Below are 144,179 nucleotides of genomic sequence, written 5' to 3'. Positions count from 1 at the left end.
GGATCAAACTTGATAAATATAAAGGACATAATCTTATAAAAAGCAATAAATATATACACTAAAATGATACCAGGTTAACATTTGGGTGATTGTATTATGGTGACCTTGGGCAAGTTACTCAACCTCACTTGTCAACAATTTCCTCTTCTGTGAAAAATATTAGACTTTGCCTCTAAAGTCCTGTGAGGATTAAATGAGATAATGTATGTAATATTCTTAGAAGAGTGCTAGCAGACAGATGTTCAATAATGAAAAGCCATTTATTCATATTTTTCTAACATTTCCATAGTCATCACTTTTATCACTAAAAAGGGTTTAGAGATAATAAAATTAATAATAATAAAAATTAAGTTTAATATATACATACATATATAAGGGCTGACCTTTCAAGAATCTTCTCTGCCTCTTTTTAAGAAATATTTATACCTGTTAACTTGAGAGCATCGATAAATTTCTGAAGTATCAATCACTTCTTTAAAGGAATAAAGAAAATAAGGATCAACTGGAAAGTTTGAAAAGATACAGAAGCAAATATTATTTAGTGCATTATTATCCTCAAAGCCACTCAGGCAAAGAATACACTTTTAGGAAAAAAAAAAAAGAAATGGCCTCAGGTGTAAGCAACTGGAAGCATTCCTACATGGTTTCTGGTGGCAGAAACACAACAAGATGCCTCTCAGATGACTAGAAGTGAAACCTCATGCCTTGGAATTGCCAAATAAACATTCCCTGGCCTTTGTTGTACACATCCTGAAAATTAATAGCATGAGTTTACTGGTGCACAGAACCACTGCAAGAAGAAAATGGTTCACCTAAAGAAAATTTTTAGTGGTGTCTTTGTAAAAGTCACCTCCAGAGCCTAAAACTGTTGTATATATTGGAATCTAATATGACCTGGGGATTTCAAAATCTGAAGCCCATCTGGGAACTCATCTTCAAACATGGATAAGCCAAGGTCAAGAATAAGACTATCTCTCCAACAGACAACAGAGTTAGGAGCACCTGAGGAAGTTTGGTGTCATTTGCTTAGAAGATTTCATTCATGATATTGCCTTCCCAAGGAAGTATTTCCAGGAGATCTCATGGTTCCTGCACCCTTCCCAGCTCTTGGTGGCCCATCACGCTACCAAGAATAGAGTGAGGTTCTTCCAGGAGATGGGCTCGCCTGGCTATCAGAGTAAATGCATCAATCAGCTCATTCACCAGCTGAACTAGACCCAGAATACCTGAATGCATGGTGCATTGGAAGCATGTGTTTCTGTTTTTTTGAATTGTTATCAAAAATAACAACTGGAATTGTATCTTGAGGGAAGAGTATTTCCTGCTTTATCTTCAAAAACTGGAAGAGAAGAGTCAATGAAACTACAGCAAGTTATGTACATGGCAGGCACCTCTCATCACAGTCCAGCTCCAAGGAAACATTCCAGTGTTTCCTACACTGGCTGTCGCCTCCTCTGAAATAACCACATGTCATGAAAGGAGTCCTGCTGTGTCACATTTGCACAAGGCCCCCTAAGACTCCTGCAGCAATGGACCAAGCCCAAGGACATAATTGAATCTAAGAGTTCCTAGGGCCTTGTTTTGAAAAGACTTGAAATACAATTAGGAAGATGGGCACAAAAACAAGTGGTGGGTTGTCTCTTGTGAGTCTATGTTCCAACTTTTCACTGATGTCTTTGAGAGTGCTCAGACCTGGCTGGATCTAGTATACCTGCTGGCTTTTGTATCATAGCCTGAAACTAGCTTAGTCCTTTTCTCTAAAAGCTCAGGATTTGAGAATGAAGGACCCCTTCACCAGAAAAACATGTATGTACTCAAAATTTTGCTTGCAGTTTCAGGATGTTTAGACCCTTCTCCTCAGGGACCTATGCACCTTATGTGAGGAAGTCCTGCTCTTATGAGGATTGGTCATCCAGGCCCTGATCTTGCTTGTCTCTGGTTCCATGTCCCATGGAAGACCAAAGCTTACCAAGACAGCTTTTTCCCTTCACTGTGGCAGATTGTGTTGCCCCCTGCACCATCTATAACTCTGGGAAATGCCCGTCATCCGTCATATCTTCTCTTGGGCTTCAGGGTAGAATGTCCTGGTTTCCCTGATGATCAGCACTCTCCTTAAAACCCAGATCAAAAAGGAGTGAACCATTTTCTTGGTTTGGCATAGATAAAATTAGTGCAGTTTGATTTTTTGGGCCCCAGGCAAGTTAATTAGCATTTCCTGGCATATTCTAGTCTCCAGTAGTCTAGTCCAGGAGACTCTAGTCTCCTGCTGGTAATGATACAGTAGTAGAGAGTAGACCAGCAACTGGGCTTCTGGGGATTTTAATCCTGAAAACAGTGGGTCTGACACTGTAGTGTTTTTCATGAGTGTCCACCCCTAAGTGGGCCTTCCCAATACTCCCTTCACTTGGTTGCCTCCACTTGCCGTCTGAGCAATTGGCGAGGATGTGCCAGGCCTAGGTTACACTTGAAAACATGCTTGACCTTGCATTCCCTGGTCCTTTCAAGTCAGTTTTGCTGCAATTTTGGCTCATGGGGCCCTCAAACATGGCTGGGAAATTGAGCTCAAGGTATAACAGTGCCTTAAAACGTTTCAGCCTATGAGGTAATTAATTAGGTTGGTTGGCTCCAGAGGTAACCTGGCTCCAGAGGTAACCTATTAGGAAGATGTGCTATAGATGTTATTCTTACACTGTAATTAAACATTGTGAAATCAGATTACTTTAAAATAATGTATCACTAAGTCATGGGAGAAAAGCAGTTGTGGGTATGGAAGCCCAGGGCTTACATCCCAGCTCTCTCTTATACTAAATATGGGTACAGCGTTTCCACTCTTGGTCTATAAAATGCGAGCTAATATCCTCTAGCCTCTCTGTCTCACATGGTAGTTAAAAGCATTAAGCAAAACAATAGTTTGTAATTCATAATTCTATACAAATAAAAGATGTGATTATTTTAAAAATAAATCTTGAAGCTTGTAATCTGGTCTTTGGGGAAAAAATCATAAATCATAAAATACAAATTCGGTAAAATTGAAAACATCTGTGCCTCAAAATACATCATTAGAAAGATGAAAAATAAAAGCCACAGAACAAAAATACAAACCTTACAACTAACAAAAGATAGTATTCAGAGTATATAAGAAATTCGACCAATCAATAAGAAAAAGACAAATAATGTAATGAATAAGCAAAGAACATGAAAAGGGACCCCACAGGACCTACAACTTATTCGTATTTCTACATTATCGCAGTCCTCACCTCACTGTGCTCTCATTTCTTTCCTTACTCCCACTTAGATTCCATGATCCATCATCTTAACCAATACCTTACATATCCCTTTACTCCCTGATGCCTCTTTTATTTCCCTTATTCATTTGGCAAAACCATAACCTTGAGTAAATCCCTGCAACTTCACCTCTGTGGCTAACTGGAGCTATAGGCACACTTCTTCCAATGCAGCTGAAAAACGGGTACAAAGTCGGTTAAGAATTTGCAGATATGGTAGCGGAAAGATGAAGGAGGCCCATAAAATGGCTTCCATGTCTTCAGTGAAGAATGAAGCATGTGGTAAAAGTGAGGATGTAAGGATGTGAGGGAGAGAGGATCAGAAAGACAGGATGTGAGGACCAGAAGTTTGAAGGGATTTGAAGAAGGTATAGCATCATTTTTATGGAGACTGGGAGACTATGTTACCAGAGAAACTGGGCACTATGAGCACCAATTTGCAATTACAATTTTTTAGGATATCAATTCGTGAAACTTGCAGTGCATCAAGTAGCTCACAACTGAGCACACTGATCTTATGTAGCTTCAGTGGACCATCACATCAGAACCTTTTGTCAGAGTATACTAGCCTCCACTATGCTATGACACGCAGTTATTCTAATCTACAATCCGAGAGGCTCTGTGCCTATCTATTCCTCTTAGTGTACAGAGTTTAGGCATTAGGAACTGAACAACAGAGGGATCCAGGATCCTGATGACTATGGAAACTTCATGTCATCCTGTATTACATAGGTTTATGTGTGACAGAAATAAACTCGGATTGGACCTTAAGCCACTAGTATTTCAGGTTTTCTCCACCACCCCCAACTGATTGTAAATCTAACCAATAAAAAGCTCCAATGAATAAAGTACAACTATTCAGAGTAACAGATCACCACAAAAATGCCCATGTTAAACCACAGTGAAAACCCTATCAATATAGGGTTTGAAACTGTTAATTAAATTGAAGTCAAAATAACTTTCGCATTTATATGAAATCAAGAGATTAGAAATATCTGTTTTACTAACTTTTATAAGTCCACATAGTAATGATATTTATGAAATAAAAAACTTTGTAAAAATGATAAATGAAGACAGCAACAATTGTGCAAATTACCTCAGCATTTCATTTAGCCAATATTTATTGAGTATATACACAGTGCTACACAGTATGTTGGCTGCTAGGGATATGAATATAAAATAGTCTCTAACTTCCATTGAGGAGCTAACAGAGACGTAAACAGATAACTTTCTCTCTGTTTATTTTCAGTATGGGTTTTTATTTATGAACAGATTTTATAGATTTAGCAAATGGACAAAAAAATATTTTTTTAGCCTTGGAAAAGATACCAATTTTGGTGGGGAAAAAGGCTAAATGTAATTTGTCTCACTGATCAGTAGAGGGTGATAGAACATCAAAATGACAGCTTAAGAATGCCTTTAGACCACATTGTAAGTATTTTTCTATAGACAATTCATTCAATTAATATTTTTCCATAAACTCAATGACATATTTAACTATGAATACAAAAGTACATGAGGAAATTATAAATAAAATGCATTCATAATTTGGAAAAAGCAAGGTGAAAAAAACAGCAATTTTCACTTATTCCTGTTTTACTTGTTATTCTTTATTACATTTTTTTCCTCCATGTTACAATATCAGGAAAGCTCATCAACCGAGGAAATACATTGCATCAGTTTTTTCTCATAAGTGTTACAAATACAGGTTGTCTTATTGGTATCTTTCACGTTAAGGGTCAAGTTAATGAAAGCCAATGTGATGGGTGCATGGCGACACCTATGGTTGTTGACAAAAGAATGATAAAAATCTTTATATCTGTGGGTAGCATCTTTTTGAAGCATGAAATTTAATAACCCTCATTTATGCCATTCTTTTGACAGTAATATTTCATATATAATATTCACATGATAAAACTCTTTAAAATGCAACTACAGCAAAGCGGCATTTCCTCATCAGAATATATTTTGTTTAAAATTATTGTGAAAGTGCCTCTTACTTATGTTATTATAGTGTATTTTCTACAAAAAGAGAAAGTGGTTTTTCTTCATCCGAATATATTTTGCTTACAATTATTGTGAAAGTGCCTCTTATTTATGTCATTATAGACAATTAACTCTCCCTTTTCAAGGGTATAAATTAGCAGTTATTTGTGGAGCACACACTAGGTGCTCAATTTATGTATGTTGAGAGGAAGAGATTTTTGAAACTTTGAGTTAGGCTAGTATGCTGTTTTAGTTTCCTAGGACTGACTTAACAAATTACTAGAAACTGGGTGGCTTAAAACAATAAGAATTTAGTCTCTCACAGTTCAGGAGGCCAGAAGACCAAAATCAAAATGTTGGCAGGGTTGGTTCCTTCCAGAGGTTCTAAGGGAGAATCTGTTCCCTGCTTCATTCCTGGTTGCCAGCAATCCTTGGCATTCCTTGGCTTGTGGCTTCATCACTCTAGTCTCTGCCTCCACCATACATGGCATTCTCTGTGGGTGTCTGTGAGTTTTTTTATATATACTTTAAGCTCTGGGATACATGTGCAGAATGTGCAGGTTGGTTACATAGGTATACATGTGCCATGGTGGTTTGCTGCACTTACCAACCCATCATCTAAGTTTTAAGCGCTGCAATCATTAGGTATTTCTTCTAATGCTATCCCTCCCCTTGCCCCTACCCGCTGACAGGCCCCAGTATGTAATGTTCCCCTCCCTGTGTCCATGTGTTCTCATTGTTCAACTCCCACTTATGAGTGAGAACATGTGGTGTTTGGTTTTCTGTTCCTATGTTAGTTTGCTGAGAATGATGGTTTCCAGCTTCATCCATGTCCCTGCAAAGAACATGAACTCATTCTTTTTTATGGCTGCAAACTATTCCATGGTGTATATGTGCCAAATTTTCTTTATCCAGTCTGTCACTGATGGGCATTTGGGTTGGTTCCAAGTCTTTGCTATTGTAAATAGTCTTGCAATAAACATACACGGGCATGTGTCTTTATAGTAGAATGATTTATAATCCTTTGGGTATATACCCAGTAATGGGATTGCTGGATCAAATGGTATTTCTGGTTCTAGATCCTTGAGGAATTGCCATACTGTCTTCCACAGTGGTGGAACTAATTTACACTCCCACCAACAGTGTAAAAGCATTCCTATTCTCTATATCTTCTGCACCATCTGTTGTTTCCTCACTTTTTAATGATCATTATTCTAATTGGCATGAGATGGTATCTCATTGTGGTTTTGATTTGCATTTCTCTAATGACCAGGGATGATGACATTTTTTTCATATGTTTGTTGGCCACATGAATGTCTCCTTTTGAGAAGTGTCTGTTCATATTCTTTGCCCACTTTTTGATGGGGTTGTTTGCCTTTTTCTTATAAATATGTTGAAATTCCTTGTAGATTCTGGATATTAGCCCTTGGTCAGATGGATAGATTGCAAAAATTTTTTTCCCATTCTGTAGGTTGCCTATTCACTTTGATGATAGTTTCTTTTGTTGTGCAGAAGCTCTTTAATTTAATTAATCCCATTTGTCAATTTTGGCTTTTGTTGCCATTGCTTTTGGTGTTTTAGTCATGAAGTCTTTGCCAGTGCCTATGTCCTGAATGGTATTGCCTAGGTTTTGTTCTAGGGTTTTTATGGTTTTAGGCCTTACGTTTAAGTCTTTAATCCATCTCGAGTTAACTTTTGTATAGGGTGTAAGGAAGGGGTCCAGTTTCAGTTTTCTTCATATGGCTAGCCAGTTTTCCCAGCACCATTTATTAAATAGGGAATCCTTTTTCCATTGCTTGTTTCTGTCAGGTTTGTCAAAGATCAGATGGTTGCAGATGTGTGGTGTTATTTCTGCGGCCTCTGTTCTGTTCCATTGGTCTATATATCTGTTTTGGTACCAGTACCATGCTGTTTTGGTTACTATGGCCTTGCAGTATAGTTTGAAGTCAGATACTGTGATGCCTCCACCTTTGTTCTTCTGATTTAGGTTTCTCTTGGCTATACAGGCTCCTGTTTGGTTCCATGTGAAATTTGAAGTAGTTTTTTCTAATTCTGTGAAGAAAGTCAATGATAGCTTGATGGGAACAACATTGAATCTATATATTACTTTGGGAAGTATGGCCATTTTCACTATATTGATTCTTCCTATCCATGAGCATGGAATGTGTTTCCATTTGTTTATGTCCTCTCATTTCCTTGAGCAATGGTTTGTAGTTCTCCTTAAAGAGGTCCTTCACATCCCTTGTAAGTTGGATTCCGAGGTATTTTGTTCTCTTGGTAGCGATTGTGAATAGGAGTTCACTAGTAATTTGGCTCTCTGTTTGTCTATTATTGGTGTTTCGGTATGCTTGTGAATTTTACACATTGATTTTGTATCCTGAGACTTTGCTGAAGTTGCTTATCAGCTTTAAAAGATTTTGGGCTGAGATGATGGGGTTTTCTAAATATACAATCATGTCATCTGTAAACAGAGACAATTTGACTTCCTATCTTCCTGTTTAAATATGCTTTATTTCTTTCTCTTGCCTGATTGCCCTGGCCATAACTTCCAATACTATGTTCAATAAGAGTGGTAAGAGAGGGCATCCTTGTCTTGTGCTGGTTTTTAAAGAGAATGCTTCCAGCTTTTACCCATTCAATATGATATTGGCTGTGGGTTTGTCATAAATAGTTCTTATTATTTTGAGGTATGTTCCACCAATACCTAGTTTATTGAGTGTTTTTAGCATGAAGGGCTCTTGAATTTTATAGAAGGCCTTTTCTGCATCTATTGAAATAATCATGTGGTTTTTGTCATTGGTTCTGTTTATGCAATGGATTACGTTTATTGATTTGTGTATGTTGAACCAGCCTTGCATCCCAGTAATGAAGCTGATGAAGCTGACTTAATCATGGTGGATAAGTTTTTTGATGTGCTGCTGGATTCAGTTTACCAGTATTTTATTGAGGATTTTCATAATGATGTTCATCAGGGATATTGGCCTGAAATTTTCTTTTTTTGTTGTGTCTCTGCCAAGTTTTGGCATCAGGATGATGCTGGCCTCATAAAATGAGTTAGGGGGGAGTCCATCTTTTTCTATTGTTTGGGATACTTTCAGAAGGAATGGTATCAGCTCCCCTTTGTACCTCTTGTAGAATTCAGCTGTGAATCCGTCTGGTCCTGGACTTTTTTTGGTTGGTAGGCTATTAATTACTGCATCAATTTCAGAACTTGCTATTGGTCTATTCAGGGATTGGACTTCTTCCTAGTTTAGTCTTGGTAGGGTGTATGTGTCCAGGAATTTAACCATTTCTTCTAGATTTTCTAGTTTATTTGCATAGAGGTGTTTATAGTATTCTCTGATGGTAGTTTGTATTTCTGTGGGATGAGTGGTGACGTCCCCTTTATCATTTTTTATTGTGTTTGTTTGATTCTTCTGTCTTATATTCTTTATTAGTGTGGCTAGCGGTCTATCTATTTTGTTAATCTTTTCAAAAAACCAGCTTCTGGATTCATTGATTTTTTTGGAGGGTTTTTCGTGTCTCTATCTCCTTCAGCTCTGCTCTGATCTTAGTTATATCTCGCCTTCTGCTAGCCTTTGAATTTGTTTGCTCTTGCTTCTCTAGTTCTTTTAATTGTAATGTTAGGGTGTAGATTTTAGACCTTTCCTGCTTTCTCTTGTGGGCATTTAGTGCTATAAATTTCCCTCTAAACACTGCTTTACCTGTGTCCCAGAGATTCTGGTACATTGTGTCTTTGTTGTAATTGGTTTCAAAGAACTTATGTATTTCTGCCTTAATTTCATTATGTATCCAGTAGTCATTCAGGAGCAGCTTGCTCAGTTTCCATGTAGTTGCATGGTTTTGAGTGAGTTTCTTAATCCCGATTGCTAACTGGATTGCACTGTGGTCTGAGAGACAGTTTGTTATGATTTCTGTTCCTTTACATTTGCTGAGGAGTGTTTTACTTCCAATTATGTGGTCACTTTTGGAATGAATGGTATGTGGTGCTGAGAAGAATGTATATTCTGTTGATTTGTGGTGGAGAGTTCTGTAGATGTCTATTAGGTCCGCTAGGTCCAGAGCTGAGTTGAAGTCCTGAATATCCTTGTTAATTTTCTGTTTCATTGATCTAATATTGACAGTGGGGTGTTAAAGTCTCCCACTATTATTGTGTGGGAGTCTAAGTCTCTTTGTAGGTCTCTAAGAACTTGCTTTATGAATCTGGGTGCTCCGGTAGTGGATGAATATATATTTAGGGTAGTTAGCTCTTCTTGTTCATTGATCCCTTTACCATTATATAATGCCCTTCTTTGTTTTTTTTAATCCTTTTTGGTTTAAAGTCTGTTTTATCAGAGACTAGAATTGCAACTCCTGCTTTTTTTTTTTTTTTTTTTTTTTTGCTTTCCATTTTGCTTGGTAAATATTCCTTCATCCCTTTATTTTGAGCCTATGTTTGTCTGCACATGAGATGGGTCTCAATAATACAACACACTGATGAGTCTTGACTCTTTATCCGATTTGCCAGTCTGTGTCTTTTAATTGGGGCATTTAGCCCATTTACATTTAAGGTTAATGTTGTTATGTGTGAATTTGATTCTGTCATCATGATGCTAGCTGGCTATTTTGCACATTCGCTGATGCAGTTTCTTCATAGTGTCGTTAGTCTTTATATTTTCATATGTTTTTTAGCAGTGGCTGGCACCAATTTTTCCTTTTCATATTTAGTGCTTCCTTCAGAAGCTCTTATAAGGCAGGCCTGGTAGTAATAAAATCCCTCAGCATTTGCTTGTTTGTAAAGGATTTTATTTCTTCTTTGTTTATGAAGCTTAGTTTGGCTGGACGTGAAATTCTGGGTTGAAAATTCTTTTCTTTAAGAATGATGTATATTGGCCCCCGACTCTCTTCTGGCTTGTAGGAATCTGCAGAGAGATTTACTGTTGGTCTGATGGGCTTCCCTTTATGGGTAACCTGATCTTTCTCTCTGGCTGCCCTTAATGTTTTTTCCTTCATTTCAACCTTGGTGAATCTGACTATTATGTGTCTTGGGGTTGCTCTTCTTAAGGAGCATCTTAGTGGTGTTGTCTGTATTTCCTGAATTTGAATGTTGGCCTGTCTTGCTAGGTTGGGGAAGTTCTCCTGGATAATATCCTGAAGTGTATTTTCCAACTTGGTTCCATTCTCCCTGTCAGTTTCAGGTACACCAATCAATCGTAGGTTTGGTCTTTTCACATAGTCCCATATTTCTCGGAGGCTTTGTTTGTTCCTTTTCAGTCTTTTTAATCTAATCTTGTCTTCATGCTTTATTTCATGAAGTTGATCTTTAATCTCTGATATCCTTACTTCTGCTTGATCGATTTGGCTATTGATACTTGTGTATGCTTCACGAAGTTCTCATGCTGTGTTTTTCAGCTCCATCGGGTCATTTATGTTCTTCTCTAAACTGGTTATTCTAGTTAGCAGTTCCCGTAACCGCCTATCAAAGTTCTTAGCTTCCCTGCAGTGGGTTAGAACATGCTCCTTTACCTAGGAGGAGTTTATTATTACCCACCTTCTGAAACCTCCTTCAGTCAATTTGTCAAACTCATTCTCTGTCCAGTTTTGTTCCCTTGCTGGCAAGGAGTTCTGATCCTTTGGAGAAGAGGCATTCTGGTTTTTGGAATTTTCAGCATTTTTGTGTGGTTTTTCCTCATCATCGTGGATTTATCTACCTCTGATCTTTGATGATGAGGACCTTTGGATGGGGTTTTTGCTTGGGTGTCTTTTTCATTGATGTTGATATTATTGCTTTCTGTTTGTTAGTTTCCCTTTTTAACAGTCAGGCCCCTCTTCTCCAGGTCTGCTGGAGTTTGCTGGAGGTCCACCCTAGACCCTGTTTGCCTTGGTATCACCAGCAGAAGCTGCAGAACAGCAAAGACTGCTGCCTGCTTCTTCCTCTGGAAGCTTCATTCCAGAGGATCACACAACAGATGCCAGCCAGAGTTCTCCTGTATGAGGTGTCTGTTGACCCTTGCTGGGAGGTGTCTCCCAGTCAGGAGGCAAGGGGGTCAGGGACCCACTTGAGGAGGCAGTCTGTCCCTTAGCAGAGCTCGAGCACTGTGCTGGGAGATCCACTGCTCTCTTCAGAGCCTGCAGGTAGGAACGTTTACGTCTTCTGAAGCTGCGCCCATAGCTGCCCCTTCCCCCAGGTGCTCCGTCCCAGGGAGATGGGAGTTTTTTCTATAAGGCCCTGACTGGGGCTGCTGCCTTTCTTTCAGAGATGCCCAGAGAGGAGGAATCTAGAGAGGCAGTCTGGCTACAGTGGCTTTGCCACACTGCAGTGGGCTCTGCCCAGTCTGAACTTTCCAGCAGCTTTGTTTACACTGTGAGGAGAAAACCGCCTACTCAAGTGTCAGTGATGGTGGATGCCCCTCCCCACATCAAGCTTGAGTGTCCCAGGTTGACTTCAGACTGCTGTGCTGTCAGCGAGAATTTCCAGCCAGTGGATCTTAGCTTGCTGGGCTCCATGGGGGTGGGACCCACTGAGCAAGACCACTTCCCTGGCTTCAGCCCCGTTTCCAGGGGAGTGAATGGTTCTCTCTCACTGGTGTTCCAGGTGCCACTCAGGTACCAAAGAAAACTCCTGCAGCTAGCTCAGTGTCTGCTCGAGTGGTCACCCAGTTTTGTGCATGAAACCCAGGACCCTCATGGTGTAGGCACCTGAGGGAATCTCCTGGTCTGTGGGTTGTAAAAACTATGGGGAAAATGTAGTATCTGGACCGAATAGCACCATCTCTCATGGCACAGTCCGTCACTGCTTCCCTTGGATAGGGGAGGGAGTTCCTCAACCCCCTGCACTTTCCGAGTGAGGCAACAGCTCACCCTGCTTCAGCTCACCCTCCGTGGGCTGCACTCACTGTCTAACCAGTCCCAGTGAGACGAACCGGGTACCTCAGTTGGAAATGCAGAAGTCACCCACCTTCTGCATTGGTCTCGCTGGGAGTTGCAGACCAGACCTGTTCGTATTCAGCCATCTTGCCCAGAACCCCCATCTGTGTTTTTATGTAGCCTTCTTATAAGGATACCAGTCATTGATTTAGGGCCCACTCTAACCTAATATGACCACATCTTAATGAATTATATCTGCAAAGACCCTATTTCCAAATAAGTTCGCATTCTGAGGTTCCAGATGAATATGAATTTGGGCGGACATTGTTCAACCCAGTAGAAGTATAGTAATACTATTTAATATGTCTTCAAATAAATTGTAAAAAGGAAGAAAATTCCTTTATGGAAATATAATATGAATACTGAATATGTTATATTTAGAATAGACACATCCCAAAGTACATTCAACTGAGTCTTTTTATTTTATTTTACATTATTTTTATATTTATGTATATTTATGTTTACATTTTAAATATTTATATTTATACCTTGCCTTGTTCTATGAGGGTTTTGGGGTGTCTTACAATAAAAAGACTTAGTTTATAATATGCACAGCATAAAATATATGCTGCTCATTGTCAATAGTGTATAGTTTTTATTAACACTGTAAAATTAGAGATTCAGTAATAAAGGAAGATATAGTAAAATCCTTACTATACGTGCAGTCTAAAAAGTTTAATCACATAAAATCCATGTCTACATTATTGCAAAGTTTAAAAAAAAACTGCTCAATTAGTCTTCCAGTTAATGTGTGCTTTATTTGTTTTCATTTATGAGCTGTGTAAGAAATAGACCAATTATTACAAAATATGTAGCATACACTGAGTTGAGAAAGCCCCAAATTATCACAAAGTAGTCACTTCCTGACTCTTCACCATGCAGAACATAATACCTTTAGCTGGTCTTCATTTGAGAATTGCACCCAGGTAAAGAAGGGGAGCCAATTGCCAGTTGAATTCCATCTGAATTTACATTATCTCAGAGATATTATCACAGTTTTAACACAGTCAAGACCAGAGAATGCTGAAATAGAGATGATAAAGGGAAATACAGTCTGTTGCGCAATTCTCATTATTAGAAAAAAGAGAATGCATCAGCTCCTTTGGAAAAGCCAAGCTTTGCTATGAGTTGTTTAAAAATGTCTTGCTGAGTGATGAAGGGAGTAGATAATGTCCTTTTAAAATTGCTAAAATAATTGCAAAATCAGCTTTAAAAGACTGCTTCTTATCAATTGTTTTGTTATAGTGGAGGCCATAATGCTAAAACACAACTCGGTCAAGGCAGTTATGGGAAGGGCCAAGATAACACAAGCCAATGATTCCAGCTTATTCCAAGAATACAAGTTAAAGTAACTGGATTGTAACTAAAACAAACACCCTTCAAACTCACCTCCCCAAATATCACCTTCCCACCTAGGCGTTTGTTAGGTATGGGATAGTAGACTCTACCTTCCTGTGCTCACTGATGAGAACACAGAAAGCCAATATTCAGAGCTGCTAAATCTATACATGCTTTAAAAACAAGTGAACTGACAGATAAATTACATATTTCTTTAAATTTTACATTTGGAGGTACATGTTCCAGTTTGTCAGATGAATATATTATGTAGTGGTAATGTTTGGATTTCTAATGAACCAACCAGCAATAGTGAATATTGTACCCAATAGGTATTTTTTGAGCCCTCATCCTCCTCCCATTCTCCCTTTTTCTGGAGTCCTCAGTGTCTATTATTTCCATTTTTATGTCCCTGTGTTCCTATTGTATAGTTCCCACTTACAAGTGAAAGATTTTCTGTTTCAGAGTTATTTCACTTATGGCCTCCAGTTCCATCCATGTTGCTGCAGATGACATGATTTTATTCATTTTTATGGTTGCATAGTATTCCTATATATATATATATATATATATATATATATATATATATAAAAGATATATATGACATATTATATATGTCATATATATATAAATATGACATATTACAAATATATATATCTCATATATATGACATTTTCTTTTCCCAATCAACCATTGATGTACACTTGACTTTCCTATTGTGAATGGTGCTGTGATAAACATATGAGTGCAGGTCTTTTTGACATAACAATTTCTTTTCCTTTGGGTAGATTCCCTGTAGATTGCTGAGTTGAATGATAGTTCTATGTTTAGCTCTTTGAGAAATCTCTATACTGTTTTCCACAGGAGCTGTACTAATTTTTATTTCCATCAATAGTGTATAAGCATTCCCTTTTCTCTGCATCCTTGCCAATATCTGTTATTTTTTGACTTTTTAATAAAGCCATTCTGACTGATGTGACATGGTTTCTCATTGTTGTTTACTTTGCATTTCGCTGATGATTAATGATGTTGAACATTTTTTCTGTTTCACGTTTGTTGGCTACTTGTATTTTGAGAAATGTCTGTTCTTGTCCTTTGCCCACTTTTTTATGGGGTTGCTTTTTCTTGTTGATTTGTTTGGGTTCCTTATAGATTCTGGATATCAGTCCTTTGTTGAATGCATAGTAAGTAAACATTTTCTCCTTATATTAGTCTGTTCTCACACGGCTACAAAGAACTGCCCAAGACTGGGTAATTTATCAAGGAAACAGGTTCAATTGACTCATAGTTCCACGTGACTGGGAGGCCTCAGGAAACTTATAATCATGGCATATGGGGAGGCAAACATGTCCTTCTGTACAAGGCAGCAGGAGAGAGAAGTGTGGCTCGAAGGAGGAAGAGCCCCTTATAAAACCATCAGACCTCGTAAGAACTCACTCACTACCATGAGAACAGTATGGAGGATACCACCCCCCATGATCAAATCACCTCCCACCTGGTCCCTCCCTTGACGTGTGGGGATTATGGGGATTACAATTCGAGATGAGATTTGGGTGGGGACACAAAGCCAAACCATATCACTCCCACTCTGTAGGTTGTCTTAATTTATTCTGTTGTTTCTTTCACTGTGCAGAAGCTCATTCATTTAATTATTTGTCTATTTTTGTTTTCATTGTATTTGCTTTTGAGTTCTTAGTCATAAATTCTTTGCCTAGACCAATATCCAGAAGAATTTTTCAAAGTTTTCTGCTAGGACTTTTGTAGTTTCAGATCTTACTTTTAAGCCTTTAATCCATCTTGAGTTAATTTTTATATATAGTTAAAGATAAGGGTCTGGTTTGATTCTTCTGCATGTGGTTAGTCAGTTTTCCCAGCACCATTTATTGAATAAGGAGTCCTACCTCCATTGTTTATTTCTGTCAACTTTGTTCAAGATCAGATGGTTGTAGCTATATGGCTTTATTTCTGGGTTATCTATTCTGTTCCATTCATCTGTGTCTATTCTTGCACCAGTATCATGCTGTTTTGGTGACTATAGCCTAGTAGTATAGTTTGAAGTCAGGTGATGTGATGTCTCTGGCTTTGTTCTTTTTCTTAGGATGCTTTTGCTATGTGGGCTCTTTTTTGGTTCCATATGAATTTTAGAATTGTTTAGAAAAGTTACATTTCTAAGACAATGAAATAAAAATGCAGCCTGGGCAACATAGTGAGACCCTGCCTCTACAAAAGAAAAATGAAGTCACTAGCCTGTCAAAATACAACTCTAGACAAATACCTGAATGGTTCCTGCAGGGAAACTTGGGATTTCCTAATGAAAAGGTTCTGGGGCCTTCAAGTCCAATACAGTAGACCCAGCACAAAGCTTTTTCTTCTCTACCTTCTGAGACCTAAGGATAACATACAGGTTAACTCAGAACAGTAAAGAGAACAGTAAGAGGGTCACCAGTGAATGAGAGTTTAAAACAACGGAAGACAGAAAGATACTAGAAGTCTATGGCTAGATAAGAGAGAACCAGCAGCCTAGAATGTGCAGTAAAGGGTTTTAATGTCAGAGTGGGTCTGCCTCTATGGCAGAAACCCACAAAAGCCCAGGGCTGAGCTGGCAGGTGCCTCAGAGGTTAGGGGCAGAGGAGAGGTAAAAATAGAAGGGTTAATTGAAAGTGTGCCTAGTGCACAGTCTACACCAGACACCTACCTACACTCCCAACCCTCCTCTCCCACTCCTAAATACACAGAATACCAACTAGTATAGAAACCTGGCCACAAAAAAAAAAAAAAAAGTTTCTTTTCTTGAAAAATTGAGTAAACTGGTTTGTAACACCATTCCTCCCTACAAAAACTAAAAGGCTCCAGCATTCTAACCCTAAAATGAACACGACTAGTGCATAAGTCTACTTTCAAAAGCAATGGCTAGAAGTGAGTGACAAAAATTTGTGTTCCTCATTCCTTACTGTGATGCCTCTTGTGGGAGGTAACTTCCAGGCCAGGGACTATATTTTCCAGCCTTGCTTGCATTCCAATATAGTCATTTAGCTACATGGGATATAAGTAGAAGTGATATGTATCACTTACAGGCCAGGGCTTTTAAGAAAGTAGATGTGCCTTTGCACTTTCTTATTTACTCTTCTGCCAGCCAGAGGCAGAAGGCACCAAAGCCTGCAGAGATGCTAGTAGTGCCAGGCGAAAGAGCCTGGGTCTCTGAATCACCACATGCAAGAAGCCACCTGCCAATCAAGCACTGGACCACAATACAGATGAGAAACAAACATCTGTTATGTAAAGCCATTGAAATTTATATAACTAGCATTACCACAATCAATTATCCGCACCAATCCCCCCGCCACCCCGCGTCCACCACCCATGTACACAGAGCTCCCAACTACTGGCAGATATCCCATGGGTAAACAGACTTGTATATATCACAGTAAGAAACTCCTAAAAGTTACTTAGAAGTCTCATTCTGAAATATGATGGACAACTAAAGATCACAAGAAAGAAAACAAGCAACACAAAAGAGAAAGACCAAGATAAACAGTATTTATCCTAAGAAAAGAACAGAGATTATCTATGGAATAGAAAATATTAAAGTTTTAATTAGTGATCTCAGAGACATTTGAAAAGATACTGCTTCCAAGAAACTACGACTGGATACTCCTACACCCTATCCTGACTTCACACACACAAACCAAAATAAAAATCCAAAAGAAGAAAGAGTTCTTGGAAATTAAGCATATAATTGCTGACATTTTAAAAATCAGAAGGGTTGAAAGACAGCCTAGAACCTCTACAACATAAAGCAAAAGATGAAAAGAGAGAAAATGTCAGAAGAAAGATGAAACAAAGAGAATAAATCCAGAAGATCCTATATCCAGCAAATAGAAGTTCCAAAAAGAAAAAAACAAGGAATGAAACATCTTTTAAAGCTATAGTATGTATGTGGGTACACACACACACACACACTATATATATATATATATATGTCTCATCAAGAGTTAAAGAAAGATGTAACTATTACCAGTGAAGGGCGTAAATGAGTGCCAGGCAAAATGAATGAAAAAAAGATCAACTAGACACCACATTATGAAATCTGGGAACATTAAATATTAAGAGATTTTTAAGTTAATTAATTAATTTCTTTACTGTGGTAAGAACACATAAGACCTACCTTCTGAAAAAAGTTTAAGTTTACAGTACTATTAACTGTAAACACAATGCTATACAGCAGACCTCTAGAACTTAATCATCTTGCATAACTGAACCTTTATACCCACTGGACAGCCCTCTCCATTTCCCCCTCCCTCAGTCCCTGGCAGCCACCATTCTACTCCCTGCCATAGAAATGGACAACTAGCTTATTTCACTTAGCGTAATGCCCTCCAGATTCATCCATGTTGTCACGAATGACTGGATTTCCTTTCTTATGACTGAATAATATTCCATTTTATGTATATACCAAAGTTTCTTGATCCATTTATCTATCAATGGACATGTAGGTTGTTTCCACATCTAGGCTATTGTGAATAGTGTTGCAATGAACATGGGAAGACTCTAGAAAGGAAGAGAATAAAGGTCACCTACCAAGGAACAATAATACACCAGCATCAAGCTGCTGCTTCTTTTTATTTTTTCTGCCAAGACGTCAGCCTCCTGCATAGCTAGGACTACAAGCACGAGCCACAACACCCAGTTTTGGTATTTTTTGTAAAGATAGGATTTTGCCATGTTGCCCAGGCTGGTTGTGAACTCCTGGGCTCAAGTGATCCTTTCACCTCAGTCTCCCAAAGTGCTGGGATTATAGGCGTGAGCCACTGTGCCCGGCCCAAGCTTCTTATTAGTAATACTCCATGCTAAAGACAGTGGAACAATTCCTTCACAGTTCTTAAGGGAAAAAATGTTTGAATATAGAATGTTGTACTCTACCTAACTATAAATCAATGTGAAGGCATACTAAAGACATTTTCAGATTTTCAAGTACTCAGAAATTTCATCTCCCATCTGTTTTTTCTGATGAAGATACTTTTGGAGATATTCCAGAGAAGTGAAGTGCAAACCAACAAAAAGGAAGATATGGAATACAAGAAAGAGTAGAACTCATTCAGGAGTAGAATGAAAAGTCATTTCGGAGTGACAGCTGTGCATGGGGTTTACAGAACAATCTAAATCAGAAGAGGGAGTCACTGGGTCTCAAGTATAACATTGATACTATATTCAGGAAGAAAAATGAAATGTAGTTTACACAAAAAAATAGCATGACCGTGGAAATAGATGATATCAGTGACATGGCGAAGAAAACATGTTTCTTCTCTCAGCAAGATTAAAGAAAGATAATTGGAAATTCCAGGGAAAAAAAAACAAGAATTATATAGAAAAGTCAAGATACAAATATGAAGCCAGCTAAAATGTGGCACAATTTTCAGCAATTTCTGTAATTATAAAAGAGAATTTATTTAATTTAGACTCTAGAATATCTTTCTTCAAAGAGCCCAGAGGTCATGGTCTTGGACCTATAAAAAAAGAAGTGTAATTTTGGCATATTATTTGCCTATGAAATGAATATTAATTAAATAGTCATAATAACATAAATTGGGGGGTTATATTGATTTTTAATTCCCAGAATCAAACTAAGCAACACATAAAAGATGGGTTACAATAAAGAAAGAAGTTAGCATTAACTCTGAAAACATAAAAACAAAAGTCTAGGCCAGACTTGATGGCTCATGCCTGGAATCCCAACACTTTGGGAGGTCAGGGTGGGCGGATCACTTGAGCTCAGGAGTTCGAGACCAGCCTGGGCAACATGCTGAAACCTCATCTCTATACAAAATACAAAAATTAGCCAGGCATGGTGGAACTTGCCTGTAGTCCCAGCTATTTGGGAAGCTGAGGCAGGAGGATTGCTTGAGCCCAGGAGGTGGAGGTTGCAGTAAGCCAAGATCATGCCACTGTACTCCAGCCTGGGTAATAAAGCAAGACCCTGTTTCAAAAGTAAAATATATATATATACTTGACAGAATATTATGGTAGGTGGAAGGGTAGAAGGTGGAAGAAAGGAGAAAAGGGCCAATAGTCTCATCAGCGTATCTCCAGAATGTGACCTCTTCTCACCAACTCCATGAGTACCTCCTGATCAGTACTACCCGTATCTCTGTCTTGATGACTGTAAGAGCCTCCCGACTACTACCCTACCTCCCCCTATGCCTTCCTACAGTTCTCAACATGGAAGCTATACAAATCCACAAGTAAGACTGGGTCACTCCTCTGCTCAAAACTTTGCAATGGCTTCTCATTGTACCCAAAGTAAAAGCAAAAATTCTTTATATTGATCCACATGGTCCTATATCATCTCACCCTGTTATCTCTCTGACCTCATCCTCCACCACGCTGCCCTTTGCTCACTCCATTCTAGCCCTACTAGCCACCTGCAATCCTTGAATGTGCCAGGCACACTCTTTCCTTGGGGCCTTTGCTGTTGCCTCTGCCTGCAACTCTCTTCCCTAAAATGCTCGCGTGAATAATATCCTCCTTGCCTTTGTGTCTCCTCAAACGTCATCTCTCAGTGAAGTTAAATCTGACCACCCGATTTAAAATTATTATCCCCACTTTCCAGACTCCTGAACTATCTTTTCCTGTCTTACTTTTTTTCTATGTTGAATGTATTGATGTCTACTATATAATTTCTGTATCTGAACAACCCTACCCCCAACTACCATGTAAGTGCCAATGAGCCTGAGAGCTCTGTTTCGTTCACTGAGCACTTAGAACAGTGCCTGTCACCATAGTAAGTACCCAATAAATAATCATGATTATATAAATACAGCTTGGGCGTCAAGAGGTATTATATATGGCTGATGGGACAAAAGCTAGAGGTTTAAGTGTATTATTTAAAGGTATAAAAGCAACTAAGAATAAAACTATAATAATAACTATCAAAAACTGGGAGAGGGTAGCTAAATCCTTGTTTTTATTATAGAGAATAAGTACAACACATAGAAATAAAGTCTTGAAAGATACACACCAAATTACTTGCAGTTGTAACTTTGCAGGAGGCAGTTTAAAGGAATAAAGGGATAAAAATCAGTGATTAAAATTTTAATCTTGGCCAGGCACGGTGGCTCACGCCTATAATCCTGGCACTTTGGGAGGCAGAAGTGGGAGGATGGCTTGAACCCAGGAGTTCAAGACCAGCCTGGGCAACACAGCGAAACCCTGTGTCTACAAAAAATGAAAAAATTAGCCAGGCACAGGGGCACACTCCTGTAGTCCCAGTACCCAGAAGGCCGAGGGGGAGGATCCATTGAGCTTGGAAGGTCAAGGCTATAGTGAGCCATGGTCACACTACTGCACTCCAGTCTGGGCAACAGAGTAAAACCCTGTCTCAAAAAAAAAAATGCAATTTTTTTTAATCAAAAAAGGGAGGTGGTTTTCCTCTGAAAAGTGGGATTGGGAAGTGTGGCAGACAGCTGTTGTTTTTCAGTACAAACTCCTCAGCACTACCTTATTTTTACTATGTATACATATTACTTTGATGAAAATTAAAAGACAATAAATTTTATTTCAATTTTTTTGCTAATCAGCTGACTTTAGAAAATACATTTTTAAAGAAGCAAAGGAATAAGCAGTTCTAGGTTCACTCTAGTACGTAAACAAACATCCAATAGATTCCCCAAAGTACCATACCTCATAACTGAGATGACGTTGGCCTTGGAAATTTTCAAAGCTGATGTTACCAATTGATCACTATGGCTATAAAAATAAAAGGAGATATAATAACATTAAACATTTGGTTTTAGGCACTTTAACTCCCTGATATGTACCTGTATGGATTTCAAATTTTTCCTCTATTATCTAAGATAGTCACTGTTTGAAAGCCAAGGCCTCCTCTCCCATCCATCTGTTATCTGCTAGGGGATTAGTATAGTATTTTAACATTTGATCTTATTTTCTCCCTTCTGGATCATGTGGATTGGCTTCGCCATTGTATGAGTTTGCCAAAAGCAAGAGTAACATGCCAAACCAAACATCTGTCACTAAACTGCAGATTTATTATTTTTACCTAAAAGAATACTTGCTACATCAAGAATACTGTAGTCATTAAGCCAGATGAGGCCCCAGGCCAGGTGGGTGGTGTGACCACGGACACCAAGGTCTCAGAGAACACCCTGCTCTTCCCAATCACAGAGCCCTGAAGGACCTAGCCTTTCCTAGTGGAGTGCTGTCAAAAAAGACAACTAAGAGGAAAGTTCTGATGAGGGGATATGCAAATCTACAAAGAGTTATTTGAGTCACTTTTATAGTTTCTACAAAATTTAAAGACTGAGACTAAAAATGGCCCTCAGCCACTTATTCATTGGTCAGCCCTAGCATCTAATATAAATGCTCTTCCACAACCCCTAGCAAGCCAGGAGGGGGTAACAAAGATAGCTTTTGGCAAGACCTCAGGTGAAAGAGAAATTCTGATTCTCAACACTCTATCCCAGGAGGGTAGGGAAGAAAACAGGGAATTAATATCAAAGGACAGTGTTTCTATATCTCCACAGCATATCTTTAGGATGGGAATCAGGCTGTTACCTAGTTTCAAAGATCAACTTACAATAGCAAAGGTAAGGTGACAAGCCATTCAAGGTATTTAAAACATAAGTACTAAAATTTTATCCGTACATTTATGTGTGTGCTTTTGAAAAAAAAGGCCTGTATTGCAGTCCCCACTGGATAAATATATTTTTTACTAAATTTATTAGACATACAACAATTTTAGAAGACATCTGTCAAATACAATAACTTTAGTTTTAGAACTGTTAACATTATGCCATTTATTTTCTTTTTTTTTTTTTTTTTTTTTTTTGAGACGGAGTCTCACTGTGTTGCCCAGGCTGGAGTGCAGTGGCCAGATCTCAGCTCACTGCAAGCTCCACCTCCCGGGTTCACGCCATTCTCCTGCCTCAGCCTCCCGAGTAGCTGGGACTACAGGCACCCGCCACCTCGCCCGGCTAGTTTTTTGTATTTTTTAGTAGAGACGGGGTTTCACCGTGTTAGCCAGGATGGTCTCGATCTCCTGACCTCGTGATCCGCCTGTCTCGGCCTCCCAAAGTGCTGGGATTACAGGCTTGAGCCACCGCGCCCGGCCGCCATTTATTTTCTAACAGTGTTTATTAGGCAAGGACTGATTGCCTATAATTACCTAGACTCCCCCCACACCATTATCTAAAAGAGTGGGACAAAGGATCAGAAGGTGACCAAGCAAAACAAGTACTTTGTTTTAGAGCCTTTACATTTCAGAAAAATCACTCCTGTGATGCTCAGAGCTTTCAATGCTATTAAACCACAGACTTTTGGCCAGGCACAGTGGCTCATGTCTGTAATTCCAACACTTTGGGAGGCCGAGGCGGGAGGATGGCTTGAGTCCAGAAGTTCAAGACCAGCCTGGCAACATAGTGAGAACCCATCTCTACAATTTAAAAAATGCAAAAATTAGCCAGACATGTGCACACACCGGTAGTCCCAGCTACTCTAGAGGGTGAGGTGGCAGGATCACTTGAGCCCAGGAGCTTGAGGCTACAGTGAACTATGATTGCATCACTGCACTCCAGCCCAGATAATAGTGAGACGCTGTCTCTAAAAAATAAAATAAAATGCATAGCTTTTAAAGCATCAGTAACCAGGAATCTCTATTAAGATTGCACACCATTCTTGTCCTCCTCAACCTCAGTCAACTCAATTCCATCCAGATGTCCAAACCAGAACCCTGGGAGTGATTCTTGTCCTCTCCCTCTACCTCAGTCTCCATATCAAATCATCCCCCACAAAGCCCTGTTGAATATCATTCTAAAATACATCATGAGCTTTTTCACACTCTCTGGTTAAAGGTAGTCCAAGTCAACACTGTCTTACATTGGGGCTTACATTGGGGCTTACAATGCTACAATCAGAATTTTTAAATAAAAATAGTAGCAAACACCTTATAATCCTTATTATGGGTCAGGTACCCCTCTAAGTGCTTTAAATGCATTAGCTGATTTATGCTTCTCAATAACCCTATAAAGCATTCTAGTACCACTTTAAGATGAAGAAACTGATGCACAGAGAATTTAACTGACTTTCCCAACATCACACAGCTAGGAAGTGGAGGAGCCAGCTGTCCCCTCCTCACTGACCCTTTGTATTCACACCTGCCATCCTCTGGTCTGATTTCCACACAGCAACCAGTGTGATTGTTTAAACAAGTAACTTTTATACAGAACCAGAAACCTTGAAGTGAGAACAGAAAACAACTTCTATTCTTTTCTTCCCAACAGCCTGATCAAACCGGCTCTGCAGGACAGGTTCTTTCCTGGCGCCTGGGGCAAGTCCCTTGACATTTTTTTGGCGCTCTCAGTTAATACAAATTCTCTTTTAGTCGCAAATAGTCTCATTTCAATAATAAAAATGCCCAGTTCAACGTGTTGGTTGAACTTCTGAACTTCATTACAGTTAATACTTTCTCCCTACCACCCATCCAAACCCCAAACCTGCTTGGGCTGGCAGCCTTTGTGGTGGGATTGGCTCCTCTCTCCTGGCCTCCTCCTCTTCATTGTCTCAGCCACTTCAGCCAGCCAAGGTTGGCTGTGGCAGTGGCAGTGGCAGGTGTTTAAAGCTGACTCTTGCTCTCAGGACTTTTTTTTTTTTTAGACTCTGGCCGTTGCAGGTGGCCGTGGCAGGTGGCAGGTGTTTAAAGCTGACTCTTGCTCTCAGGACTTTTTTTTTTAGACAGAGTCTCGCTTTGTCACCCAGGCTGGAGTGCAGTGGCGCATGGGCTCACTGCAAGCTCTGCCTCCTGGGTTCATGCCATTCTCCTGCCTCAGCCTCCCGAGTAGCTGGGACTATAGGTGCCCGCCACCATACCTGGCTAATTTTTTGTATTTTTTAGTAGAGACGGGGTTTCACCGTGTTAACCAGGATGGTCTCGATCTCCTTTTTTTTTTTTTTTAAACGCAGCCTAGATAGTCCCTGTAAGTTCCTCTGATTGGAGCTCACTGAAATAGGCAAAGCCTCGACCTTAGCTGGATGCTTACACATCCACTCCAGCCCCACGATCAACTTGACATGTGAACTGAATCTGAAGACATCTCCAGCCTCTTTCTGCTAAGGTTGTCTGGTGTGGGCAGAAGGTCTCTTAAGCATGATTCCCTTTTAAATGACCACATGTATATATTCCTGCCAAGGATTTCATACCTTGGAGCTGCCAATGAAACTCTCAATACCAGTTAACTTTCCAAATGCAGTTTCTTACTTTGATGACAGTAAGCTATTTACCGGGTATTTCTGTGACCCATGGACTCCATAGGCTACAAATCAAACCTTCCATATGGTCTCCTTGGAGCATCCCTCACTAGCACACCTGAGGCAAGGTAAAAATACCTGTCCTACCAATCTTTCATGGGGTTATAGGGAAGACACAATGCATTGGAGATTCTCTCAATGGGAATTTCCAAATCTCAACTATCTCCTTGGCCTTTTCAATTTTAGTTCCTATATAGCCTTAAGATAGGCAAATGGGTGAAGATCCACAGAAGTGGTTTCAGCACCTCTTCCATAATTCTGCTATACATGATCCAACTCACTGCACTTTGAAATGTGGGGGTAATTAGGCCCTCAGCTGTGGTGAGTCAGGAAGAGTCCTATTTTAACATTCTGTTAGAAATACTAACCACATCGTGCCTTTCCATTGCCATTAGCATTAAATGCTAAAAAAACACTAATCATATTATGTCCTTCCACTGCTATTGCTATTAAATGCTAACTCTTTACCATGTTCTTTGGAGCACTGCATGATATGGGCCTTGCCTACCTGTCTAGCCTTGTTTCATAACTCTCTTTTCCAGCTTTAGCTGCATGGGTCTTCTTGCAGGTCCTTGGATTCTCTAAGCTCTTTCCTACCTCAGGACCTTCATACATGCCTAGAACATTCTTTCTCCTACCACTCTTGTCCTCATTTGTTAGGTCTCAGCTTAAATATTATCTCATAGCAAAGGACTTTCCTGAAGTATTATAGCTCTCCACCCCCAGCCAACTATTCTCATTCATATATATTATTTTACATTACAGCATTTACCACAAATTGTAAATGTGTGATTGTGTATTTTCAAGTTTATGGCCATATGGCCAGAAACTGGTTAACGATTTACCCAATTATTTCTGCTTTCCTCCTGGACATACAGTTGAACTACATATCCCAGCCTCCCTTGCAGTTAGGTACAGCCATCTGACTGTTGTAGTCAATGGAATGTAGGTAGAAAAAGAATACTTCTAGGCCTGGCCTGTAAAATCTTGCCATGTCTGATCCCCCATTCTTTTTTTCCATTCACCAAATTAATAGAGAAGATTCAAAAGACCCAAAAGAGCATAGAATTACAAGAGGAAAGTGATCTGAGTTAGTGCTTAGAGGGGAGAGTCCAGTATAGTCAAGACATCAGCAGCAGCCTCACTGGACTATTGTTTGAGCAAAAAAACAAACTTTTATTGGGTTAAGTCATTGAATTTTCTCTTATAGAAGTATTCCAGCAAGTAAATTGAAGAAAGAATGACAGAATTAGATTATCACTATATTAAACCCTAATGAATTCACGAATCTAGACAATGATCATCAATGGCTATTATTTGTGATGGGAAGAGGAAGCTTTGAGAATATTCACAGATATTAAATATATTTCATTGCATCCTGGGCTCTCTTTTCTTTCTTTTGTTTTTTTTCAATTTTTATTTTAGATTCCAGGGTACACACACAGGTTTGTTAGAAAGGCATGTTGCATGATGCTGGGGTTTGGAGTATGATTAAACCCATCATCCAGGAAGTGAGCATAGAACCCAATAGGCATTTTTTCAACCCTTGCCCCCCTCCTTTCCCATTCTTGTATTTTCAAGTGTCTATTGTTCTCCTCTTTATGTCCATGTGTACTCCATGTTTAGCTGCCACTTGTAAGTGAGAACATGTGTTATTTGATTTTCTGTTTCTGCATTACTTCAGCTGCATCCATGTTGCTACAAAGAACATGGTTTCATTCTTTTTTATGGCTGCATAGTACTCCATGGTATATTAGTATTAATGCCACATTTTGTTTATCCAATCCACTGTTGATGGGCACCTGGGTGGGGTCCATGTCTTTGCTATTGTGAACAGTGCTGCAATGAACATACAGGTGCATGTGTCTTTTTGGTAGAATGATTTATTTTCCTTTGGGTATAAACTCAGTAATGTGATTGCTTGGTTGAATAGTAGTTCAACTCTTATTTCTTTGAGAAATCTCCAAACTGCTCTCCCCAGAGGCTGAACAAATTTGCATTCCCAGCAACTATGTATAAGCATTCCCTTTTCTCCATAGCCCCACCAATATCTGCTATTTTTTGGCGTTTTAACCAAACCCATTCTGACAGGGTGAGATGGTATCTCATCGTGGATTTGATTTGTATTTCTCTGATATTAGTGATGAGCATTTTTTCATGTTCATTGGCTGCTTGTATATATTTTTTAAGAAGTGTCTGTTCCTGTCCTTTGCCCATTTTTAACGGGGTTGTTTTTTGCTTGTTAAGTTCCTTATAGATTCTGAATATTAGACCTTTGTCAGATACATAGCTTGCAAATATTTTCTGCCATTCCCTAGGTTGTCTATTTACTCTGTCGTTAGTTTCTCTTTCTATTCAGAAGCTCCTTGGTTTAATTAGGTCCCACTTGTCAATTTTTGCTTTAATTGCAATTGCTTTTGAGGACTTAGCCATAAATTCTTTGCCAAGGCTGATGTTGAGAAGGATATTTCCTAGGTTTTCTTCTATAATAGTTTCAGGTCTTACATTTAAGTCTTTAATCCATCTTGAGTTAATCTTTGTATATGGTAAGAGATAGGGGTCCAGATTCATTCTTCTGCATATGGACAGCTAGTTATCCCAACACCATTTATTGAATAGAGTCCTTTTCCCATTGCTTACTAGCTGTAGATGTGTGGCTTTATTTCTGGGTTCTCTATTCTGTTCCTTCCATTGGCGATTTTCTATTTTTGTACCAGTATCATGCTTTTTTTAGTTACCGTAGCCTTGCAGTACAGTTTGAAGTCAGGTAATGTGATGTCTCTGGCTTTGTTCTTTTTGCTTAGGATGCTTTGGCTATGTGAGCTCTTTTCTGGTTCCATACAAATTTTAGAATAACTTTTTTTATTTCTGTGAAAAATGAAGTTAGTAGTTTGATAGGAATAGTGGACTCTCTTTTCTATTTATATTCACCTCCAGATGATCACATTTGGTCCCAGGCTTTTAATACATCTATCCATTGACAACTTCCACATTTTTATCTCCAGAGCTATTAATTCCAGTGAAGTTCTGGATTTCTATATTCAACTGCCTCCTCAAAGTCTCTACTTGGCTGTCTAAAAATTCCTTAAGTTTAACATGTACACAACAGAACTCTTTATTTCTCTCCAAAAACCTCCTCCCACAGTCTTCCACATGTGAGCAGATGAATCTAAGCCACCATCATATCTATCCAGTGATAGCTGATGTCCATATAATGAGTTCTTCACACAACATCTAGGGTGAGTGAACTTTTTAAAATTCAAATCAGATAACGCCACTTCCCTGTTCAAAACCTTTGTACACTCCGATACACTCAAAAAAATTCAAACATTTTTTCATGGCCTCCTGCTTCTTGGCTGCTCTGACTTCATTTTCTACCACACTTTCCACTGCACACTCTTCTCAAATCTTCTTATTGTTCCTTGAAAGAAGCAAGCTCATTCCTGCCTCCGGACCTTTGTATTTGCTATTTCCCTGCTTGGAACTCTGTTCTACCATCTACTTATGGCTTTGTGCTACACTTCATTCAGACATCCTTGAGAAGGCGTGTCCAATCTATCAAAAATAGCACCTTGCCTCCTCCCACTGTCCCTGCCCTGACTCTTACTCTATTTTATTTTTTTCATTGAAGTTATTACTATTTGATATTACATATTTGCTTCTTTGTTTAAATATCATCTCACTTGCCAGAATGGAAGCTTCATGAATGCAGGAATTTTGTTTGCCTTGTCCATTGCTGTTTCTTCAGTGCATAGAAGAGTCATTACCAATGAGTGGGAACTCAATACGTATTTGTTAAATAAACAAATTGATTAATGGATTATAAACAAATGACCATAAAACCTTCCAAGTTCGACTCAATCACAGTTACGAGCCACATTTAGGAAACCCTGACATACAAGCATTCTGTCATTTATTGACTGGGTAATCTTGGGAGAGATGCCTGATCTCTCTGTGCCTCCGTTTTTTCATCTGTATAATGGAAGAATAATATCATCTGTTTCATAGAGTGCGAGGCTTAAATAAATGAATACATGAAGTTCTTAGACTAGAACAATGCATAGTATAATACATTGTAGGTACTCAATAAATATTTGCTACATTATTATTATTACAGAATTCCAGATTTTCAGTGTTTTAAGAAAGTAGAGGAAAGGGCCGTTTTTCACATTAAAGGAATTTTTAAAGTCATAACCAATAAATATGTATTGGTATTTACAAAGCAGGCCTTAACTGCGTGAGAGGTAAGAAATAACAGAGAAACTCAGAATGAAAGTATTAAAAACCGCTTCCAATTACAAATCAATATGAAATAAAAATAATTCTGAAAATACGATGTAGTCATTCAGATTTGATTAACAACCAAAATAAATCAGTTTACATACAACTTTTCAGGAATACACCTACAGGGTAAATTAAAGGACAGCTGAATTCTTCAATACTTAATGTCACTATAATCAGCAAAGACAGATGGAGCCCTTTCCTCCTGCCCTTGCCCCCTCTACTCCACATAACCACTATATCCCTCTCTTACTAACAACTTCTATCTTGAAGGCAGCAACATGATTCATACTATAGCCCAGGCTTATCATATTAGGACAAGACCAAAATACTTAGCCTGAAAACGGGGTTCCACAAATGAAGGTGCTTGATTAGCTAAGCTACATGTTAAGAAATCACTTCTGCACTAAAAGTAAAGCCAAAAATTGAAGCCAAACACTGAATAATTTTGATAAAACTTGCTTTTAAGTTGTTTCTGCATTTATCTCAGCTTCATTTCCTACACGTCACTGAGAGGAATATTTCCTCTTTTTATCATCCACAATTATTGTTTTGACATTTTGTTGTTGTGTTGGTTTGTCTGTTCATTTGCTTTCTTGCTTTACTTGCATCCTGATAGATTAAAAGCATCAGGGTGAGATTCTGCTACAATCTCCTTTGGCCAAACTTACTTGCCAAGCATGCAGCAGTCTTCCTGTTCCCACATAGCAACCTCCCATCTTTTCTTAGTATTTGGAAGCATGCCAAAGCAAGAAAATGATACTGGGTGTCTCAACATACCTTAAGATTTGGCCCTCCTGTCCCTCAAACAACCTAACAAACAAAACATAGCCTTTTACAGAGCCCACCACAGCTCAGCAAGGCCTACTGCCTCTGTTGATTCCACCTCTGGGAGCAGGCCATAGCTGTACAAAAGGCAGCAGCAACTTCTGCAGACTTAAACATCCCTGTCTGACAACTCTGAAGAGAGCAATGGTTCTCCCAGCATGGCGTATGAGCTCTGAGAACAGACAGACTGCCTCCTAAAATGGGTCCCTAACCCCCATGTAGCCTAACTGGGAGACACCTCCCAGTAGGGGCCGACTGACACCTCATAAAGGCAGGTTACCCTCTGGGACGAAGCTTCCAGATAAAGAATAAGGCAGCAATATTTGCTGTTCTGCAATATTTGCTGTTCTGTAGTCTCTGCTGGTGATACCCAGGCAAACAGGGTCTGGAGTGGACCTCCAGTAAACTCCAACAGACCTGCAGCTGAGGGACATGACTGTTAGAAGGAAAACTAACAGAAAGGAATAGCATCAACATCAACAAAAAGGACATCCACCAAAACCCCATCTGTATGTCACCAATATCAAAGACCAAAGGTAGATAAAACCACAAAAATGGGGAGAAACCAGAGCAGAAAAGCTGAAAATTCTGAAAACCAGAGAACCTCTTCTCCTCCAAAGGATTGCAGCTCCTCTCCAGCCACAAAACAAAGCTGGACAGAGAATGACTTTGACAAGTTGACAGAATTAGGCGTCAGAAGGTTGGTAATAACAAACTTCTCTGAGCTAAACAAAGATGTTCGAACCAATTGCAATGAAGCTAAAAACCTTGAAAAAAAAAGATTAGATGAATGGCTAACTAGAATAAACAGTGTTAAGAAGACCTTCAATTACCTAATGGAGCTGAAAACCATGGCACGAGAACTATGTGACTCATCCACAAGCTTCAGTAGCCAATTCGATCAAGTGGAAGAAAGAGTATCAGTGATTGAAGATCAAATTAATGAAATAAAGCAAGAAGAAAAGTTTAGAGAAAAAAGAGTAAAAAGAAATGAACAAAGCCTCCAAGAAATATGGGACTATGTGAAAAGACCAAATCTACATCTGATGGGTGTACCTGAAAGTGATGGGGAGAATGGAACCAAGTTGGAAAATACTCTTAAGGATATTATCCAGGAGAGATTCCCCAGCCTAGCAAGGCAGGCCAACATTCAAATTCAGAAAATACAGAGAATACCACAAAGATACTCCTCGAGAAGAGCAACCCCAAGACATGTAATTGTCAGATTCACCAAGGTTGAAATGAAGGAAAAAACGTTAAGGGCAGCCGGAGAGAAAGGTCGGGTTACCCACAAAGGAAAGCCCATCAGATTAACAGTAGATCTCTTGGTAGAAACTCTATAAGCCAGAAGAGAGTGGGGGCCAATATTCAACATTCTTAAAGAAAAGAATTTTCAATCCAGAATTTCATATCCAGCCAAACTAAGTTTCATAAGTGAAGGAGAAATAAAATCCTTTACAGAGAAGCAAATGCTGAGAGATTTTGTCACCACCAGGCCTGCCTTACAAGAGCTCCTAAAGGAAGCACCAAAAATGGAAAGGAACAACTGGTACCAGCCACTGCAAAAACATGCCAAATTGTAAAGACCATCGATGTTAGGAAGAAACTGCATAAACTAACGGGCAAACTAACCAGCTAACATCATAATGTCAAGATCAAATTCACACATAACAATATTAACCTTAAATGTAAACGGGCTAACTGCCCCAATTAAAAGACACAGACTGGCAAATTGGATAAAGAGTCAAGACCCATCAGTCTGCTGTATTCTGGAGACCCATGTCACATGCAGAGACACACACACAGGCTCAAAATAAAGGGAGGGAAGAAGATCTACCAAGCAAATGGAAAGCAACAAAAAGCAGGGGTTGCAATCCTAGTCTCTGATAAAACAGACTTTAAACCAACAAAGATCAAAAGAGACAGAAAGGCCATTAAATAATGGTAAAGGGATCAATTCAACAAGAAGAGCTAACTATCCTAAACATATATGCACCCAACACAGGAGAACCCAGATTCACAAAGTAAGTCCTTAGAGACCTACAAAGAGACTTAGACTCCTATACGATAATAATGGGAGAATTTAACACCCCACTGTCAATATTAGACAGGTCAACGAGACAGAAGGTTAACAAGGATATCCAGGACTTGAACTCAGCTCTGCACCAAGTGGAACTAATAGACATCTACAGAACTCTCCACCCCAAATCAACAGAATATACATTCTTCTCAGCACCACATCGCACTTATTCCAAAATTGACCACACAGTTGGAAGTAAAACACTCCTCAGCAAATGTAAAAGAACAGAAATCACAACAAACTGTCTCTCAGACCACACTGCAATCAAATTAGAACTCAGGACTAAGAAACTCACTCAAAACCACACAACTACATGGAAACTGAACAACCGGCTCCTGAATGACCACTGGGTAAATCACGAAATGAAGGCAGAAATAAAGATGTTCTTTGAAACCAATGAGAACAAAGACACAACATACCAGAATTTCTGGGACACATTAAAAGCCGTGTATAGAGGGAAATTTATAGCACTAAAAGCCCACAAGAGAAAGCAGGAAAGGTCTAAAATCGACACCTTAACATCACAATTAAAAGAACTAGAGAAGCAAGAGCAAACAAATTCAAAGGCTAGCAGAAGGCAAGAAATACTTAAGATCAGAGCAGAACTGAAGGCGATAGAGACACAAAAAACCCCTCAAAAAATCAACGAATCCAGGAGCTGGTTTTTTTTAAAAGATCAAGAAAATTCGGTAGACCGCTAGCAAGACTAATAAAGAAGAAAAGAGAGAAGAATCAAATAGATGCAATAAAAAATGATAAAGAGGATATCACCACTGGTCCCACAGAAATACAAACTACCATCAGAGAATAATGTAAACACCTCTATGCAAATAAAGTAGAAAATCTAGAAGAAATTGATAAATTCCTGGACACATACACCCTCCCAAGACTAAACGAGGAAGAAGTTGAATCTCTGAATACACCAATAACAGGCTCTGAAATTGAGGCAATAATCAATAGCCCACCAACCAAAAAAACTCTAGGATCAGACAGATTCACAGTCGAATTCTACCAGAGGTACAAAGAGGAGCTGGTACCATTCCTTCTGAAACTATTCTAATCAATAGAAAAAGAGGGAATCCTCCCTAACTCATTTTATGAGGTCAGCATCATCCTGATACCAAAGGCTGGCAGAGACACAACAAAAAAAAGAGAATTTTAGACCAATATCCCTGATGAACATCGGTATGAAAATCCTCCATAAAATACTGGCAAACCGAATCCAGCAGCACATCAAAAAGCTTATCCACCACGATCCAGTCAGCTTTATCCCTGGGATGCAAAGCTGGTTAAACATACACAAATCAATAAAGGTAATCCATCACATAAACAGAATCAATGACAAAAAACCACATGATTATCTCAATAGATGCAGAAGAGGCCTTTGACAAAATTCAACAGCCCTTCATGCTAAAAACTCTCAATAAACTAGGTATTGATGGAATGCATCTCAAAATAATAAGAGCTATTTATGACAAACCCACAGCCAACATCATACTGAATGGGCAAAAGCTAGAAGCATTCCCTTTGAAAACTGGCACAAGACAGGGATGCCCTCTCTCACCACTCCTATTCAACATAGTGTTGGAAGTTCTGGCCAGGGAAATCAGGCAAGAGAATGAAATAAAGGGTATTCAATTAGGAAAAGAGGAAGTCAAATTGTCCCTATTTGCAGATGACATGATTGTTCATTTAGAAAACCCCATCATCTCAGGCCAAAATCTCCTTAAGCTGAGAAGCAGCAACTCATGGTACAAAATCAATGTGCAAAAATCACAAGTATTCCTATACACCAATAACAGACAAACAGAGAGCCAAATCATGAGTGAACTCCAATTCACAATAGCTACAAAGATAATAAAATATCTAGGAATCCAACTTACAATGTGAAGGACCTCTTCAAGGAGAACTACAAACCACTGCTCAACGAAATAAAGGAGGATACAAACAAATGGAAGAACATTCAATGCTCATGGATAGAAAGAATCAATATTGTGAAAATAGCCATACTGCCCAAGGTAGTTTACAGATTCAGTGCCATCCCCATCAAGCTACCAATGACTTTCTTCACAGAATTGGAAAAACTAAAGCTCATATGGAACCAAAAAAGAGCCCGCATTGCCAAGACAATCCTAAGCAAAAAGAACAAGGCTGGAGGCATCACAGTATCTGACTTCAAACTATACTACAAGGCTATAGTAACCAAAACAGCATGGTACTAGTACCAAAACAGATATAGACCAATGGAACAGAACAGAGGCCTCAGAAATAACACCACACATCCACAACCATCTGATCTTTGACAAACGTGACAAAAATAACAAATGGGGAAAGGATTCCCTATTTAACAAATGGTGTTGGGAAAATAGGCTAGCCATACGTAGAAAGCTGAAACTGGATCCCCTCCATGCACCTTATACAAAAATTAATTCAAGATGGATTAAAGACTTAAATGTTAGACCTAAAACCATAAAAACCCTAGAAGAAAACTTAGGCAATACCATTCAGGACATACGCATGGGCAAGGACTTCATGACTAAAACACCAAATGCAATGGCAACAAAAGCCAAAATTGACAAATGGGATCTAATCAAACTAAAGAGCTTCTGCACAGCAACAGAAATGACCATCAGAGTGAACAGGCAACCTACAGAATGGGAGAATATTTTTGCAATCTACCCATCTAACAAAGGGCTAATATCCAGAATCTACAAAGAACTCAAACAAATTTACAAGAAAAAAAACAACCCCCTCAAAAAGTGGGTGAAGGATATGAACAGACACTTCTCTAAAGAAGACATTTATGCAGCCAACAGACACATGAAAAAATGCTCATCATCACTGGTCATCAGAGAAATGCAAATCAAAACCACAATGAGATACCATCTCACACCAGTTAGAATGGCGATCATCAGAAAGCCAGGAAACAACAGATGCTGGAGAGGATGTGGAGAAATAGGAATGCTTTTACACTGTTGGTTGGAGTGTAAACTAGTTCAACCATTGTGGAAGACAGTGTGGCGATTCCTCAAGGATCTAGAACTAGAAATACCACTTGATCCAGCCATCTCATTACTGGGTATATACCCAAAGTATTATAAATCATGTGACTATAAAGACACATGCACACGTATGCTTAATGCAGCACTATTCACAATAGCAAAGACTTTGAACCAACCCAAATGTCCATCAATGATAGACTGGATTAAGAAAATGTGGCACATATACACCATGGAATACTATGCAGCCATAAAAAAGGATGAGTTCATGTCCTTTGCAGGGACATGGATGAAGCTAGAAACCATCATTCTGAACAAACTATCACAAGGACAGAAAACCAAACACTGCATGTTCTCATTCATAGGTGGAAATTGAACAAGGAGAACACTTGGACACAGGGCGGGGAACATCACACACTGGGGCCTGTCATAGGGTGGGGGACTTGGGGAGGGACAGCATTAGAAGAAATACCTAATGCAAATGACGAGTTAATGGGTGCAGCAAACCAACATGGCACATGTATACCTATGTAACAAACCTGCATGTTGTGCAGTTGTGCACATGTACCCTAGAACTTAAAAGTGTGTGTGTGTGTGTATATATATATATATATACGTGTGTGTGTGTGTATATATATATATATGTGTGTGTGTGTGTGTATATATATATATATATATATATAGCCTTTTAGAAAGATGGCTCTTAAGATATAAAGGAGAGTTAAAAATTAGTAAAGTTAAATATGGCATTATAATTATCATACTAAATAGGCCTACTGCATATTCCTACTGTAATTCTTTTTAGATTGAAAATGAAAAACCATAGATATGGAGTAAAGTACTGCTTGAGACATTATGTCTTTTACAGACTCACTGATAATAACAAATCTTCTCTATCCACCTATTGGAGAAAATGCTCCAGTAAAACAACTGTTAAACCCTTAAAAACATTGTTTTAACCAATTCTACTGAAACCTGAATGTTCCTTCTTAAAAAGGTTGAATAAAAATTATGCTTTCCAACTGAGAAATTATATTTCATTTTATGACAGTAATTGTCTGCAGGCTATTTGTTTTAAATATATTAACCACATCAGATTTAATCTAGAAAGCTCTTCAATTTAAGTGTTCAAAAAGCGTATAAGCTAAAAGCTTAAATCAAGGCCATCCATGGATGGAAACTTTTTGTTGTTAAAGATAAAGATCTTTTGTGCTATTTTAAGAATCTCCTTGTTGAAAGATCTTGAATGCAGTAAGAAAATCTATATACTTCGGACACTTGGCTAAACCAAGGTCAGGTTAAGGTTACAAGAGGGATTTATCCAACTCATCAGAGAACATAAATATACTTAAATAATAAAAGACACAACATTGAATATAAGTAACTCAGCTACTCAGATTACTATCACAGTGCAAAAATTCAAGATATCCCCAGTGCACTTCACATTTTCATCACTGGTATCAGTTAAAGTTAGTTGAATATATATATACATGTTCAACCAGAATGTAAAATATTTTTCTTCCCTACAGAGTATATTTTCTACATCAATCTAAATCTGTTTCTCTTCCTCCTCTTTTATGAAGATGTACAATATTGGAGACATTTTTACTTCTTCTTTTCCTTATTCTATCACTATATGCCATAAGTTGCCAGGTCTTATTGATTCTACTTTTACAATAACCCCTCGTGAGCCCCCTCCTCTCTAATCTCCTGGTAGTATCCTAATTCAGGGCCTCATAGCAACCTATCATCTGCATGGCTATAATAACTAGCCTAATAACTGGTCCCTGCATTTAGCCTCTCCCTACCCCAACATAACTTAAATACTTCTGCCAGATTAGTTTTCCTAATGAACAACTCTGATTTTTCATCCCCTTGCGCAAACACCTTACATAAAGTCTAGACTCCCCAGCCTACCATTTAAAAGCAGGATCTAGCCACAAACTATGTTTAAAATCAGATTTTCCTCTACTTTTTCACAGCTATTTTTTCCTTTGTTTTAACTCACATTCTTCTCCTCCCTAATTTCGTGCTTTCCTGCCTCGGAAATGGCCTTTCCTTCCTTCTCTGCTGTTGCAGATTCTACACTTCCTTCAAGGCTCAAGGTCTAGCTCAGTGCCACATCCTCTGCAAAGCCTTTTCTTAATGTCTCATTTGGAAGTAACTGCTTCCACCTTCAAAGTACTCTGGAGGACATTTTGAAAAAGCCTCTTTCTCAACTTTCTTCTGTTTCTTATTTTCTTTACCAACTCCTTAAGAAGACGATCCAACTCTTATTTGCTTTTGTATTCTCTAATTGAATAGCACTCTGATAGTGCAAAATAGCACAGCAATATTTGCATGCTGGTCAACTAAATAAATAGTTGAAGAAATAAATACGTGTATATCCAACAAATAAGAGACAACATCGCATCAGTTTTATGTAAAAGAAGACATGATCTAACACATAGAAAAATACTGTACTTGATACTGTAGCTAGACATCAGCAAAAAACAAGTACATTGAAAAGGAATAAATATTTATACGTAGGTAAAAGTATGAAAGAATCTTTTCTAAGAAAGATCTCAGAGTATTTACTTTAACCAATATATTCTATTGTAAAGCATGTGCATAGTTTTTAACGACCAAATATACCCAATTCTTTCATTTTCACTTTATTTATTACTAATACTAGGAAATGCTGATGATTTGGCTCTAGAAAGTTGAAATAACATTTGAAACACCATCAGTTTTAAATATGGTCAAAGTGAACCCAGAATCTGGTAATTCATTTCCTGAAAAATAGTGTTAAAGTCGGTGTTTCACTATGAACCTTGGAAATCATCATAAAATTCATTTTTTTTCATGTGTGCCTAGTGAAGTGCTTGGCACATAAACACTCACCAAATGTTAAATGAATCAATCAATAAATCAACAAGAGTGCTGATAGGAGTGTAGCTACTACCCTCTGAGTGATAATCCTGCACCAATACATTGAGCTGATAAACAGTTGCACAAAAACAGGTGCTCAGTAAATTTTTGTTGAGTTTAATTCATATAATTTTAGAGCTGGCCAGTCACAGTGGTTCATGCCTCTAATCCCAGCACTTTGGGAGGCTGAAGCAGGAGAATCACTTGAAGCCCCGAGTTCAAGACCAGCCTGGGCAATATAGTGAGACCTCCTTCTCTAATTTTAAAAATAGATAAGATAGATAGATAGATAGATAGATAGATATCATGTACATAGAGATTCATAAATACATATAAATATTAAAATATATATTTGAATGTATATATTTATATATTTATATATTAAATATATAAATATATAAAATATATAAATATATATAAATATATAGGATGTATCTATCTCTGTATTTTTTAATATATACAGAGTTCAAGACAATTTATGAATATATTCATAAATACATATGGATATACCTCTGCTATACAATATTTTAATATATAAATAGGTTTAAATATATAAATATATGAATATATAAAAATATATATTAAAATATACAGATAGATACATATGTACATATGTATATCTATGTATATATTTTAGAGCTATCTAGATATTTAGATAGCTCTAAAATATATACATAGATATAGGTACACATAGATATGTATATATATCTATCACTATACAATTTAATATATATTTACATTTATATATTCATATATGTATATATTTAAATATATTTATATATTAGAATATTGGATAGCAGAGGTATATTCATAGATATTTATGAATATATATCCATTTAAATCTATCTAAATATGTATCTATCTAATATATATACATAGATATACATATATAGATATATATCTGTAGATATATACATATATATCTATAGTTATTTAATTTTAGAGCTGGAGAGGACCTTAGAGATGATATACCTTCTGGTTATTGCTCTCTCCTCTATGAGTACACAGAGCTTTTTGCATATGCTTATTGAAGCACAGGTACTAGCAAGTACTTCGTTTTCTTCAAGTTAAGTCCTTCAAGACAAAGATGTTGTGATGTTCTTCCCCACCTAGCCAGATGCTTGCTTGGCAGATTGTAGGCACTTGAATGCTTGCTAAGTGAGTGAATGAGAGTGAGTCTAGACCTCTGCTATCCAATATAGCCATTAGCCACATGTGGCTATTTAAATTAATTAGAATTAAACAAAATTTTAAATTCAGTTATTTAGTCACACCTATTGCATTTCAAGTGTTCAGTCACTACATGTGGCTAGTGACTACTATATTGGACAGAGCAGAGAATATTCCATTATTACAGAAAGTTCTATTGGACAGTGTTGATCTAGACTATTTCTCTCACTTTGCAGAACAGAATGAGCTCAGGGAAGTTGTCACTTGCTCAAAATTAAACCATCAGAAGCAGAACTGAGATTAAAACTGGGAACTCCTAGATCAATATCCACTGTTGTTGAGTCATACCTCTGATTCATTTCAGAATTCTAACTGTATGTAGCCTTAACTTAAAGCTCCATATGAGCTTATGGTATGATACTAGGGAAAACATCGTCTTTGTCTTATGATTGTCATAGAAGCGATTTTATTTTTGTATTTTACTTGATCAATTTGCATGTTTGATAAAAATATACATAACAAGTATAAAAATGTACCTGGAACTTCTGTACCTCTGGTATAAAAAGAAAAAAATAATGCTAATTTTGAAAATACTTTCCAGGTATCTAGCTAAATAAAATATTATAGTATTCTGGTCTTGTGACAATTTACTTAGAAAATGCATAGCGTAGGCTCTGGTTGAATGTGCTTTTTGCTTGGGTTTTTTAAAAGCATTCCTCTTTGGTTTATTAATTTTTGAAAATTATATGGATCCAAATCAACAGGTTACTTTTTTCAAAAAACAAAGGGGATTTTTAAAAATTGAAAACAAAGGCCATATTTTAATACAACATCACCAGATATGTGAGTGCATACCAAAGAACTGCAAGAAAATTGGTCTTAAAAAAGAAAAAAGTACAATGACAGAAAACATAATTCAGTGCACCTCTAAGGAGATGGGAACCAGACTAACTGGAGAAAAACACACACCTCCCAACCATTTCCACATACACATATGTACAGGTTATATAAGAAAAGCAAATCAACAAATTACTAACATTTTCCAGATTTGGAATTTAAGATGGGTTTGGTTTAAATTCTTAAAAGATTTTCGCAACTCTTTTAGAAAGTATCAGTATTTTCTAAAATGCTCTTTCTTAGAGAAAGAGCCTTATTTTCTACAACTTCTGTAAATGTGTGTTGTTATAAAATTAGTATTTAGTATTTCCCAGAAAGAGAAATCCAGTTCTGCCTGGTGGGACAGGAATAATTATATGAGGTCAGGAAGCGATCATCCCCATAGCTATCCTAACATTAGAATGTGAAGGAGGCAAGGAAGAGGGGGCAAAATTGGAGTTGAAATCACCTGCATGCTATCAGTCTAGGGTTCTTAGGGATATTACAATTGCTCAAAGAACACTTTTTGATCCATTCTAGATATGTCTTGACTGGAAAGAAGTTATTGAATAAATATTGTGGTTTCTGATAGAAAAGTATATAATCTTGTGTTACTTTTAAGAATTACAAAGGCAATTTGCCATCTTTCCATAGAAATTTGAAAATTAGATGAAAAAGAACTAGTTATGAAAGAGATCAAGTTTTAGAATTAAAGGAGGTGCCTCAGAAAGTATCTGGTTCTTTCCTTGAAAGCCTTTATTCTCCTGTCAGACAGACTAGTAATCAAGATGATAAAATGTCAGTACTTAGGTATCAATAGCATCCCTATTCAACCATAGGCCAAAGAGAGAAGTTTTTTTTTGTTGTTGCTGCTGTTTTTTTTTTAACTGTCATATTTCCTTTGATATAAACTAAAAAACTTTTTGCTTGCCTGGGAATGTAATTATTCAAGCTTCTATGTCATTCTCTGATAATCAATCCTCAACAACTCTAGTCGAGTTTGGTTTTAGGCAATGGAAAATTAAAGCAAGTTCTCGATTCAATTTTCTTAGAATATATGCATTTTTAAACAACCCAATATAGCAGTTTTTCCCAAAAATAAATGATGTATAGGGGTAAAAAGTCATGGACTCCTGATGTTGATTTAAATTATTGTAATTATAATGTTACCTAAATGTATATTACACATAAAATTAAACATCTTATAACCTTTATATTATAAAACAATATAAATTTATAAATTAAATACAATGTAATGTCCTAAACATACGTTTCAAATTAACAATATTTGAATGTTCACTTACTCAGAAAACATTTTTTTGAGGATCTACTCTTTTCTAGGCACACAGTATGTAATTCTAGCTGCTATAACAAACACATCCCAAATTTCAGTGGCTTAAAAGATTAAACGTTTAAGTGAATAAGCCAGTTACAGAAGGACAAATATCGTGTGATTCCATTCATAGAGACTCAAGGTAAAGGAGTGGTTTCCAGGGAATGGGGAGTTATTGTTAAATGGGTACAGAATCTCAGTTTTGCAAGATGAAAACAGTTCTGGAAAAGGGTGGTGGTGATGGTTGCACAACAGTGTGACTATACTTAATGCCACAGAAATGTGCACTTAAAAATGGTTAACATGGTCAATTTTATGTTATATGTATTTTTCCACAATCTTTTAAAATAGTAATGTTTAAAATCACACACAGCAAATTAAATGCTAATTTCTCACTTACCTCGCAGACCGATTTCCTGGTTATAAATTGCCAGTAGAGACCCAGGCAGGTAGAGGCTTCTCCATCTTCCACATCTGGCGTCCAGCATCATCCTTGACGTCAACATCCAGCTATCAGATGGGAGAAGAATGAAAGGCTCACATGTAAGAGGTTTTTATGGGCCAGGCCTGGAAGTTGCACACATTCTACTGGCTGGAAGTCAGTCTTGCAGCAGCACCTAATTGCAAGGGAGACTGGAAAAGATAGTGGAACTGTGTACTCAACAAAACAGGTTTGGTGATGACCTAGTAATCTATGCCATAGTCCATCCATTTGATCACCAAAAAAAGCCATTTCACTCTTCTTCCCAAATAAACAATACACTCATTATCGTCACCAAATGAGATAACCTAAAATCCACCCAGTCACTGCTTCAAGTTCAAAGTGCAGGATTTCCACATAATGCACAGAATTCTCCGTCCGATCTGAATATAATTCCACAATGTACTGTGACCCAGTTATTCTCAACTAAGAATGATTTTGTCCTCCAGGAGATATTAGGCAATGTCTGAAGATATTTTTGATTGACACAACTGGGAGTGAGGGGGATGATACTGGCAACTAATGGGTAGGGGCCAGGGAAACTGCTAAACCTTGTACAATACACAGGACAGCCCCACTGCCAAGAATTGTCTAGTTTAACATTTCAATTAGAGCTGTGGCCTATTATCTGATAAAATATCTTCCCTCACTCACATCCAATATATAGTGATATAACAAATATAGTAAATACTTCCAGGTAGGAAAGGGGGAAAAGTGGGACCCTGGCCCATCACAAAAATGAAATTTTGCAGGGAGGCATTGTGATGGCTCTGAGCTGGCAGTGGCAGCTGTTTCTCAGCTAGACCCTGTTTCCATTCTCTGTGAGGAATCTGCTTATCTGTTGTCCTCTGTGGTCCCTGGCTCTGCCCTCTGGAAATTTTCCCTCTAAGCCCACATTTAAAATGAGTGTTGAGGAACGTGACTTTCTTGAGGGGAGTACAACTTTTAATGCCGGCTCACGATTTCTTTAGCAATATAGTACCTCAAAAACTGAAAAGTCTTTGATCTTTCTGCTTCCAGTCAGTTCCATATGCCAGCAACACTAAGGTTTCCTAGAGATAATTCTCAATCCTGAATATTTCTTTGCTTCTTCACTCCATGCCTCTCTTCCTTTCAATTTAAGGAGGCTACTTTGAGACCATCAAACTTAAATGTGAAGACCATACCCTAAATATAACCTTTGTTTCATGGCTGAGTCTTAATGGGTCCTTGTTGCTCAAGAGCTTTTTCAATCTTATTTCTTATTCTTTGAGGTATACAGCAGTTAGTTTTTCCAATCCCTTGAGGCTCCAAGTTTCTGGACTGTCTATATTCCTTTTAATTTATGCTTCCAAACCTCCTAATTATTGCATGAGTTCATCTTATGTTTCCAATATCTTACTGAAAGCAGCCAATAAATATAACCTACTAACATTCCATTTTTCAACCTCTTATAGAACTAAGGGTTTTATAGGTATCTTACTTTCTTTCCAAATTATTGTAGGTATAAGGTTGATGGGAAAGCTTCCCTTCTGCCTTCTGAAGCTTTGCTGAAATGACTGACAATAGACAGATTAACAGGAGAAAAGGCATACAAATTTATTCGTGCACATGGACAGAGTAGTCCTGCAAATATGAGACTCAAAGAAAGACCAGAGGGTTGAGACTTAAATATCCTCTTTGTAGGGGATAGGTAAAGGGGGAGTGTACGAAATTTTAAGGTGTAGTAAATGCTTTTCAAGGAAATTGAATAAGCCTATAAGAACTGTCACACCTCTGGCAGCAAGCAGTCTATTCACTCTATTGTTTTACCTGAGAGTTAAAACACTTTGGATAGGTCTATAAATTCAGATCATTTCAAGAAACATGTATTGAATACCCACTAGGTACTGGGCTATTCAGAAAAGATACAAAGATGATCAGCAAACCACCCCTGCCTTTAAGAAACTTGCATTGTAAGTACTGGAGTAGATACTTAGACCTGCTGCCTCAACATTCATTCCACCATCCTATCTGAAGAAGTTGGAAAGCTGAAAATTACATTTCTCAGACTCCCTTGCCACTCAATTTTTGGGTGCAAATAAGGCCTGCCAAATAAATGTCCATATGAAAACACAGGTGCAAGTGAAGTGGAGGCTGTCTTCTTGCTGCTATGTCACTTGCAAGCAAGATGTGATGACATGTCTGTGGCATTCAGACTCCTCATAGTCTTAATGGGTGTGAGAGCCATTGGTGCTAGCAGCAGCAGTAGCAGTGTTCCAGTGTCAGCTTCCCATCCCAGCTACAGTGTATGTTAGTCAGAATAAACTAGCCTTATGCTGTAGTCACAAGCATCCTCCAAAATCTCAGTGGCTTAATATAATAAAAGTTTCTTTCTCACAGACAAAATGCTTCCTGCAGGTGTGGGCAGCTGCTCTCCATGTGCTGACTTAAGAGATTTGGGCTGTTTCAATCTTGTGGTTGCTACATCTTAACCCAAGGTCTCCTCTATAACTATTGAGGCAGGGAAGAGGTAGTCTAGAGAACTGCCCAAAGGCTTTTCACTGTCTCATCCTGGAAGTGACATGTCACTTCTCACATTTTATTGGCTAGAACTCATCACAAGGCCCCACCTAACTGCAAGGGAACTAGGAACTGTAAACTCCCATATGCTCAGAAGTCAAGGAGGACCAGATACTAGTGAATACTAGTAATGTTCACCACAAAGCATGTGACTTTGAATTCAACAGCCTGCTGACCTCAACTTCTCCAGCTCTTCCACAGATTTCAGAAGCAGTGAATTGCTTGGATGAAAGCCCTTTGTTTTTTGTTTTTTTGTTTTTAAATATCCAGAGTGGTTTCAGCTTCCTACAGTGAACCCTGCCTGTATCATTTGTGTGCTGGTGGCTTTCCGTCCCCTTACCTCCATCCATTCTCTACCTTTCAGTGCCCTACTTTGTGCCCCAGGAGTCTGTCCTCTATGAACAGCATGTTTTGGGCCCCTCTACCCTCTGGCCTTGCTTGGTTTTTGGATCACGGGAGGCACCACCAAGAGATCAGAAAGTAGGAGGTGAGAGAAATCAGGATATGTACCCTTCTTCCTTTCAGCTTCTCACCAGACTGTGGGTCCCTTACCCTGTCAACTCTGTGAAGAGTCCTTTCATTAAACTTTCCTCATTTAAATACATTGAACATGATATCTGTTTCCTGCCTTGCCTATGACTCCTATCAGGTGTTTAATAATAAACCATGAGTCTAAAAAAGAGTAACAGACTGTCTCCTATCTTCCATTTTATAAAGTAGAAGAGTTTTATAAAATGCAAATCTGAATATATCATTCCTCTGCTTTAAAACTTCAATGGCTCTTTGTTAACCCCTGTCACTGTACCCGACTCTAAGTTGCAGCCAGACAGAACTAATTTCAGTTCCCTCTGCAACATGGTCTCCTTTCCTCTGAGCCTCTGCACAGGCACTACCTCCTTCCTGGAAACTGCTCCCCACCCATGCTCATTATTCAGGCCTCAGCTCAAAGGCCTGAATTCAGGCTTCAATTACCCCAGAAAGCATTCCATAAACCTACTACTTATCCCTGTTAGATGCTTTTATAGTCTCCCACAGCAGCCTCCATTCACCATCATACACAGAGAGCACTCAGTGTTACATTGTACTGCAACTGCCTGCTTACTTCTCTGTGTCCTCCAGTAGACCATGAGATCTAAGACAGGGACTGCATCTCAGATCCATAGGACCTATTAAGGTGCTTGGCACCTAATAGACACTCAATAAATATTGGATAGTTTTTGAATGTTATTGAAAAAGCTTGAACTGTCCTCCTCTGGTCACCATTCTCTCTCTTTTCATTCACTGACAAAAAAGTCAGAAAAATATAATTTTTATTTACCCACCTTACTTTGTCACTATCGTACTTTTCACTATCATCTTTTCACTTACTTTGTCACTTTTCATCTCACTTTGTCACTATCTTTTATGATGACTTCTCTTGCCAAGATTACCAACAACCTCCTAGACCTTCAATTCAGTAGCTTCTTTTCATTCCAAATCCTCTGGGACTGCTCTGCAGCACTCTCTTGAAATGATCCTCTATCCTGCATGGATCACGGATCACCCACTCTCTCTCTCTCTCTCTCTCTCTCACACACACACACACACACACACACACACACGCACACACTTTAGTTGATCTGTTTGCATATCTCTGTTTTTCTCCATTCCTTTATAAGCTCCTATGTGTTATTCATTTGCATCTCTAGTAAACAGCATAGTGCCTGGCACACAACGGAACTTTGTAACTATGAATGTTACATGATTAAAACTCTCTGGGCTTCCAGGCCATCTCTTTCTTCATCTCCTTTTTCTCTTAACTGCTTGTTCTTATGCACCTTCACAACCTCCTCTTTGTCTACCCTTTAAATATTCTTCAGAGGAACTCATCCTTATCCACCTTTTGGGCTTCAGCTATCAGTGATTACCTCAATTTCCAAACGTATATTTTCAATTCCCAATGCATTTTTATGAGCTAAGGCTGCCTCTCTCTCTCTACATGTACTGCAAGCAAATCCCATAAAGACTCATTATCTCTTCCATTCCCAACCTGCCCTCCTCCTGCTTTCAATTTCAGTCAATGAAATTAACATTCATCCAGTGCTCTAAATGACAAACCTCAAAGTCCCCTAATGCATCTCACTGTCTTTGCCCCCTGTCCTGCAGGGTAAGAAGCTTTACCCATTACCAATCCCCACCCCCGAACCTGCCTCTGAGTCTTTTTGCCTCTGAGTCTTTATTTTTTTATTTCTTTCTCCTGGAACACCTTACCCCACTTTGTCCCAAATCATTTTCATCCTTTGAAATTCAAAAAACTGATTAATTTCAATCAATTGTTTCTCTGAGTTCTACATAACTTGGTGCTAGGTTTTGTTTTTTTAATGACCTGTCTAAACATATCTTCCTCACTAGATTGTAAAATTCTTGAGGGCAGTTACTGGCTTTTGGTTATTGGGTCTAGCCTTTAGGCAATTTTTAAAATTTTTAATATGAATGAAGGAGTAAATGAGTAAACTGAGAAAGAAAATCTTTTCAATTAAACCCTTTCAGAGATTACTGTGACAGAATCTTAGTGAAAATGACAATAACTCAGTTTAAAAACATGAACATCACGTAACCAACTTTACAACATTCATTGTAACAATATATGCATGATTATAGAAGGCAGGTAATTGTTATTCATCTAGGGAGGTTTTTTGGGGGGTGTGTGTGTGTGTGTGTGTGTGTGTGTTTTAAGCCTGCCCTGATAATTTTGTTTTGTGTTTAAGACCGGGTCTCGTTCTGCTGCCCAAGCTAGAGTGCAGTGGTGCGATATTGGATGACTGCAAGCTCCGCTTCCCGGCTCAGGCTAACCTCCGTCCTCAGCCTCCCGAGTAGCTGGGACTACAGGCGCGCGACATCACGCCAGGTTCCCTGCAGAATTTGATTTTAAGCATTTCAGTTCTCAGTATAGACAGACAAATTTTTAAAGGGAAAGTATTATTTTAACTGCTTCTTTGCTCTTTTATCTTTTGTCCTGGGTGACAGGAACTAGCTAAGCTATACCCGAAAGAAAGTGCCTGCAGCAGTATGGTGCCTGGGCACTTGATAGGCCCTCAATACATCATTTTCCCTTTTCTTACCTTATCTTCCTTTTATATTTGAAGGCTCGTGAATTTAGAGTACCTAAAGGAAATTTTAGTTTTAGGATTTCAATTTGACCAAAACAACGCTGAGATTTTAATTGCCTCTATTAACCCATGACTCTCAACCCCAAAGGAAAGAAACCACTGGAGGGGGTGGGGGAGAAAGGAGGCGGTGCAAAAGCTCAAAAGAAAGCCGGAGAGGAAGCGGTAGAAGGAAGCTTTCTCTCTCGGGTTTGTCTTTTTTTAACCCCAGAAAGGCGTGACGTGCTAACTGCCGTCGCGGGTTAGAGTCCGCGGCCAAGCCCGCGCCCGCCCACAAAGTCCCCGCCCGTCCTCCCGCTTCCGCCCCGCCGTGCGCTGCAGGCCGCGGCCGCTGGGGGCGCCCCCGACCCCCGAGGCGCTGAGGCGGCGGTTCCTCGAGCCTCTCCTCTCCCGACTCCCAGACGGGAGGCGGCGGCGGCGGCGAGCTGCGCACCGAAAGGGCGCTCACCTCTCCGGGCGAGCTGCAGTACGACCGCTCCCCGCGGGCGGTCGGGGTCCGCGCCGCAGCTGCCGCCGCGCTCCGGCCCAGGCTGCCGCGAGAGGCGGCGGCAGCGGCCCCGGCCGCGGCCGGCCTGCGGCGCCCCCCGGCCGCGCCCCCGCGCGCAGCTCGCGGCCCCGGCCATGGGGCTGGGCGGATCCAGGGCTCGGCCAAGCTGAGGCGGCGGCGCCCGGCCGTGCGCCCAGCTTGCAGGCGCCTGGCTCTCACGATGATGAAGAAGAAGAAGTTTAAGTTTAAGGTGGACTTCGAGCTCGAGGAGCTCTCCTCAGTGCCCTTCGTCAATGGGGTCCTCTTCTGCAAGATGCGGCTGCTGGACGGCGGCAGCTTCACCGCCGAGTCCTCCAGGTAACTCGCCTCCCGCGCCTCCTCGCCCGTGTCTGCTTGGCCAGGGCTTGTTGGATAGGCAGCATCTCTCCTTGGCCCATTTGCTCGCCTTTCCCTAGGGACCGCTCTGAAATCAGTCGAATTTATTGATCTGCAAAGTGCTTTGCAAATGGGTTCTTCTCAGCTGGCCTTGGCTCCTGCGCTCCTGACTCCAGATGGTGCCTGGTGTCTGCTCTTCCCTCCCAAATCCTCTAGAAATGGGAGCAATGGCCGGAGAGAGAGGATGCTTCTGGTTTCTCTTAAGACATGTCCATATTTGTGAAATGCAAAGTAGAACTTGAGCTGTTAAAAACAAAAATAACACAAACTGCTGGAGTTCCAAGAGCCCAGCTCTGAACAGAAACCTAGGCTTAGCACAATTCTTTCTCCCTTGTAGGTTACACGGGGACTTGGCCACCCAGTCTGAGACTGGGGTAGGCCTGGCCGGGCTTGACTTGAGTCAAGTGCTCCTGGCAGACGAAACAACAGTCTGTGCCTCATCAGAGAGCGGCGTCTCCAGTTAGACGCTAATGCTGGATGAATTAGTCTTGAAGCGGCCACTAGTGGATCTCCTTGTGGAGAGCTTAGAGCCAGACGGGTAGCCCAGGCCCAGCCCTCATTTTAAAATGAGCCCCTGGGCACTCCCAGAGAGAGGCATTAGCAGGTTACAGAATGAAGCTATTAAATAATAGGTGTGGCATTAATAATAGGTGTGGCAGTGTTTCTTGAGTAATTTCAGAGCTACTCACAGGTTGACAGATGTACCCTAAGGTGCTTTCTTTAAATATGTATATAGAGAGAAAACAATTTTTTTAATGAACTTTGCAGTTCCTGAGATCAAGAAGGGTTAAAAGTTAATGTTTATTTTGCCCATATATACTGGTCTTAGACTTTATTTTTGCCCTAAAAATATTCTACTTAAAAAAAAAATTCAGTCATCCCATTTATAATGTAAAGGAAATAATGTCACTGGATTGTGGAATTGGGGCCAGAAACTTGTCTTCTGGGGCCATATTGAAGGCTATGGAAGCCAGAAAATGTCTAGTTGGCTAAACCAAAGGATATATGAAATTAATAGTTTGCTGAAGACAGTTTTTAAAATTAAACTGTGGTGACACATCAGTAGATATTCAGCTAAGTATTTTAAACACCTGTTAGAGAAGAATGTAACCTATTTTGGTGCAAAAAAAAATATTGGACCGTCTCCTAGTTGTGAAAAAGCCTAAGCCAATTCGTGAAGGTCCTGTTGGTGCAGGTGACAGTCTTGCCCTGAGGCCTAGACTGTTTTTCTGCAGGATCCCACCCCCTATATCAGGCAGTTAGACTGGCGCTCCTGGGCCAGTAGTGACACCTGGTGGTCAGGGCATTTGTCTACCGGGCTTCCTTCCTACCTCAGTTATGTTAATTTGACTTACTTCCCACGAGTCAGTTATTCTTTCGTTGTAGGCAGTCATTTATTCAGCCAATATATGTTGGCTTCTAAATATATTATCCTATTTAATTCTCACAGCAAGTCTATAAGGTAGGGGTCCCATTTTGTAGATAAATAAACTGAGGCTCAGAAAGCGTAACTCACTTTCCTAAGGTCACCTCAGCTGGTAAGTGCGATGCCAGATTCTGATCAGGTCTGTGTAACTTCAAACAGGGTGATGCCAGATAAAGGAGTAAATCGTGTGCCATATATGAAAGTTTCTGAATAGGGAGCTTCCTAATGACTTTAATGAGCAAGAAGTATACTCCGCAAGACTTAGAAATGAAAAAGTTGAGTATCTTGGGTTAAACTCACGCCTTTTTCTTCCAACTAAAATTTGACTTTGATCAATTTGATTTTAAGTAAGATTAGGAATAGTGCTCTGTATAGCCAAACCAAAAAGCCATATAGTGTGAGGGAAATGACTCATAATAAGGAGCCTGTGCCTTTGACATTAGGTAGAGATAGTTGGTGTAAAGCTAAGAGCAAGGGTTTGGAATGTGGTGGGTCTAAGCTTAAACCCCAGTTCCACAATGGTAAACCTGGATGGGTTACTTAGAGTCCCAAAACTTCTGTATGTGGAATGGAAACCATCACTGACATGTGGTGGTGTGAGGATTTAGTGAGATGATGTGCCCAAAACACCTAAACAGTGCTTTAGCATCCAGTTGGCACTTAAAGAGGAGACCAGGGACTTGTCCAAGAAGGTCCAATTGCTTTAGATGTTATATTTGATTCCTTTATCCTAACAACTACAAAATTGTTGGTTTGAGAAGGAGGCCTTATATTACAAGAAAAAAAGAAAGAAAGAAAATCTGAAATATCTAAAGGAAGTGAATTATTTCAAAATCACAGAACTTTTAATTAGTGGGTGCCAGTCAAGGCAGTGCATCTCTAATTGAACGCTAGATTTTAACTTTTTAAAAATTGCTCTATGTGCCTCTTAAAAGTCACGTATAATTAACACTGTAACATTTCTCCTGTGAAAATATGAAATGAGTTACATAGAAAAGAGGTAACATAGCAGGCTCAAGACTACTATTCTTAGAAAGGCCTATGTTCGTGGCTGGCCCTTGGCTGGCATCTGGGAGCTTGAATGGTAAATGGTTCCATACATGATATAAAACTACCTAAATGATAAGAGTGGCTCACTATGCCTAGACTGTACAGAGTGGTTTATGCTAAATTCCGTCTGGAATTTTGGTTCTTGCCAGGCAGCCTGCATGACCGGCCCTAATACGAATTTTAGGTATTGAGTCTCTTGTGAGTTTCCCTGTTAGACAGCACATCACAATTGATTGCTAGGGAGATTAAGTGTGTGATGATTCGACTTTGTATCTTTACATTGTAGTAAATCTTAGCCATGAGTGGGACTGTATGCTGAGGCCTGTGAGTCCTAATGAATCACCAAATTCAGGATTAGTCTTGCAGACTCCCCGATGGATGAACCTATATAAAATAATACTCATCTTGCTACAGAAAAGCCTTAGAGGCACACAGAAAATTACATATATAGATATAGATATAAATAGACCCAAATATATATAGGTCATATACATTTGATATATATATTAATATATTTGGCTTTGTACAACAACTAAACATGCAGATCATTTATTGTTCACCAAATATTAGTTGAGCATTTACCAGGTTTCTATTTATGGCTCTCCATCTGGGATTGTGAGAAGTACAACAAATATGAGGATCCACAAGGGAATTACTTCTAATGAAATTAGATCATAGATGTATAATTGCTTGACAGTAGAAGACAGTGTGACTTAGTGCCCAATGAATGGATCAGACAATATATGAGTGTTGTTGAAATTCTAAAGCAAAAGAGTTTATTTATAACTGTAATGGTTACTAACAACCACATTGGTATTTCAGTGGAGCACGCTGGGAGGATGAATTTGCATTGACAAAGTGAGGGTGGGAGGACAGCTTGAGCAAGTCATTAATAAGAGTTGATGATAGATCAGCCTGATTGCAGAGCGTTCACGTTGGACAGAAGCAGAAGACCAGATTAGAGAAACACTTTGAATACCATTGTAAAGAGTTTCTTTCTACTCTCTTTCTACAAATGAGAGTTGCTTTCAGGGTAAAATTAAACCCAAGATTCTTGAACTGACTTGTGTGATTAAAGTGGTGTTTAACCTGGCTGATAGGCTGATGCTATTTGTATTCAAGGTTGGGTGGGGGGGAAATTAGAGATAGGGAGACAAATTAGGAAGCTATTAAAATAACCCAAGCAGGAGCTAATGAGAACCTGAACTCAAGAGTTGTCTCATGTAAGTGACTGATAAATGATTATATTATGACAGATGCCTTGATGCCACGACAGAAGTAAAGAAGTCAGGAAAATAATTTGTTTTGTTTAAGGGAAATATTGCATATGGTGGTGGAAGATATGGTGGGTTAAGTTGCATGCTTAGCACTCTACATTTGAGGTGACAGTGAGCCTGATGAGTAGTTGGAGGCATTTATTACGGTATGTGGATTTCTTAGATGTTGTCTATTGGAGCCATATAGGACTGCTTACTAAACTTATTTAGAATTTCCTTACATTGTTTTTACCCTTTTAAAGATTATTACTGAAAAAAGGCCAGGCATAGTGGCTCATGCCTGTAAATCCCAGCACTTTCGGAGGCCGAGGTGGGCAGATTCGTTGAGCTCAGGAGTTTGAGACCAGCCTGGACAACATGGTAAAACCCCATTTCTACAAAAAATATACCAAAAAATTAGCTAGATGTGGTGATGGGCACCTGTAGTGCCGGCTACTCAGGAGGCTGAGGTGGGAGGATCACTTGAACCCGGGAGGCAGAGGTTGCAGTAAGCCGAGATCACCGGCACTGCACTCCAGCCTGGGCAACAGAGTAAGACCCTATCTCAAAAATAAATAAATAAAAATAAAGATTATTAGTGAAAATTAATTTTAGAATCCAGTTTTTCTCAGTATTGTTTTCAATGCAGAGATTGGAAAAATATAAAGACTAAAAGGTAATTATTTGTGATAAATGTTGTTAAAATGATCAGGGTAAATTGTCAGATTTTTACATGCCATAGTTAATAAAATATTTGGAAAATACATTGTACAATTATAGTGGTCTATTCAACTGAGGCTAAATTGTTGCCTAATAAAATATAGTCATGTATCCCTTAACAATGAGGATCTGTTCTGAGGAGCGCATCCTTAGGCGATTTTATCATTGTGCAAAAGTCAGAGTGTACTTACACAAACCTAGATGGTATAGCCTACTACGTGCTTAGGCTATATCGTATAGCCTGTTGCTCTGCCCACGTTGTATATTTGGTCTGTTGTTGACCAAGATGTCCTCATGCAGTACATGACTGTATTTCTGAAGATGTTTCAAAAGGACAATATTATTTTATTTAAATATTTTCACAGTACTTCCTCTGCAAAAGCATTTAAATCACTTTTGAGGTTTATTAAAACTGTCAGGGCAGGTTTAATTGTGGCCTACTTAAAGGAATAATTGGAAGACATTTTTCCTATATCTTTTAGAATTCCCTAGTTTGCCTTATTTTGTTCATCTTTTTTTTGTGCTGATAGCCAAATAGTTTTCTAAGTTTCACATGAGGCTGTGGCAGAAACACATGTGAATTTGGGGAGTGTCCGGGAAGCCGATGAGCACATCTGTGTGCTGGACCTTTTACTTTGTAAACAAGCGGAAAGAATTTCTTTCTTTTGGCCAGAGTACATCCTTCTGTTTTCAAGATTTTAGTTCACTGCACATTGTGTATTTGTTTTAGTAAACATTTCTTATTGAAAAAGTAATACAGATTCATGTGGAAATTTTAGAAAATAGAAAGACAAAAAGAAAGGAACAAAAATTGCCCATAAATGAACCACCCAGGGATAATCACTATTATAAATATTTTAGTATAGAAATGAGGAGCCTTTATTGATCTGTACACATACATGTATACCCACACTCCCCCACATGACTATCACATATCCTTTTTAAGCCAAAATGAGATTATACTATACTTAGTACAGTTTTTTACTTCATGTATCTTTTCATATCATTAAATATTCAATTACAAAATTATTTTAATAGATGCATATTATTCTATTGTATGAGTTTCCATCATTTATTGAACCAAGTCACTTTTAAAGTCTTTCTCCTTTCCTTTCTTTTTTATTAATAGTTTTATAAATAAACTACAATAAACATCCTTATAACCAAGTTTGGTATACATCTATTATTATTTATTTAGGATTAACACTTAGAAATGGAATTATAGAGTCACAGGGCATGCAGATTTTTAAGGGTTTTGATATATATTTTCAACTTGCTCTTCAGTGCATTAAATTGATTTTTTAAGATCAGTAATCACTAACAAGCAGCAAATTATCAAAAGTTACTAGCAGTAGAAAGTACTATCTGACCATATGGCACAGAATTCTTTGTACCCTAAATCCAGCAACCCCTCTCCTAGGTATACATTTGAAGGAATTGAAATAAGTATGTTGAAGAGAATTCTGTGCTCTCATTGTCTTTGCAGCATTATTTACAATAGCCAAGTTATTGAAATAACTTAAGTGTCTGTAAACACATGAATGGATAAAGAAAATGTGGTATATACAATGGAAATTATTCAGCCTTTAAAAAAAAAAAAAAAAGGAAATCATGTCATTTATGACAACATGGATGAACCTGGAGGACTTTTCTTTTTAAGTGAAATAAGCCAGGCACAGAAAGACAAATACTACATCATCTCACATATATGTGGGATATAAAAAAGGTGAACTCATAGTGGGTGAGGGAACAGAGAGATGGGGAACTATTGGTCATAGGGTACAGATGGGATGAATGTGTTCAGATCTGTTGTACAAACTGGTGGCTATAGTTAATAATAATGTATTATACTTGAAAATTGCTAAGAGAACAGATCATAAGTGTTCTCCAACAGCAAAAAAATAAGTGTGTGAGTTGATGGATATGTTAATTGGCTTGATTTAACAATTTCACAATATATACACATATCAAAACATTACATAGTACACAGTGAGTAGATACAATTTTTATTTGTCAACTATATTTTAATATAGATAAGTAATTAAAATTTAAAAATTTAAAAATTTTAAAATTTTAAAAATTTTAATTAAAAAAGTTCCTTATACCCTGACCAGAAATGGAGTCATCAGTTCACATTATTAAAGTACCAGGAATAATAGCAACTGACACTTATTTGAGCACTTTCCCAGTGCATCAGGAACTTTTCTAAGCCTTTACATTTAATCTTCAAGATATTCCTGTGAGGAAGGTGCTATTATTACGTCATTACCATTATGAGTACCCTTGCCATGATTATTGCTGCTATTACTCTCGTTTTATACCTGGGGGAACAGAAGCACAAAGGGATGCTGAAAGTTACTCAGCTAGTAAGTGGTAGAGCTAGGAGGCATTCTAGCTCCAAGGACCACTGTTAATCACTAAATTCTACTGCCTTTCAGGCTTTGTGTTGTATGCTTTCTCATTTTTATGTTTTATAAAAATGGTAGATAAATATATAGATATACTATAACTTTTTCTGAATGTCAGTTTCAGAAAACTGGTTCCAATATGTGACATCATTAAACAGGTTACAAGACCTGGCCCCTTTAGATTTGAGGCAGTTGTATATGAAAGCTAAGTAAAGTGCAGCTGGGCATTTTTGTGGGCTCATGCCTGTAATCCCAGCACTTTGGAAGACTGAAGCAGGAGGGTGACTTGAGCCCAGAAATTCAAGAACAGCCTGGGCAACGTAGTGAGACCCTGTCTTTGAAGAAAATTTAAAAATTAGCGGGGTGTCGTGGCATGCACCTGTGTTCCCAGCTACTCAGGGAGAAGGAGGTGGGAGAATCGCTTGAGCTTGGGAGATTGAAGCTGCAATGAGCCATGATTGCATCACTGCACTCCAGCCTGGGTGATGGAGCAGGACTCTGTCTCAAAAAAAAAGAAAAAAAGAAAAAAGAAAAGAAAAATGGTACTCATTCTACTTTTTTTTTTCAAGATGTGGCTTTGTACAACCAAGTTCACAAAATTTAGTCACATTATTGGATAGTCATATCTTATAAAAATAGTATTAATGCCATTTTACACCCATAAGTTAATATTCACCATTGTGTCACTGAGCCTTACATAGCAGGCATTTTGTAAATATTGAAAGAAAGCAAATATTTGGAGAAAAGATCTGTTGTAGTTTTGCTAAAGATGACACATATGCAGAGATCACTAAACTAAATATATGGGGGAAGTATATCCTGTTTTATCTACGCAGCTTATGAAAAATTATGTTCAGTTTGGAGTGTAGGTCTTTGAGGGTTATCAAATGGAGGTCCAAGGAAGGTATTGGGATTCTTAAGAATCTTGAGTTATGCTAATAGCAGGAGACTGGGGTTAGTCTTGAGAGAAGATAATGGTCTTCAAATACTAAAAAATTGACTTGTATATATGTATATTTTACATTCCTAATTTTATTTGATTTTTACAAAACCCCTTTAATAGAAGTAGAAAACCATTGTCACCTGTTTTTGGTTTAGGATGAATAGCAGGTGCTATAACAAGGTATTTTTAAAAAGTAACAAGTGGCTTAACCAAGATAGAAGTTTACTTCTTTTTCATATGAAGTCCAAGCTACTGTGGTAGCTGTGCTCTGTCCAGTTGTCAGGGGCCTGGAGTCTTTTTGTCTTGTTGCTCTCAGGGTATTGTTCTCATCCACAGGGACTAACTTGGCTTACCCCACATCCGAATTCCAGCCACTGGGAAGGAGGAGAGGGGAAGGGGAGGTCCCTTGTGCTCACAGTCCATTGACCAGGACATCAGCACCATGCCACATCCAGCCCCAAGGTTGAGAAATGTAGTCTTTGCTGGGTACCTATATGCCTAGCAAAACACTCACTTAGAATAAAGGGAGGAGAGGACAGATATCAGGATATTAGCCTCTGTCATACCGCTCTTTTAGACATGAGAAAGTTGATCCTTAGAAAATAATTTGTCCAAAGTCACATATCAACTAATGAAAGATATTTGAAAAATTGTCCCATAAAGAGGGAATAGACTTATGCTGGGTGCAGCTGAGGACAGAACTAGGACCAGTGGGGAGCTGTTAAAGAAGGCATGTTTCTATTCAGATAATATTAAAACAAATAAGTTATAACATTTAGGAGAGTACAATAGTGAGTAGGCTACCTCAGTACTACTAACAGTTGAATGACCTCACTCTTTTGTCAGGAATGTTACTCATCATTAGGAGGATGGGTCATCTAGATGATGATGCTGATTATTCTTTTTACAGACAGAGTCTTACTCTGTTGCCCAGGCTAGACAGGCTTGAGTGCAGTGGCACGATCATAGCTCACTGCAGCCTTGAATTCCTGGGCTCAGGCGATCCTCTCTCCTCAGCCTCCTGAGTAGCTGGGGCTACAGGTATGTGCCACAGGAACATGCTAAATTTTCTATTTTTGTAGAGATGTGTTCTTGCTATGTTGCCCAGGCTGGTCTCAAATTCCTGGCCTCAAGCAATCCTCCTGTCTCAGCCGCCTAAAGTGCTGGGATTACAGGTGTAAGTCACTGTACCTAGCCTCACCTAAATGATTCTTAAGGCCCTTTCTAACTCCAAAATTCTATGATTAAGCTTTCAATTTTGTCTTTTAATACTACTCTTCCTAATCCTTTCATTATAGCTGGGTCTGGACAGCTTATATCAGCCAATTATATATGCATTTGTGTCTCCTTGATATCCTCTCCTTCACCCTTCTTTTAGTCAATCTATATTTCAGCCATTCTTTAAGATCTAAATCAGATATCTTCTCAGTTTTATACCCATACGTGTCCAACCTACAGTCCACCCACTGCTGCTAACATTACTATACATACTGTACCCTTAATTAATGTTCGTTACTTGTTGAATGAATGAAAACTTTTCTCACCATCCCACTGTGATTTCACTTCTCACTCAATTCTTACAGTTCTTGTTGCTACCAGTCATTTCACACCAAATTTACTCTTTCAGTTACCTTCATGAAAAATTACCATACGGTGTACAATTTGCAGTAATAAAAACAAATTCAAGAATAGGTAGAAAGGTGAAAGTGTTTAACTGGGAGTTTTTTTGTGGGGGTGGGATCAGGGGAAGTGTCATGGAAGAGAATTCCTTAGCAGGGTTTTTTAAAAAGTCTAGCTGGAGGGGAAAACGGAGTGATAAAGGGAACAGAAGACACGGTGACATGAAGCAGTGTTGTGTTGAGGGCACAGTGGGTAGAGTGGTGTATAACTGCTGCCACATAGAGGGAGGGAGAGGAAGTGGTCATTTCAAGGAGCCTAGACTTGGTTCTGTGCTGTAGTTTAGGGAGCCAAAAGCAGGGAGTGATATGCAAAGTTAGTGGTTTGGTTTAGGGTTGGAATTGAAGAGAATTCTCATCTGACACATGACCTTAGCTTTCTCAGTAGCAACCAAGAAAGGTAGAGTAAGGGATATGAGGATAATGATGAAAGATCAGAAAAACTTCCACAAGGAATGGGAGAGGAAGCTGACCAAAGACAAGTCCAAAAGTCCCAACCGAAATTTAAAAACATGAATTTTAATGATAGCAGTATACGCATTCATGCAGTTTTCTCCAGCAGGGCTTGTACATTAGGATAGGAGGCAGTGGGTAGTACAATTGATTCAGGTTTGGAGGTTTATAGGTATGTGGAAAGGCCTAAGGCAATAGGGAGTACTAGTGAAAAAGGAATCTAAAGAATTGGTAATGGAGTCCAGATTTCATAAGGAGCAAAACCAGGCCAGGAATAAATAAGGAAAATATGGAACAGTTGGAGGATGAAGGCCTCAGTGATGTTAAAGGAAGATATGTGTGGAAGGAAAGACGCTGTGCAGAATTAGGTGGTGGGGAGGGGCTGTGCTCAGAGTGGGATATTAATGCTTGTGATTATTTCAGTAGAGCAGTCCACAGTTGGGTGTTGGTATGGATGTTGCTGAGATGGTGTGAAGAATGGCATAGGGCAAAGAACCCTGAGTCTAGGGCGTGCTGTTTGCATGGTATTAAGATAGCCAGAATGATTGCAGGTGTTGGATTGAAGAGAAAAAGACTGCAAAACAGCTACTTCAGTGTCTCATCAACCTGGAAGGGAAGAGTGTGACATAAGCCAGACATCATGTGCCTCAAGCTTTTAAGCCCTAAGCTTAAAACTAGAAGAGTTACAGCCTGCATGTGGCAATGAATTGTTCGGAGAGTGCTGGCACTGCCTCTGGACCTGTGGAAGATGGGGGTGGAGAATAAACATCGCCTCTGCTGTAGGGGATACAATACAGCTAGTGTCCTCGTGAGATAGCCGGGTTTCAGTTAGGCAGTAAGAGGAGTGTTCTGTGAAGAGGCTGAGAGTATGAGGGTTTGTTTAATCCTGGAACAGAGGTTTCAGGTGGTATCATGGAATGAGTTGGGAGAGAGAGGAGCAAGAGAGTAAGTCGAAGTGAGGAAGAACAGAACAGTAGGACAGAGCAGATTGAGGATTTAGGGAGAATAGGTGACCAAGACTTTCATCTTAGATTTTTCGTACAGATTCCAGGAATGAAAGGTATAATTTGAACTGACTGGCCTTAAATTTTTCAGTTTTCAATTAAAAGTGATACAAGACAGTTTCTCCAGCTGCTACTTGTTGGAGTGTAAAAATGAGGTTGCGTTAGGTCCTGCCACCCACTGCCTAGGAAGTTGTGCCTTCTTTCTTACTGTCTCACACCCCTCTACTGACAAACTTAATCTTCATCCTCACCAATCTTTTAACTATCATTTCAGAGGATGAACTATTCTTCCTCCTGTTCCTTGCCATTTCTCTGTATCTTTGATCCTATCCTTGTTTACCTTCGTTCTCCTTCTCTATACAATTCTGATACCAACTTCATGAGAAATATATCTACATTTCCTGTCTCTTAAGCATTTGTGCTCTCCCCTCAATCTTGTACTCTGACTGTTGATCCAGCACTCAACTAAAACTGTTTTTGCTAATACCATCAGTCATCCCTGATTGCCATGTCTAGTCAGTATTTTCTCATTTGTACCTTTGTACTCGGTTTGAAACACTCTGAAAATTACCTGTTTCTTGAAACTTGACTATCTTGACTTCCATGAATCCTATTCTTCACATCTCTAATTCCTTCTCTGAATTGCTTGAAGGCACTTCTTCTGCCTGCCCTTTTTTTATAGACTTTATTTTCAGAGCAAAATTGAATGGAAAATACACAGAGTTTCCATATGCCCACTGCCTCCTGCTCACATAGCCTCCCCCACTAGCAACATCCTGCCACACGGTCGTACATTTTTGCCAGTAGAGAACCTACATTGACACATCATTATCACCCAAAGTTCACAGCCTACATTAGGGTTTACTCTTGGTGTTGTACATTCTAGGGGGTTGGCAAGTATCTAATAACATGTATTCACCTATCTAGTGTCATACAGAATAGTTTCACTGCCCTAAAAATCTTCTGTGTTCCACCTTTTCATTCCTCTTTCTCCTCTAATCCTTGATTTATGTTATTTATTTATTTATTTATTTATTTATTTATTTATTTTGAGACGGAGTCTTGCCCTGTCGCCCAGGCTGGAGTGCATTTGCAATGGTGCGATCTTGGCTCACTGCAACCTCCGCCTCCCGGGTTCAAGCGATTCTCCTGCCTCAGCCTCCCAAGTAGCTGGGATTACAGGAGCGCACCACCACACCTGGCTAATTTTTTTGTGTGTCTTTAGTACAGATGGGTTTTCACCATGGTTTTGCCTTTTCCAGAATGTCATATAGTTGGAATCATGCAGTATGTAACTTTTTCATATTGGCTTCTTTCGCTTAGTAATATGCATTTAAGGTTCCTCTTCCTTCATGGCCTCGTAATTCATTTCTTTTTAGCACTGAACAATAGTAATTATCTGGATATACTGTGGTCTATCCATTCATCTACATATCTTAGTTGCTTCCAAGTTTTGGCAATTATGAATAAAGTTGCCATACACATGTGTGTGCATGTTTTTGTGTGGACATAAGCTTTCACCTTATTTGGTTAAACACTGAGGAGCACGACTGCTGGGTCATATTAGAAGAGTATTGCCCACCCATCTTTAAAGGCTTTACAGGATCTGTGAGGCAAGGAGGGCAATTATTAGGATTCTACCTTGCAAATTTTTTTGAGATTCCGTCTCAAAAAAAAAAAAAAAAAAAAAGATCAGAAAAGGTAAATTATTTACCCAACATTATACTAGTAGTAAGTGATAGAGCAGGTCTAAAATTCAAGATTCCTGCTGACTCATCCAAGACTTTTTCATTATCTTATGTGACCTCTTTATTACATAACAGAGAAATAGAGTTTACATTTCTCACCTGGAGGTCCAGGCCAAAAACTTCTACACAATCCTTGAAAAACTACAGTACCTCGTATAGCCTTGGCTGGGAAAGGGAATAGGCTGGAAAAGTAACTATAGTCTTTGCTAGGGCCTTTAGTGATGAGGATATTAAAGTCTCCCATAAATCCAAGAATTTGTTTGTATTTACAATGTATTAGGCCAAGAGTGACAAGGCAACTCAGAAAATATTTGCAAATCATGTACTTCATAAGGGATTGATATCAAGAATAAAGAACTCCTACAACTCAATAACAACAAAAACACCAAACAACCCAATAAAAAGTGGACAAAGGACTTGAATAGACATTTCTCCAGAGAAGTTATACAAATGGCCAAAAGCACAAGAAAAGGTACACAACATCACTTATCATTAGGGAAATGCAAATCAAAACCACAGTGAGGTATCACCTCTCACTCATTAGGATGGCAACTGTCAAAAACAAAAAACAAAAACAAAAAAATAACAAGTATTGGCAATGATGTGGAGAAATTAGAACCCTTTTGCATTGTTGGGAATGTAAAATGGGGCAGCCATTGTGGAAAACAGTATGGTGGTCCCTCAAAAAACTTTAAAACAGCAATTCTTCTGGATGTATACTCAAAGAATTAAAAGCAGGGACTTAAATATTTGGACACCCATGTTCATAGCAGCATTATTCTAAGTAACTGAAAGGTGGAAGAAAACTAAGTGTCCATCACAGGATGAATGGATAAACAAAATGTGGTATATACATACAGTGGAATATTATTCAGCCTTAAAAAATGAAGGAAATGCCAACACATGCTACAACATGGGTGAAGGTTGGGGACATTATGCTAAATAATCCAATCACAAAAAAAAAAAAAAAAGACAAATACTCTGTAATTCTGCTTAAATGAGGTACCAAAAGTAATCAGAGTCATAGAGATAGAAAATAGAATGGTGGTTGCCAGGGGCTGGGGTAGGGAAAAATGAAGAGTGTAATGGATATGGAGTTTTGGTTTTGCAAGATAAAAAGAGTTCTGGAGATTGAATGCACAACAATGTGAATGTACTTAACACTACTGAACTGTACACTTAAAAATGATTAAGATGGGCCGGGCGTGGTGGCTCATGCCTGTAATCCCAGCACTTTGGGAGTCAGATCGCCTCAGGTCAGGAGTTCAAGACCAGCCTAGCCAACATGGTGAAACCCCATCTCTACTAAAAATACGGAAATTAGCTGGGCGGTGGTGGGCGCCTGTAATCCCAGCTATTCGGGAGGCTAAGGGAGGAGAACCGCTTGAACCCAGGAGGCAGAGGTTGCAGTGAGCCGAGATCACACCACTGCACTCCAGCCTGGATGCCAAAAGCTAGACTTCATCTCAAACAAAAAGGGGGTGGGGGGTTAAGTGGTCAATTTTATGAGTATTTTACCACAATTTTTTAAATGAATAAATATTTCACCCCCCCCAAATTTTTATTAAGCCAAACCAATTATTTGTACATTAATATATTCAACTAATGTAGACTTGTATTTAAAAAAAAAAGTTTTCTGTTTTTTAAACTTTGTAATTTAGGAACATTTTATTATGAATTTTTCTGCAGTAGCAATGATGAGTTCATGCAATCATTCTACCAACTAATGTGATTTAGTAGAATATTCACATATGGGCTTAAACAGTAATTGATTTTTATTTAACAGTTTTAGAAAAATCCCTCTGTCAGATAACTGTTTACCATCAGAGGAATTGCCAGACTGTTTTTCAAAGAGGCTACACTGCAAAATGCTTCCCTGATGAAGATTCAGGGTTGCTATAGCACTCTTTAAAGTGGTTTTTCACAATAAGCACAAGTCAAAATGTTATTAGAGTCAAAATGTCTGACATTCTATTATCCCATTTTCCCCCTTCCTCGTTAAGTCCTACTAATCCTTTAAAGCTCATAGATGCCATCTCTTCTAAGGAGTCTTCCCTAATTTCTCAGCTAAAATTAATAGCTCCGTTCCTTCTGGGAACTTTCAGGGATTGGTGGGACTTAAACAGAAAAGGGAAACAGTTACCATATGACTCAGCAATTCCACTCCTAGGCGGAATGAAATTCTGTATTCAAGAGAAAAGAAAATATGTCACACAAAAATGTGTACATGAATTTTCTTAGCACCATTGTTCATAACAGCCAAAAAGTTGAAACAACCCCAGTGTCCATCAACTGATGAATGGATAAATGAAACGTGATGTATCCATAGCATGGAATGTTACTCAGCAATAAGATGAAATGAAGTACTGCTAGATGCAACAACATGGATGAAGCTTGAAAACATCATGATCAGTAAGGAAGCCAGTCACAAAAAAACACATATTCTATGATTCAATTGATATAAAACATCTGGAATAAGCAAAAATCTACAGAGACAGAAAGTAAATTAGTGGTTGGCTAGGGCTGAGGGACTGGAGGGAAATGGGCAGTGACTGCTAGTGGATATGAGGTTTCTTTTGGAGGTGATGAAAATGTTCTAAAATTGACTGTGGCGATGGTTTCACAAACTGAATATACTAAAAGCAATGAATTTGTACACTTAAAATGAGATACGATATGTGGATGATATATGTGAATTACATCTCAATAAAACAGGCTTTTCCATTTTAATGTTATTTGTTTTGTGTATGTGTGTGTGTGAGATGGAGGTGTCACTATTTGCCCAGGCTGTTCTCAAACTCCTGGGTTCAAGCAATCTGCTCGCGTCAGCCTTCCAAGTGGCTGGGACCACATGCACGCACCACTGTGCCTGGCTCCTAAAAAAGCTTTTTTTAAAAAAGCATTTTTTGACAAAATTCCCCTAAACTAATACAATTCCTGGGCAATTCATTTTTTAATTTAGCAAATACCTGCCTAGGTAATATATTGTTTTATTCTGCTTCTATACTGAGTAGCTGAGACTATAGGTGGATGCCACCACCCCCAGATAATTTTTCATTTTTCTGTTGAGACAAGGTCTTGCTATGTTGCCTGGGCTGGTCTCGAGCACTTGGCTTCAAGCCATCCTCTCACCTAAGCCTCCCAAAGTGCTGAGATTACAAAGTGTGAGCCACTGTGCCTGGCTCAGTGCTATTTTTCCAACAGCATGAGCTCACTTCGTATCTCTAGGCCACGTTTTGGTAGTTTTCACAACATTTCAAACTTTCTCATTATTGTTATAGCTCTTATGATGATCTGTGATTAGTGATCTTTGATGTTACTGTTGTAATTGTTTTGGGGAGCCATGAACTGCACCCAGAGAAGGTGGTAAACTTAGTGAGTGTTGTGTGTGCTCTGACTGCTCTACTCACTGGCCGTTCCCTCATCTCTCTTCCGCTTCTGGGACCTCTCTATTCCCTGAGACAAAAGAATATTAAAATTAGGCTAATTAGCCCTACAGTGGCCTCTAAATGTTCAAGTGAAAGGAAGAGTTGCGCATCTCTCACTTTAAGTCAAAAGCTAGCAATGATTAGGCTTAGTGAGGAAGGCATGTCAAAAGCTGGGATAGGCCAAAAGCTAGGCCTCTTGCACCAAACATTTAGCCAAGCTGTGAATGCAAAGGAAAAGTTCTTGAAGGAAATTAAAAGTGCTACTCCAGTGAACACATGAATGATAAGAAAGTGAAACAGCCTTATTGCTGATATGGAGAAAATTTTAGTGGTTGGACAGATCACACCAGCCACAATATTTCCTTAAACCAAAACCTATTCCCTGACTCTCCTCAATTCTACGAAGTCTAAAAGGTGAGGGAAATGCAAAAGAAAAGTTTGAAACTGGCGTAGGTTGATTCACGGGGTTTAAGGAAAGAAGGCATTTCCATAACATAAAAGTGCAAGGGGAAGCGGCAAATGCTAAAGTAAAAGCGCAGCAACTTATCAAGAAGATCTTGCTAAGATCATTGATGAAGGGGGCTGTGCTAAACAACAGATTTTCAATGTAGATAAAACAGCCTTCTATTGGAAGGCAATGCCATCTAAGATTTTCGTAGCTAGAGAGAAGTCAGTGCCTGGCTTCAGAACTTCAAATGATAGGCTCACTCTCTTGTTAGGAGCTAATGCAACTAGTGACTTTCAGTTGAAGCCAGTGGTCACTTATCAGTGTGAAAATCCTAGGGCCCTTAAGAATGATGCTAAGTCTACTCTGCCTGTGCTCTATAAGTGGAAGAACAAAGCCTGGATGACAGCACATCTATTTACAGCATAGTTTACTGAATATTTTAAGCCCACTGTTGAGACCTACTGCTCAGAAAAAAGAAAAAAAAAAAAGATTCCTTTCAAAATACTTTCAAATCGTTGGCAATACACCTAGTCCCCAAGAGCTCTAATGAACATGTGTAAGATAAATACTGTTTTCACACCTGCTAAAACAACATGCATTCTGCAGCCTGTGGGTCAAAAAGTAATTTCAACTTTCAAGTCTTGTTATTTAAGAAATACATTTTGTAAGGCTGTTGCTGCCTTAGATAGTGATTCCTCTGATGGACCTGAAAAAATTAAATTGAAAACCTTCTGGAAAGGATTTACCATTCTAGATGCTATTAAGCTTGTTTGTGATTTATGGGCGGAGGTCAAAATACCAACATTAATGGAGTTTGGAAGAAGTTGATTTCAGCCCTCATGGATGACTTTGAGGGATTCAAGACTTCACTGGCTGTAGATGTGGTGAAAATAGCAAGGGAACAAGAATTAGAATTGACCCTGAAGATGTGACTGAATTGCTGCAATCTCATAATAAAACTTGAATGGACAATGAGGTGCTTTTCTACATATGAGCAAACAACGTGGTTTATTGAGATGGTATCTATTCCTAGTGAAGATATTGTAAAAATTGTTAAACTCACAGCAAAGGATTTAGAATAGTTCATAAACCATAAACTTAGTTAATAAAGCAGCAGGGTTTGAGGGGATTTTTAATTTTGAGAGAAGTTCTACTGTGGGTAAAATCCTGTCAAACATCACATGCTACAGAGAAATATTTTATGAAAGGAAGTCAATTGATGCAGCAAACTTCCTTGTTCTCTTATTTTAAGAAATTGCCACAACCACCCCAGCCCTTAACAACAACCACCCTGTCAGTCAGTAACCATCAACATCGAGGTTTGCTACCAACAAAAAGATTACTACTCACTTAAAGCTGAGATGATTGTTGGCATTTTTTAGCAATAATGTATTTTTAAATTAAGGTATATACATTTTTTAGACATAATGCTGTTATACACTTAATAGACTACAATATAGTATAGACATAACTTTTTTATGCACTGGGAAACCAGAAAATTAATGTGACTCACTTTATTGTGATATTTGCTTCATTGTGGTGGTCTGGAAGCGAACCCATAATATCCCTGATATATGCCTATATTCCAGGCCATTGAACTATTTAAATTATTCTTCACTGCAATTTTTTTACATTATGAGATTATTTTTTAGTGTTTATTATCTTATCTGCACAAAGTATAAAGATTGTAATATCTATCCTAATTTGTATTAATCTGCCATAATATATATAATGGCTATAATTTTTATTAAATTCAGTTTTTCAGGACTAGATTTTACATACCTAAATTCTGTTAAGAATTTTTAATTTTTTTGTGGCAATTTATAGTCAAGAGCAAATGCTATCATGTCATTTTAGCCAGTGAGTTTTATGTTTGTTATTACTACCACTAATAATCATCATGGATTGAATAAAAGACTTACAGAATTTTTTTCTTTCTTAAGCAAATCCAAGAGAGAATTTTGAGCATTGCCCTCCAGCTCTGTAGCAGGGTTTAGGCAGCAAAGATATTCAGGATAGAAATGTCCTGCTTTGGGGTAGGACAGAAACAGACTTGAAAAGCACATGGAAAGATACATTGCAGAGAATATAGTGGCTGAGTTGGGGAGCAGAGTAGAGCATATTTGGGGGATACAGTGAAGGACAAGACTGGAAAAGTCCTTTGGGAACCAGAATTTGGCAGGCCTTGGATGGATTTTATTCTTGGATTTGAAGATTGGATTTTATTCTTTAGGTAATATGATTTGAATCCCCACACACACACTTTTTCCTGATCAGCATACAAAATGTAGAAAATATATAAAATTAGAAGAATATGTTGCCTATAAGAGGTAATCACTGCTAATATCTTGGAATATAGCTTTCCAGTTTCTTGCAGTTTGTGTTTTACACAGTTGAAACCACATTACGTACATAATTTTTTATCCTGCTTTTTTTTCTTTTTTTTTTCCCTGAGATAGGATCTCACTCTGTCATCCAGGCTGGAGTGCAGTGGCACAGTCATAGCTCACTGCACCCTTGTCCTCCCCGGGCTTAGGTGATCCTCCTCCTGTGTAGCTAAGACTACAGGTGCACACCACCACACCTGCTAATACTGTATTTTTTGTAGAGATGGAGTTTCGCCACATTGTCCAGGCTGGTCTTGAACTCCTGAGCTCAAGCAATCCACCTACCTCGGCCTCCCAAAGTGCCGGGATAGGAATGAGCAATCGTGTCCAACCCTCCTGCTTTTTTTTTTTTTTTTTAACTGAACACTGTAATATAAGCATGTCCCATGTTACTAAAAACTTTAGTGTATTTATTTCAATAATACTATACATATTCTTTCATGGATGGAGTGTAAATTAAGTAACAGTTCTTCTGTTTTGGTTATTACTGTTGTTTCCTGTGTATTCCCTTTATTGCTAATTCTGAACTGTTTCCCTTAAAACAGTTGAGTATAAGAAGCAAGGTATATGACAGTATGTGGTAGGTGGCTGAAAATTTAAGTCTGAAAACTGACATAAACTGTTAGGATTGCAAAATAGTTAGGGTTGCAGACCTAGATTTTAAGAAAATCCACCGGGACAAGATAATAAAGCCAAGGATAGTATGCAGAACAAAACACAAGGGCCAGAGGACAGAACCTTGGTAGAAAAGACCTAATTGGGGCCAATGAGACCAAACATTGGGGAGGTATGTGGTATCGCAGAAGCTAACTATGGAAAGTACGTTAGAGGAGAGGGCATTCAGCTCTGCCATAGTGTGAAGAGATGGGGTAATATGAGAGATGCTCTGTTTATTTGGCAATCAGCAAAGCTAACTATGGAAAGTACATTAGAGGAGAGGGTGTTCAGCTCTGCCATAGTGTGGAGAGATGGGGTAATATGAGAGATGCTCTGTTTATTTGGCAATCAGCAAAGCTAACTATGGAAAGTACATTAGAGGAGAGGGTGTTCAGCTAGAGATGCTCTGTTTATTTGGCAATCAGCAAGTCTTCAGTGAATTCTGAGAGAAAAGTTTCAATGGAGTTGTAGGAGCAGAAACCAGGTTTTAAGGGGTTAGAGAGTGAGCAGGTGGTGAAGGAGCAGAAGCATGGAGTGTAACTTCTTTTGGAAGCCTTGTTAATGAAGAAAAGGAGAAAAATGCAATTGGATAAAAGAGACAAGAATAAACAGCAATATTTTATTTATTTTTAGGAGAGGGACTTGAACTTGATTATATTTTGAGGCAAAGGATTACTGTAAATGAAAATAGTGATACAAATATTAAAAACAAACTCATGATTGAGAGTCTGTATGCTTTCTTTAAAAAAATATTTTTTTTTCTGTCTTAAAACCTGATTACTAGTTTAAGAAGAAATTCCCAGGCTTTTCCTAATCAAATGCTATTTCCAAGCATTGTGGCTTAAAAACTGGCTTACACCCGAGCCTTACTTTATCTTACTGAAATGAGGAACTACCCGTAGTATTGATTTTGGGCTTTGTATGTTTGCTTTGTTTTATTTAAGTGAGTCATCGCTAGCATAGCATGAGCATAAAAGCATTTAGTGACATTTTATTTCTAGTTAACATGTTCTGTATTTCCTTGTTCACAGATTGCAACCACTTTTCAATGGCAATTTCTGAGAATTCTCTAGTGCTGGTGTCTACATATAAAGTTATTAACAGTTTATCTTCTGTTGTTACCTTTTTGAGGCCAGTTCAGGTTACCGTAAGGTTTTGTATTGTTAAAGTATCACCTCTGTGTACCATCCAAGGCATCTTTATGGTTAAGAAATGACTTACAGGAAATGGACCTGAGGCATTATGTGGGCAGTTCTGTGGACATCACTATTTCCTTTATGTATGAGGCAGAAAACAGTTTTAGAAATAGCCTCAGGAAGTAGTTAGAAAAGATTATTCATAGTCCTTCCAAAAAAAGGTAATTGGTTGCAAGATTTTGCTTTAAGCTAAATTAATAATCTCTTATAAGCAATCATAAATTACCTTTATAATTTCCGTTAATAGAAAAGTAAACATAATCATCAGACTAGTAATACAGATAATATGCATTTGTAATTATACACAATTGAAAACTGTAACTTCCGTCATTATGGTAATCAAGTGTAAGCCTTCCTGAAGCAAGTAGGAACTCAGTAATAACTGCAGCATTAGCTCTTACTTGCTCATTCAAGAAACTGAAAATTATTACCAACTGGTAGTAAGTCAAAATGAATTCAAGAGCTATTTTTGCTAAGATAACTTATATAAGCCCTAGCTGCCACATGACTCTCTGCTGGTACTGTATTGCCTTCAAAGGAACATTAATCCAGCATTCAAAATAATTAAGAAGCTGGTTAACTGTTTGTTAGAGTTTCTCTCACTCGCCTACCCTGCTCCCTCTGGGGTTTTCTTCTATGTGAGGAGTGGTGTCAGATAAGTCAAGAAACACAATGTAAGGCATAAACATGAAGTCTGTTTACACTGGCTGCGATCAATATCAGCAGGAGATACCTCAGCAGGTCTGTGCCACTCAAGGAATGTCCCAGCATGTATGCTCACTACAGTCCTTTTATATACAGCCATCTATAATCTCATCCTTTCACCAATGCATATGATCCCTTCCATCTCCCCAGACCTTCCTTCAAAGTAGAGCTATATTAATAGTAGGCTGTGCTGCTGTGCCTTTGATTATAAGTTACTTCATCTGCATCATTTCTGAATTATTGTAATATCATTAGTTATAAGGATAAGCAAAACAACCAGAGCAGAGCCTTCATGGTACAGTTTGTACTAACTCTTTGTGCTGTTTTGTCATACCCTGGCCATGTCGTTGGCTCATTTCTCTCTTGATCGTAAGAATGTAAACACCCTGCCATCTCCTTACCTATATTTCCAAGTATGTCTTGGTGACCCAGACATATTCTTTTGAACTTACTGCTTAATATTCCTGTTCCAGAAAACTGATACATTTTACTTCTCTGATATTATAGAGTTCCCTTTTGATAATTATACTTGTGAAAATACGAACAGAGGAATACTTTCATAATATGTGGCAATATTTTTCACAGTACTGAAGGATGGCAAAACTAATAATACATAACAGAAATTTCACTAAACTCCTATTTCCCTTACTCTCAGTAGCTTTCATTTGCAAGGAAGCTACTCCAGACATGCATGCAGAAGACTCCAGGAGTTTATAGGAACCAAAGAATCATTTTACCCAAGGACTCAGGAAATGCATCGTAGGAAGAGCTTTTGAGCAATGTCTTGAATTATAACACTTGGTGGTTTACGCAGTGGGGGGGGGGTGTGTGTGTGTGTGTAATGCCATTTAGTAAGTTTTTATAAGCATTTTAGATTCAGACAACATATGTTTACCAATTTGTACCTGACTATAAAACATTTTATAAGAGGAAATTTATGCAGAGGAAAATAATTACAAATTACTTTCACCATCCATTCAGTGTTGAAATTAAACTTGAGCTCAGATCTGCTGAGTCTAAAATTTGTTCCCTCCTCTTTTTACCACGTGGGTGAGGCTGTATACTAGGAAAGGATAAGAAGACATTTGGGAGGGTATCCTAAAGGATGGGAAAGCCAAGAAGGCAGACATGCAGGTGCATAGTGTCAGGGCAGAAAATAGTGAAGAACTGTAGGGACGCAAATTTGAGAGGTTGAAGGGAGAAGACTGAATACTAGCTGAAGAGTTTGGTTTTTCATGTACATACATAAGAAGCCATAAGTTTATTGATCTGGAAACTGGCTGATTGGATCTGTAATTGAAGAAACTGCTTACAGCTATTATTTTCCCACACCTTTTTAGAATATTTAGAAAGAATAAAAAGTCTTTTTGTTCAAAAGTAAAGTCTTTTTGGAAGAACAAGTAACCTACTAGTTTGGTTTCTTGCCTTTTCTTTTTCCTATACAACACCAATGTACCTTTTCCTGTTTCTTAAGATCTAACTTGTAATTCATTTTTCATTTCTTCAAGTGTTTTATTCAGAAAGGGTACTTGGGTGATAGTTTTTTGCCTAAGAGTTATCTTTCTTTTTCCTTCCTACACAATGCTTAGTTTGGGCTGGTTATAGAATACATAGTTCACATCAACTTCTGGGTTTTGTGAAGTTATTTATTCCCTGTGTCCTTGTTTTTAAGAGTTTTGGAGAACATATTTTCATCTCTATGTGCATAATCTGATTTTGAATAGACTTTTTTAGAGCAGTTTTAGCATCACAGAGAAATTGAGTGGAAGGTACAGAAATGTCTCCTATACCCTCTGTCCCCACATACACACAGTATCCCCAGCTATTAATATTCCTAACCAGAGTGGTGCATTTGTTAACGTTGATGAACCTTCCTTGACGCAGCATCATCTAAAGTACTTTAAAGTTTACATTAGGCTTCACACTTGGTGTTGTCCATTCCGTGTTTTGACAAATGTATAATGACATGTATCCACCATCATAGCATCATACAGAGAAGTTTCGCTGCCCTAAAAATCCTCTGTGCTCCACTTGTTCATCCCTCCTACTCCCAACCCCTGGCAATCACTGATTCTTTTACTATCTGTAGTTTTGCCTTTTCCAGTATGTCATAGTTCATAAGCTAATTTTAATTACCTATATCCTTGCAGGATTTTTACCTTATTGGTAGGAAAATTTTGTGTAGTTTTCATCAAATTTCCCAGGCTATGATGTGTATTCTGAAATTTTCAGTATGAAGTCTTTCCTTAAATTAATCTAGGAATATTTTTTCTCCTGTTATTTCATTTTTATTGTGTCCTCTGCATCTGTATTGTTCTTTCTAGAAAGTGGAGAGGTGATGCTATGTAGAATTTGTGTAGTTAGAGCAAAATAAATTCTGTGAGTTTGACTTTTTTAGGTTCCACATATAAGTGAAATTATGTGATATTTGTCTTTCTGTGCCTAGGTTATTTCACTTAGCATAATATCCTCCAGGTTTATCTTTGTTGTCACAAATTGCAGGATTTCCTTCTTTTTTAAGGCTAAATAATATTCCATTGTATATATATACACCCCACATTTTCTTTATCCATTCATCTGTTAATGGATATTTATGTTGTTTCCGTATTTTGTCTCTTGTGAATAATGATGAAATGAACATGGGGGTGCAGATATCTCTTCAAACTACTAATTTAATTTCCTTTGGATATATTACAGAGGTGGAATTGCTGGGTTATATCATGGTTCTATTTTTTATTTTTTGAGAAACATCCATACTGCTTTCCAAACTGTACCAGTTGACATTCTCACCAGCAGTGTGCAAGGGTTCCCTTTTCTCCATATCCTCACCAACACTTTGTCTTTTGTCTTTTTGATAATATCCATTGTAATTGATAGGAAGTGTTAACTCCTTGCGGTTTTGATTTGTATTTCTCTGATGATTAATTGAGCATCTTTTCACATACTTCTTGGCCATTTGTATGTCTTCTTTTTTTATTGCAAATTGACAATTTGTAATTGTGTAAGTTATGGTATAAAAAGAGATGTCATAATTTATGAGTTTTTGTGGTAACATTTGAAATTTACTCTCTTAGTGTTTGTCTTCTTTTGAGAAATCTCTATTCGGGTCCTTAGCCCATTTTTTAATCAGGTTATTTGATTTTTTTTTTTTTTTTTTTTTTTTTTTTTTGCTGTTGAGTAGTATGAGTTTCTTATATATTTGGGATATTAACCCCTTATCAGCTATATGGTTTGTAAATATTTGCTCCCCTCTGTAGGGGACATATGTTTTTTAATGAAATTTTTCATCAAGACATCTGTCAGTCACTGAATAAAAACCCTGCATGAAGCTATAAGACTTTTTGTAATATAGAAGATTATAAACAAGTATTCATTTGAGGACCTACTGTGTGCCAATTAGTGCTGTATTTTTATATGAAATTTCTCATATGAACAGTTCTAGACAATGAACAGTTGTCTGCTGACAAACTTCCCTGCATTAAAGCTCACTCTTTTCTTTTTGTCTCCTCATGATGGAAGAGGAGCCTCTTCTCCTGTTCAGGGCCAGTCCCCCTAGCTGTCACCTGGATCACGTCCTCTCTGGCATTCTCAAGGGTAGACCTCCTCTGGCACCATTACTCATACCCTCTCAAATCTTTTCTCCTCACCGTTAGTGCTGGCAGGTTCTTTACTATCAGCACTAAACCATGCTTAAGTCTCTTCTTACATGTTAAAATGAAATCCTCCCTTTATGTATATCCCCATTTCGCTGCCACCCTAATTTTCTCCACTTTATTACTAAAATATTTGAAATGTCTGTGTTCCCTGTCTCCACTCCTCATGGTAATCTGGCTTCCATCCCTCCTTTTACTGAAACTACACTTGCTAGTGTTATTAGTGAATTCTTTATTGCTAATTTTTTTAAAGCCTTTATCTTACCTGATCTCTCTGCCACATTTGATAGTTCAACAATTCTTTCTTTAAAGGTTTTCCCCTTGGCTTTGGTGACAACGTAATCTCCTTTGCTTCTCCCACTGTTGACGTGTTAGCCTCCTTTGCCTGTACCCCTTCTTCTCCTATACCCTAAGTGTTCGTGTTCCTTGGAGTTCCAAACTCTGCCTTCTTCCCTTTCTCCTCTACCTACTCTCCCTGAATGGCCTCATCCATTCCCATAGCTTCAGTGACTATTTACATGCTGAGGTCTCTTGTCCTTTTTTTTTTTTTTTTTTTTTTTTTTTTTTTTGAGACACGGTCTCACTCTGTCACCCAGGCTGGAGTGCAGTGATGCAGTCACAGCTCACTGCAGCCTCAAACTCCCAGGCTTAAGCAGTCCTCCCACCTCAGCCTCCCAAGTAGCTAGGATTATAGGTTTGAGCCATCATGTGCAGCCAGTCTTTTACATTTGTATTTTCAGCCCTGACCACCTTTGAGTTCTAGATCTGTGTATCTGTCTGCCTCCTAGACATTTCCAAATAGGGGACCCACAAGCTCCTCAACCTCAAAATGTCCAAAACTGGATTATCATTTCTCTCACTCCCTAATCCCACTAGCAAAATGAATGAGTGAATAAATAAGAAATAAATAAAACAAAATATTCTTCTGTCCATTTCTTCCCGATGAATTGATGTTACTTTTCACCCATTTACTCAAGCCAAAAATATCTCTGATGTCTGAGATGTTCATTTATCCTTAGTGTTGTAATTAAAAGTTACAATTTTGTAGATCTGATTTATCCTTGGAGTGTTAAAATACTTGTTTTTGCCTCTGTTCTCACAGGTTTCTTTTTTCTCAAGAGTCTGTATCTTTTAAGAAGTAGAAATCTTCATTAACATTGAAAAAAAACTTTCCTTATAAATTTGACCATTTCACTCTGGTGGGCAAATTCAGGTGGACTATATACATCCTTTATAATAACTTGCAACATTTATTACTGAGATACACTGTAAGCCAGGCACTGTTCTAAACTCTGTGTGTAGTAATTCATTTGGTTTCCCCAAATTCCCATGAGTTGTACGTATTGTTACATCCTGTTTCACAGAGGAGGAAATGCAGAATACAGGCAGAGAGGTTAGGAACGTGTCCAGAGTGACAGTTGGCAGAGAGCAGAGGCAGGATTTGAACACAAGCAGCCTGGCTCTGGATCTAAGCTCTTAACCTCCATGCAATACTATCTGGCAAACGGTTTGCATTCTTCATAGCAGTTTCTTATCACTGTTTTTTAAAAAGTTAAAAATACACAGAATTACCAAGACATGGCATAATTTTAAATGTGTACCTAGGGTATACATATGCAAGTTATTCTGAGAATAAGTAATGCATTTTGCTGGTACAGTAATTAGTCACAAAAACTGGATCCATAATTTTGCTTTTATATTACTTTTATTTTTTAAAGACTTTCTAGATTTTTGACTCCTTTGAAACACAAGGCCATCGTAACATTATCTTCTTCTGAGTCCTCTGCTTATTTTATGTCAGCAGCTGTATCACTTTATCTTAGAAATGCTTGGGTTTTCACAGGATCAACACAAATCATATTCTGTTGCTTTGTTTCTGGAAAGTGGTTAAGCAACTGTATAAAAGTCATAGGAAATTAATGACTCACATAACGGAAAGCATTTACTAATGTGACTTTTGTCTCCCATGCCAAGTAGTCTGAGTTTGTTTCCATGGTAACCCATCAGTATAACAAATGGTCGCAAACTAACTTTGCTACTTTTTTGGTTGTTTGTTTCGTTTGGACAGCTTTCTGACAGCTGTGTATGTGCCTGTATGTACACATTAAAGATTATCACATGCAAAAAAAGTCTGAGTAATTGCCTTAGTTGCACAAACAAAACTTTTTTTTTAGAGAGATTGTTTAAGAATCCAAGGCTATGATTTTGATGTTACAAAACTATAAAGGTTACTTAACATATCTTTCTACTTCAGTTCCTATTAAGAAAGGATACAGTCAGCAATTTCTAAGCCCATACATTTAAAAAATTCATTTATAATATTTGTTTATTTAAAATATATCAATCATAGAAGACTCTGCCAGAAACAAGGCAGACAGAAAGGGAAATGAGGACGCTGTCTTGGGACACTGAAGACTGAGTGAATGATGGAAGAAGTGGAGGCAGCCAGCTCTTCCCCACCCTGCCCCTGGGAACAGTGCTGTAGGGTAAGGAAAAGAGGACACTGAGAAGGGAACCAAGGCAGGCCTGGTCATATGGGACCCCGAGTTGCAGAGAGATTTCTAGAGGAGGTAATGGCAAAACTAGGTGAGTTAGAATTAAACTGGTGAGTGCGGGAAGTTGAAAGGAGAGTGGATGGAATAGAAGGAAAGAAAAAGTCATGAACAAAGGCATACAAATGAGAAATAGTGTGAAGTAAATGGGAATGACAAACAGTATGAGACAGAAAGAAAGGGTCAAGAGATAAGACTAAAGACAGGCAGGGCCTTAACATAAAGAGGCCGCATTAAGGAGGTTGAACCTAATTCTATAAGAGGAAGCAGTGAAGGATTTTAAACAGAAATGACATTTTCAAGTTTGTATTTTTGAAAGACTTCTCTGGTACCAATGAGGAAGATAGATCTGCACGGGGACTGTTAAGCAGACTGTTGCCATGCTTGAGGGAAACAATATTGAGAGTCTGAATTGTAGTAGGCGCTAGACACAGGAAAGGGCTTAATTTACAAAGAGTTAGGAAGTAATACAGGCAAGAATTGGTAGCTGGAACCAGTCATTTGTGGCCCATACGTGACTTCAGTTATTCATTTGGTCAACAAATCTTTATTGTTTACTGTGTTTGGCAAATGATTAGTGTTATGTTGTACTCTTTCCCACCTTCATCATTTCTGGGTTTCTTCTCCATTAAGGAGTCTTTGTTTGCACATCATGAGGTAATTAATAGACAAGTGCACATTGCACAGCTCTAGTTCATCCCAACCTGATCTCTTGTCTTGGCTTATTTGACTTTCTTACATAAGAACCTGTTTCAGAGTCCTAGCACATTTGTCAGTCTACTACTTGGGAGGCAGTATCTATGTGTTTGGATAGGGGCTTATTGCCCGGGAAGTGAATCGGAGCTTATTTGTGTCTTCATTGGGTGGGACTCTACAGGCCATGAAAAATATGTGCAATAGGTTCCAATGTATTTCATCCATATACTTAATCTTAAATGAGGGGAACAGGACTCTGGAATGGACCACCTACAACAATGTGAATAACACTTGAACTTTACAGATTTCTTGGAAATGGTAAGACTTAGTCTATGTCAGTTAGGATTTAGTTCAGCTGCATATAACAAAACCTAAAATAAACATTTTAAATAATAAGATTTAAGAAGTTTGGGCCAGGTGTGGTGTCTTGGCCAGGCACGGTGGCTCACGCCTGTAATCCCAGCACTTTGAGAGGCCAAGGTAGGTAGGTCACTTGAGCCTAGGTGTTTGAGACGAGCCTGGCCAACATGGTGAAACCCTGTCTCTACAAAAAATACAAAAATTAGCCAGGCGTGGTGGCGCACACCTGTAGTCCCAGCTACTCGGGAGACTGAGACAGGAAATTTGCTTGAACCTGAGAGGTGCAGTTTGCAGTGAGCTGAGATTGCACCACTGCACTCAGCCTGTGTGACAGAGTGAGACTCTGTCAAAAGAAAGAAAGAAAGAAGGAAGGAAGGAAGGAAAGGAAGGAAGGAAGGAAGGAAGGAAGGAAGGAAGGAAGGAAGGAAGGAAGGAAGGAAGGAAGGCAGGAAGGCAGGCAGGCAGGCAGGGAGGGGAGGAGGATGAGGAGGAGGAAGAGGAGGAGGAGGAAGAGAGGGAGGGAGGGAGGGAGGGAGGCAGGGAGTTTGGAGGGAGACAGTCCAGGGCTACATGTTTATTAGAGACCCACCTTCCTTCTGGCTCTGCACCATCATCACGTGGCTTTTCCTGAGGGTAACCTCTTGGTCCAAAATGGCTGTTGAGAATCTAATCATCATCATGACAGTTTTCCAGGCAGAGGAAAGAATAAAAGGTAAAAGGGTTCATTTCAACTATCCCTCTTTTACTTTGCCTTTCCAGAAGTTATACCCAATAACCTCCATTTATATCTCATTAGCTTGTACTCCATCCCATGCCTACCCTGTAGCTGCAAGGGAGGGCAGGAAAATGCAGTCTTTTAACTGGACATATTGCCAGTTTGAGTAAAATCAGGGTTCTCCTTTTAAGGAAGAAGAGAGACTGCATATTGGATAAGTAACTGACAGTCTTTGCCACATACATTCCTGGGCAAACCATTTGACTAGTCAAGCTGCTAGCTTACTTACTAGCCTGCTGGGAAGTACCATGATAAACAGATGTCAGAGACCTAAAGCCTTACCTAGAGGCTAGGACTACTAGGTGAGTTCACCAGTTAACATGTTGATATATGAATCTGAGGACTAAAGAAGAAGACTTAGTTTTGTTCGTTTGTTTTCTTTTGTTATTTTGTTGTTGTTGTTTTTTGAGATAAAGCCTCACTCTGTTGCCCAGGCTAGAGTGCACTGGCACAATCTTGGCTCACTGCAGCTTCAACCTCCTGGGCTCAAGCAGTCCTCCCACCTCAGCCGCCCGAGAAGCTGGGACTACAGGCGTACACCACCACACTCGACTAATTATTATATTTTTTTGTAGAGATGAGGTTTCGCCATATTGCCCAGGCTAGTCTCAAACTCCTGAGCTCAAGCAATCCGCCTGCCTTGGTCTCCCAAAGTGCTGGGATTACAGGTGTGAGCCACCACGCCGAGACTGAAGACTTAGATTTTTAAGTTCTCAGTAGATGCGTAATAGTTAAGTCTATCAGAGTAAAAAAAAAAATGAGAAAGCCAAGGATAGAAGCTTGGTGGACATCAACATTTTAAGGAGACAGAGGAACAAGAAACTAAAGACATAGTCACATAAATAGCAAGAACAAGACTATTGCAAGAATTTATAGAAGGGTCAAGTATGATACTAAAAAAATTACCCTTGGATTTGGCAATTAATTACACACTGGTGAGCAGTTTCAATGGAATTGTGGGGGGTAGAAGCCTGATTAAGAGGGACTGAAAAGTAACTGGGAGGTGAGGAGATGGAAAATGTCTATACTGTAGAGAGAGTTCTTCAAATTTCAGTTCCAGCCTTTCCTGCTGAGTGACCTTTGACAAGTCACATAATTTCTGTGTATCTTAGTTCCTTTATCTATAAAATGGAGTTAGTAGTACCCTCCCCATATAGTCGCTTTGAGGATTTAGTAGTTAATATGTGTAATTTTTAATATGTGTATTTACAACAAGGCCTGTAATAATAAGCACTCAATAATAAGCACTCAATAATAAGCACTCAATAAATGCTGTTATCGTTATCCTTAGTATCATCATCTTCAGGGAGCTTGGACCTGAAGGCAGAGTGATAGTAAGTAGATGAGGACATGGAATTGTGGGAAGTGTACTTTTTCCCTTAAGATTAAAAGACACTTGCTGTATGAAAACCAGTTCTCTATCTCTATTTTACACTGTAATTCTAATTACCTGCCCGTATTTAGAATGCTATGCTGAAGAAGTTTTTATTTTAACAAAGTCATAAATACAAATAATTTAGAGTCTAAGTCCTACAAGGCATATTATGAAACAGCATAGTCCCCAACCACTACCTCTTTCTCACATGGCCCAACAGGGAAGGAGCCAGAAGAATAAATGCATCAGCTTCCCTCTCCTCCTGCCCTCTATCCTTCCAGTGTTTGTCACTTTAGCACAATCGGAGGTAGAAGGCAAGGGAGCCTGATTGATGTAATTCATAAGACTGGCCTCCTGGACCACAGAGAAGGGTAGAGTGAATCTGGAATGACAAAATATCAAGCCCAGTAGTTTGGATTTCCATGAGCACTTTAATTTCCTGTATGCTTTTTTTTTTTTAAATATAGCATCCTATTCCTGTATGGTAGATGCAGTTTCTTTTTTATATCACTCAGAATTTTTTTTCTTCTTCAAGCACAGGCTCTGTTTTGTTCAAGTTGCTATTTTTCTCTTCTTTTTTTTTTTTTTCTTTAAGACTGAGTCTTGCTCTGTCACCCAGACTGGAGTACAGTGTGGCACACTCATGGCTCACTACAGCCTTGAACTCTTGGGCTCAAGTGATCCTTCTGCCTCAACCTTTCAAGTAGCTGGGACTACAGGTGCACGCCACCATACCCAGCTAAGTTTTAATTTTTTTATTGAAACAGGGTCTCCTGTTGTTGCCTAGGCTGGTCTCAAACTCCTGGCTCAAGCGACCCTTCCACCTTAGCCTTCCAAAGTGCTGGAAATACAGGCATGAGCCCCTGCAACCAGCCAAGTTAGTTTTTTTTCTATTCATCTTGGTTTATTTCATATTAAGAGACTTTCCTCACTTATCTGCCCATATTTAACTGTGAAGCACTAAAAGTTGATTAGGAGCTTTGTGTATGTGGTGGGTGCTTGTCATCTCAGATTTTTATTGTAGGCTGATTTGGCTGGCTGTGTCATTGGGAACCCTCAACATCCGTCTCATGAAATCCTTTCTTTGAGGCTGGTTGGATTCCCCAGAGAATATTCTTCCCACATCTTGAAGAACAGGTGCCTGGTTCTGGCATTGTGAGAAGCCAGGTTAGGGGAAGAAGGTTGGAAGTCTCAGCATTAAGTCATCTTTCATTACCCCAGCCAGCATGCCGTTGTGCTCTTTGTGCTGTTTCTGATACTTGCCCTTACTTCAGGCTGTCCAGAGATCCTTCTGTTTCATCTTATTAGGGGAATACATCTCAGTCATCCGCAGGAGTCAGGGAAGGAGAAGTCTGCAGTCTATTTCTAAAACAGCTTTTGATCAATCCTCTGCCGTGTCCCTCCTTCATTCGACTTCAAAGCCTGTTTAAGTTTCCTACTCTTGGCTTTTACTATTACCAGTGTAAGGTTCAAATATCCGCAGTATGCTAAATTAGTTATCACTTGTCTGTCTGTGGCCACTTATTTTTGTCTCTAGTTCTCTTTGTGCCTGTGAGATAATGCCTTTACTTGTTTTTATTTTAGGAGGTTTGGGGAAGGAGCAGAGGCTAATACATGCAATTAAGCTGCCATGTTTAACTATAAATTTGTATATAATTTTGAAAGAAAAGTAAGAGTTTTATTGTAAATGTTATTTATTGATATCTGATCATATATCAGTGGTCTCAGTGACAGCAACAACCAAGCGCCTTGATGCTCAGTGGACCTTGAAGGGTCCAGGACATCAATGTTTCTATCTATATCTCCTTGTTGGGAGCACCAGACACCATAGCTGATGGCTCCAGCAAGTCTTGAGGCCAAGAGATGTTGGGAGAGAAACAATAATAAAAAATTTTAGGCCGGACACAGTGGCTCACGCATGTTAATCCCAACAATTTGGGAGATCGAGATGGCCAGATCGCTTGAGGCCAGGAGTTTGAGACCAGCCTGGCCAACATAGTGAAACCTCGTCTCTACAAAAATACAAACATTAGCCAGGTGTGGTGCTGCACACCTGTAATCCCAGCTACTATTCAGGAGGCTGAGGCATGGGAATTGCTTGAGCCCGGGAGGCGGAGGGTGCAGTCAGCCAAGATCATACCACTGCACTCTAGCCTGGGCAACAGAGCAAGACTGTGTCCAAGAAAAAAAAAAATTCTGGATTTTTTTTCTTGCTTATTTTTATTACTATTCACGGTTTTTTTAATGTATTTATTTTTGAGTATACAGGTTAGCAACTGCCCTCCTTACCAAGGAGTCCTCCAGCTGCCTGACAAGTACCTCCAGGTCCATCCTTTGTCAAATAACACTCATCTCACCTGCATTGTGACTGTACCAATAAATTACACCCTGCCTGGATTTCAAGGGAGATTCCACTGTGAACCTACACATACATTCTTCATATCATGATTCCTTAAATCACTTAAGGGTTCCTAAGGAAAAAAATGGCCAAAGTTATCATAGTAGAACTGATGGTAAAATGCATTCCCTCCTCTCCCATTTGTGTGTCTGTTTAGTATATAAAAGTAAACACGCATACACGTATGACACACAAATACATACTTGATTTTTAAATTATGTTTGGTTTTTTTGTAATTCCTGTTCTTGGATTTCTGTGTATTGATGGAGAAATCAGAAAAACCAGGCCAGGTGGCTCACACCTGTAATCCTAGCACTTTGGGAGGCTGAGCCAGGAGGATCGCTTGAGCCCAGGAGTTTGAGACCAGCCTGGATAACATAGGAAGACCCATCTTTCCCAAAAATTACAAAAATTAGTCGAGTTTAGTGGTGCATGCCTGTGTTCCCAGCTACTTGGGAGGCTGAGGTGGGAAGATGTCTTTGACCTGAGAGGTCAAGGCTGCAGTGAGTTGTGACCGCACCACTGCACTCCAGCCTGGGTGACAGAGTGAGACCCTGTCTCAAAAACAACAACAACAACAAAAAATAACTGATAGATCCTAATAAAAATCTGTTTTATTCCCTGAGGCAGCTATAAGTTTGACTGCCTGTCACTTTCACCACAGCGGTTTTCCTGTCTCTAAGCCTTTATCTAAATTTTCAACTCACCTCCCAGTCCTATCACTCCATAGACATTACTTATTACTCCCCTAAGAAAATCAAAACTATTCAACCTGGGCTCTCCTGCCATTCTCTTTTGCTTTCTCTAGTTTTCTCTTTATTTCATCCGTTATCTTTGTCTCCTTCCTATGTTAGAGGAATGGTTTTCCTTTTCTTAGGCTGAGCACCCTCCACCCCAATACCTACACATGATAGCAGAGAGAACAGTATGTACAAAGGCCTGGGAGCTTGAAAGAGCAAAGTTGTGGAAAAATACAGATTTTCCTTTGTGGACAAGTGGGCTTTAGAGTTAAACAGGCCTGGTTTGAAGCCAGTTCTTCTCTACCACCTCCTACTTAAACGACCTTGAGTTCACTTCTCTCATCACACTTCATTTTCTTATCTTTAAAGTGATGAGGCTCATGCCTGTAATCTTAGCACTTTGGGAGGCCGAGGCAGGTGGATTACCTGAGGTCAGGAGTTCGAGACCAGCCTGGACAACATGGCCAAATGCCGTCTCTTAAAAACACACAAAAAAATTAGCCTGGCGTGGTGGCAGGCACCTATAATCCCAGCTACTCAGGAGACTGAGTGAGGCAGGAGAATAGCTTGAATCCAGGAGGCAGAGGTTACAATGAGTGGAGATCACATCACTGCACTCCAGTCTGGGTGACAGAGCAAGACTCCGTCTCAAAATAAATAAATAAATAAAGTGAAGAAAATGCCAGCTACTTCACAAGGTTATTGGGAAGTTTCATAGCATATGGTAAGCTCTCAATAAATGGTAGCTGTTCTTGCTGTTGTGGCTGAAGTAAAACTATGACAGTAGTTCCGCTTAAAATAAGGATTTGCTTATTCCTAGAATAAGCATTTGTTCATATTTATGCCTCTTGCATTAACTATGAATATAAGCCCTACAAAGTCAGGAACTCTGTCCTCATCTTTATGTTTTAAACACGTACCACATGCGCAACATATAAAGTAAATGTACATTATGTGTTGAATGAATGAATGGTGTAGCCTAATATATATTGATTGAATTGATAAAGTAAATTCACTTTTTTTCCAGCTTCCTGTGGATAATTAAAACCTTCCAAAGATTTTCAGATCACATTGTTAGGAATTTGCTTCCTTCCTGTTAACATTGTTTACAAATACTGGCTTTTAGCACATTATTTTTGCATGTTAGACTTGAGTGAAAGTATGGGTGTGCTTTTTAACATGTCATCAATAATAGTTAATTAATTGGCTCTTTTTTTCTTTCCTTCAGGGAGGTGGTACAAGCAAACTGTGTTCGCTGGAGAAAGAAGTTCTCATTTATGTGCAAAATGAGCGCAAGTGCTGCCACAGGCATCCTAGATCCTTGTATCTACAGAGTGTCTGTGAGGAAGGTATAAAAATAGCCTATTACTTCTTCCCTTTCAGGAACCATAATTAGTTCCATAGTCACTAGCTTGCTTTGTTTAGCTCTGCTTTATCTTTTTCATTAGAACTGTATATGCAGTTTCACTTCACACTTGCTGTAGTAATTAAAATACCATGGCAAATATGATGAAGAATCTGAGGTTATAAATTACAATTATTATTCAAGAATCTTCATCTCACTATACATATAAGTATTAATCTTATTTGTATTAGTTTGGGGACTATATATATCTATATCCAGTATTTGTTAAATACCTAGTTTTTATTAGGCATTGTTCTGGGAACTTTATGTGTAATATATCCAGTAACCCTGAAATTAGATGTTATTTTCTCCATTTTCAGGAAAACCAGCGCTCAGAGAAGTTACTTGCCCAAATTTACATAGTTAATAAATGGCAAAGTAGAGACTCAAACACAGTTTTCTGATTCCAAGTCTGTTTTCTTTCCTGTATATTGTCTTTCCCAGTGTTAGGTTGAAGCAAATTACCAATAATCTAAAAAAAATGGTAATTTCATATGGTTCAACTTTGTGTGTGTGTGTGTATGTATGTATGCATATGTTTTACTTACCAAAATAATACATATAATGGTCAAAAATTAAATAGAGAAGAAGGATTTAGAATGAAAGCAAGAGTCTCTGGCCTTGCTCTTTGCACTGGCCACGCCAGTTCTGCGTCCTTCTGTATCAGAATACCATTGCCATGGTGTTTTAAGTATATGAAATAGTTAATATGATATACTAAATAATATTTTAAGTATTATATAAAAGAAGCCATAAAAGAAAAATTGGTAAACTCAACCATATAAACACTTTATGCATTGCAAAATATAACATAAACAAAGTCTTAAATTAGGGGAAGATAGTCACAAATTGTGACAAAGGACGACTTTCCTTAGTATAGAAAGAGCACCTTCAAATAAATTAATTTTAAAAATCAACAACCCTTTAGAAAAATAGTCAAGGGGCAGAATAAACACTTCACAAAAAACTATAAATAGCTTTTAAACATAAAAATATGCTGAATCTGACACAAATTAAAACTACAAATTAGATACCATTTTGTACCCATAAAGTTGACAAAAATAAAAAAGTTTGATAGCGCACTCTGTTGCCTAGGACACAGGGAAGCAATCAGTGACCAGCCAATGGTACTATTGCAGGCACTGGGAGGACAGTGGTGAACTGGAATGAGTTTCTGCCCCCAAGGACTTTACTTTCTGGATGGAGTTGGGGGAGGTGTGATAGGAAAGACAGAGACCGTAAACATGTAGCCAAATAAGATTATTTGAGGTCATGATAAGTTTTATGTGTAGGAAACAATTCAGTAATGGAGAATAGCTTGGGCAAAGGAGATTATTTTAGAGAACTGAGGCAGGAGTCAATGAAGACTTCTCTGAAAGGTAACATTTGAAGAAGAGGCAACCATGTAAAGGTCTAGGGAAAGGCCATTCTAAAGGAGTAGGACCTGAAAGCAAGAAGTCCCTGTATTAGTTTCCTAGGACTGCTATAACTAAATAGCACACTCTGGGTGGCTTTAAACAACAGAAACTTATTGTCTCAGTTATGGACAACAGAAGTTCAAAGTCAAGGTGTCAGCAGGGCCATGCTCCCTCTGGAGGTGCTGGGGGAGAAACTCACACCTCTTGCCTAACGTCCAGCAGCCTCAGGCATTCATTCCTTGACTTGTGGATACATTATTCCATTCACATGATTGTTTTCTCCCTTTGTGTCTTCACATCATTTTCCCTCTGTGCATGTCTGTTTCTCTGTCAAAATTTCTTGTTTTTATAAGGATACCAGTCATACCGGATTAGGACCTCATTTTAACTTGAGTACCTGTATGAAGACCCTATTTCTGGCCAGGCATGGTGGCTCACACCTGTAATCCTTGAAGTTTGGGAGGCTGAGGCAGGCAGATTGCTTGAGCCCAGGATTTCAAGACCAGCCTGGGTCACATGGAGAAATCCCATCTCCACAAAGAATACAAAACTTAATCAGGTGTGGTGGCACGCACTTGTAGTCCCTGCTACTTGTGAGGCAGAGGTGGGAGGATCACCTGAGCCCAGAAGGCTGCAGTGAGCCGTGATCATGCCACTGTACTTCAGCCTGGATGACAGAGCCATACCCTGTCTCAAAAAAAAAAAAAAAAAAAAAAAAAAAGACCCTACTTCCAAACAAGGTAACATTCTGAAGTAAGGACTTCATGTCTTTTTTTGGATTAGGGAGACAGGGGACATAATTCAACCCATACCAGGCCCTACAGTATAATAAACATGGAGATTATTTTAATACTTCTGAAACTAATGGACTAGCTTGTTGCAGACCACCGCTCCCTCTAAAAACTATTAGAAAAGCTAGACAGAATATCCAAAACAGCTGCTTGAAGGCATCGGAAGCTACTGAGGTAGTCAGGACTTGAGGGGCTTAGAATCCATAGGGAAGGGAAGCATAGAGATAAGCCTGACATTTGGCATTGCTTTTACCCTCAAAGCATTTTTTGATTTGCAAGTAGTGGCAAAGAAGCTGCGTACAAAAGAATGAGCAGTGAAGACACTAAGTTGAGATTGCAGCAATCTTACAGGTCTAAAGGAACAAAAACTGGAATCTGGGGACCACCAGGGAGGAGGGGCCTTGGTAAACACCTCAGGTTTTCAGTTGGGACTCACTCTCTAAGAGTTTCAACCTACTAGGAAGAGTGTAACACATACAGATCAGCCTTACAAAGACTGAAACCCAGCCTCCAGTCACCTCAATCCCTTCTTAGATGAAGGTGATCTGCCTCTTCCTTACTACTTGCCAAAAGCAAATGTATGCCTTCTCCTATCACTCTGAACCTCAAATTATTTCTTCAAGTTTTCAAACACAGTTATCAAGCATATAAAGAGACATGACTACTTGACCAAAAATCAAAAGGAAGAGTATATGATAAAAAGCGACCTATGGAAGATACAGATTTTGGAAAGATCAAAGACAAACTTTTACAATAACTATAATTAGTGAACAAGATGGAGAATTTCATCAGAGAGCTAAAATTGTTTTTAAAAAAAAAGCAAATTCTAAAACTGAAAAGTACATTAACTAAAATTTAAAGCTAAGTAAATGAATAAAACTTCAACAGATGGATTTAACAGCAGGTTTACCATAACTGAAGAGAGCATTGGTAAATTGGAAAATAAGACAGAAGAAAATATTCAGGCGAAATCACAGAGAGAACAAGGGTGGAATACACAAGAAAGAAGGTAAGACATGTAGGAGACAGTAGAAAGGTCTAACTGTATAAGCCCTAGGAGGAGAGACAAGTGAGTGTGACTGAGAATCTTCTAAAACTGATCAAAGATAACAAACCACAGATTCAGAAGTACTGTGAACCCTATGCAGTGTAAACAGCAAGTCTGGCATGTTTAAATGACAAGACCAGCCTGGCTGCGGCGTGGGAAACAGAGAGGCAAAGTTATTGGTAGTGGGATTGGATGCACTAGATCAGGCCGGGCCTTATGAAAAGTTTACATCTAATTATAATTGGAAGTATTGGAGGATTTTAATAAGGAGGGACATCATCTTCTGTAAGATCACTTTTGCTGCTGTGTTAGATGAATCACAGAGACCACCTAGGTGTTTTTTGATAGTTGAAGGGAGAAGTGCTTATGTTTTGACATAGAGTTACAACATATAAATGGTCATTATTGTGCAGCCAGATATCCAACTAAAAATAGAGGATTCTGTTACTATGGACTGGGGGGAAATGGATGATTGGGATATGACTAGCATTCTTTCTACAGAGGTTGAGTGAAGGAATAGGTCCAGCAAACGAGAGTGAGAAGTTGCCAACGAGGTAGTAATAAAACCAGGCAATTGTGGTACTGTGGAAGTTTAGCAAAGAAAATGATGCAGCAAAGGAGGTGGAGTGGCCAAGCCTGTCACCTACCGCTGAGATGTTGAATAAGATGAAGACCGGGAACCTTTGGCTTTAACAAAATGAAGATCATTGGTAATCTTAAGAGCTATTACAAAGGGCTGAGCACACCTATAATCACACCTATAATCCCAGCAATTTGGGAGGCCGAGGAATGAGGACTGCTTAAGACCAGAAGTTTGAGACAAAACTAGGCAACATGGCAAGACCCCATCTCTCCAAAAAAAAAAAAAAAAAAAGAAAGAAAAAAAATTAGCTGGGTGGGGTGGCATGCACCTGTAGGCTTAGCTACTCAGAAGGCTGAGGTGGGAGGATCTCCTGAGCCCAAGAGTTTGAGGTTTCACTGAGCTATGGTCATCCCACTGCACTCCAGCCTGGTTGACAGAGAGAGACCCTGTCTCTAAGAAATAAAATAAATAAAAAATGAAAAAGAACTATTGCAGAGGGAAAATAAGGATGAAAGCCCAATTGGAGTGGGTTGAATAGAGAGTAGGATATAGCAAATATAGATAAGTCTTTTGATGAGTTTGGCTATAGAGGGGAGCAAATAAAAGAATTAGCTAGCAGAAACAAGGATCATCTGGAGAAAATTTTGTTTTCTTAAGGAAAGGCACTATTAAAGAATATGACAGTCACCTAATGAAAATGCGATCATTCATAATGGGGTAGATGTAGTAGCATGGCCACACCTGAAATCAGTGAAGCAGGGAAGGGGAGGAACAGCAAATATTCATGAATGATAATAGAGTTTATCATAGATTGTTCCTTAACATATTTGTATTCACCGCTTGAAAGATGGAAATGATAGATAATGCATTATGTATCTGATTTATGCAAAAAAGATGAGACAACACCATCCAGCAGATGCATTTTTAAAAGTAGGTAGGGAGTGGGGAGTTTGGCCCTAATAATGACAAAGACATATATACAAACACATACCATGTACTAGGTATTGTCCTGAGTGTTTTATACTTAATTCTCACAGCTGTACGAAAACAAGTCTAAAGATTTGACAAATTTATGTACAGTGACATATTTTAAGTTAAAAAAGACACATGTCTTTTTTTTTATTATTTTCACTTTGGTCAACCTTGTTCACCTTAGGTAAGAGAGTTTGTACTATACTAAATGTACACTTTTACATGCATAGAGTATCTCTTCAGTGATTCATAAAAACTGGTTGTCCCTGGGGGGTGGTTTCAAGTCCTGTTGAAATCTTTCTATACTATATTAGTATGCTTAACTAAGTAAATAATTTAACCTTTGTTTGGTGATTCAGGTTTTTGCAGTGAGTCCACAACACTTTTTGACCATTTCTTCTTCAGCGAATAGATAAAATATTAGCTTATGTTCTCACCATTTGTCTCATTTAGATTAAAGTGAAATGCTAAATAAAAATTCTGGTCATTTGGGGGGCTTGTGGGAGTCTTAAATAGTTGGATTTAAGATCATCAGAATTTTACTGTCTATGATATTTTCCAACATATATATGTCTACTTCAGAATTATTTGACATATTTATTTTTAAATCTTTTATTATATGATATCCTTACAGTATTTTATGTCTTTGGCAGGAATTAAAAGGTGGAAAAGCTTATGCAAAGGTAAGCAGATGTTCTTTAACTGCTTTGGAACGTGTAATGTTGCTTATTGCTATTTATAGGCTTAAAAATTAAATTGTTTACTCTTCTAATATCTGTTCAAGCTTGTCTCTTTTTATATAAAGCAACTTGGAGATTGAACAGTTGGATCTAACAGTAAATTATAGGCATAATCTTTCTAAATGCTGATTATGGGATGTTATTCTTTAGATTCAGCCTCCCTGCTCTAGAGGATGATCTCTAGTTTGCATTAAGCCATAGCATGTGATAATTCAAAGGATCTCACCTGGGAAGTGTGGCCAGGCCCACCTCCCCCCACTGTGAGAGGACCTGTCCTTTTTGCTGTCTTAGCACTCTGTGTATACATGATAAGTACTGCTGGTTTTTACTTTTGCTAGCTCTGTGGAATTACTAGTGGATGTGCTCACCTGTTTGCTGACTAGAAGGATTTAGTAACATTACCAGAAACTCACATAGTCCTTTTTAACTTCCAGTCTCTGTGAATGGTACCTCCATCAATCCAGTCACCTGAACTGAGAGATTGTACACTAGTCTTTTTTTCCCCTAACTTTTTAAATTTTGTTTTTTATTTTTGTAGACATGGGGTCTTGCTATGTTACCCAGGCTGGTCTCGAACTCCTGGCCTCAAGTGATCCTCCTGCCTTGGCCTCCCGAAGTGCTGAGATTACAGGCATTAACCACCTTGCCTGGCCCCCGTACATTAGTTTTAACCTCCATATTTACTGAACACCCTAAATCTAGTTGGTTGCAATGCCAGGATGTTCTTTGTTAAAGTAATAGAAAACCTTCCTCAACTAGAGATTTTTTTAATATTACCAAACAAGGAGATGTGAGATAGACTTGCTCCAGAACTGGTCAATCCGCTGACTGAAGAACATCATCAAGAAGTCATTATTTTTCTCTTTCCATTCTGCCATTCTCTGTGTGACGACTTTGTTCTTGGCCAGCTCCCCTTCTGGACACCAGCTGGCTGGCTGCTTAATTTTAAGTCAACACATTCACATATGACAAAAATCCAGCTGCTTCTCCCTGTATTACATTTTTTTGAGTGAAGAAACATTTTCTAGATGACCCTCAGAGGGTTTTCCCATACCTTTCATTGGCTGGAACTGGATTATACGCCCACCTTAAACTGGTTGTGGGCAATAGGAATGGATTGCCATGGTTAGCTTAAACTAATCACAGTCTAACAATGAGCTAGGGTTTGGGTTTCCTTCCTTGTACACATGGATGAACTGAGACTGGACACCTGAATAAAACCAGGGTTTTGTGACTGGGCGTGGTGGCTCATGCCTGTAATCCCAGCACTTTGGAAGGCCATGGTGGGAGGATCACTTGAGCCCAGGCATTCATGACCATCCTGGACAACATGGTGAGACCCTGTCTCAGTAAATAATTAATTAATTAACTAATTAAAAATAAATCAAGGCTTTGCTATCAAGGAATAGGAGGGCATTGATTCTGGGCTAGGCAGACAACAAGGTCTGCTGTAGTTGACCTGTCCTCTTCATTTTTCCCCTCTAAAAAGGTCTTGAAACCATACCTTCTCTCCATTCCCAGGGCCACTGCCTCAGGTTATGTCTTCATTATTTTTTATTTACAGCCTGCACTGGCCTTCTGTCTAGTCTCTCTGTCTCTGTTATCTCCCTCCATCCTCCATATTATTGCCAAAGTCATCTTTCTAAAATTAAAACGTGATCATATCATTCCCCCATTTTTAGTCCTTTAGCAGCTATTCATTGCTTATAAAGGAAAATGAAAATTTCTTAACCTGGCGTGTAAGACACATCTTGTCATCTCTACTGTCATCTGCACATGAACACACACATACACAATCATACGCTCATCCTTATGCCTCACACATACCACCCTCACAAACCTCCTGGAGTATCCCATGCTATCTTATCCTTTTGCTTTGTAACTTGATGTCTTTTCCTACCATTTTTATATTTCTCCCTCCTCTTGTCCTGTCAACTCATGTATCATTAAAGACTTAGCTTAGTCATCCCTCCCCACTAAGAAGTTTTCTTTTCCTCTGTTTCTTGTAACTGTCTCCCTCTATCACAGTACTTTCACACTGCATTAAGGAATCTGTTCACTTTTCTGTCCTCCCCTATTAAACTGTAAGAGTAGGAATGACTTCCATATTACCTGAAATGTAGATGCTGAAGATTATTTCATGAATGAATTAATATCTGTGACAAATACAGCTAGTGTTTATGTATAAATATGCCATTTCATGAGACAGTTACTCAGTGAAGCCAAAGAAAAAGTCATAAGGAAACATAGACTTTCTGGTTCTTCACTAGAATGTAAGCTCTTTGAAAGCAGAGTAGATGTCCTATTCATCACTGTTTCCCAGTGTCTACAACTGGGCCTGTCATATAAAAGATGCTTGATAATATTGACTTCACTCATTAGTAACTGTTAGCCTGAAATACCACATTGACATGCCCCACGTTTTAATATACTTTCTTAATAGGAGCTGTCTTAGTTAGTTTGGGATGCTATAGCAGATTACCATAGATTAGGTGATTTAAACAACATTTATTTCCCACAGTTCTGGAGGCTGGGAAGTCCAAGATCAAGGTGCTGGTGGATCCAGTCTGGTGAGGGCCTGCTTTCTGCTTTGCAGATGTCTGTCATCTCGTGGTGTCCTCAAATGGCAGAGAGCAGAGAAAAAGGAAGCAAGCTCTCTTGTGTCTTTTTAAAAGGGCATTAATCCATTCTTGAGGACTCCACTCTTGTGACCTAATTACCTCTCATAGGCCCTGCCACCTAATACCACCCTTTCGGGGGTTAGGGTTTCAACATAGGAATTTGGGGGGAACATAAACATGCAGGCCTAAGAAGCACTGATCAGATTCTCCCCTTTTTTAACTTATCGACAGTGTAATATAACAACATTACAACAGTAGGTGGTAAGCCAATGGGCTATTCTTTTATTCAACAAATATGTATTAAGTGCCAGACACTGTTCTTGGTACTGTTCTAAGTACTGGAGATACAGCAGTGAACAAGACAGACAAAAACCCCTGCATTTGTGGAGCTTACGTGCTAATGGGAGCAGGGGTCGTTGGAGGGACAGACAATAAGCAAATATGAAATATGTGTGTACGTGATGTGATGATAACTACTAAGGAGAAAAATAGAGCAGGTAAGGGGAGGAAGGTGGTAACTACAGGGTAAGGGAGGGAAGAGGGATGTGATATAGGATGGTCAGGGAAGGCCCCTTTAGAGAGATGACTTCTGAGCATTGACCTGAATGGAGTAAAGGAGAAAGCTATAAGAAAATCTGAGAGACAGCATTTCCAGCAAAAGAACAGTAAGTGCTAAAGGCCTTGAAGTGATCTTGGCATTTTCAAGAAACAGGACATTGTGGCTGCCAGAGTAAATGAGGAAAAGGAGGAAATGAAGTTGGTCAGGAGCAATAGGAGACTGCAGAGAAAACTCTTTCAAGAGGAACAAGATCATGTCCTTTTCAGGGACGTTGATGGAGCTGGAATCCATTATCCTCAGCAAACTTATGCAGGAACAGAAAACCAAATACTGCATGTTCTCACTTATAAGTGCAAGCTGAACAAATGTGATCACGTGGACACAGGGAGGGGATTAGCACACACTGGGGCCTGTCGGGAGGGGGCCGGGGGGAGCAAGAGCATCAGGAAAAATAGTTATTGCATGCTGGGCTTAATACCTAGGCAATGGGTTGATAGGTGCAGTAAATCACCATGGCAAACTATGTGACAAACATGCATGTCCTACACATGTATCCTGGAACTTAAAATAAAATTTTAAAAAAAAACCTCTTACAAGAAGTTTTGCTGTAAAGAGGGCCAGAAAAAAAAAAATGGTTCAATAGCCTGGAGAGAGATGTAGGGTGAGGTTTTGTTTTCTTTTGTTCATTAAAGTAGGAGAAAATCCAGCATGTTTGTGTGCTTTTGGGAACGATCCAGCAGAGTAGGGAAATTTTAGAATGCACAAGAGCAGAAAGAATAACTGAAGTGATTAACTTGAGTGGGCAAGAGGAGAGTGGTTGGCCTCAGACAGTACTGTAAGTGGGAAAGCAAGTATGTGGGCACAGATGCAGGTAGGTGAGTGGATGTCACTGGCAGAAAAAGCTTATGGAAGTTAAGTGCTCTTTTGATTGCTTTAATTTTCTGATTGAAATAGGCAGTAAGGTCATCAGCAGAAAGTGAGGATGAGAAAGCAGTGTTGGAGGGTCAAGGAGAAGGAAAATGTATGAAGTAGGGTGCACTGATAATGTGTGATCAGTCATGTGAGTCTTCACATGCCCGGTTGGATATGGCTTTGTCCTGGACATACCCAGGCTTTTTCTGCTGATCTTTTGCCCCTCCAAGAGAGGCAATAAGACAGCTGGGCGCAGTGGCTCACGCCTGTAATCCCAGCACTTTGGGAGGCTAAGGCGGGTGGATCACGAGGTCAGGAAATCGAGACCATCCTGGCTAACATGCTGAAATCCTGTCTCTACTGAAAATACAAAAATAAAAAATTAGCCGGGCATGGAAAATACAAAAAAAAAAAAAAAAATAGCCAGGCATGGTGGCGGGCGCCTGTAGTCCCAGCTACTCGGGAGGCTGAGGCAGGAGAATGGCTTGAACCCGGGAGGCAGAGCTTGCAGTGAACCAAGATCATGCCACTGCACTCTAGCCTGGGTGACAGAGTGAGACTCTGTCTCAAAAAAAAAAAAAAAGAGGCAATAAGACTAGAGTAACCATGTGTGAATTAGGTGGGTATTACTGCTGCTTGATGTGTGTTTGACTTACTGCATTTGGGGTTTGTGGTCCTTCGACTGCTCTCTGGGTTCTAATTCTTCATTCTTTTTGTATCAATTAAAAGGTGTTAAAATAATGCTCCAGCCTGCAATTAAAATATTCATCTCAAATGTGATTTATATGTGCCCACTGTGTGTTTTAAAACCCTAAGGCAAACAACTTAGAATCACAGCAGTTTTTGAAATGTATAATACTGTGAAATGTATAATACTTTTTGTTGTATATTTATGGAAACATGCTTAATAAATTGCAACTCAATTCATTTTTTGTTGTTAATAAAAAGACTACACTTAGTCATGTAGACTTAGCTTGCTCAAAAAATGATATAATGATAAAATAGGGTTGATTTGTTGTACCACATGGAAATGAGAAACAGGGTTGAGCAACATCAGAGGAAAGACTATACGGCAACCTTTGGCAGCTGCAGAAAATGGGGACTGAACCTGGGCAGTAATAACAAGAAGGAACAGGTTTGAGCTGAACTTCTGCACAGCAGCGGAGAGGGTTGATGTGGGGCAGAGCTCTGAGAAAGGGATGAATTAGGTTTCATAAAGAGAGATTCAGTTCAAGGATAATCAGCAAGAAGACACTGGTACCAAAGAAAATAGGTGATTCACTTAAGTCACTCCAGTTCTTGCATGGGGAGTAAAAACTTAATAACCTGCAACTATCTGCCTTCACCAGTGGTTAACTTGGCATAGAGCCTGACCCAGAATAGGGAGAGGAGAGTCTAATCATTCTTTTCTATGTGTATGCAAATTATCACTCTTGGTTTGCTAGTATTTCCCACAGGGTGTTGTGAATACCATTACTTGCAATGATTTTAGCTGTTTGATATACATTATTTTTACTTTAACAGTAATATATATTTTTAATGTATATAGAAAAAATATATTTACTGCATCAATTCTGATTTCAGAGATCCTGTTGCTGAAGACAAGAATAAATAAATAAATTCATATAAAAGGTGAACCAATTTAAAAACACAAAGCAAATAATAGAACAGGTATTAAGTTGTCAAAAATTACAAATAAATGAAGTTGGAGAAAACCTGTCCTAGGGTATGGGTTGAATATTTATTTTAAGGAGCATATGATAGAAGCCTACTAGATAGTCTATTAATATAATTCTCTTTCTTTTCATAGCTGGGCTTTGCAGATCTAAACCTGGCAGAGTTTGCTGGATCAGGAAATACCACTCGCCGCTGTTTACTGGAAGGCTATGATACCAAAAATACAAGACAGGATAATTCCATTCTTAAAGTAAGCACGTTTCAGGATTTACTTGTCAAGAAATAAGATTATCTGCCTTTAAATAAGCATATGTATATATTGTAAAGGACAAGATGTGAATCAATGCTGATATGATAAACTGACCATACCACTGAAGTATTCATCACCTAAGGAAAAACCCCATCTAAGTCACAAAAGCAGTGAAAAGTAACAAATGTTCACCTTCATGGTCCTAAGGTGTTTTTCTTTAATATTTTGAGCATTCAGAGAATACATACACCACTACAACATAAGAGTTCATTGGGAGGAAGGAGCATGATGAATTAATGAATACCTTAAAATGTTTGTAGCTCCCATAAGGTGATTTACAGAGCAGCTGTGATAGGTACATAGAAGCCACTGGGTTCTCTTGTAAACTAGTGAAGTGACAGATGGAACCCACTTCTGGGCATCTGCCCGGCTTTTTCCGAGTACCATCAGGAGCCATGTACTCTAGTAATGAGTGCGAATGTATACTTCATAGAGTTAATTGTAGTATTAAATGAGATTAATTGAGAAAATATTTGTAAAGTACTTTGCACCTAGGAAACTCCGTTAGATAAACCTTTTGCAGTGTTTCAGCTAGGTTACCCCATGATGGTAAGTTATCTAATAAGGAAGGAAAATAATTCTGAATAAAAACTGGGTGTTCAGAAGTTAGCGAAGCAAAGAATTACCTTATATTCTACAATTTTCAAACTTTTTTTGCAGCAAATCTTAAGCTCTGCACATATGAAAATGTGTAAAATGGTTATTATAGCCAGTCCAATGCATAAAATGGTTTTTGTAACCCTCACACGAATTTAGCAGCTGGAAAGAAAGGTGGGATAGCGAGTTGATATGGGAAGGAAAATGTTCAGAAGACAAGGAAGAAATTAGAAAAGTATCACAGTATAAACTTCTGTACACATCATGTTGATTATATAGCTTTGTGGTTTTATAACTCTAAGAAGTTTTCAAAGCACTTGCCCATATCTCCATGAGATGAACAGGGTTAGACAGATGAGAATAGATTGTTATTCACATTTTATAGATGAAGAGCTGAGACTAAAGTATCTCACAAAAGTAGTCAGTGGCAGAGCTGGGACCACAGCGCATATCTTCTGCTGCCTGGTCAGGGGTCTTATTTCTTATATGAAAAGATGGATAATTCTTCTCTGAATGACAGTGTTTTCGTTGGAAATTGAAATAACTTTTTAGTTTCAGACCCTCACATTCCTAAGAGCCAACTCACGGAGTGTTTCCTTCTGGCTTCCCATTCATCCTTCCACACCATCTCTCCCACTTTGTCCTACAAAAAAAAACATACTTTTTGAAGATTACACCATTCAGTCATAACACTCTCTCCTTTCCTAATCTCTGCCATCTCCTGACCCCTTAGGTACCTTCTCGCTCCTATCCATTGATGACTTAGCTCATGGCTCACAGTCTTTCTCTATATCTCTTCTCAGGTCATCATTTTTCCGTGGCTTCACCATCTGTGTGGGCGAGCTAGCCTTGTGGACTATCTTATCTGTATTTTTTTTCCTGATAGCTGATCATCTATGAGTCTAAGGCTTCTCAGTTCCTTAAACTCCCTATCTCCGGCAATATTTTCCTCCTCATCATCTCAGTTCCTACTCCCATGGTCACACTCTAGAGTCTAGACCTTTTTACTCCTAGAAACTTCAGCCCCCCAAAAAAATTCAATTTAAAGTTTTCTTCCTCCTACACTATCTGTTTCCAGTCCTCTTAGTCTCACTTAGCTGTCTTTAACCTTACCACTTTCCCACTATCCATCAGCCCTGACTTGCTTCCACTTCCCTCTTTATCCAGCTTAAATTTCATGGTCCATAAGGCCAGGAGTTCAAGACCAATCTGGGCAACATAGTGAGAACCCCATTTAAAAAAAAAAAAAATACTCCTGGCTCCTCTGTCCCTGTCTCCCTGCATTGTCTGAATAATCCCCAACTTTTGTTGAACTCAGTTATTAAATATCTATCCTTGCATGCCGAGCATTGCTGAAGAGAATCACACAACCAGACTAGCTGTCATTACTGAAGCCGTGCTCACTGCCATCTGGCAGTCATACTCTACTTCCTTCATATGCTTCCTTTCTCAATTTTAGATATTCTATCTCATACCTTTTTTCTCCTCGTATCCCAACACACTATTCCTGCTCTCAGATACTGGCCTTGCCTTATCCTGTTGAGAAAACAGAAGCCATTAAACTCAAATTCCCTCATCTTCCCATCACAGACTTTACCTGCCTCTCCTGCCTTATCCTTTTTGTCTCCTGTTACAATGGATGGCATGTCCCCTCTCCTATTAGAAGTCAGTCCTTCCTCTTGGCTTCTGGAATCCAAAGTTTGCCTAACCAAGAGCTTTACCCCTTAGATTATCCCCTCTTCTCATCATCTCTACCTCGAATGAACCATCCTCATCAACATATAAAGAAACAGCTCCACTATCTCCCATATTTATTTTAAAAAAGGACAAAAATTAATCTCTCATCTTCTCCAACTACTGTCTCACATCTCTGTTCTACTTCACTATTCAGTTCCTTAAAAGCTGTATGTGCCACCTCCATCTCCTTTCTGAGACATCCATGATATTCAACAGTGCAGTTTTGATGGAGTTGGAAAGCAGACCTCAGGGTTCTATGAAAGAAGAGATGATGAGGAAATCAGTGCAGTAGGATAGATTTGCCATTTAAAGAGAAAAAGAATAGTCATGGAGGTGCTGGGGTGAGGAGATAGGAATGAAATAAGTTTATATAAGATACATGTCAGCCATTAACTGGAGAACATACAACAATGTACATATCATTTTATTCATTAAGACTATGAATTTTGCTATGTGCAGCCCTGGGATCACATCTCAGCTCTGCCCTTTACTAGTTATCTGGTTTTTAAAATATCACTTAATCTCCTGAGGTTAAAATGAAAATATTGTTCTCTCATAGGAATACTGAAAATTAAAGGAAATAATGCATATTAAACACGTAGCTTATGCCTGGCACATAATGAATTCTCAAATCATGATTGTTGTTAATGTTACTGTTACTGTTACCATTATCATTATTATTCCCATAAGAACATAAAGAGGTCCTATGACTGACTGTTAAAGGTAGTCAGCAACTAGAGAATAGCAGCATCTTAGAAAGTATTAGAAAAGCTTTAAATCCTGACTGGGCACAGTGGCTCACACCTATAATCCTAGCACTTTGGGAGGCCAAGGTGGTAGGATCACTTGAGGCCAGGAGTTCAAGATCAGCTTGGACAACATAAGCAAGACCCCATCTCTACAAAGGAAAAAAAAAAAAAGAATTCACCAGGTGTGGCATGCACCTATAGTCCCAGCTACTCAGAAGGCTGAGACAGGAAGATCATGAGCCCAGGAGTTTAAGACTGCAGTGATCTGTGATAGCACCACTGCACTTCAGTCTGGGTGACAGAGCAAGACCTTATCTCAAGAATTTAAAAAAAAAAAAAAAAAACTTTGAATTCTGATCTAAAGCTGGAACAAAGGCCAGAAGCTTTTTACCCTTAGAAGCCACCAGCCAGCATCCCTTGAAACATCAACGTGGCAACTTGAAGGAAAACATTACCAGACACTTAGGCACCACAGAAATTTGGGAGTAAAGACAGATAGATTAGCATGGCCACACACCCACAGGATTATTACTGATGAATTATTATTGCTATTTGTTTCCATTATTTCTGTTCTGATTTTTGCAGTTTTGAGGTTTTGAATGTTAAAAATTATTTTAATCTATATGGAGCAGTAATTTAATATTGAATATAACCCACTTCTTTTTTTTTTTTTTTTTTTAATAGAGACAGGGTCTTGCTCTGTTGCGCAGGCTGGATGACCATAGCTCACTATAACCTGAAACTCCTGGGCTCAAACAATCCTCCTGCCTTAGCCTCCCATGGATATAACCCAATTCAACAATCATTTTAGTTAATGCTTTCCCAATAGAAAATATCAGACTAGGTGCTGTGAAGGAAGCATTTTATAATTTTTTATAGTCATGATGTTTCTTGTTTTATGTTTAGGTTTTGATCAGTATGCAACTGATGTCTGGTGACCCATGTTTTAAAACGTAAGTTGATACCCAATAAGTGGATTATGTATCTAAAAGTATAAGAAATATTTATTTGTTTAAATTTTTACATTAATATTTTGTAGTGCTTATGGGAAAATACCAGTTAAGAGATAGTTTCTTCCGTGGGAGACTGACCTGACCCTCTTAGAAGTTATGTTTACCTATTACCAAATGAATTCTCCATACTCTAAATTATTAATGCTATAGGTCTTTTATCATCTTCAGGTTTTGGGTAAAATTATATAAACAAAAATTTTTAATACAGCTTCTGTGAACATACTCATTTCTTCAGTAAATACCTATCAAGTGCCTTACCAGGTGCTAAGCCATATTCTAGATACTAGAGAAACCGCAATGAACAAAATAGGTTAAGTCCTTGCCATCCTGGAGCTTATATTCTAAGAGGAAAATGGACAATAAGCTAACAAGTAAATACATAATACACCGATGGTCATAAGCGCTTTGGAGAAAAAAGATGGGAGGGCCATGGTGAAGAGAAGTGTCACTATTACATATATAGTAGTCAAGGGAGGCCCCCCTGGTAAAGATGATATTTGAGTAGAGACCTGAAGGAGGTGGGAAGCAAGTCACACCGGCATTAGGGGAAAGAGCATTTGAGGTAGAGGAAACGAGGACAGAGACCTTGAGGGAGAAGTGTTCTTGGCACGTTCAAGTAGCTGCCTGGAGAGCAGCAGGTCTAAAGCAGGGTGAATAAAGAGGCGGGTGACAGGAGATGAGGTCAGATGATAAGGAGTCTTGTGGCCATTATAAAAAGGACTGCCACTCACACTCTGAGTGAGATGGAAAAGCTATTGGAAGTTTTGAGCAGAGAAGTAAAATTGTCTGACTTGTGGCTGCTGGATAGGGAATAGACAATCTGTAGGAGTAACAAAGGGGACAGGGGCACAAATAATTAGATAAAAGGCTATTTCAGTAATCCAAGGTTTTGAGCCTGAGTAACTGGACAAATGGCACTTTCATTTGTTGAGATGAGATAACAAGTTGGGAGTTTGGGTGTCAGACATTTTAAATTTGAGATCCCTATTTAACATCCAGCGGGGCATGTCAAGTAGGCAATTGGATAGATCAACTAGAGTCCAGTAGGGAGATCTGGGCAGGAGATAGAAGTGTGGAAATTATTACATCATTCGCATACAGGTAGTAATTAAAGCCATCAGACTTGAATAAATAACTGGAGGGAACGAGTAGAAATGGAAAAGGACCAGAGACTGAGGTGGGGACACCCCAGCGTGTTAGAGGTCAGGGAGACTGGGAAGAAGAAGGAGCAAAGAAACCATGAGTGTGATCGGAGGAGGAAAGCAAAGCAGAGTCCTGTCCTGAAAACCAAATGAAGAAATGGCCTCAGAAAGGCAGGAATAAGCACCTGCATCACACGCTGCTGTAGTGGATTTCAGAAAATGAGGACTGAGGATTGACCCTTGGAATTTGCAGTGCAGAAACTGTTGATGACTTTGGCAGGCACTTTGGTAGAATGCCCTTAGACTAAAGCCTTTTGAGCATGGGTTAAAGAGACTTTGGGAGGAGAAAAATTGGAGACAGTGAGTATAAACAGTTCTTATGAGGGGTTTTGCTGTAAAAAAGAAACAGAAAAATGGAGTCATAAGTAAAGAGAGGATTTGGAGTAGGGCAGGTTTTATTCATTTTTAAGATGGAAGATGGTATAGCATATTTGAGTACCAATAGTATTGGCTCAGTAAGAGGGAGAAACTGATGATCCAGAAAAGGGACTGTTGCTAGAACGGCATCCTTGCATTGTTGGAAGAGAGGAAGGCTGAGAACGTAGCTACTGACGCAGGTAGAGGAGAAATGGAAACATATAGAAGTTCTTTTCTAATTGCTTCTGATTTCTTAGTGCAGTAGGAAACAAGGTGCTCATTGAAGAGCAAGGACAGGGAAGACAGAGGAAGGGGTTTGAAGAAAGGAGAAGGTATGCAGAAGTCTTACAGAGTGTCAGCATGAACGGAATGGGAAATGCAGGATTGCTTCTCAGCAGCCTTGAGGACACTTAATGATTGAAAATGAAAGTTCATTGATATCATTGAAATATCAGAAAAATACACATAGAAAACCAAAGAAAACATTACCTCCCTGTATATCAACTTCATGTTTTTAATAGCTGTAACTTAGAAAGCAACACCTAGCCAGGCGCGGTGGCTCATGCCTGTAATCCCAGTACTTTGGCAGGCTGAGGCAGGAGGATCACTCTACAAAAAATACAAAAATCAGGCATGGTGATGCATGACTGTGGTCCCAGCTACTTGGGAGGCTAAGGGGAGGATTGCTTGAGCCTGGGAAGTGGAGGTTGCAGTGAGCCGAGATTGCACCACTATACACCAGCCTGGGCAACAGAGCAAGCCCCTGTTTCAAAAAAAAAAAAGAAACAATTCTTGATTAAAACCACACATCTTCCTATAACTTAGCCTTCCTATGCTGTCTTCTCAGAAACCATGGTTTCCTGACTCCTTTATTTTCTGCTTTCTTGGGATCAAACCAATTTTGCTATACTATTTTTGGTGTCTCGGGTAACAGTTTGTTTTTCTAGTGGAGTAGGATTTAGGGTAAAATAAGAGAATGAGCAGCAAAACTTAGCAGAAGAAAATAAATTGATCATTCCTTCTCATGAACTTTTTATGGATATTCCCTTTCTTGCCCTTTCTCTGCTCTTTTCTCTCTCTACTTAAACTCACATACTGAAGAACTTGAAAATAGATCATCTAATGTTTTCTGTTATCTCCATAAATTTAATTCTGACAATCTGGAGTTTATATTTACAGAGAAAGATTTTTATAATTCATAAAAATAAGCAGACATTACCTAATTCCAAATACTTAAAAGTATTTTTTGAGAATCAAATCCTCAATAGTTTTTCTTTTCTCTTTGAAATTGTTCAAATGTCATTGAAAAAGGGGAAATTCTAACACATTCATATACTTGCACATCCTGAATATGTACTGAAGAGAAAAAACATTTTAGCTACTGATGTAAAAAGTAAATGCATTTTATCAGGTTATATTTAAATATATATCAAATATGTAAAATCACATTACTTTAGAGCTGAAAAGAATGTTGGAAGTTGTCTAATCCAGTGATTTTTTTTTCAGATTATTTAGCTACAAAATCCTGTGTTCGAATATAATATGAGGCCAGGCATGGTGGCTTATGCCTGTAATCCCACACTTTGGGAGGCCAAGGCAGGTGGGTCACTTGAGCCTAGGAGTTCACGACCAGCCTGGGCAACATGGTGAAACCCTGTCCCTACCAAAAAATAACTTAAAAAATTAGCCAGGCATGGTGGTGCACCTGTAGTCCCAGCTACTCAGGAGTCTGAGGTGGGAGGATCACTTGAGCCCAGGAAGCGGAGGTTGCAGTGAGCCAAGATCATGCCACTGCACTCCAGGCTGGGTGACAGAGTGAGACCTGTCTCAAAAAATAAAGCAAATATATTATGAATCCTAGTATATAAAATTTTACTCTATATCCCCTCCAACTTAGGTAAGATGAGAATAAATTTTCTACTGGGCACTCTCCCCTATCTGTTTCTACAAGACCCTAAAAGATATCATGAAACCAGTTTTAAAAGTGTTGCTGTAATCCAAGTTCTTATTGTACAGATGAGGAAACTGAGGCACAGAGCAATCGAGTGACTTTACTGAGTATCTTTGTCCAGTACGAAGATATAAATAACTGCTGGAGGGCTTCATTCTACTATTCTCTGCTTTTGTCTATCTTTAAATTTTTCATGATATAAATTTTTTTAATTTACTTGAGAAACAAGAGTACAGCAGATCCTTAGTCTCAAGTTTAAATCCTAGTTTTAATATTTTCTGAGCAGAAGATCTGTGACATAGATTGTATAATTCTTTTGAAGCACCAATTTTATACTATAAGATCAGAATTTATGAAGAAGACAGCTGGTAAGTCAGCCTAACCACCTACCCTAAACTTTATTTCATAGTTCTCTACAACTCATCAAATATCCACCAACTCTTGTAAAAGAATGAAACTCACTCTGAAAAGTGCTGATAAAGAAAAAAGATATTTTAAGAGAGAAATTGTATATTCTGCTGGCATTTGGGAATCTGGTGGCAAAGCAGATCTAGGGGTGATGTGGCAAAGCAGATCTAGGGGTGATATAAGTCTCTCGAATAGCAAGGTTCTGACGTGTTCATATTCCAAAAGGAAGGAAATTATCATTTGTGAAAATGATTTCATGAATGTTACTGTCTCTCAATTTTTAAAACAACTCTGTAATGTAAATATTATCCATGTTTTTGAGTAAGGACATTGAGACTAGGAGGTTAAGGAATTATTTCTTCCAGGGTCCCAGGATGCAGTCATTCATTCAGTACATGTGTATTGATTGCCTGCCACATGCCAAGACTTAACAAGCTAGAAAAGACCAGCCCCTGCTCTGAAGGGATTCATTGATTATGTGGGAGACAGGCAAACAGCATACAATGTCACTGGGGCACCCAGGATAGGATCCCTAGCCACAGTTCCTTAGAAACCAGGGAAATCTTTACTGAGAAGGGGATGCTGAGCTAAGTTTAAGGGATGACTAGGAATTTACTAAGCACAGGAGGTAGGTAGGGACACTCCAGGACAGAAAACAGTTTGCACAAGTTTATGCCATCATTACTGGGCATTGAGTATTTAAGAAGTGTCAAGTAGGTAATATTGTCATTTTATGAGGTCATTTTTCACACATTCTTAACATTACTATAATGCAATCAAATTAATCCCATCTCTTTTTCTATATTTGATCTACATTAAGTGATTTCAGATGACGGATATAAAAGCATTTTCAGAACAAAAGAGGTAATAGAACAAAAACTGGCACATGGCAAGCACTCAGTGATTCTTTATTCAACAAGACTGAGTTGTCCAGGGAGCTAAGAGAGCTGCCAAGGCCCAGCTAAGATTTTGGATTCTAAATTTGCTTTACTATTAGTCCCCATAGCCAATGAATTTTCTCCATAGTGCTTAGTTGCCCCAGTAATGGAGCAGTTAGTACAGATGGCTGATATTATGAAGGGTTGCAGTTCTTCAACTTGAGACAGCAGAACAAGGGGTGCCAAATTGAAGGTGTTGCTTAAAGAGTTGTGGCTGTGGAGTCAGGCTGGAAGGGAGAATGGAGCCAGAGGGGAATAGAGAAGGAAGGGGCCAATGTTTGGGAGGGCTGAGGGCTGGAAAACAGGTGTAAGACACAGAGGGGATAGAGACATTGTAATCAGGTCACCTGTGAAAGAAACTGGCATTAAAAAGGTAATAATTTTTAGACATGCAGGCGTGAGTCAGCTGTCAATGATTAATGACTATGACTATAGGCACCGTTCTTTGTGTTTCTTCTTTATATTAGTTTTTCCCATTAAATATTTAATGCAGTGTGTTTTGTTTTGTTTTGTTTTTCCACAAAGCTATTTTACATTATTTGAAAATACGGGCTGGGCATGGTGGCTCATGCCTGTAATCCCAACACTCTGGGAGGCCGGGGTGGGCGGATCACCTGAGGCCAGGAGTTCGAGACCAGCCTGGCCAACGTGGCAAAACCTTGTCTCTAATAAAAATACAAAAATTAGCTAGGCATGGTGACGGGCACCTGTAATCCCAGCTACTCGGGAGGCTGAGGCAGGAGAATCGCTTCAACCCAGGAGGCAGAGGCTGCAGTGAGCCGAGATCGGGCCATTGCACTCCAGCCTGGGAAACAAGAGCGAAACTCCGTCTCAAAAAAAAAAAAGAAAAAAATATATATAGCTGTTGGTAATCCAAGAGGCAGGTCTAGGCCAGACTGCAAATTCTAAGGGATTTGAGTTTTATGCCGAAGAAGCTATGGAAGGGTTTTAAATAAGAGAGTAACATGTTCAGAGGCATGTTTCAGAAAGACCAGTGACAGTAGCATGGAGTAGAGGTTGGCAGACCAGCAAGGAGACCCTTGCAGTCAGCCCGGAGAAAGGTACAAAGCCAAAACTCCAGTAATTAGTAAAGATGAAAACGAGATGATAAGTAGGAAAAATACTAAATGAGGATCTGGGATTTGGAAATTGATTGGATATGGGAAAATGTTATTAGGAAGGAGGCAGAGGTGATATCCATAATTCTGGTTTTGGTGACTTTGTGGATTACAATGACATTTACAGAGAGAGTAAAAGAAGAAAGCAGGTTTTGGGAAACATGAGTTTAGTTGGGTATATACTGAGTTTCATATATATGAGTTTCAAGGACAAATACTTGAAAGTGTCTCAATAGGATATCTAAGTCTAGAATTTAGGAGATCCTAGGCTGGAAGCAGTCAATAAATGCAGTAGATTTAATAGCAATCTTAAATGTCTCTATCCCCAAGAATCCGAGTAGCCTGAGAACTCCATTAAGATAACAGGGTAAGAATTTAAGAATTGCCATAAAGCAGGTCAGCTTCATTATTCCTTCAACCACCTCCCTGTTTTATCTCAGGTCACCAAGGGATACTTTCTAGGAAGATGTGGTTTTCCTCTGCAATATCAGCCTCAAAAGGTTAGGGATTGGCTGGGCATGGTAGCTCATACCTGTAATCCCAGCACTTCAGGTCAAGGTGGGAGGATCACTTGAGGCCAAGAGTTAGAGACCAGCCTGGGCAACATAACAAGACCCTGTCTCTACCAAAAAAAAAAAAAAAAGTTTTTATAAGGTTAGGGATGTTTTCTAATAAAAATCCCTATGATAAAAAGAAAACACAATGGGATGACGACAGTCAACAATAATTTATTGTACATTTTAAAATAACTGAAAGAGTCTGGGTGCCATGGCTCACATCTGTCATCCCAGCACTTTGAGAGGCTGAGGCATATGGATTGCTTGAACCCAGGAGTTCGAGACCAGCCTGGACAACATAGGGAGAACCCCCCATCTCTACAGAAAAGAATTTTTAAGTCTCTACTAAATATTTTTTTTTTTTTTTTTTTTTTTTTTTGAGACGGAGTCTCGCTCTGTCACCCAGGCTGGAGTGCAGTGGCCGGATCTCAGCTCACTGCAAGCTCCGCCTCCCGGGTTCACGCCATTCTCCTGCCTCAGCCTCCCGAGTAGCTGGGACTACAGGCGCCCGCCACCTCGCCCAGCTAGTTTTTTGTATTTTTTAGTAGAGACGGGGTTTCACCGTGTTAACCAGGATGGTCTCGATCTCCCGACCTCGTGATCCGCCCGTCTCGGCCTCCCAAAGTGCTGGGATTACAGGCTTGAGCCACCGCGCCCGGCCTACTAAATATTTTTTTAAAAAGCCAGGCATGGTTCTGTGTGCCTATAGTCCCCACTAATTGGGGAACTAAGGCAGAAGGATTACTTGAGCTGGAGAAGTGGAGACTGCAGTGAGCCATGATTGCACCACTGCACTCCAACCTGGGTGATAAAGCGAGACCCTGTCTCAAAATAAATAAGTAAAAAATAAGAGTATAATTGGACTGTTTGTAAGAAAGGATAAATGCTTGAGGTGATGGATACCCCATTTACCCTAATGTGATTATTATGCATGGCATGCCTGTATCAAAATATCTCATGTAACTCATAAATATATATACCTACTATGTATCTACAAAAATAAAAAAATAAAAAATAGACTCTTTTTGAGACGGAGTCTCGCTGTCGCCCAGGCTGGAGTGCAATGGCGCGATCTCGGCTCACTGCAACCTCTGCCTCCTGGGTTCAAGCGATTCTCCTGCCTCAGCCTCCTGCGTAGCTGGAATTACAGATGCACGCCACCATGGCTGGCTAATTTTTGTGTTTTTAGTTGAGACTGGGTTTCACCATGTTGGCCAGGCTTGTCTGGAACTCCTGACCTCAGGTGATCCACCCGCCTCGGCCTCCCAAAGTGCTGGGATTACAGGCGTGAGCCACTGCACCTGGCCAAAATTTTTTAAAGGAAAAAAAACTGTTCGAAATTAAACTTACCCCTCCTTGCTTCACAGCTTTTATGTGGAATAAGAGTTTGAATTAACCAATGAAAATAGATCCATTACTACTCCCAGAGAATCCAATCCAAAAAGCAAATCTAAACAACTGGGCCTCTCTGTAGACTCTCCCTGGGCAGATGAACTGTTTACAGAGATGAAGGTAGAAGATAAAACCGTGGATACTATTCAAGAAGCAAGTGGAGCCAGCCAGGGAACACAGGCTCTAAAGCAGGAGGCACGAGGCATTCTCCTCCCAGCCTGATTCAAAAGGGCTTGGCGCTGCCTTCCTCAGCTGAAAGGTGCCATCCTGAGTTGACAGTTAGAGCAACACTCCCTTGACCAGTGCCGGGTTCACACTGACAGAGGCCTCTCTTTTTAGGACTCTATGGAGACAATGCCCTTTTCTTGTTAGGTAAAAAAAAACCTTTTTCTCTTATGAATTGTATTCAAATTTGAAAAGATGCTTATACGTTATCTGCTGATCTTTATGACTTTCACCCTCAAAGGGGTAACATTACCCAGCAGTTTATGCCAGGGCTTCCTCAGCTTACCAATCAATGACTGTGTTGCCAACTTTGAGGCTCCCCCACAACTCCAGTTTGCAAATGTTTTTTGCAGGCCTCCCTCCACTTCAATGTCTATACCAATTGCTGGCGAATCTGAATCTTTGCAAGAAGATAGAAAAGGTGGAGAGACTCTCAAAGTGCATCTTGGAATAGCAGGTATGGATGTGTGGCTTACTGGTTTTGTAATTTGTGAGAGACTACTTGATGCCCTAAAAAGTCCCAAAGCCCTTCCAGATTTAAAATTGTGTGGATGTTTGACTTGAAACAGGCCAATAAGAATCAGCAGTTTTAATTATGTAATTCTTGGTTGGTCCAGTGCTTTATTTAGTCTAAAGTATTGTGCTCTGACAGATTAAAAACTAGATGTTACAATGACACTCCGGACATCACTGTATGCATCTACCCCCCACAAGTACAACAGAATACTACAGGATTTTTTCCATTTTTCCTATTCCATTACCCTGCAACTTCTGTAAAGCAACTTCTGCCTCTCAGGTGTTGCTCCTCTTCCATGAATCGCTTTCCCTCTGTCAGTGGTTCTCAAGCCCTAGTGTGCATCAGTCACCTGGAGGGCTTGTGAAAACACAGGTTGCGGGCGCAGCAGCCAGAGTGTTTGATTCAGTAGATCTGGCTTAGAGCCTGAAGTTTTGTATTACTAAGACATTCCCACAAGACCCTGATGCTGCTAGTCCCTGACCACACCTTGAGATGCACATTTCCAGGCACACTTCTGGCAGCAGTCAGAATCTGCTCCAGAAGTAAAAGCGTGGTGGGGAAAATGTCAAGGTCACAGGAGGAAAAGGACTTAGGAGCTTCCTTCTGTCTTCAGTATTATGGGAACAGGATGTATTGTTGGAAAGAAGGGAAAGAAAGGTGAAGTGATATAATTAACCCTTTCACTACCTTTTAAAATATGCAAATATATGGTTTCTTATAAATAATGGTGACTCTGAAATGTCCTGTTTTGGGATCAGTGGATCTTTTGGGAACTTGTAACCATTCCATTAGCTCCTTCTCTTCAGCATGTAAATATTCTGAATTCTTTCTCATATTGAAAAAATAAAAACAAAAACTCCTTAGCCCTACATCCTTCTCTATCTACTGCTCTCCCTTAGGCTCCAGCAGGCTGGCACATGTGCTCACATGCTCTGTGTCTTTCCCCACCCTGCCCCAAATATATAGAGACCTCTCTCTCTCTCTCTCTCTCTCTCTCTCTCTCTGTGTGTGTGTGTGTGTGTGTGTGTGTGTGTGTGTGTAGAGAGAGAGAGAGATCAGCAAGAGATGATATATGTACCACACATTTCTTATAGCCAAAACTTCTAGAAATAATATACCATTTATTCCTGAACACAGTAGCCATCTGGCTTCCATTGTCTGCCCTCTCTTGATGCTATCCCCAGATACATGATTGTCAACTCCTGTGGATATTTGTTCTGGTCTCATCTGATGGCCAGTTATTCTTTCTTGACGCTTTCTCTTCCCTCGGCTCCTCTCTGACCTTTCCTTTTCTAGCTTCTTAGAGTCTTCTTCATCTTCCTCCGACTTCCCTTTACATATTGATGTTCCACAGGGTTTGGTCCCCTCACTTCCTTGAGCAATGCCATCTATACCCTTGGCTTTATCTGTCACATAAATGTAAACGTGATTGTTTGATGTAAATGTGATCAAATGCTTTGGGGAAAGGTCCACTTCATACCAAATGTTACACTGAAATTCATCTGTTTCTCTTTCTCCCCGGCCAGACTCTTAAGTTTTTCATGATCAGGTCTTATTTATCTCTGTATCTCCAGCAGAAGGCCCGGGACACAGTAGATGTTGAGTGACTGTTGAATAGGCATCCTTAGGTGTCTAATTCCGCATATCTAGCACAAGTCTTCCTACCTTTTCCTCCTGTCTTTTCTACCTCAGTTTTCCTGACACAAACTTCTGCTTTGTTATTGAGTCCTGCTATTTGTACCTAGGAAACATCTCTCACTGTCAGCCGGATTACTATGAAAACCTTCACTCATACGCCCCCCGTTTATCCTGTTGCCAAAGTCTTCTTCCCAAAATGTAGATCTGATCATGTCACACCCTTCCTTGAAGCCACTGAACTGTTTCCTTCTTTAAACTCATAGAAAGTTCTTCATCAACAGGCATCTACTCATCTTTCTAGCCTCTTTGCCCTCAGTTGTTATACTACACTACCCTATATGCCAACTTTACCAAACAATCTGCTTCCCTACAAACAAGGCATGCTCTTCCTGGTGCTTTTCCTTGCTCAGAAGTTCCCAAACATTGCTCAAGTCCTGGGGTTAACCTCCTCTGTGGGGTCTTTCCCCCATTACCAGGTTGTGTCAGATGCACTGTCCTTTGGAGCTCTTAACAGCTGCCTTTTGGTGCTTGTATTTTTGTACTTACCACATTGTATAAGTTTTGCTTCTACCTCTAAACTCTAAGCATGTATTTTGTCTTACTTATTTTGTACTTCCTATACCTTGTACAGTATTAGGCACCTGACTTGATAAAATATTAATAAATATTGATTGAATGAATAAATTTTGAAAACCAGAAGATATGTGGATGACTTAAGATCTGAGCCAAACCCAGAAGTAAAGAGCGCTGCATAACTCTTGATATGAACTAACTTTTTGAGTTCAGATTTTGCTGCATGTTTGGGTTTGGACCACTGTAGAGATGCTTGGGCCACTTATACTCTGTCCAGCAATGAGAAACCTTTGCAGAAGGACCAGGTTACTCCAGTAGCTTCCTTGTTTTGCAGCATTTGTTGGTCCAACTGCATGCAATATCATTTATAGAATGGTTGCTATAATAGCTATGTTAGTTGCTTTCCTTCTGCTTCTATGTTAAAAACGGTTCTTGTTTCCAAATATGATTGTGCCCTAGGGAAAATGGTCACAGTTCTGCATTCTCTGGAAGAAGCCTGGTTCTGAAAATATATAATTGGCACCTGGAATATACACATAATCAGAAACTATTAGAAATGGCTTTGACACTGCCTTTTGTACATTTACTTTGAATCTGAATACTATAATCACTTTCTTAAGAACTTTTATTCTCAGTGCAACATCCCATGCTGTGTTGATTTAAGCCACAGTTATTGCCCAAATTACAGCCTAGCACTAGCAACACTAACATTAAAGTAATAGAGTACTCTGTAGCTTGTTGTTGTGATGGATTTTTAAGGAAGCAGTATTTGCTTAGAAACCACACTAAAACCTACCAATTTTGTGAATATTTATAAGAATACATCAGGCTGGGCGCAGTGGCTCAAGCCTGCAATCCCAGCACTTTGGGAGGCCGAGACAGGCAGATCACAAGGTCAGGAGATCAAGACCATCCTGGTTAACACGGTGAAACCCCGTCTCTACTAAAAAATACAAAAAAACTAGCCGGGTGAGGTGGCTGGTGCCTGTAGTCCCAGCTACTCGGGAGGCTGAGGCAGGAGAATGGCGTAAACCCGGGAGGCGGAGCTTGCAGTGAGCTGAGATCCGGCCACTGCACTCCAGCCTAGGTGACAGAGCAAGACTCCGTCTCAAAAAAAAAAAAAAAAAAAAAAAGAATACATCAGAGTCGTTTTTATTGGAGAATACTGAACACTAAAACTATAGCAGTTTTAAGATAGAGTGCTGTTAAATGTTTTGAAAAACAGGAGTTTATTGCATGGACTGAACTAATAAGGACTGAAATAATTTTTTTAATGTTATGAAAAATATAATACTAAGGTATTTAAATACTTTGTATTTCTTGCAATACAGTTATTTCCATTGTACTGACTTAAAAGGATATCTCTCATTTTTTAGCTTATTGTTTTGATAATGAACTTGGCAGAGTTTATAAAGTCTGCAGATTAGAATACAAGCTGACCGTTCACTTTTTGGCAATAAGAATGACATCATGTTATGACATATTACAGATCTTTCAGCAAAGAGTGCCTCTGTTCCAGACGAACTTGGTGCCTGTGGACATTCTAGAACATCAAGCTATGCAAGCCAGCAGTCAAAAGTATCAGGTAGAGGCTAACAGTGAAGTTGAATTCCTTATTGTTCCAAAGGGACTTGAAACTGCTGTGGTGTGGGGGAAGGATGTCAGATTGCAGAGTGTTTGATATGAGTATGATATCCAAGGTGATTTTCTCTGACAGGGTATAGCACATGTCACTCCCGGTCATCTAGTTTCTCTGAGCTCTGCCACAGAAGAAATACCTCAGTGGGAAGCACATCAACAGGAGTTGAAAGTATTCTAGAGCCATGTGATGAAATCGAGCAGAAAATCACTGAGCCAAATCTTGATACAGCTGATAAAGAAGATACAGCTTCAGAAAAACTCAACAGGTATCCTTTTAGTTTAAAGAATAAATTTTAATTTTAAAAAAACTTTGTTTTCATAACATAATAAAAAGGAAAAAATGTAATTCTTTTCAAAGATGCCCAGTGAAACAAGATTCTGTAGAATCTCAGCTGAAGCGAGTTGATGACACCAGGGTGGATGCAGATGACATTGTGGAGAAAATATTACAAAGTCAAGACTTCAGCCTTGATTCCAGTGCTGAAGGTGTGTAGATAACTGTTAAGCATAGATTCCTGTAATCCAGGTTTTTGTAATCTGTGTAATCAGCAGTAAAGAGGCTCAGAACATCATGATATGACTGTTGCATATTTGTATAGTAAATTTCATGCCCATAAAAATCTCAAGATAACTTTATAACTCATTTATTAATGAGAATGATTATTGAATTTAGAAAAAACACATTTTAGTTAAAAGTGATCAATTTTAAATAAAACATGTATTGTGTTTTTAATTATGCCCAGATGTCTACAATGTTTGTATACCTAATGATAGGTATCTACATCTGCTTTTGTTACAAGTGCTTTAAGCCACAGTTGTAATTTGGAGGTGGTCTTAGAACAATAATAGTGAATAATGGAATCCTTCATTCCCTCCTTAGAATTTTCACTGAAACTGAAAATTTGTATGCCACCAATTTGAAAGATATAATTACTCATGTTGATGTGAATAGAAAGCACTTAACAATGGACTTATTTTCATTATGTAGCTGGGTATAAAGAGAAATAATTAAACCTTACTTATGGAAATTTGTAGGAAGAGCTATCTCCATTACTCAGCTAAAAGAAAAAGAGCTTTAGAAAAGTTGGTGAGCAATAACCTTTAGAGTATCTTTTAAATTGCCTATTTTAAAACATGTGTATGTAACTTTGGTTTTTAAGTTATTTCTTTAATAAACTGAATTGTAAAATATGGATTATTACAATATCAATACTATTTGACAATAGTCTAATAATTGTGCATGTAACAAACATTTTAAATGTGTATTGCAGAAGAAGGACTAAGGCTATTTGTGGGTCCTGGGGGAAGTACAACCTTTGGCAGTCATCATCTTCCAAATAGGTAAGTAGTACAAATAGTGTCTTATTAAAATATAGACTAATTTTTTTTTAATCATGAGTAGAGGATGATGGTTGCAAAGTTTATATTAGGCTGAAGCTAGGAAACACAGCAGTAGTTACATAAGAAGAGTTACAGCTCTTAGCGTAGCTCTGTTTCCTTTATTCTGGATATGTTTGACATTATATTTTATAAATTAGTTTTTAATTTCCTTAGAAGTATTTTTAAAGTGTATTAGTCAAGGACCAGTAGACCATTGGGAAAGCTGCAATATAAAAGCACATTTAGAAAAGAGTTCTTAGTCTTTTAAAACATTAATTTTTTATTAATTTATTTTCTAGAGACAGTGCTGTTTCCCAGGCTGGAATGCAGTGGTGCAATCATAGATCACTGTAGCCTCAAACTCCTCAGCTCAAGTGATCCTCCTGCCTTAGCCTCTTGAGTAGCTGGGACCATAGGCATGTGCCACTGTACATCACTAGTCTGATATTTTAGGAAGAGCAAAGCAAAATTACATTCTCAGTCAATGGTGTTATCTTTTCTGAGCAGTTACACAGCCACTGAGCAACTTAAGCTGCTGTTAACCTTTCTTGTACTCTCCTTTTCTCCACCCCACTGCCATACATATTAAGAAAAGTTCTGAAAACCAAATACCGTTTTGCTAGTTATTCAGATGCAGATGAAGAAAAGTCACCTGCCAAACTTACCACTGATTATCAGCACTGCAGCAGGTAACAGTGAGCACAGACACCAAGGACAGTGTAGGAATTCTGATCACTCCCTTGCTCCTTACAGCCTGCTCCCCACACTTCTGTGCACCCCTAATTCCATTCCATGTCATATTTATGTAGAGTCCCTGCAAAACTACAGAGTGAGTCACAGTTTCAGGGGGGAGCCCCTTGGACCAAGACAGTTATTTTATTCTCTCATGCTCAAAACCTAAAAGAATTTTGCATTCATTTCTTTCACTAATACTCATTTTAATGAGTACCTCCTATTTGTCCAGCACATTACAAGGCTCAAAAATAGACTAACAGCAAAAACCTACATCAACAATTAACTACAATCAGATATCATAGGTAGGTAAGAGAGAGACATATAAAACTACTTCCAGGGAGTAATGTGAAAAAGGATTTACAGAAGATATAACACTATTTAGATCTTTAATTGACTCATCTGCTCATTAAATTCAGTAACTGTTTCTTGGGCCAATTTCTGGGTAAGAATGCAAGTAGAAAAGACCAAGCTCTTACCCTCTGCCGGCTTATGGTCTAGCACATGGGGCTGGCAGGCTATAGCTCATAGGCCAAATTGGCCCACTGCCTGTATTTATAAAGTTTCATTGGAACACAACTATGCCTGTTTATTTGTATAGTGTTTATGGCTGCTTTGATGCATTACAGTAGCAGAGCTGAGTGGTGCCACAGAGACTCTGTGGCCCACAAAGGCTACAATATTTACTGTCTGACTCTTTCTTACAGATGAGATGGACAAACTAAAAATCGTAACATTATAATAAATACTGTAATAGAGAGAAGTAGAGGGAAGTTTGAGAGAACGGAAACGGGACCTCAGAGTTCACACTTGAAGAGAGACTTTGGGAGAATAAAAAATAAGTGGGGGACTTATAAGGTGAATATGATGAATATGAATACTCCTGGTAATGGGAACAAATAGAATGAGTTTATAAGTACAGTTATTATTATATATAATTATAATAAACATATAGCAACTATAGGTAGCATTGAGCATTTATTAGTTATATGCCAAGCACAGGTACATATATATTTTTTTATCCAATTCTTATATAGTATCTTTCAGTGCTCACAACATACTACAATTAGTTTGGTGTTTTTTTTTTAATGGAAACAAAGATACAAAGAAGTAATTTTAGGCTGGATGTGGTGGCTCACACCTGTAATCCCAGCACTTTGGGAGGCTGAGGCGGGTGGATCACTTGAGATCAGGAGTTCAAGACCAGCCTGGCCAACATGGCAAAATCCCGTCTCTACTAAAAATACAAAAACTAGCTGGGCGTGGTGGTGGGCACCTGTAATCCCAGCTACTTGGGAGGCTGAGGCAGGAAAATCACTTGAACCCAGGAGATGGAGGCTGCAGTGAGCCAAGATTGTACCACTGCACTCCAGCCTCTGCGACAGAATGAGACTGTCTCAAAAAAAAAAAAAAGAAGAAGAAGAAGAAGTAATTTGCCCAAGGCCTTAAAACTAGTAAGTGGTAAAACCAAGATTAAAACTCATGTCTCTTTGAGTCCAAATCCCATTGTACTTAACCACTATATCTTACTATATCTTACCAAATCCCATTGTACTTAACACATTAATAATATAACATAGTTCAGGTTCTTCTGAGGAGAGGGGGTTGTGAACAGGTATTTAAGGGCATGAGGATGGCAAGCATCTCTGGGCTAGGCTGTAAAGGGCCTCACTTGCCATAACAAAGTTTCTTCTTCTCATGTTCACAGTGGGGAGCCATTGGCTGTCCTTGCAGGGAAGTGACCTATCAGATTGGCATTTTAGAAAAATAACTGGCTATTATTTGAAGGGTAGATCAGAGCAAGGAGAGACCAGTAGCAGGAGGAACCAGGTAGAAAAGTAACATTTATAAGGACAGTGGTATGAAGGATGGAGAGAACATACGTTTTTGAGTTAGAGACTTGGGTTCACATCCTAGCCAGACCACTTTTGGGGCCTGAGTAAATCACTTAACTTCAATAGAATTTTAGTTATCTCTGCTGAAAAGTAGGAATAACCATGCCTATCTCATGGAGTAATTTTAAAGGGCAAATGACATAATATACTCAGTAAACCCGGGCTTTATTTATTTAAGTAGAGGAACAGCAGAAAATACAGTTCCAACCAAATGGTATTTTTTTCTAAGAGATAGGGTCTCACCCTGTCACCAGGCTGTAGTGCAGTGATGCACTCTCGGCTCACTGCAGTCTTCAACCCCAGGCTCAGCCTGCTGAGTAGCTAGGACTACAGGCAGGTACCACTACGCTCAGCATTTTTTTTTTTTTGTAGAGACAGAGTCTCGCTGTGTTGTCCAGGCTGGTCTCAAACTCCTGGCCTCAAGTGATCCTCCCACTACAGCCTCTCAAAGTGCTAGGATTACAGGCATGAGCTGTTGTGCCAAGCCTTCAACCAAGAGGAATTTAAATAGTAAATGATCAAAAGCATGGACTGTCTTATCAGACTGCCTGGGGTCAAGTCCTAGCTCTTCCACTATTGATTGATATTATTGACCTCTGTGAGGCTCCGTTTCCTTGCCTATAAAATGAGAGTGATAAATAAGATACTGAACTCATAGGATGTAACATTAAATTAGATGACTTACGTAAAGTTTTTTGGTTTTCATTTTTGAAAGACAGGGTCTCACTCTGTTGCCCAGGCTGGGGCACAGTGATGTGATTACAGTTCACTGCAGCCTCCAATTCCTGCACTCAAGTGATCCTCCTGCCTCAGCCTCCTGAGTAGCTAGGACTACAGGTGTGAGCCACCACGCCCAGCTTTTCTTTTTTAACTTTGTGTGGAGATGAGGTCTTGCTGTGTTGCCCAGGATACAGCCTTGCCCACTTGGGTTTTCTCACTGGGACCTGCATGCACCTGCCCGCTTGTCTTTAGGGACATTAAATTTTTTCTGACAAGAAGTCTGTCTGTATTTTTATTTTATTCTTCTGTATGTGATTTGTCTTTTATATATATCTGGCTGCTTTTAAGATTTTCTGTTTATTACTGGTTTTTAGCACTTTGGCTATGATGTGCCTTGGTATGTTTTTCCTTGTGTTTATTCTGCTTGGGGTTCATCAAGCTTTTCCATCTATGGGTTTACAGTTTTCATCAAATTTGGAATTCTCAAGCCATTGTTTTCCCCAACCCCTCCTTCTGTTATTCTGATCTACAAATTCTAGTCCCCAGCCCCTCTGAGCTTTGACCTCTGACTCCTCCACTCAGAGAGACCAGCAGGCTGTATTTGGGGTCTTCCTCTCTGCACTGCAGGCTCGGAGGATCCTGAAGGAAACTGCTTCAGGCAGCTAGCTGGGGCGGTTGTTGGGCTCTCTTCATTTATTTATTGTTTCTTGGGACCACAGTCCTGCACTGCCTGTTGTCTAGTATGTGCAAACTGTCATTTCACTCATTCTATCCAGTTTTCTAATTATATAAGGCAGGAGGGAAAGTCTGGTTCCTGTTACTTCATCATGGCCAGAGGAGAACATTTTTAAAAGGGCATCTAAAAGCCAGTGTGCCGTGCTGCCCACCATGGTTTCTTCAAATTCTGATTTTCTGTAGGTATGAATGGGTGCTCACTGGCATTCTGTTGAGGAAGTTCCTATTTCTTCTGTAGAATGAATCTGTGAGAAAAGGAGTTTCTGGGCAGTCAACTGAGAAGTCCAGTCAAGTCCACGGTGGGCTAGTAATCACTGCTACCTTACTTCCATTGTTTAGAATTTCCTCTTAAAATGTCATTAAGGGAGACACTAGTCATGGTGGTTGCTTCTGGGCTTACTAAACTCAGGCACACTCAGGGTGAAATGACCAGTAGTAAGGTATACCCTGACATCTTGACAAATTGGGAAATGGGTACCTGGTGATAACTTTAGGCAGTAATGGGCCAGGCATGGTGGCTCATGCCTGTAATCCAGCACTTTGGAAGGCTGAGTTAGGAGGATTGCTTGAGCCCAGGAGTTCTTGTTGCAGTGAGCTTCAATCACACCACTGCACTTCCATCTGGGCAACAGAATGAAACCCTGTCATGAAAACGCCACAATATTATGACAGCTGAAGACCATCATCATTAACTCAGTGGGAGTCCTGATGCACTGCCAGAGTCAACATATGCTCTTGGATGAGACCGATTTTAGAATGGATAGATAAACATGTTTGAGGAGCATTTCTTGCCACCGTTTGTTGATTGGTCAAGAATTGGGAAATTCTAATACATTATTTTGGGAATAAGTGCAAAAGAATCAGGATCTACACTAATCCAATGTATTAATTATAAACATTTAATATTTCACATAGTTTCTATCCATGATGCCTTTAAACCTTGTGGAAATCAAATCTAGTAGAAAAATACCTAATGCCCCATCTCTCCAGGGACAAGGTTCCTTGAAACAGTTTCAAACACTACAGCAAAATTTTGAAGTTTTTTTCCTCTACTGTTTTAGGGTGGGGTCTGGAGCTTATGAACAAGTTGTGATCAAACGCTAGAAGTCAAGCCGGTGAAAACATTTCCCTGTGGATTTAAGATGTGAGTAGTTGATGTATCAAGGCATTTTATTCAAGCACTTAATAGAAAATGAACCTCAACTATCAAGAGGAAAGCCAATGCTGATTTCTTCTCTGGAAGGACCCACCACCATCCTGTAGCAGCCACCAAAGGGGAACATCTGCATGGCAGTCTCCAGGCACCGTGCTGCTATGTGCCTTGGAAGCACCTGGCTTCTGTGGTCACTGCACATGATAATGAAAAGCCTGCTTTGTCTTTTAGAACACCCCAGTGGAGAAAACAGCATTATACACATCAGAGTATCATTTTAGGATTCAAGTGTAAAAATCTGTGATCAAGGTGCTCAATAGATTTGGGCTCTATGGTTTGGTTTTTTTAGTTTGAGAGACAGTACATGAATATAACTTAAACCCTATAGATTTGTCAAGATAGGCACAATTCCTGTTCTGGAAATCTTCCCTATTACACTACCTACAGCGTTGTATAAAGCGTGGGTGTTCATGCTTTGAGAAAATGTTAGACTACAATTGAAACATGTGATGTGCTTATTCATAATTCTCAATGTATCAGTCATAAATGAAATAACAAGTGCATTTCAGTCTGAGATACGTGAATGGATGTAATGCCGTTTTTATGCAGTATATATTGTTAATTGTCATTAATATTAGATGAACTGCAGAATCACCCCCAAGCACTACATAAAAGGCTCAAAATAAGTTTAACACCCACTGTGTTGGGCACCCTAACAGAAGAGCTGTCTTAACTCACTGAATAGTAAGGTCTACTGGTTTCAGGAGTCAAAATGTAGAAAAAGAGGAGAATTGTAATATGGTCAGAAACAGAGAAGCCTTTTCCATGGAAATTCAGATTTATCTGAGGCTAACAGTTTTCCAAAGTGGTGGTGGGTAGCAGCATGACAGCTGCTTGCCGTGACTGATGCGGACTGGTAGGTTTCCATTTTAGTTCTCTGTAAGTACTATTTTCTTCTCCACTGTGTCAAAAGTTAGTTGTTTTGAGGCAAGAGTAGAATATAACATACATCAAATATAGCTTTTAAAATAAGAATACCTGGTGTGGATCCAGTTGACTAGCACAGCAGATAAACCTTAGAGTTTTTCTGTCCTTACATGACAGTTTCCACGTGGAAAGATCTAAACTTTCTTGGAATCACTGTTAGTGAAGAAAAATGTAGAATCTGTATAACCAGTAATTCCCCAATTCTTACTTCCAAAGTCATATCCAGGAAAGACAATATGTCAGAATAGAATGACTTTGGTCTAGGTGTTTTCACGTTGGCAAAAATAAGGAGGAAATTATATTATTTTAATATCCAAATTTAAAGGTTTGGAAAATTTTGAATAGTTAATATTAGGACTTTTGTTGCTGTTTTTTATATTTCAAGGATTGGGTATTCTGCATTAATCCAATACTATATTAACCAAGAGATTCTGGAATTTTTTAAAAGATGATACCCTGTTTTATATTTTGAATGTAGAGAGACTCTGAGAGAGAGAATGTTCTGAGTTATTATACTTTTTATTTTTTAAGATTTATTTTTAAGGATAAAACAATGACCTGAACATTTTAGCCTAACCAAGGGAATTAAGTGGTAAAGACTTGCATTCTGTCTTCACGTGAACTGATCCATTCATTATATATTATGGGAAAAATCAAAGAAAGTTTTTTATAGAGATATGAAGATATTATTTAGAGAGATATTTATTATGACATTTTTTAGAAACATATTTTTCTATTTTCAAAATATTATTTCTAGGCTATATTTTTATTGGTGCTGTGCAGATGATTTTGCAGTTTTGAAAACGATAAAACTAGATTGTAAGTGGGGTTTAGGGAGAACATTCATCAGACATGTAAGAGGTGCTGCAGTCAGGGCGGTGCCCATCTTACTCATCCTTGGCTGCCCTTGGTCCGACACCTCTCTATACAAGACTGGTTCTCAGTATTTTAAATGGTACAGAATTCTTTTTAAAAAGTAGAGAGATTTTGAAAAGCATAAGAATCATGCCTTTATAATCTTAGCAGCCATCAGATACATCTTGATTTATGTAGTAGTAAATATAACAAATATTTTAATAAATAGAAACACTGATTAGGAAGAAAAAAGAACTAATGTGTATGTCTTCTGTAGTCAGCAAAAGTCTGGATCCATTTTATTCCATTTTGTGTTCCATTGGCACACTTTGTATTCAAATTTCAGTGCAGTCCTTTCAAAATACTCGCTAAGGGTTGCCTAAGTGTCTGCCTTACGCTCTGATTCTCCTTTTCAGAGAGCATGGTTAAGAACATCTTAACCATGTAGCCATTGAAAAAATCTGTTTATTAAATAATAAGTCCACTTCTGTTTATGTTTTGAGTTTAGAAAATTTGACTTGAAAATTTAGATTATTAATAAATGTATTTTTAAATATTAAAGTCAAATTTCAAATCACCCAGTGTTGAAGAATTTGCAGATGTATACAATAGTTTTTCTAATTATATCCTAGAGAAAAAGACTAATGGTATTTCAAAGCTGTGTATTTGTGATGAGATAAAGAAGAGTCTTAAATATCTTGTTTGGGAGAATGCACAGGCCAGTCAGGAGACCCACCTCCTGCGCCGTGAGCTGCTCACTGAGACCCAACAGGTCATGAAAGCTAGTAGAGGGCAGAGAAGGCCTTGGGCCATCAGTTTACACTCGAATGGTTGACTCCCCTTTGTGGTGTTTTTGAAGGCTGCTTATACCAACAGCTAATGTGGATTAGTGCTTATGATCTTGAAAAAGTCTTGACCAAGAGTCCTAAACTCCACCACTCCACCATCCCATTCCAGCTTAACACTATCAGAATAATATGCAAACTCTGGATTCTTTTTTCTTTTTCACTTTTTTTTTTTTTTTTTTTCCTTTTTTAAGAGAGACAGGGTCTTGCTCGGTCACCTAGGCTGGAGTGTAGTGGCACAATCGTTGCTCACTACAGCCTCCAACTCCCAGGCTCAAATGATCCTCCCACCTTGGCCTCCCAAAGTGCTAGGATTACAGGCGTGAGCCACTGTGTCCAGCCTAGTTTCTTTTGTATATGCTTTTTCTACAAAACTGTGAGCCACAGAGGTTGACCACTTAGCCAATTGGTTGCTAGAAGGGAGAAAAAAAATCTCCAGCTAGCCTCCAGATAAAACATACTCAAATTCAAACAGCAGTTAGTTTTAATTAACATATAGAAGTAATTTTAGGCTTTCAGATTTCTATGCTGACTAGAACACTTTGCAAGCTGAAGCTGACATTATTATCAAATACTTCATTTAAGTACGTACTCCGAAGTGTCAGGCTTCCAGCATATGTAGCAACACTCTGAGAGACAAACTGGGCTCATATGACGGGGTTGCATTTTATTTTCTTAACAGGTCTTTAAATTGGGCAGTTCTGAAATTCTGTTTGGTCACTTCTAGATGGTACGTCATGTGAATACAACCAAGTACTGTAGTTGAAATTGTGTTATACCACTACTCATATGTTGTTTTAGGTACTATGCATAATGTTAATAGCTGAGATGTTAAAGAATTTGAAGTCTAAAATATAAAAGATAAATATACCTATATTAATCCTATGTTAAGATGCTCTGGAAATAAAGGCCTTATTCCCTTACATATGCGATTTTTGTAAGATAATATATACACAGTGTATTTTAAACATTTGTGTGGGTGGTCCATGTAGTTACTTCCCATACGACAAAGCTGACAAAATTTTTAATTTACACAATGTATTCTGCATTTTCAAATGTTTATCTTATATATATAGCAAAGAAATTATCTTACTGATATGCATTGACCAAATCCCATGGAGAAAAGACATTTAGATACATCTCATTTGAGGCTCCCCTTCCTCTCATGTGTTTGATTTTTTGGAAGATGACACAATGTGTGGGTAACCATGCAAATGTTTATGAATAACTTTATTGAAGTGATTCCATCAGTATTCTGTTCTAATACTTGGAGAATGATCTTCATATTTATATATTTTATTTCTTTGTTTCAACTATACAGTGATAATCCAGGAAATGTTTCCTTTTTTTTTTTTTTTTTTTTACAAAAACTGATTTTTTATTTGTAAAATGTTTGTAATAATGTAAAGGTGAACATGTTCAATAAAAATCATATATTAAGAGTTTAGATGTTCTTTATCTTTTAAAATGTATCAGTTAAGATTCCATCAGAAAATTGTGCCAAGGTAAGAAAACAGAAATGAAAGGACCAAAATAACTTATCCCTGAGGGTTTCTTTATTTATTACCAGGGAGCATGGGACAGATTTGAACGCCCCCTGTGGCGGACTTCTCTTTGAACCCTGGGGCAGCCCATGCAGTGGCATGGACCTGGGCTTTGGGTGAGACAAACCTGAGTCTGAATACAAACTCCCCTCTGAACCTGGCCTCAAACTCCTGAGCTCAAGTGATCCTCCCACCTTGGCCTCCCAAAGTGCTAGGATTACAGGTGTAAGCCTATGCGCCTGGCCTGAACCTATTTTCTAATCTAGGATGGACATAACACCAATACTCTATTGGGTTGTAATGAAAGACATGGGCATTATTGTTAAGAGTATGCTACTTTCTAGGCACTCAGTGGTCCGTCAAGCCAAAATTTGCCTTTGTATAGCATCTGTACACATATACTCATTTCTAGTGTTGGACATACAGATGCTTATTAAATGTGCCACTATTAGTGTATACCCAAAAGAAAGGAAATAAGTATATTGAAGAGATATCTGCAATTTTATGTTTATTGCAGCACTATTCACAATACCCAAGGTTTGGAAGCAACCTAAGTGTCTATCAACACTTAGATGAATTCATAGAGAAAATGTGGTATATAAACACAGTAGAGTACTGTTCAGCAATAAAAAAGAATGAGATCCTGTCATTTGCAACAACATGGATGGAACTGGAGACCATTATGTTAAGTGAAATAGGCCAGGCACAGAAAGACAAACTTCACATGTTCTTACTTATTAGTGGGAACTAGAAATTAAAATAGTTGAGCTCATGGAGATAGAGAGTAGAAGGATAGTTGCCAGAGGCTGGGAAGGGTAGTTGGGGGGTAGGGTGTGGGAGGTGGGCATGGTTAATTGGTACAAAAAAGAATGAGTAAGACATAGCATTTGCTAGCAAAAAAGGGTGACTATAGTCAAAAATAATTTAATTGTACATTTTAAGAGTATAATTGGGCCGGGTGCAGTGGCTCACGCCTGCAATCCCAGCCCTTTGGGAGGCCAAGGCAGGCGGATCACTGGAGGTCAGGAGTTCGAGACCAGCCTGACCAACATGGTGGAACCCCATCTCTACTAAAAATACAAAAATTAGTTGGGTGTGGTAGTACACGCCTGTAATCCCAGCTACTCTTCTACTGAGGCAGAAGAATTGCTTGAACCCAGGAGACAGAGGTTGCAGTGAGCCGAGATGGCACCATTGCACTCCAGCCTGGGCGAAAGAGCAAGACTCCGTCTCAAAAAAAAAAAGTATAATTGGATTGTTTGTAACACAAAGGATAAATGCTTGAAGTAACAGATACCCCATTTACCCTGATATGATTATTACACATTACATGCCTGTATCAAAATATCTCATATACCCCCCATAAATATATACACCTACTATGTACCCACAAAAATGTTTTCACTATTAAAGATCATCACTTAACAAATGGTATTTAGTGTCACCTATATCCTCGTATAGACTGTTCTATTCCCTTAGACCAGAATGTCCTCAGAGAGCAAAAACAATGCCAACAGTGTCCCTCTGCTGATACTCAAATTATAATAGCAATTTAATATTAATAAAGAACTATAGTTTAATGTCAGTTTGAACCCAGATTCTTCTCTGCAGATTGTCAGGGCCTCCCTGGACAGTGCAGATTTTAAAAGGTTATGTGACTAAAGAGAAAGCACCCTGTCTCTTGTCAGGAGAGAGTAGGGTATGGACACTCTATGGGAAACCCTCCACACTCCTCCCCACTACAGAGGATCACCCAGAATAACTTTGTACCAGATCACAGCAGAACCTGGCAGGACTCTGATCTGCCCACATCTCCAGCATGGAATTCTCAGACCCAGCCTTCTTGTTTCACCTTGGCCCACCTTTCTTCAACACCTGGTGATTTTGTTCCTCTCTCTCTGTCTGTCCTTCCCTTTCTCTTTCACCTGTTTTCACTTCTTCGCTCCCTGTACCTATGCATCACTTATCATAGCAGCACATAATGAAATCTTTCCTTCCATTTGTGTGATAGGTAGGAAATCACTGGTGGAGTTAATTCATTTCACATTATACAAAGTGTAACAAAAAATTAAGAAACCTAGGCTGGGCGCAGTGGCTCACGCCTGTAATCCCAGCACTTTATGAGGCCGAGGTGGGTAGATACCTGAGGTCAGGAGTTTGTGGCCAGTCTGACCAACATGGTGAAACCCCATCTCTACTAAAAATACAAAAAAAAAAATAGCTGGGCATGGTGGTGGGTGCCTGTAATCCCAGCTACTTGGGAGGCTGAGGCAGGAGAATCGCTTTAACCTGGGAGGCAGAAGTTGCAGTGAGCTGAGATCATGCCATTGCACTCCAGCCTAGGCGACAGAATGAGACTCTGTCTAAAAAAAAAAAAATTAAGAAACCTAAACAGGCATAAAGTTAGACATTCCCTGGGTCAGTGATCTCTATTCCATGTGAACCTATTTAATAGGAAATGTCAGAAAATTTCCCAAATGAATGTTTAGACCTCCTTCCCATGCATTTATTACCCAGCTAGGTTGAGGTATCACCTCAACCATTTCTTAAGAAATTGACTTCACTGCAGATCTTCAAACCATTTCAATACTGTTTTTCCTTAGTGTATGCATTGCAGAAAATCTCAAACCTCTGCAGAAAGTTGGCATGCCTAAGATTTTTGGCATCTTTTTTTTTTTAATCTTATGTTGGAGAATCCTTAAAGCGAGTATGTGCAGCTACTTAAAATAGGAAAAGTGTGCCACCTTCTGGCCTTAAACGTCTGATGATTCAGTCAAGTCTACCTGTCTCAAGTGATCCTGTCTGCTTCTATTTCACATATATTTCATGAAATTTACACCAAAGGAAAAACACATTTTGTATCTTTTCAGTAATTTTTAAAATTTGAAATAATTTCAACAGACTTTGAAGCATTGCACATTTTGCTTAAAGTAAAATTGTTTCCTTTGGTGTGGGATTAATGAAAAATTCTGTAAGTACAGTTCCATGAAGATTTCTACCCAAAGGCACTGCTTGGGCAGCATGGCAAAGCACATATTTACAAGGCCAGGCGGGACACAGCAGTGAGAACACACAGAGCCTGTTCAGTGAAAGCAAAGGCTCTGATGGGTCAAGGGTGATGTGTGGGAGCAGGGAGTCGTGTTGTTGGGTAAGACAATAAAATCAGATCACAGCTTAATCTGACTAATTATAGCTTGAATCTAGCACACAGGATGAAGTGGAGCAGGCAGAAAGAAATGAGATCGTTTCAGCAATGGAGGCAAAAGTGTGCAGGCAGAGTATATACAATTCAGCAGAAACATTAAGAACCCAACAGAGAAATAGAGGACACGAATTGTTAACTTTCAAGATAAAAGGTATATAACACATGCTGCTGGCTTCAAAAGCTTGTATTTAACATTTACTATACACATTTCTGACTGCCAGCTTCTAGCAGCTTGCTAGACCTCAGCAATATTCCCAGCTGTCCCCTTTGTCTAGATATCACCAAGGATGTGCATTATATATGTGAAAGGAAAATATCTTGGTCCCCTAAAATCACTAAGCTGAAAGGAAAATTCAAACTGGAAACTGCTCAGGGCACACCTGCCTCCCATTCTATTTAAAGTCATCCCCCTGCTCACTGAGATAGATGCATATCTGATTGCCTCCTTTGGAAAGGCTTATCAGACACTCAATGCAACCATTTGTCTCTCTTCTACCTGTGCCCTGGAAGCCCCCTCCTTGCCTTGAGTTGTCCCCGCCTTTCTGGATGGAACCAATGTACATCTTACATATATTGATTGAGGTCTCATGTCTCCCTAAAATGTATAAAACCCAAGCTGTGCCCCGACCACCTGGGGAACATGTCGTCAGGACCTCCTGAGACCATGTCATGGGAGCGCATCCTCAACCTTGGCAAAATAAACTTTCTAAATCAACTGAGACCTGTCTCAAATTTTAAGAGGTTCACATATGTAATGATAAGTCATGTTTGCCGTAGTTAGCATCTAGCATTCTCCATGAAGGCAGAAACCCATGGTTCTCAGTCTTCAAAAGACCACATTGCCACTGCTGACGCTGCTCAGTCCCTGACTTCCTGTCAACTGCTCGACACACAGTCTCCACGGGACCAGGCATGACGAGATAAAGATTTAATGTTCTTGGCACCCAAACTCTAGTTGAGGAAATTGGCTTTATTTGGAGTTCTCCCTTGATAATCACTGGCGGAACTGAGGGCTGAGAACACTTGAAGGGAGTTGAACTGCTGGGCGTGCAGTGGAGCGGGAGGTTGGCAGTCACAGAAGAGGAGGGGAGAGGGTGGGGCAAGCGAGGGCAGCTGGGGAAGGTTAGCTGGGAGCTGCTGCCTGGTGAGGAGGAGGGTAAGGCAGGACATGTTTGAGAAGCCTCAGGGCAGCATAGAAGGGGCTGAGATTCACATCTCACTTGTATGGAACTGAACTTGAAAGCAGGCAGTGCTGTGATAACTTAAGCTTTCAGGAAATCATAGAAGTCTCAGAGTTTTGGAGTTACCCAGACTATGGAAATAGGAGTTGGAGGCAAATTCTATTCAGATATTCTCAAGGGCCAGGGAGGTTTCGATACCTGGTAGTGCAGATTTCCTATCTAGTCTGGGAGGTGGGCAGTGGCAGTGAGAACCTTCTCTCAAAGAAGACTGCAGATTAAACTCTGTCTCCTGCTGAGCCCACTTGTTTTCACATTGTCTGTGGTGGCTTTGACTCAAGCAGAGTTGAATAGTTGTGATAGAGACTGGATCACCTGCAAAGATTTACTATCTAGCCCCAAAAGCATGTTTGGCAACCCCTGACCTCAAGTATTAATGAGCCTTTCAGTGTCAAAGAAAGGCCTGTATCCAGTCTAGGGGAAAGACACACTTCTCAAGAAGAACGTAGGTTCAGAAGTCGTAGAGAGAGCGGGAAGGCCATGGGAAAGAGTGGCTCCAGCCCCCATGGCAGTCATGAGCACTTAAAATATTTCCATGTGGGGGCTCCAGTGATTAGGCTCGAACAAAGTTAACTGATGAACTTTCAAGAAAGATCGGAGAAAGGGCTGGTCTTGGCTAGAAACCTTGGCTCTACCACAGAAGACCAATGATGAGAAGGGAACTCTAGAGTGAAAACTGCGGAGATCTAGAAAGGTGAGGACAGAGGGCCTTTGAGAGCAGGAATAGGGTGGGGCTACAAATCTCTTGTTCATGTGCGCCTTTGAGCATTCATGAGGGAAGTCTGATAGCAGTATTAGAAATTTCCGGGAAAAACAGCTGGTTTACCAAAGTAATGTGATTAAAAGATGGTTCTCATCAGAATCCCTTCATTCTCTCCCCCCTCACCAAATCCCCTTCCCATCTGCTTAATTATTAACCCTTGGAAACTCAGCTTGAGAATTACTCCCCCCAGCCCTCTCCCAGGCACCAACTCTGCGTCGGCATAGCCCCCATTCCAGACTGGTCAGGATGTCCCAGCTGTGGCACAGATGGTTATTTGCCACAATGCTCCTTCTCCCCTTGTTCCTTGGCAGACCAAGTGGACACATGACCTCCTGAAATAAAAACTACATTTCCCAGCTGATACGGTTTGGATTTGTGTCCCCATTCAAACCTCATGTCAAACTGTAATCCCTGATGTTGAAGGTGGGGCCTGGTGGGAAGTGATCATGGGAGCGGATCCTTTGTGAATGGTTTAGCACCATCCCCTTGGTGCTGTTCTCATCACAGAGTCCTCCCAAGATCTGTTTAAAAGTGTTTAGCACCACCCCCTCACTCTGTCTTGCTCCTGCTCCCACCACGTGAGACACCTCACCCCAAACCAACCCTTTGCCTTCTGCCATTATTGGAAGTTTCCTGAGGCCTCCCCAGAAGCACAAGCCACTGTGCTTCCTGTACAATCTGCGGAACCATGAGCCAATAAACCTCTTTTCTTTATTACCCAGTCTCTGCTATATCTTTACAGCAATGCAAGAATAGACTAATACATCAGCCTCCCTTTGTGTGGCCTGAAGACTTCCTTCTGATCAACAGGAAGTAAGCAGTCGTGTTGTGTAACAACCCACAGTAAGCCTTACCAGACGGCTTGTGTGTGCCCTTTGTCCCTTCTCTTCTTTCTGCTGTTTTAGAATATGAAAATGGTAGCCAGAGCTCAAATCTCTCTGTTCCTGGGTGGCATGCTAAGTAGCCACAACATGCAAGATGGACATCTGGGTCCCTAAAGTGGCAGAGCTCCCATGCCTGGGGCTTACCTCTGGACTCCTGTGCCTAGCATCTCATTTAAACTACTGTTTTCCCCCATGAGGTGAAGCTGTTTGTTTCTCCCATTAGTACTACCACCCCAATTCCATCCTGAGAATAGGGTGCTCAAAAAACAATCCCAGCATTTTGGGAAGCTGAGGCAGGCGGATCACTTGAGCCCAGAAGTTCAAGACCAGTCTGGGCAACATAGTGAGACCCTACCCCAACAAATTTTTAATTAGCTGGGCATGGTGGTACATGCCAGTAGTTCAAGCTACTGGTGGGGAGAAGGTGAGGTAAGAGGATTACTTTAGCCCAGAATCTGAGGCTACAGTGAGCCATGATTATGCCACTGCACTCCAGCCTGGGTAACAGAACAAGACCCTGTCTCAAAAAAAGAACAACAACAACAAAAAAACATGGACAGCAATTACATCATGAAGAGGCTTCTATGCCCTCCAACCACCTGCATTGCTGTTTCATCAATGTTCTAGGCTAAATATTACACAGGTTAGAATTTGGCATAAAGGAGACAGAGAATCCCAGAAAAATTTTAAAGCTACTCTTACCCCAAGGAAAAGGTTTTGAATACTATATTTGATAACTTTCTCTTAAATTTTTAATATCACAATTGATATGGTATTTCTGTCCTTGCCCAAATCTCATGTCAATTTGTAATCCCCAGTGTTGGTGGAGCAGGCTGGTGGGAGGTGACTGGGTCACGAGGGCGGATTTCCCCCCTTGCTATTGTTGTTGTTAAACCTGGTTGTTTAGAAGTGTGTAGACCTCCCCAAGCTCTCTTCCTCAGGCTCTAGCTATGTAACACGTGCCTGCTTCCCCTTCAAAGGCCTTCCACCAAGACTGGAAGTTTCCTGAGGCCTCCCCAGCTTCCCGCATGCTTCCTGTGCAGCCTGCAGAGCTGGAAGTCAATTAAACCTCTTTTCTTTATAAATTACCCAGTCTCAGGTAGTTCTTCACAGCAATGTGAGAACAGACTAACAACAATCAACTCATGGCTCTAACACAAAAAATATAGGTAAGTTCAAAATTAACATATTACCACATCCAACTTTTTTATTCTTGAGAAAACAAAAAAGTCCAAGATCAAAGGAAAGCACCCATTTTTAGTTAAACCCTAATATCTTTCTCAGGGCTTACTGCAGTCTGGCCATATGTCAAGCAGGTCTGTCCAATGGCTTGGAACACAGACTTTTGCAGTGAAACTTTAAAAACATTACTTGAATTAGGATTACACACACACAAAAAAAACCTAAATTCTAAGTGAGCACAACTATCAGTGAGACCCTGAAATTTCAGGAAATAAACATGGTTCAAAACTCAAACTGTTCATCAAAATAATTACACAGGTCAGTCACCACTGCAGAACCATCACTGCTCAGAGGAATTGAGTCAGCAATGACGGATCTCATCATCTCTTCATTAGCACATAAGCGGTTCAACCTGGGATAAGCAAGGAGTCTCTGCAGAGGTACGAAAAATTTATCTCCAACACAGAAGGGTTTGGGAGAGTTCTCGATCTTGGCCTTCTCAACCTCTGTGAAGACTGGTCCAAAGCATGGGACAGGGGCCTTTGAGCCGCCAATGTCTTTGGGCTTATCACCCTGTTCCCCATCCTGTTCTTTCCGCCTTGGCAGGTGGCTCACTCTTAAGCTTTCCACTTGTTGGGATACCTCATTAACCAACACAAGTTTAAAGAATCTTTCCTGCTGTAAGCTCGGGTATGAGGTGGTAAAAACCTGAAGGGAAAAAACAAAACACTTATATGGAAAATACATGGAAAAATTTTCAAAGCCATCAATAACTTTTTTGCCATGTAAGAATAAATGTACATATTGAAAATATGTCAGATCCTACTAATCGTAAATGCCTCAATTATAATGGGAATCAAATTACTGACACACAGACATTAACTATCTGATTTGCTTTCTAATGCTAATGCCCAATGTCTCCCAGCCAGGTTTCTACCAAGTCACACGAACCCAGTATTTCTACTTGATATTACAGGGGAAAGGGCAAAAAAACGAAAAATGGTTCAGTTAAAAGGGAAAATGTGGGTAAATGCAGTGGCTCACACCTGTAATCTCAGCATTTTAGGAAGGTGGGGCAGGAGGACTGCTTGAGGATGGAAGATCAAGACCAGCCTGGGCAACATAGTGAGACCCTGTCTCTACAAAAGAAAAAAAAAATGCTGAGCATGGTGGTGCATGCCTGTAGTCCTAGCTACTTGGGAGGCTCAAGTGGGAGGATCGCTTGTGCCCAGGAATTCAAGGTTACAGTGAGCCATGATTGTGCCAGTGCACTCCAGCCTGGATGACAGAACAAGACCCCTAATTAAATAAATTTTTAAAGAGGGGGAGGATGTGTTTCTTCTTCTTCTCTTTAAACCAAAAGGGTCTGAGAAGTTTGTAGGCTCAAAGAGTAATGTCCTAAGCCAAGCCGGGGAGAAACTGCTGCTGGCTTTCCTTTTCACTACTGATAATCCTAACAGATTACAAAAAGAGGTTGCTGAAGTATTGCTTTGAAATATTCTGGGTGTTTTTTTGTAGAGATGGAGATCTCACTATGTTGTCCAGGCTGCACTCGAACTCCTGGGTTCAAGCAATCTTTCTGCCTTGGCCTCCCAAAGTGCTAGGATCACTGGTGTGAGCCACTGTACCCAGCCACTTTGAAGTATTCTAAGACAACCCCAGCAATCATTCCCTTTAACATGCCTTGAAACACACCAAAGGGCCAGGCAGTCTCAAAGGATACCGTAGGCTAACTTGGACAGAAGTCATGGGCCTGAAGAATTCTCCTAGGGTGAACCACAAAGCAAGGTCATTTATACTCATCTCTACTTTGGGGATTCTTACTCCCCAAAAAAGTTCACCATCCTAATGTATCTCTAGCCCTGACAGATATCTCACAAAGAATACTCACAGCTTTATAAACATGCTGATCATGCTGCTCTGAAACACATGCTTCTGTTGCCCTTCCTCCGTTTTTCTGGAAGATTCCTATCTGGGTACAGTATCCAACATTTTCAGCTCCAGCTGGTGGTTCCCCAACACCAGTAAACTCCACAGAGTAATCATAGCGATTTGCCACATATAAAGCCCTGAAACCAAAACGAGGACAGCAATCATTTTTCTAAATGTAGAGCTACTGTTAAATAAGGAACCATTTCTGGTCAGCAGTACAATAGAACATGAAAAATACAATTAACATAAATACTTCTAAGTTACAAATTCCTAATTTATTTCTATGAGAAATCAAGGCAAGGATATAGTGTCAGTTTCCAATTTACCCTAAGAATATGGAAGAGGAAAGGAACATCATGGGCAGGCTATAGGGGTGGACAAGAAGACCACAAGGGCTCAACCCAACTATCCATTTGGGTTTGCAACACCACCAGAAAACATGACTAAGCCTCAGGAGATACCCCAGGGAGCGGCATGAGGCTCATTCTCACTGCCCCAAACCTTCCCTCTGTTTTGTTCCTCATCTCCATGCCAGTACTACAGATGCCTTCACATAAAAGGTGCCCAGTGACTACACCTCCTCCCTTTCCCTACTTGCCCAAATGCAATGGTTCCTTTGTGATCTTATTACCTACTAAGTCACACGTTGGAATCAATTTTATTGGAAGAAAGTACAAAACAATTTAGGTAATGTATGTATATCAATATTTATTTCCTAAGATTTTAAACTCCAACAGGATCCCAAATAAACAAAAACCCTTCTGAACTTACCAGGTCTGAAACTCCATTCTGGTCCACTCAAATTTATGATCCGAATCTCTTAAAGTCACTGATGGAAACAGGGGATTGAATTCAGAGTTTGGTGTGCTGATGACAATCATGGATGGAGACAGGTACCCAAATACCACTTCAGGAAATCTGGCCAGATCACCTGAATCCAAATGTTCTATTCTAAAACGGTCAATAAGAAAGACATAATAAAATTTAGCTTCACCTGCACATATTTTTCTAATTGATTTATCAAAAACAATTTCCATCTGTATATCGATTTCTCCCTTCTTTGAATATGTAATAATGCTTACATGACCTAAGAACAATTCTTCAGGCCAGCACAGGGGCTCATGCCTATAATCCCAACACTTTGGAAGGCCAAGGTGGACGGATCACGCGAGGTCAAGAGTTAAAGACCAGCCTGGTCAACATGATGAAACCCTGTCTCTACTAAAAATACAAAATTTTGCTGGGTGTGGTAGCGCACGCCAGTGATCCCAGCTACTCGGGAGGCTTGAGGCAGGAGAATCGCTTGAACCCAGGAGGCAGAGGTTGCAGCAAGCCGAGATTGCACCATTGCTCTCCAGCCTGGGCGACAAGCAAAACTCAGTCAAGAGAGAAAGAGAGAAACAGAGAAAGAGTGTGAGGAGAGAGAGTGTGTGTGAGGAGAGAGAGAGAGAGAGTGTGTGAGGAGAGAGAAAGAGAAAGAGAGAGAGAGACTGAGACTCTTGTCGCCCAGGCTGGAGTGCAATAGCATGATTTCAGCTCTCTGCAACCTCCACCTCCTGGGTTCAAGCGATTCTCCTGCCTCAGCCTCCCGAGTACCTGAGATTACAGGCACCCACCACCACCCCTAGCTAATTTTTGTATATTTAGTAGAGATGGGGTTTTATCATGTTGGCCAGGCTAGTCTTCAACTCCTGACCTCAGGTGATCTGCCTACCTCAGCCTCCCAAAGTTCTGGGATTAGAGGCATGAGCCACCACGCCCAGCACAGAGGGAAATTTGTAAAAGCAAAACATACACACACTCTTAAACCTACCACCTACCCAGTAATCCCACTCACAAGTGAAGTGAAGTTTATCTTTGCACAAAACCTGTATGTGAATGTTTATAATTGTTCTCTTCATAATCACTCCAACGGGAAACAATCCAAATATCTTTAAATGGGTAAAGAATGAAAGGTGGAGCTTCCATACAATGGAATACTACTCAGAAATTATGAGGGACCAACTACTGACACACAGAAGAACTTAGATAACTCTCAAAGCCATCACAAAGTGAATGAAGATTATCTCAAAGGTTACAAACTGTGGCCAGGCGCGGTGGCTCACGCCTGTAATCCCAGCACTTTGGGAGGCCGAGGTGGGTGGATCATGAGGTCAGGAGTTCAAGACCAGCCTGGCCGACATAGTGAAACCCCATCTGTACTCAAAATACAAAAGTTAGCCAGACGCGGTGGCACGCTCCTGTAATCCCAGCTACTCGGGAGGCTGAGGCTGGAGAATGGCTTGAACCTGGGAGGCAGAGGCTGTGGTGAGCCGAGGTTGCGCCACTGCACTCCATGCACTCCAGCCTGGGCGACAGAGCAAGACTGCATCTCAAAAAAAAAAAAAAAAAAGGTTACCAACTGTATGATTCTATTGTCATCTATTCTCAAAAGGACAAAACTATAGTGATGGAAAATAAAGGAAGATGATGGCAAAGGAGTAGTACAAAATAGGTGTTTGGGTGATGGGCTGTTCTGTACCCTGACCATAGTGATGGCTACATTAAACTATGTGTGTTCAAATTCACACAACTATACCACCTAAAAATCATCAATTTTACATATTATTTTTTTAAGTTATTAAAAATAAAGTCAAAAAACAAAGTGGGGGTAAATATCTGCTATGTGTATCATATTAACTGGGCTAATTTCCCTAACATAAAAAGAAAGCATATGAATTAGTAAGAAAAATATTAACAATCCAATAAGAAAAATTCATTAAAAAAACACATAGTTCAGAGAAGTGCTCTGAACTCTGGAACAGGTGAAAATGTGATACAGGAAAAATATAAGTTGAAAGTACACTGAGATTACTTTCCTCCTAGCAGACTGTCAAAGATCAAGTAGGAAAAGACAACACTGGAAAAGTCATATGGTGAAGGGGTAGGAAAATAAACCCTCCTACATGAGCAATAGGCATGTGAATCAGTACAACTCCTAAGGAAGGCAGTTTGGCAAGGACTTCTGTGGTGGATGCTGCTAGCTGTCCACCAAATTCTACTCTATTCTTCCTCCATAGGAAGAGTTGTCACAGGCATATGGCTGCCTGTTTACAGGATCCATTTCCAGCCTCCTTTGCAGCCAGGTGTGACCACAAGCCTAAGTTCTCACAAACAGAGGGTGAATGGAAGCGATGTTTTCCCCTTCTGGGTCTTAAAAAATTTAGCATACATGCCTCTGTGATTTTCCCCTCTCCTATTAACCAGGAGAATATGTCTGTGACCCAGCTATGACCACAGATAGGTTTAACACTCCAGGGGACGGTAGAACAAGACACAGGAATTTGGTTCCTAGTGACTTCAAGGAGCCAAGTCACTGCCATTCTTAGACTAGTAAGTTATTGGTCCATAATGTGAATGTGAAATGGTGCAGCTGTTACAGAAAACAATATAAAACAGTATGGTAGTTCCTCAAAAAAATTAAAAACAGAATTACCATATGATCCAGCATTTCCATTCTGGATATATACCCAAAATAATTGAAAGCAGAGCACAAATGGATATGTGTATACCATGTTCAGAACAGCGTTTTTTACAATAGCCAAAAAGTGGAAGCAACCCAAGTGTCTATCAACAGATAAATGCATAAACAGCCTATGGTATATACATATACCATGGATGATTCAGCCTTAAAAAGAAGGAATTTCTGACATATGCTACAGCATATGGGTGAACCTTAAAGATATTGTGAGAGGTGGCATAAGCCAGTCACAAAAGTACAAATAATGCCTGATTCCACTGATAGAGACAGAAAATAGAATGGTGGCTACTGGGAGACAGGAACAGGGAGTTGTTAACAGGTTGGTAATTGTTTTGGTTTTGCAAGACAAAAAGTTCTGTGGATGGATGGTAGTGTGGCAGCATGACAATGCTAATGTATTTAATGCCACTGAACTGTACACTTAAAATGGTTGACTGTACACTTAAAATGGAAAATTCTGTTATGTGTATTTTACCACAATAAAAATAAAAATAATAGAAGAGGTACACGGGAAACTGAAACACTAACTTCAAGAAGGACAAACTGGATATATTTAAGTACGAATGATGAGACCAAAATACCTACGAGTAGATTTTCTTATTGCCAGTTGCTGTTCTAAACTTGATATATGGCTCCTTTGTTCTTCATTCAATTTTGTTTCCTATAACTAATATGTTCCAGGCAATAGAAAATACAAAAAAAATACAAAGTAAACTCTCTGCTTTGGAGGAGCAGTACATATTACTAAAAATTAGAAATCAGGCCAGGCACAATGGCTCACGCCTGTAATCCCAGCACTTGGGGAGGCCGAAGCAGGCAGACCACATGAGGCCAGGAGTTCGAGATCAGTCTAGCCAACATAGCAAAATCCCATGTCTACTAAAAATAAAAAAATTAGCTGGGCGTGGTGGCATGTGCCTGTAATCCCAGCTACTCAGGTGGCTGAGGCAAGAGAATCACTTGAACCTGGGAGGTGGAGGTTGCAGTAAGCCAAGATCATGCCACCACACTCCAGCCTGGGTGACAGAGCGAGACCCTGTCTCAAAATACATAAATGCATACATACAAACATAAATAAAAATGAGAAATCAACCTGAACGCACAACCAGGCAAAATGACCACAGAGCAAGCCCTTTAACTATTAAAAGTCATTAAGAAGCACCTATCTTAGGTTCCTAAATACCAATCCCCATTTAAAGGAAACAGAGCTCCTTTGAGAAATAAGTTATTCCAGGACCAGAGAAGGAAAAGTAGGAGGGAGGCGTGGCACATCTGGGATGTCAGAGAGTACTTACAAAAACGAGACCTATCTCAAGACTCAGGAGCCAGCTCAATGGGGCCCCCACTAGCCAACCCTGGGACAATCTGAATAAGAAAATAAGTGCAGTAATAAATCATAAACCATCAAAAAGTAAGAATTCATGAGTTCACTTACTGATAAATAAATAAGTAAGTGGGGAGAGGGAGGGCTCTTGCTCCTGGTAAAATGCCAAGGGTTGACTGGTAAATGTCTAGAGGTAGTACTGGAATTACAGTAAACATCATTTGCCTCCACTGTCATAAAGATCGGATCAAAAAAGAATCACTGATGATGCTAAATCTAGGGGGAAATACAAATGTGTGACAAAGTATCTACATGGTCTCAATATGTCTCCCTATTAGTCGTGAGAGAAAAAGGCAAAATCAAAACAGTAATTACACAGTGGAGCAAACACCTTGACCGGGGAGCAGGAGAAGGGGAATCAAAATTAATATCATCAAGGAGGGACAGATGGACATTATGTGTTTCAGATGGGAGGCCAAGAGAAAGACCCAAATAACCTCTGTGGCGTTCTGCAGTATTCCAAAGATGCAGAAGCTGAATCTAATCAATGGGAGCCCAAAATAAAAAAATATTCTTATTTAAAAATGGGGGACAGGGGACTGGTTACATAATACCCCTTGCCTTGGAAATAAGCTGAACTGTACATATTTATAGGATGCAGAGTGATAGTTTGATACATGTAGACAATGTGTAATGATCAAGTCACAGTAATGAGGATCTCCATCACCTCAAACATTTATGATTTCTTCATGCTACAAACACTCAAAATCCTCTTCTAGCTCTTTGAAAATACACAACTGTTAACTATATTCACCCTACAGTGGTGTAGAACAATAAAATTTATTCCTCCTATCTAGCTGTAGTTTTGTATCCATTAACCAATCACTCCCTATCCTCTCCTCCTTACTACCCTTCCCAGCCAATAATAATTCTACTCTACACTTAAATTTAAGCTCATTTTTTAGGTTCCCAGATATGAGAACATGTGGTATTTGTCTTTCTATGCCTGACTTATTTCACTTAATGCCCTCCAGGTTCATCCATGACAATTTCATTCCCTTTTACCGCTGAATAGTATTCCATTGTGCATATATCCTTTTTTTTTTTTTTTTTTTTTTTTTTTTTTTTGAGACGGAGTTTTGCTCATTGCCCAGGCTGGAGTGCAATGGTGCAATCTCAGCTCACTGCAACCTCCACTTCCCAGGTTCAAGTGGGTCTCCTGCCTCAGTCTCCCAAGTAGCTGAGATTACAGGCACCCACCATCACGCCCAGCTAATTGTTTTGTATTTTTCTAGAGATGGGTTTTCACCATGTTGGCCAGGCTGGTCTTGAACTCCTGACCTCAGGTGATCCACCTGCCTCAGCCTCCCAAAGTGCTGGGATTACAGGCATGAGCCACCACGCCCAGCCTAAATACCACATTTTCTTTATCCATTCATCTACTGAGGGACATTTAGGTAGATTCCATATCCTGGCTACTGTGCTGTAATAAACACTGGGGTGCAGATCTCTCTTCAATATAACTGATTTCTTTCCTTTGGATAAATACCCAGTAGTGGGATTGCTAGATCACATGGCAGTTCTATTTTCAGTTTTTTGAAAAACCTCCACACTGTTTTCCATAACGGCTGTACTAATTTACATTCACACCAATTTATATGAGTTCCCTTTCTCTGCATCCTTGCCAGCATTTATTGTCTTTTTAATAACAGCCATTCTAAATGGGATGAGATATCTCACTATGGTTTTGAGTCGCATTTCCCTGATGATTAGTGATGTTGAGCATTTTTTCATCTACTTGTTAACCATCTGTATGTCTTTTGAGAAATGTCTATTCAGGTCCTTTGCCCATTTTTAAATTATTTGGGGTTATTTTTTTGCTGTTGAGATTCTCGTATATTCTAGATATTAATCCCTTGATGAATACTTTGCAAATATTTTCTCCCATTCTACAGGTTCTGTTCACTCTATTCTTTGCTGTGCAGAAACATTTCAGTTTCGTATAGTCCCATTTGTGTATTTCTGTTTGTAGCCTGCGCTTTTATAGTCTTACTCAAAATCTTTGCCTAGACCAATGTCCTAAAGCATTTCCTGTTTTCTTCTAGTAGTTTTATAGTTTTGGGTCTGCAATTAACTCTTTAATCCATCTTGAGTTGATGTTTGTATCAAGTGAGAGATAGGGGTCTAATTTCACTCTGCATAGGGATATGGAGTTTTCCCAGTACCATTTATCGAAAAGGGTGTCCTTTTGCCAACGTATGTTGTTGGTGTCTTTGTTGAAATCAGTTGGCTGTAAATGCATGGATTTATTTCTGGGTTCTCTCTATTCTGTTCCATTGGTCTATGTCTCTGTTTTTATACCAGAACCACGATGTTTTTATTGCTACTGCTTTGTAGTATATTTTCAAGTCAAGTAGTGTGAGGCCTCCAACTTTTAAACTGAATTTTTCAGTAGAGGCAAAGGGCCATGGGTACACCCTTACTTGACTCAGGAAAAAGAAAAAAAACTCTAAAGGGAGATGGAGGAGGGGGAAACAGAAGAGGGAGGGTGCAATGTACAAATTATTTAAAAAGTGAGGAAGATGTTAACATCTGGATAAAGGGGGGTATAGGTATTCTTGGTACTATGTATTTATGGCAATTTTTATCTGTATACTTGAAATTTCTAAGTAAAATGCTGGAAAAGCAGAGTAAAAAGATATTCCCAACCAATGAGCAGTTTTCCTTACAATAATCAAGACCTAAATATTTAGGACACTAAGATCACTGAGACTTATTAAGGTTTTGCAAATGAACAGTTATACAGTATATCAGTTTAAAACTTACAATTCAATACACGTTATCAAGTCAAATCCAAGCAAACGAGAGTCTCTCTCCACGACCGAGCCATGATACAATATGATGGTCAAATTCAGATCCCGAGGTTTCAGAAAATCCCCCATGAAAGGAGCTAACGAATCCCTGCAAAATAATTATTGAAGAAACTTTCTGAACATAATCTATTTGAAAATTCTCACCAGCTACAGAACTCAGATCCTCTGACAATTATCTTCTACCTCTATTGATGTAAGTCTGCCATGGCCTGTTTTCTTTGTCTTGATATATTAAACACCAGGTTATGGGGAAACTTCCTCTCACAGTGGGAAGCTACTGGCCAATGAAAAAAAGATTTTGAATATTTAATATTGTTATATTGTTTTCATTTGTAATACTTTTGGTTTTCCAGCTTACTTTGATTCAGTGATTTTGAGATTTTTGTTCTTTAGAAAAAGAATATTCTTCAAGCAATCTGTGGAAATCTAATGTATATATACTATATGCACAAGAGATAGGAGAAATGCTATGGTTCAAAATGGAGGTGGTGGCCTGGAGCCTTGGCCTCAGTGTTCTGGGGCATTTTAAATTCTCTGCTATAAATTATCATAGTGTCCAGCATTGAAGTGATGAGATTCTGCTATCTGAATTTTAGTTTGCAATGCTTTGAGTATTATAATCATTTAACTGAGGCTATACTTTAAGTTGGTAGCAATAAAATGCAGGTATTTTTAGTGTTATGGCAAAGCCTGATCATTCAGTGAGATGAAAATCCCTAATAGCCAATCTTTTAAAACAAGTATAAAATCAACACTTTCTCTAAACTCAATTAAAAATGCCATTAGTTTTAGATTAATGCATAATTCTTTCAGAAAGTAGGTATTACCCTCTCCATCGTAATTTATCCTCATTAATATCTACTCCAACAAGCAATTCAATGCATGGATTGACTTTTAGCAGCCTTAAGAGTGAAGTATCACCACATCCCAGGTCTGCAACCTGTAGATGAGACAGAATGTTATTTCAAAGACATTTATAGCCAGAGAAGCATGATCAAAAACTTTTTTTTTGAGGAGGAGAGAGGGGAGTATATATCAGTAATAAAATAATAAAAGTATTATATGGAAGGATATTTTTGGCAGAAGATTCTACACACACACACACACACACACACACACACACAAATTAACCTGAGACTTTATAAGCCCACAGGCAAATTTCTTTTTGATCATATTAAAATAGAAAGGTCCATTCCTATTCCAGAACAACTGTTACTGTCTATATTGAACTAATGAGAAACAATTAGGTACACAGTTTTCCCATTCAGAATCAGAATTTGGAGTCTTATTCTCAGCATATTTCAGCAAACAAAGCTTTCTAAAACTTTGCTTTCACCCCTCACACATTTATTTGATTAAACAATTACCTCAAACCATCTGAAATTCCATACTGAACTTTGAGCTGCCAAAAAGCCAATTTTAGATGATTTACCTGAATACACATGCATAGATGGCTACAAAGACATAAACTAATACCTGCGCCTTTGTGTGCAAATGTAGAAACAGTAGTGGTGCAGTTAAGGGAAACCTTCACACACAGGAATCTTCACTAAGTCTTCAATATTAAGCAGAAAAAGAAAGCTTTCATCTAGAAATTCACCTTACCCGCATCTAATTCACATGCAATTCATTAGTATAGTAACCAGGTATGGATGTATGTATGTAGATTGTATGCAATTATGACTTTCCTCTGAAGTTAACTGAGTAGGCTCACTATGATCTGATTTTCTTTTTGAGACGGGATCTTGCTCTGTTGCCCAGGCTGGAGTGCAGGTGGTAACAGCTCACTGCAGCCTCAATTCCTTGGGCTCAAGGGATCTTCCCACCTCAGCCTCCTGAGTAGCTGGGACTACAGGCACGCACCACCATGCCCAGCTAATTTTATTTTTTGTAGACACAGGGTCTCACTATGGTGCCAGGTTGGTCTCAAGCTATCCACCTGCCTCAGCCTCCCAAAGTGCTGGAATTACAGGTGTAAACCATCGCACTCGGCCCATTATCATCTAATTTTGAAAGAACCACAATAGCTGTGGCTACAATACCAGTTTGCCCGATATTCTAACTAAATGCTCTAGAAATACAGTACCTACAAGATCATATCCAACTACAAAATCTCAAGATTTTCTTCACATTTGAACCTGACAATGCTGAATTCTATCTGAGCCCTGTGTTTCTGGTATCTGCTAAAGGAATCCACCTATGCTTTGTGTTCCAGGAAAGGGCTCACTGCAAAGAACCAAAGAACGACCCTCCTCCATAAAACTTAGATAAGATTCCTTGTGTTTCCATTCTTTGCCTCAAATGATTATCATGAATACTTGTCCCCACTGATCAATGGGAAGAAAATTCCTTTTTTAACCATACTTTATTCAAACTTTCCTTCTTCCCCAGGGCCTTGAACTTTAGTCTGAGGAAACAGCCCCCTCCTTAAGGCTCCCCATTCTACTGTCCTTTCAAACCACCCTTTCATCCCACCTCCCTAGTTTCTAGCTTTGTTCACTTCTCCAGTAAAAGAAAAACCTATTTTGCTTAACTCTTAAGACACTTGCAGATCTTGTGGTTACGGCATTCTCCCTATTGCAGTAATCCCTGTGAAAAGTCTCTCCATACTAATCCATTTGACAAAACACCTCATAAGACTAGTCTACTAGTCTTAATAATTAAATGTTTGGAAAGAGAAATACCTACCTTCTTAGGCTCATGTTGATCCACTAAATTTTTAACGAACTGGTACCGCTGTCTGTATAGTGGAGGTTTAAACTGAATTGCCGTCTCCCTGGGAACTTCTTCAAAATTACCGTCAACCACACTACTGCACTAAAGTTCACAAACAAAAAAAGACAGGTTCTAAATCATGCATGACTTCAGAAATTAAATAAGGGGCAAAGAAAAAAAAAACCCTTTATTTCCCCCAATCACTTTGAAAAACACACTGGCCTTCACATACCCCTTGTCCTAAAATCATTAGGTAGCGCTGCATTTCCTCCACAGTTCATCTAAGCATCCTCATGCCTTTTATTACGTGAGAATCTGGCTCTATGCTCCCTATAGCTTAGTTTCAGCTGAAGGGAACATTACTAATGAATGTATTCAATGAAAACAATTAGAAGACTCCTAACCACAAGGGACATTTTATGAAGTGAGTTGCCAAAGCCTGTGGTCCAAGTAGGCAGGAGGCTGGAAAATATTTATAATGACTGAAAAAATATATATATATATTATATATATATTTTATATATATATTTTATATATATGTAAAATATATATTATATATTTATATATAAAATATATATTATATATTATATATATTTATATATATAATATATATTATATATTTTTTATATATAATATATATTATATATATAATATATATATTATATATAATTTAAAATATATATATAATATATATATATATATATTTTTTTTTTTTTTTTCCTTCTCCAAGACAGAGTCTTGCTCTGTCACCCAGGCTGGAGTGCAGTGGCGCGATCTCAGCTCAATGCAACCTCTGCCTCCCTCCAGGTTCAAGCAATTCTCCTGCCTCAGCCTCCCGAGTAGCCCGGATTACATTACAGGCACATGCCACCATGCCTGGCTAATTTTTGTACTTAGTGTTGGGCAGGCTCTTCTTGAACTCCTGACCTTGTGATCCGCCCACCTCCCAAAGTGCTGGGATTATAGGCGTGAGCCACCACACCTGGCCAACACTCTCTCTTTTTAAGTGAGACCCCTGGCCAACACTCTCTCTTTTTAAGAGAGGTGGGGTCTCACTATGTTGCCCAGGCTAATTTAAAATTCCTAGGCTCAAGCAATCCTCCTGCCTCAGCCTCTGAGTAGTTGGGCATCTGTAGGAACATTCCACCACGCCAGCAAAAGACTCTCTCCCTGACCAAACTTTAGTCAGGTTCCTCTGAGCCATCTTCTTAAATAGACCTCAAACCTGGCCCCAATCCTATCTTTGGGCTGCCTAACCCGGTTTTAATAAGAATACTTCTAAGTCACTTTAGACAGAATCTTCTACCCCGGCTATCTGATCACGCTATGTGGTCAAATTCTTCATCTTCGCAATGTTCTTATTGCAACAGTCCTCAATAAAGTCAGACTAATTTTTTCTTTACTATGACCCCAAGAAAAAAACAGGATTTATAAGATTAATCTGTAACAGCTGTTACTGTTCCTACACAGCAGTATTATAAAAGTAGTCCAAAGGGTATCTGATATCTGGTGTAGCACTGTTCAATAGATAAATACAAGTAGGCAACTTTCTTGTAGCCCAATAATTGGAATTATAATTGGAATTGGAATATTTAACCCA

General features: G+C 39.2%; 2 protein-coding genes and 1 pseudogene across 5 annotated transcripts in view; 2 read left to right on the top strand and 1 right to left on the bottom strand.

The window, feature by feature from the left end:
- Positions 1-1,215, top strand: part of LOC144337500 (ribosomal protein uL30-like) — a 1,500-nt pseudogene extending 285 nt beyond the window's left edge.
- A 46,879-nt stretch (positions 1,216-48,094) lies between these two features.
- Positions 48,095-119,068, top strand: EEIG2 (EEIG family member 2). Its single transcript, NM_001261603.1, is given in 11 exon segments — positions 48,095-48,316; positions 83,677-83,797; positions 89,319-89,348; positions 95,308-95,424; positions 99,474-99,520; positions 108,082-108,185; positions 111,946-112,041; positions 112,174-112,363; positions 112,456-112,583; positions 113,369-113,438; positions 118,621-119,068. Coding segments are annotated over 11 exon segments (1,083 nt in total). The 5' UTR covers positions 48,095-48,179; the 3' UTR covers positions 118,664-119,068.
- An 11,146-nt stretch (positions 119,069-130,214) lies between these two features.
- HENMT1 (HEN methyltransferase 1) overlaps positions 130,215-144,179 on the bottom strand; it is a 16,013-nt gene continuing 2,048 nt past the window's right edge. For 3 of the 4 annotated variants that reach the window (XM_015146339.2, XM_015146347.3, XM_015146346.3), the window contains exons 3-8: positions 142,553-142,681; positions 140,692-140,804; positions 139,818-139,952; positions 132,919-133,098; positions 132,107-132,284; positions 130,215-130,923 (exon numbers count right to left, since the gene is read on the bottom strand). In XM_015146339.2, the coding sequence (XP_015001825.1) occupies positions 130,498-130,923; positions 132,107-132,284; positions 132,919-133,098; positions 139,818-139,952; positions 140,692-140,804; positions 142,553-142,681 (1,161 nt within the window). In that variant the 3' untranslated portion in view covers positions 130,215-130,497. 4 annotated transcript variants of the gene reach the window in all.

This window comes from Macaca mulatta, chromosome 1, assembly GCF_049350105.2.
Source record: "Macaca mulatta isolate MMU2019108-1 chromosome 1, T2T-MMU8v2.0, whole genome shotgun sequence".
In the NCBI taxonomy this organism is placed as follows: domain Eukaryota; kingdom Metazoa; phylum Chordata; class Mammalia; order Primates; family Cercopithecidae; genus Macaca; species Macaca mulatta.
The sequence above is the reverse complement of the archived record's forward strand: the minus strand, read 5'-3'. Positions and strand labels throughout refer to the sequence as shown.